Raw genomic sequence first — 133,055 nt, 5'->3', positions numbered from 1 at the left:
TTCAATCATAAGTATTTTACAACCAACACAAATCTCATAATAATATAATTACATTTAGTTTCCTCTAGGTACAGATACTGCAAATTTGAACATCTGTCCACTCAGATTACATGCTGCAGCTGTTGTATTCCCACACTAAACTGGCAGGTTCCCATAATAATCTTCTAAATATGATAGTGATTCGCTTTTATAATGGAGTTTATTAAAATTTCTTAGACTTAATGGATTTATTTGTTCTTCTAGCAGCACCACAGTCAAATTAGCTCCAAATGTGTTACATGTGAGCTAGAAAATGAATCTGTTTAAGTGAAAAATAAAGATAAAAACAATATTGTTACACAAATTGTTTGTTTTTTTCCCCTTCATTTTAAATTTTGAAGTTAAATGTAAGAAATGTATCATTGAAAATTGTCAATAATCATGTTTTGAACTCATGCAAGACTAGAACATGTTTTTCAAATTCATTCAAAGTATATGCATGAATTCCCAGTTGACTGTGAGGACTCATTAGAACCAGAAAACAGCTTAATCAGCCCTAGGAAGCACAGAGGAGGTAGATTCATGTCTTCAAATAAATGTTGGTTTTAGAAAGTGACAAAGAAATTGTTTGATCTCAGTTAGTCAGCAACCACATGAATTTAGACCTTGGCCAAAAAGCGACCATTTACTGGAATATAGGCGTGTTTTTCCTCTCTCAAGCTATCGCGTGCAGACTCACCTGTTGACTCATGTAAACACATGGCACAGATTTAAGAACAGTGTTATGCAGAAGGTTTTCCCACTGACTGTGCACTTTGTCAAGTCACGAGAAGTTTCTAAGTGTATTCTCAGAGAAGTTATTAGCATATCCTTTTGTTTTAGCTGCTCTGTCCTCCGCAGTTATTGGCCTTCCTCAGAAAGGTGAGCCTAAAAATAAAGCCTAAAAAGTAAAAGTTCATTGCATTGCCGTACTATAAATGTTTAAAATTAAACATTTCATTTTAGTTCAACTAGTTAGTGGTAAATGCAAAAACAGACATTTAGAAATAACTATTTATTTCTAAAATTACAACTGCCACAATTATTACCTTAAGAAAAATTATGTGACTGAAACATTTCTGTGATATGTACTTCATGACCAGAGGGATTAATAACTTGTAACTAATTGAGTTACAAGAGAGTTGGGCATTATTGTAAAAAGCACCTCTAGACCATTGTTAAATATTGCATAGAATCCATGATGCTTTTGGCCTGTTTCTTCCCTGTTTCTATTGTAGGAGTGCATGGCAACATGAGCTCTTCAAAATATATTTTAATAAAACATCTGGTAGTCTCTGTCAGTGCAGGGTTGTTCAGCAGGATACTCGTCCAAGACATTTAGTCAACTAATTATGGTAAGGCATGATTAAATTTTTTTAAATTGTATTTTTCATAAATTGCCGCATGTTGTCATCATTGTAAATGAATATGTACTAATTTGAAGGATGTCTTTCACTCCTGTGCAAGGAAGTCCATGAATATGATTTATTCAGTACCTGACTTATCCTCATGGTGGCACCAAATCCTAAATTTAAAAACAACTCAAAGGGAATTCAAATATACAAAGTACACTTTATTTACAACAAAGTAACATGATACTTTTTCTCTCACGTTTAGACACTGCTTAGACATTTATCTCATCTCAACAAAAAGACGATTATAATAACCAAAAGCTTATATTAACATTTAAAGACTTTTCTACTTAGAACCACTCATAATCATCTGCTCTGCACTCATAAGATGAAAGCTCTTACATTAAGAGCTTTCATCTTAATGTAAACTTTATACTTAATGAACGCACCAGTCACCAGGGAGCACACTAATGCAACTTCTATGAGAAATCACATCAACCTTGATTGCTTCTGTGTAGCGAGAAGGAAATGCTGCTAAAACAGCCTCATTCAAATGTTTACGCCATAGAAGGGCAGCTCACACTTTCTTTTAATTAAAATGTGTTTGACCTTATATTGGCTGTTTAACACTAAAGCTGCAAAAGCTCGATTAAGGTACACAAAATGATGTAAAACAACTGGTATCAAAATGCTCTTCTTGCATGTATTCTAAAGTGATCAAAAACAATCACCACACTGCTAGAGGCAGACTGGTTAAATCATTAGAAGTAACAAAAATGTCACATTCTTTATCATAGGTATCAGTAAGCTATTTAAGGGAGAACAACAGATCATATTCTTATTTCATGCAATCATTAGCAGCATTTTAAGCTGCTATTATTCCCGTCACTCTGATGGCTCTTTAGTTTCTATTTATATAGGACTTGCGTTTAAAATGTAAAACTACCATACAAAAGTTTCAGTATAAATAATATGTGTATACCATAATCTCAGAATTAACATAGAAGCTGATCACAGTCAAATCTGAATCAGAGGAAGGCTCACTAAAAGATTTCTCTGGGTCAAAAAGTTCAGTCCATAAAATCTTTATCTGCTTCTCTTATTGTTAAAATTGAGGAAGTAAGAATTTTCATATTAAGGCTGAAGTTGGTTATTATTTTACTTGCAACACATAACTGTGTAAGTGTCTTCAATTAGTTTTTTTTCATGTATTTCATATAAAAACAGACAACTTTCACCTCTTCAGCTTTGTTGTTGCTGTAATTGTCTGATAAAATCTAAAAGAAATGAAAAAAAATCAAATGTATGATAGTTTTTTTTTCTTTTTACACAGTGCTTTACTTTTCTATTGGGTAGTCACTCTAACAGGAAATGTTTCACATGTTCCCATTTTCAGTCTGTTTTTTACACAGAAAGATCACTGCTGCTGCTCTACCTCGTCCTACATCCATTCCGTGTATAAAAAAAAAAAAAAAATCATTGGTTTCTCTGTAAATTACTGCTCCATGGAAAAGTGATGACAGTTTAAGGGTTCTTCAAACAGTTTTTGCAAGAACAGCAAGGAAGTTTTTAAGATTGTAGTTGATTTTCGATGGGAAATGTCTGCTTTGTTCTTGGCCCCTCTCGGGCTAACCATTAGCTTCAGACTTGGGTTTCCAATTATGAGGATTTACACAAAGAGTTATACACTCCAGGTAAGACTTTAGCTGTTCATAGTTTTCTAAGAGAACCTCACACCAATAGCCTTGAACTACTACCTCTTTAATAAAGGAATGTGCTTGCCTGTTCTGAACTGCACCCAGGGCTTTCATGTATAATCTTATTTGGAGCAAAAGTAGAATTCTGTAGTCAGAACATGTCATCAAAGGCAGAGATGTTTCCATGATAACTTCATCAAGCCATTATTGGGAAGCAGTTTGCTTTTTGTAAAAATAAACATTTAACTCACTCCGTCAAATATCCAAATCTTGAGCTGTTTCATTAGACGCATTACAGAAATTTTTAAAATCTAATCCTCAACACAATCAGCTGACAATAATGAACACACAGCATTACCAAAGCACGACAGACTTCTCAGGAGGTCTGCATTTCCTTAAAAACTCAACCGACAGCTCGATACAATCACATGTGCTGCATTAGATGTTTTGACATGTATTAGTATTGATGGATACTGAGCATGATCTTCCTGCATCCGTCTCTTTTGAAGGAGGAATTAGTCATCCCAGTGATGCTTTGCACATGTGCACTTAATGCTGCACTGTGTGCCAAAGATGTTAATAATGCTTCCTGAGTTTGTTTAACTTTTGAATGTAGCTACCTTCATTTGGCAGAACGCAACAAGGCCTGATACAACCACACAATGTACACACACATAATGGAACACCCACACATACACACACAGATGTGGCCAAATGAGCAAGCTGTGATCAGACGTGTTTGCCTCAGTTGCCAAGGTTGGTGTTTTACAGCTGTGTTTGATCCCCAATCTGCAGGTTTATGACATGCTCTGGGTCACGCATTATATCTAAACACTGCCAGAGTGAAAAGGAGGGAATAGCACGTAGCCCTTAGCCTAAGCTCTGCCCCACGCACAGCTGCGTAAAGGGAGGCCTGCCCACACACACACGCACACACACACACAACACAGGAAAGACCCAGCCCACATCAAAGTGAGCATGCCAATCCGCTCAGGAAACACAGAACCTAAGTCTAATTGTAAAAGGTGAGAAAAGTTTTGTGTAATACAAAAAAATAAAATAAGAGCTATCTCCCAAATATTTCCACCACTTGCATTTAGTTAGTTTTGAATGAGACTTAAAACTTTTTGTCAAAAATATTTAGTTTTCCTTGAGGTGACATTTTAAAGAAGGTTTTAAAGTGATTTGTCCACTATTATCAGAGAGCTTATGAATTCAGGTCTGGCTCACATCACTTTTTAGCAGATGAACACTTAAAATTATAACTTTTAAGTGGTCTAATCCACATGAGGAAGAAAAATAGAAATGTAACAGAAGGCAGCCTATCACTTAAGCAAATTTAGGACCAACCCCTCGCCCCCAACATCCCTGAATAAATGTTGCTTAGGTTTTCATACAGCCTTGCACCAGCTTGAAATGGAACCTTCAACAAATACTTTTTTTTTTTTTGACCAGGGAGTTTCCGAAATCCTGTGTCTGTAAAGTGTTTGGTAGCATGCAGGACCGCCAGCGTATTGTGTATTGTGAGATGTCTTTTTTTTTGTTTTTAAATTAAAGGCACATCTTTAATTTTTGGTTTTTATTTCATTCTTTGAAGCCTGAAATGAACCCATGTTTTCTTTTAGAAAGTCAAAAAGCCCCTGACCTAACCTCAGCATGTAATGAGACCACACTGGACATTCAAGCAGCCACCTGGTGGGGCTGTGGGAGAGATGAAGCAGACTGTGATCAAACAAGCGACTGCAGGAACACCAGGCAGTCTTTAGGTTTATAGGAGACACTCATAACCTGCCAACCGAATACAATTGAGGAGGAAACGTTTTCCCCAAGAAATGTCCTTGCTATTTCTCCCTCCTGAAATGTGAATTGCAATTGACATCCTCCAGCACTAACTAAATTGCGTAACTTTCCTAGAAATAAATGTGTTTGGGTGCATTTTTGTGAAGACTTCTGGTCAGGTGAATTGCTACTGCACATGTCATGCTATGGATGCACACTTTAATGTATTTTATGGGATTGAAAAGAAAGAAAAAAAGCTCCTATCCCCTTGCTTCTTGTCTGTCTGTCTATAGAAGTTAGGTAAAGAGGCAGCTGGAGAGACTGAACTGGAATAAGGCTGCAATGGGTCGTTTATGCACTTTTTAAATATGTGTAAATGTTGATTTACCACATGAATTCTCAATCAAATACATTGAAGTTTGCGGTTGTGATGATTCCAGTTACTAACATAACTGGGTGCGAATATATATACAAAAAACCGAATGGTTTTTCTGAGTGGAACCAGAGATAGCCGTCAGTCAACAAGACATCTGGCATGTGGGGTAAGCACTTACGTTGACCCTCAGAACATGAGAACAAAACAGATTTTGTAGATGGTTTTTGGTCCAACTTACATCTTTTATGTCTTCCACATGAGGGCCTTGTGCTCATCTAATGGCTTTATGTAAAAAGAAAAGGCATCTTACCTAATGCATAACTATATTTTCTTTAAATTTTATGTTTTTCTCTGTTCAACTTCTCAGAATTGGAAAGTTAGCTGAAGGTACTGCATGGCCTCACTTTGTTTAGTTTAAAGAAGTACTGCTTTTAAAGGAATATTTATGTGCATGCAGTTGTAGATATGGTTGCTGCAGAATCTGTGTCATACTTGGACACAGATTCAGATGTGGTTTGTTTGACCTAAATTTGGACATTAATTTTTAAGTCAAATCCTCCTGGGACCTTCGTACTGTGCTGTTGCCTGGTAAGCCGAAGCATCGTGGCCACCTTACTACATTTCTAACCAGAATGTGGGATTGTAAAAAAGGTAGCACAATATGTAAAGAGATTAATGCGGAACGGTAAATTATATTATTTTATTTCCATTTTCTAATTACACATTTATCCTATATCTGGCAGACAGTTTTTGTAAAGCTCACAAAGATGATGAAAACTCTGCTCTGGGCCAGACTAGGCTCAACGTACAGTGCAGTCTACCCAGTGGGCCTTACAATGATAAATAATGTATATGTCTGTAGACATGTCAGACAGAGAGCATAAAGAAGGTAAGTGTCAGAGGGTGAGGACGTGAAAAGATTGCATTAGATCCTGGACAACTAATCGCAATGCATCTCATATCCCTTGAACATTTTTACGCTGTCATATTACTACAACCATAATCTTTAATGTGATTTTTGGAATGTTGTGTGACAGATCACTTTCCACACCACTGTGTGCAGAATTAACAAAGACTATTCCGAAGCAGTATGTGCAATTTCCTGTTTTTGTACATTTTTTTATTTTAGTTCTTCATAAAGACCAAAAACCGGAGACTTTGTGTGGATTCATTTCTTTGGTTTTATGAAAATATTAAAATTTCTTGGGCATTTTAAAATGTTAACTTTTAACCAAGGATTAGACTGCAATGGAGTGAATGTAGCTCGGAGAGTGGTGGGAATTTCGACCTCAGATGTCTCCAGGGGAGAAAACACTAGGACTGGTCACCAGTACATTACTGAACCAATATAAAGCCTCACAACCACATATTGTTTCCTTACTTAAATTTAGTCAACAATTATCCAAAAACCACAGGGAAAATCAGGATGATGGTGTAAAAAACAACCCACAATGGAACCTAAAAAACACATAAAAGGCACTAAAGCTGATGGCTGGATTCCTTCTCTCTGTGAGGAGACTGTTTGTGCCCTAATGATCAAATTTCTTCATTCCATCTAGCCTCTCAAAATGCTAATAGAGAAAGATAGATGCCCAGAGAGCTTTTAAGCCTCTAAAAGAAGAGCAAACATCCCCTCAAAACCCTTTCAAATGACAAGCCCATCTCCCCCCACTGCAAAAAAAGCAAACATTCTCTCCTGTTCATCCTTGATCTCCTCATCTGAGTTCACTCTCATTCCTCCTCCCTGTTTAAGCCACAGACACCAGGGGAAGGTAATACATTAAGCAAAAGCCTGTCGTTGACCTTTGCCTTTTTGGCTGCTGTGGTGCCTAAGTGGTCGCACTAAGAGTGCAGATGTCGGGTGCTTTAGGTTTTAAAGCATCCAGTACAAAATATTCTTTATCTTGAAATTTTGTCTTCAATGTTTCTTGTTTAGTGAAGACATCTAAATGCTAATGTATGAGTTATTTCCTGAAGTGGGGTAAAATTCTACATGCATACCAAGGTTTTAGGTATGCAAGGGGCTGATGCCACCCAAACAGCAATTTCCTATGCTGGGCCCCCACAGGCAGGACTACTCATCAAAGCAAACTTAGAATGAAATTAGATTGTGAAAACATCCAGACATCCTACATGTCAAAAGTGCTCAGTGTCTCTGTGTTTGCAGGCAATATATTTCAAAAATGCAAGGTCACCATGTTTCAGACACCCCTCAATTTATGTGTAAAAATCTGCCTGCCATGCTAAAAACATTGTTTATTACAATTTAAAGATTTTCTTTATTCTTGAAATGTTTACCAATGTGATGTTTCAAAGAGCAAGTTTGATGACAGCATTTCTAATGCACAGTACTATTTTAATGTAGAAACATTTTTCCTTTCCCCTACAGTGAAGAAAAATATGGTCTAGATGTGCAAATCAGGTGGAAGAATAGCCAGACTTGCACCTGTAAATACAGTGAAATGCATTCCACACTTTTGTGCATTTTGTTTGTAAAGTGCTGTATCTCCATAAGCCATAACATTGCATAAATTGAAATTACGAAAATAACTTTGCAATATTTCAAAAAGTCGTTTTTCAGTTAAAGGTGTTTACGCAGGTTTAGGTGGTTTTTCAGCTGCATTAAAATGTATTTCGCAAAACTGCAATGGAAACGGTTTTCTCACAACACGTGATTAACAGCCGGATGTTAACAGTTGTTTTTTGTCAATAGTCAACAAAGATAACAGGAAGTAGAATGAGGATGATGGCTTGTTTATTTTGGGACAATGCAAACCACCACCAGAAGTCTAACAGCATTGCAGAGTTCATAAAAATGTTCTATAAAATCACTGACTACACTTTCCCCAAAATACTGCATATATACAGAACCGCTGCCAAGTATAAGGAGCTTGTTGCTTCAACACCTGAGTAAGAAGCAGACGTTTCCTCTGATGACTTAAATATGAGTATATCTCATGTAATTATTTACATCTGTTGCTGACATCATTTTTATTGATGTATTGCGTGAATAAGCTTATTTTCGTGTGATTTTAATTTAATTTCTTATTTAATGGAAACAACACAATAGCAAAATTTTTCTTTTTCCCCACATCAGCAAAATACCGACAGAGATTTGTTCACATTTGTAATGGAAACCCAGCTAAGGATTTTGAAAACCTTGGTTGATTTTCTAGTTTTTGCAATCATGTCTTACACTGTGTCGGCGTATCACTTATCATCCAATATATATTAAAACTTATGTTTGTCACATAATAATTTTGAGAAAAGGGATGTGAATGCTTCTGCAAGTGACTATACAAGTGACCGCTTATTTACCAAGAACATCAACATGTAAACAATAATCATATACAAAGGAAAATATTGAGCCTATTATTGAATTGAAAGAGACAAATGGACAATAGCCAATACATTGAATTACTTTTCCAAATTACAATCTCTGCAGCCTCTTACTCTGACATGGACATGACATTATTCAACTTTGTATATTAACATTAAACTGCTTTTTAAAAACTTGACAACATCCTCTCTCCTAAATGCTCTATCTCAAGATCTAAAAATCAGACTTTGGCTATTTAAATCAGGCATGCACACAGACATCTGCTTTAAGGATTGTGGACAAGGTAACATTATGGCCTTATAAGGCAAGTATGTTTTTGTTTTCCTCACTGTGCTGTTGGCTGGGACCAAAACATTGACGCTCTAGGAGAGCTGGAAAATCCTGAGCCCGGGTTAGTAGAACACAGAAGAGATCTCTGCTGCTGATGTGATGAATGGATTTATGTGTTGTGCTGGTTTTTGAGTTAATGACAAGGGGTTGTCTTCAAAAACATATTTAAATTAGTCAGACAAAATGGAGAGAAATGCTTTTACAAAATGCACCTGTTTGCAGTAAGTCTTTATGTCAAAGCTTTATGTTATGAGGGGCCGTTTAGGACAAAATTTACGTTTTGTCTCTCACACACTACCAAAAAGTCTCGCATACTCCAAAAAAGTTGCCTCGCATACTCAAAAAAATTACGTTTTGTCTCTCACACACTACCAAAAAGTCTCGCATACTCCAAAAAAGTAGCCTCGCATACTCAAAAAAATTACGTTTCGTCTCTCACACACTACCAGAAACTCTCGCACACTCCAAAAATTACGTTTTGTCTCTCACACACTACCAAAAAGTCTCGCATACTCCAAAAAAGTTGCCTCGCATACTCAAAAAAATTACGTTTTGTCTCTCACACACTACCAAAAAGTCTCGCATACTCCAAAAAAGTAGCCTCGCATACTCAAAAAAATTACGTTTCGTCTCTCACACACTACCAGAAACTCTCGCACACTCCAAAAATTACGTTTTGTCTCTCACACACTACCAGAAACTCTCGCACACTCAAAAAAAGTAGCCTCGCATACTCAAAAAAATTACGTTTTGTCTCTCACACACTACCAGAAACTCTCGCACACTCCAAAAAAGTAGCCTCGCATACTCCAAAAAATTACGTTTTGTCTCTCACACACTACCAGAAACTCTCGCACACTCCAAAAAAGTAGCCTCGCATACTCCAAAAAATTACGTTTTGTCTCTCACACACTACCAGAAACTCTCGCACACTCAAAAAAAGTAGCCTCGCATACTCAAAAAAATTACGTTTTGTCTCTCACACACTACCAGAAACTCTCGCACACTCCAAAAAAGTAGCCTCGCATACTCCAAAAAATTACGTTTCGTCTCTCACACACTACCAGAAACTCTCGCACACTCCAAAAATTACGTTTCGTCTCTCACACACTACCAGAAACTCTCGCACACTCCAAAAAATTACGTTTCGTCTCTCACACACTACCAGAAACTCTCGCACACTCCAAAAAAATAGCCACGCACACTAAAAAAAATACTAAAATGTCACACACACACACAAACGTTAACTTTCTCGCACACATACACTGCTACCAAGCTCGCACATTCACAAACGTTAACTGTCTCGCACACATACACTGCTACCAAGCTCGCACATTCACAAACGTTAACTGTCTCGCACACATACACTAACAGCTCGCACATTCACAAACGTTAACTGTCTCGCTCACATACACTAACAGCTCGCACATTCACAAACGTTAACTGTCTCGCACACATACACTGCTACCAGCTCGCACACACACACACACAGACGTTTATCTCTCACATACACAAGACTAAAGTTGAACACACAGTACTAAGACTCGTTTTTTGAATGTGTGAGAGCGAGACTTTTTTTGAATGTGTGAGAGCGAAACTCTTTTTGAATGTGTGAGAGCGAGACTTTTTTTGAATGTGTGAGAGCGAGACTTTTTTTGAATGTGTGAGAGTTGTCACGGAAGAGGCGGGGCATAATTTTTGGATCAAACTGCGCATGCGTAGATCCTAAACTATAATTTTCCATTTTTGACTCACTGTATGTTGTATTACTTAGTATATTTGTGTTTTTAAATATATATAAATATATTGAAACTATCTTTCAATAGCTACCTTATATTAAACTATGTTAAGGACAAATGTCAAACATAGTGCAAATATTTTGAAAACAAAGTAAAAGATCTTGCAGGTATATTAATCTCCTTCCTCCTTCATCAGAAATGAAAAATTATAAATGCACACTATGTGTTGGGAACCTGTGTTTGTTGACTGACTTTTATTTGTCAGGCTTACGAGACAAAAGCTGAAAAAAGATCGATTTTCTTCGCTTTCAAAATAACACAAAACAGCGAAAAAAGACCTCCACACCGGACCTCGTTTATTTATGTATGTATTTTTATTTTGATAGCTGCCGATTAAACTGAAAGTTACACATTGACATGATCATATGAGTAGTTTTTACCGAGAAATCGATCAGAAGCGCCGTGAAAATGGTCAGATTCACCGGATCCACGTCTCTGGCTGCAATGCGCGCTCCCGTCACAGGGGGAACAGATTTTCACGGGGGAACAGAATTTCTCACAAGACCTCTTAATAATTCCTGTAATGCTGGCACCCAGTGGACAGATTGTACTACAGCAATTTTGCTATTTTTAATCAATCAATCAAATTCATTTATTTCTATAGCACATTTAATCTACAAGAAAGTTAAACGTTCTATATATATTTAAAATATATATAGCACAAATATACTAAGTAATAGAACATACAGTGAGTCAACAATCGAAACTTAAGGTTTAGGATCTACGCATGCGCAGTTTGATCCAAAAATTATGCCCCGCCTCTTCCGTGACAACTCTCACACATTCAAAAAAAGTCTCGCTCTCACACATTCAAAAAGAGTTTCGCTCTCACACATTCAAAAAAAGTCTCGCTCTCACACATTCAAAAAACGAGTCTTAGTACTGTGTGTTCAACTTTAGTCTTGTGTATGTGAGAGATAAACGTCTGTGTGTGTGTGTGTGCGAGCTGGTAGCAGTGTATGTGAGCGAGACAGTTAACGTTTGTGAATGTGCGAGCTGTTAGTGTATGTGTGCGAGACAGTTAACGTTTGTGAATGTGCGAGCTGGTAGCAGTGTATGTGTGCGAGAAAGTTAACGTTTGTGAATGTGCGAGCTGGTAGCAGTGTATGTGTGCGAGAAAGTTAACGTTTGTGAGTGTGTGACATTTTAGTATTTTTTTTAGTGTGCGTGGCTATTTTTTTGGAGTGTGCGAGAGTTTCTGGTAGTGTGTGAGAGACGAAACGTAATTTTTTGGAGTGTGCGAGAGTTTCTGGTAGTGTGTGAGAGACGAAACGTAATTTTTTGGAGTATGCGAGGCTACTTTTTTGGAGTGTGCGAGAGTTTCTGGTAGTGTGTGAGAGACGAAACGTAATTTTTGGAGTATGCGAGGCTACTTTTTTGGAGTGTGCGAGAGTTTCTGGTAGTGTGTGAGAGACGAAACGTAATTTTTGGAGTGTGCGAGAGTTTCTGGTAGTGTGTGAGAGACGAAACGTAATTTTTTGGAGTATGCGAGGCTACTTTTTGGAGTGTGCGAGAGTTTCTGGTAGTGTGTGAGAGACAAAACGTAATTTTTTTGAGTATGCGAGGCAACTTTTTTGGAGTATCCGAGACTTTTTGGTAGTGTGTGAGAGACAAAACGTAATTTTTTTGAGTATGCGAGGCAACTTTTTTTGAGTATCCGAGACTTTTTGGTAGTGTGTGAGAGACAAAACGTAATTTTTTTGAGTATGCAAGGCAACTTTTTTGGAGTATGCGAGAGTTTCTGGTAGTGTGTGAGAGACGAAACGTAATTTTTTTGAGTATGCGAGGCTACTTTTTTGGAGTATCCGAGACTTTTTGGTAGTGTGTGAGAGACAAAACGTAATTTTTTTGAGTATGCGAGGCAACTTTTTTGGAGTATGCGAGACTTTTTGGTAGTGTGTGAGAGACAAAACGTAAATTTTGTCCTAAACGGCCCCTCATATTATGTGGCAATGATACAAGTAGTATTGAATGCACTGTAAACAACCATCCTCCACTGCAAAGACAGAAGTGCTGATCCGGTCTGTTAATGTTAATGTTAATGTTAATGTTAATTCAACATTTGGAAGAATAGCCAACTGAAAAGCTCAGTTCACTTCCTCTGTTGCAATTGATAAGCCTACAGACTAAAATTCTAAAACAGTGCAGAAAATCGATATCGTCGCTCACAACTTCTCCTTGGTGATTGTTTCCAATAGAAGTTCTCCTGGAAAAATCCAAGTGAATGGGAGAAAGCCCATACTGTGACATTTTATTGAGCGGAATAGCACAGGAAGGCAATGGCCAGACTAAAATGAAATCAACGTTTGCAAACCTTAATCTAAGAAGGAAAAGAAACTTAAAGTAACCAGACTCAACATTGCTTCCTAGGACCAGGGCTTAAACTGTGGTCTGTCATGACAGCTCAAAGCTTTTGATTGCTCAAATCAGCTTATTTTTTTAATAGCTGGAGCTGGCAATATTGCTGAGACACATGTCCTTGATGATCATAAAAAATCCATTTCAATATTTATTTTTTCCCCTCTAGTTTCATCCACTTCATCTTCAGAAGTATAACAAGTAAAAGGAACATGGGTTTTACTGCTGTGAATCTAAATAAATAGTAGAGGAGGCATAACTCAAAGATAGATGACTGATTAATGACGATCATTTGGAAAAAAACATATAAGATCAAAGTCTCTGCACTTCAAATGTTGTCATGTTCCAAGATAAACAAAGGATGCATTCTCCAGATGTTAAGAATATGCTTGATTTCAAACTGTTGCTCAACGACATCATGCGTCAGGTACATTAATAACTTTCAGAGTATCGGCTTCTTTTGTGGGTTCTCTTTTGCAGCTTATTCAAGCATGATGTGAAGCACGAGTACAGACAAAAAGTGACAAGTATTTGCAAATATTTGCAAAGCACAAACAGCATCCCGAACAGGTTTATCTTTCAAAAATAAGTTTCATACTTTATTCAAATTATGCCAACAACACACACACACACACAAAATCATCCAAAGTAGATGCACATGTTGCCTCACAGTCCTTACTTTGTTATGAATTTGTGGTGCAATTGGCAGATGTTTGGCTTGCTAACATTTGTTTTCAGACCTGTGTTTACGTACATGAGAGAGATTCTCAAAATAGCTCTGATTTACCTCTGCACCTCCAGCCTTTGCTAATTCTACACATGGTTCTTCTTGCCAAACTCGTATTTTCTAGCTTGTTGGACAGAAATGTTTTCCTTTAAAGTCTGCTTAGCAGCATAGAAGATCTTGGATTAAATACGTGTATATCAAGTTACATAGCAACAAAACAAAAAGGATGACACAGAAGGAATCACAGAGAAATTCATTTTTAATGTAGAGCAGAGTTTTTCCCCAGCTGTACTGTTCTGACAATGCATCTCCATTTCCCAATGAAGCTTTCATGGTAGGTAGAAGTGTAAATGTAAGCAGAGAAGTGTAGCCATATCAAACATAATCAGACAATGTTGAAGTGGTTCTTTTTTAAAAACACACATTTGTTCTGAAATTTAATGCCAAAAACCTGAAAAGCGGCAAGGGCAACAAAGCACAGAAGAGTTTGTGTAATGCCTGTGCAAACAACAATTGGAACCGCTTGTAACCAATTATGTTAACCTAAAACAGGTGCTAAATATGAGTGGATTTTAGAAAGAGCTTCCAAAACAGGCAAAGTATGTCAAAAGAAAAGATGGAGAAGGATTTCACATTCTGTGAACAAACATATGAGCAAGATATTTTAGAAATCCAAGAACGGCACTGGAAAAGATTCATGGATTTTAAAGGTTGACGTAATCAAGAGGAAACTGTGTTTTTTTTTTTTTGTTTTTTTGCGCAATTACATGTACAAAGACAGGTATTATTTGGTCAAGAAAACAGTGGAAAAAAGCCACTGTCTGTACAAAGCAAAGAGAGCAGGACAAGAGGCTTGTTGGCTTAATTTCACCCTGTAACAGGGACAAATACCAACACGTGTTTTGTACTTAAGCCATCTTTGTCTGATATTTCAGTTCATTTAAATATATGAAACATTTAAGTGTGATAAAATGGCAAAAACACAATAAACCATAATGAAGTACTTTCTACAGTATTTCATTATATAAAATGCTGATTGTATAGTTTCTTTGTTTTTCCTGTATAAAACATAAAATCAGTGTACTATAGTATCATTTCCCGGTCATCCTGTCTCCTCATATTGTTAATTTGTTCTCTGAGTCCCTTCACAGTTTTACATAAGTTCCAAGAGGCATCAGGTATCAGTTCCAGTTTGTTTTTCTTTCTCTCTTACTCGATCATCTGTAACGCCTCACCCTCTCCTAAGGACTTTGTGTGTCAGCCTGAGACCTCTATGCCCGCATCATGTGGATCTGACTCCCTCGAGATTAGTCTAAAATTCAGCTCAAACTATAAAACACAAAACAAGCAGAGCAAAAAACTGTCAGCAAAACATAAATCTTTCAATTTTTTCCTTCCTTGTAATTGAGGATTTGAACGTGTCATTAGTCAACTTATAGTGTTTTTTTTTAAGAAACCCGACTTGCTATCTAACCTGGATGTCCAAGGCTGCTCTTGTTGCAGTCAACCAAGAATCCCACAGAGAAATCAGTCACATTCACAGAAGGCCAACATGCAAACAAGTAAATCAATAGATGAATAAATTGGCCTGTTCAAGGGGACCCAAAGGAGAATTAAAGGGTAGTCAAATTAAAGGGCAAGTGTGTGTCTTTCCAAAGAAAACTAGCCCTGAAGCAAATCTGCTCAGGCTGGTTTTGCTTTAATGAAGTTGCCCTCTTGAATTTAAATAAGCAAGATGCTAGAAGAAATAAGGGGATTGCAGGAATAAAGGGGCACATCTCAGACAAAAAGATGCCTGTACTTCATGACTTATTCATGTGCCCTGCGTGGATGCTTGGCATCCCATGGGAGGAATTAGATAGATGGGAGGCAGCGCAGTCAACCAGTTGATTTCTCCAACAACACGAGGTCACACAGGAGCTCTCTGAGCAGAGCTTGGCCTCTTTTCACATAAGTATTAAGGCTGACTTAGACTGCTCATTAATAAACAGTTATCAACCCATAAATGTACAGTATACGTCTCTCTGGGACATGCAGTGGTCGGCCACTAATTCATCATTCTGTTTGTCTCTTCTTCAGATTTTGGTGGAATTTCCTTTTGTTATGCAAAATAAAAAAAAATAAAAAAATAAGAAATTTTCAATGTCTTAAATAACTGCTTTGGAGGGGTTTTTTTATGTTAAAAACATTGAAATAATCCACCATCAAATCCAAAATTCTTAATTCAGGCACACAAAAACACTACCCCTGATGGGTGGAGGGAACGGTACATGCTGGGGAGTTGACCTGGTCTTTGCACTGGCTGCAGAGTGTGACAATCCAAACCATTCCATACTGAGACGGAGGCAGGGAAAGACAGCATGCTGAAAACGCATTAGCAGATGGACATAACTCACCACGCAGGAGCTCCCTCAGTCAGCGGCAAACTCACAGAGTTTCTAACATGGTTTCAAAGGCCTCTTGGTTTACGTCCAACAGCACTAGAACAGCGGCGCTTTTTTATGCCATTGAGAATTTAATGGGACTCAGAGTTGTGGTGTTGACTCAGTGAGGTTTGCCTTGGTTTAGCATGGCAACCATTCATTATGGTGGGACCATGTGAGCTCAGAGTGTACTCGACAGTTGTGTTTATTCAGCTATGAGAGTATTTAATGCTGCTGTGCTTCTCTGTGGTTGTTTGTGCAACTGTTTGTTAAATGCTGTCTTGTTCTCAGATGCCATAAGCCACAAAGAAAAGGGCAAAAGATTTATATTTTACATGGTTGAATTATAATCACCAAGAGCAATAAATCTCAGAAAATATTTCTTTATTCTCGCAGATGCACACGTTGCAAAACTAAAAAAACAAAAACAAAAATAAAAAAAAAACTAAAAATTGTACATATTTCACTGACTTTTTGCAATCTTTAATGGTTTACATTTCTTTTGGAACAGTTTCATAGTGTGTTTTTCCCCCTAATTATAGTGTGAATAACAGTGGTTGAAAAAATGTTTTTAGTTTTGATCATGTGGCATCTTTTGGGCATTAGGGCAAGTTTAAAACATAGCTTCACATCTCAAATCGAGGTGGACTGAGAAATTAACTGGTGGCTGAGTAAAAACTCAAAAATCCCGTCTTTTCGCACTCAATAAAAACAACAGCCTTAGGATGTATGAGGTCACGCTAACAATAACACTCCTCAGAAGTTGTTAGTGCTGGAGGAATCATGGTGTTCACAGGGGCTGGGGAGTCCAGCCGTCCATGAATGGTTAAAATTGGCAAATATCTGAAAGCCCCTCTAAACATAACCCCTTCTAATATACATTAATAAGCACAGTGGAAACTGTCTGAGCACTACAATAGAAACTAATATCTACAGTCTTCCATATATCCACTCTTTTAGGAACAGCCAATCAGTGGCAACAAAAATAAATGGTGCACATGCATTGACACCATTTGCAAATTTGCAAGCGTCAGCCAATGGCATATCAAGTAGTATTGTGCTTACGTATTTCCTGGGAGAAAAATTTCTCCATACCTAGGCTGCATTTTCTTTGAATTATTTTAGGTGTGCTCTTTGAGAAAAATCGGCAAATTTTCCACAAAAACTTTGGAGTCACATAAAAATCTGCAAAAAAGTGATTCTGTGAATACTGAACCTATGGTAGGAGTAAACCCTCTGCAATTAATAAGATATTATTCCCACTAGTTTTCATACCCATGGTAGATGGATGTCATACCATTGTCAGTTTGTAAAAATATAGAGTTGCAAATCTTGCTGGACTGACCCTCTGTTTTAACAAGCTTTATCAATTAAAAACAGCTTGAATTAAAATGTCTATATCTGTGGGATACAGTGATAAATTATTCAATACTCACTAGACTTTTGTTAAGTTCATCGCAGCGTTAATCCAAACAAATTTTGTGCAATGAAGCTAATGTTCTGTTAGTGGGGGTTATACAAATCAACAATATAGAATAAGATCAAAATGTCAGCTTTAGAGAAAAGAGAGGAACAAAAAAAGAAGAATGGACAGAAGGTGAAGTGCAATAAAAGTACTCTGGAAGGATCTTTATTTAGGTTAGACTCAGACCCTAAAGTGAAAGCAGATGGGACTTCAGTCTTGAATAGTTTCCACTTGAAGTCTTGTGCTTGTGTTTTCTCTGCGTGCTGTTTCTGACTTCATTCCAGTTTTCTTCAACAAGAGAGTCTGAAGCCCACATATGCAAATCCTTCCTGTGCTTACAGGATTGTCAGGGTGCACATCCAAACATCTACAAAGGCATGTACTGGGAATAATGCTTTGCAAAGCCTGAACTGGTTGAATGTTGTCAGCTGAGAGAGTCTCCGCAATGACACATGGCAAGTTGAGACAAACCACAAAAGCAAAAACAGTGAGATGTCCTGGCGAACAGCCCGTCTAAACAATGCAGAATGTGGTCCAGTTCAGGTCAGCTGACTATGTTGTTGATATGTCAAACAATAAGGTGCAGCGAGAGCTTACACTCTAGTGACATTTTATTTTGTTCCTGTTAGAATAATGTTTGTAATTCTTCCGTCTGTGCCATGGCGAAGAGAAAGAAAAGCGGTCAAATAACCAACAATTGGAGTAATTTCTTCATGGACAAACAACGTCCTTGCCTTTTTTGTTCGGTGATTTGCACAGAGTTTGAGTTGAGTTAGGTGAAAAACAAGAAGTGTCCACTTTCAATTATATTCACTCAAGAGTTTCCATTTTCTTTGACTTTGTATCCCAATCCTTATGAGAGGTATTCCATATCTATCAGTTGTCATTGAAAGTTTCCCGTAGCATAACTAGTGTCCAGTTGCACCTAATGGAATTTATTGGTCAAAGAATTACAAACAACTGTCCAAATAAAGGTCCTGCAGTTCATGGTTTATGTCAGAGTAAACAAGGAGTAAATGTGGGGATGTGTTCTAAACAATTCCTGTAGAATCAGAAATACCAAACTCACAATCACTTCAAAATGAAGTCTTGTAGAACAAACCTAAAAAGATCAGATTCCTCATGTTAGTAATCTATAAAGATAAGTCTAGGTCAACCAGTTCACTAACAAGTCATTGATCTATATTAATGAGAACCATAGCTCCCAATGTAAGGATTGTGAAGTTTAAAGAAGGCCAACTGTGAGTAAAGTGACTGATCAGATAAAAGTCCCCTACTATGTTGCAAAAAAAGATGGCCGTCTGTTATGAATTCCTCAAATTACTGCACAAATTACTCTTAGATCATGAAACTTAGAATCCTTCTAAATAGAGACTTATAGAAAACAGCATCATTGTGCGGGGACATTTTTCCTTCCATAAGGTGATGACATATAAATGGAGAAATGAAGGCCAGAAAACTATCTGTTCATATAGGCAGCTGCACATGCACACACACACATACAGAGTGGGTTATGATTAAGCAGCTCTCACCATTTCAAGATTCTCTGGAGAGAGATTGTTTGGTCACATTCTCTATCACAGAGATGTGCCTGTTTTATTTTTAGTCTGTGATTAATAATATGAACTTCATCTATCAAAGGGATCTAACATGCATGTAATATGAAGTGGGAATCAACAATATCAGGGCAAAACTTAAACTAGTTTGTGTTTGTGTCAAGCTACTCTCACCCTGCTTCTTACCTTGCCACATATGGGGAAGAAACTAAACGTTTTTTTTTTTTGGGAGCATTTTGTGAAACATCAAGATTTATCTCTGACATGCATTCAACTCGTAAGATCACAAGATGCATAACTTCAGGATCACAAGATTAGGGAGTATTTTTGGAAACTACAACTCCATTTATTTGTTATCACAGAGTTTAAGTCAAGGTTTCAAAAACCAACAGCTGTGTTTTAGTGACTGTAATCAGTGAACTGGAATCAATTCCAACTCTGGCATTTTTATACATTGCAGTCTTTGTGCTTATGTCTGATTCTGGTTGTAATGCCAAAAAAGTTTGGAAAGGTTCCCTAAATAGAATAAGTGATTCATAAATCTCAAAATGTGCTTTTGAAGACTGCTTCAACAAACAAGAGAGAAACAGAAGAAATGGAGAGGAGAGGTATAACCTGAATTTTATAGACGCTGATCACTCATCTTAAACAAAGAGCTCATACCTTAACAATTTGGAGCAGTTCATTCATTCAAAGACATATGAAGAATTATCTACTTAAGGGTAAAAACAATAATTTATGTTTATGTTCAAGAATCAGTCAAATAATTATTCTTTATGCATCCACCAAACTCAGGGGTTCACTCTCAGACCTGAGGCAGTCAAGTGGTGTAAGAAAAATTTCAACAGCATTTAGCTCTCAAGAATCATTCAAATATTTAAACCTGTTACAGATGTGTTACAAAAATTCACACTAAGCTTAAAGTGTTTAATCTGACAGGCTCTGGTAGCAAAATTTTGTTCTCTCTCATCATCCGTCTTATTTCAGCACAAGGTCTCCAGGGTTCATTTGGCTCCTATGTGCTTCTCCCTCCACCATGAATGATCTAACTGCTCCTCTGAGTAACATGCCACTCGATCTGGGATTTAGTTTATTTGAGCATTGAAGAAGCACAAACCTTATTCTTTCCAACCTGGACAGTACACTCAGCAGAGGGTAAGAGAGGTGTGAATGACCGTGGACGCAATTTCAGCACTTTGTGGGTCCAAAAAGGTGATCATGTCAGGTTATCATATTCAAATATGTGATTATAGTAAATGTTTTTTTAGCTGCTGAAATAGTCATACAACAGTCTTAAATGCTGACAAAATACAGAAAAACATCTAAAACTTGCAAGGTAGAAGGTATTGGATACCTGTACTCTCTTTCTCTTTAGCTGTCTAGCAGACTGCTGAAGGTTTTGGGCCAAAGTTGATTAGTATTTGAGAACTATATTTTGTTTAATCTCCCATATTTTTTAACCTCCACTTCCATTTCACGAACAGTAACTCCAAAACATAATGCTGCCATCACTACGTTTCGCTGAGGACTGTGTTCCTTTAGTGTAGTGTTGATTTGGTGCCAAATACACCATTTGAAAATATTCCCTAAAAATTGAAGTTTGTTTGTTCATTAGTTTTGAGAAGAAAAAGAAAAACCCTCCAGGTTATGCAAGGATCAGTTGTTCCATATATTCTCCTGCTACTGCAGCCTGCATTCACTGAGTCATGGTGTAGACAAGGTGGTGTGGATTGCTATGTATGCATATCCTGACTGATACATTCAAAAGACAGATCCTTTAATTAATTTAAAATCGATTAAAAAGGTAATTCAACAAAGCATTGGTTTTAAGGGTGTGCACATTTATGCAGCCATTCTACTGCAGCTTTTCATTTTGCATGCTATTTCCACTATTCATTATTTTTGTTTTTCATTTGAATCATACTGGACAGAATCATATTATATGTGGAAAGAACTTTGAAAGTATTTATCCAAGTCTCATTTTTTTACATCACAAAAAAATATGTCAGTTTAACATGGGTGTGTACACTTTTGAGGGATAATGTATTAATTCTTTTCCAGCCATATAAAATCACTGAGCAAATTTTAGACTGCAGAAAAATAATTTCTCATTGCAGGAAGCCAAAAATCCATATGGTGGAGATTTATTTAAACAAATATCAGGGTGGAGTCCTAGAGGAAAAGGATATGTCACACAGGAATTCTCACTCTTCCAATTTTATTCATGTCAGCATGGCCTAAAAATGGCTCAATCAAATGCAAAATCTATCCAATGAAATTTGAGTTCTATGTGTAATCCCACTTGTATTAAATCAAATTTATGTCTTAGTGCTGATGTCTCTTTAGCCAAACCTAAATCTCCACAGACTTCGAGTTTGAAGAGACTTACTGTGCAGTGATCATTTACACTTACAAGAAAAAAAAATGCAAATAGAAAGCATTGATCAAAACCAAACTATATGGTAAATTGACTTTAAGCTTAGAAATAAACTGACAAGCTTTCTTTTACTGCACCAAATCAGGAGGAAATAAGAAAGAATTAGCAAACCAACCAGACTAACAGTAACTTAATCTAGTTTAGTCTAAGAAAAAGAAATGTATTTTCTTGCAGGACATTGGGAGCTGAAGGGGGTAACTAGGAGACAATATGGTTGAGGAGGGGGCAATGAGGGTTGTGAACTCTTATGCAAAGGTTAAGGAAGGAGTCAACTCCATTGACATGACAGAAAATGTGAGAGTTGGGAGACCCTTTGAGGATGTGCACGTTAAGACCTCATAAATCTTCATCATTCGTGGTTCAACATGTGTGACATCTACATTATGCAGTTAGCAGCTTTCATCAGTTAAATGACCAGACCCCCTTCCTTCAGATTCCAAACATTAATTACAGGAAAACGCTCTCATTTGGATGTGACTCACTTTATCTGAACTTACACCACCCACTTTGATCGAGACAATTCATTTGAGGCCCTTGACTTTTCAAACATGGATACGGGTGTGGAATAAGATTTAATCAAATTTAACGCTGATATAAATCATTCCAAATTTTTCGTGGTTGGAAAGCTACATTTTTTGGAAGTGGCAAAACCCGAACCTTGTAAAATTATATGATTTCACATGACTCCAGTTTTGTGGAAAGGAGGAGAAATGTGGCTGCATTACTAATGCCGGCCAAAACCGATTCTTGTTACTGTTTTTTTTGTTTTTTTCCCTCCTCTGAGACACACTAGGAGACCTGTGGAGCCCTGATACATTGGGTTGTAATCAAACACATGAGCCACAGTACTCCAACTCAGCTACTAATACTACTGGCGGCTGTAGTGATTCATTCTTTTCAAAGAAACATTTAGATGCCATTTACAGTAATTACATATTTAACATTGCGGATCACATACTTTCGATGTCTCAGAGTTAAAAGTATTTCTAGTTATCCCCACTAAGTCTAACAAAATGCCAGTGATACAAAGAAAATAAATATTTGTTTGATCCATTTGTGTGTATCTGCAACCCCACATATGAAACTTCCTGAAAATGAAACTAATGCATGACTGAGTTTGTCAGCAATTCCACTGCTAGTGCCAACACATAAGCAAACCATAAAACTGCAGCACCAGCAAAAGAGCAGAACTTCCATTATCTGTTATGCTGCAACAGCAGTCCTCTGCCAAATAAATGAAGGATGTGCCTTGAAGAACTTCATTCAGCCTCTCGTATACAGTTATTTTAGCTTCACTGCTGAAAGTAATATATCACTTTTGTACTCTAAATGGGCAGAAGTAATCAACATGCACTGCTCCCCCAGCAGATTCACACCCATTTTTCACATTTTGTCAAGTTACAACCACAAACTTCTGTGTATTTTGTTGCCATTTTTGGTGACAAAAATGGCAAATTGTAAACAGAAAGGAAAACGAATCACACATTCCTGAAGAAAAATCACACAACACTTACAAATGTAAAGTGTTGTGTAAAGCTATTTGCACCTCTAGAGAACCCTTACATTAAGACAAGAGTGTAGCTTTGCTACATCTACCAACTGTCAGCCAGTAAGCATCGATGGCCACTCCAACAGAGCCGAGTAAACACTACAAAGGTGAAAATGAAGCAAAAAAGAAAACAGTACTCTACCACGTCATGACAATAGGTAGACTCAAGTAATTAAGTGTCTTCTGAAGGTAATTGGTTGAGGTGTGTCAAATTAAAGGGCTATGGATGCAGGCCGCCCTTTTCAATTTTTTTTCTTAGAAAAAGTTTTACAAACCTAACTATTTCATAAACATTCACTACTTTTTGCTGATCTGTCGCATAAAGTGTAAATGGAATTCATCGAAGTTTATGAAATATGATAAAAATGTGAAGTGGAAAAGTTAAAGTACAGTTCTGCAACACAATGCGAAAAAGAATGTAGGACATTGAAATTCAAATTTATGCTCTCCCAGTTTTTTTTAATCCATAAAACTTAAAACCTAGAAAACATTACTTTTCACAAATCAAAACTACAAAGCAACATATTTCCATTGTGACAGTAACATCATTCAGACTCAAACCCTCTCTGCGCTGAGCCCCACATAACTCGGTTTTCTCCTTATAAAACATAACATTGGACTTGCTGACACTTTGTGTGCAAATATGGATATAACTCTTTCTGCTGTAATACTTTCCCCCTTTCAGCTTGATCATGGCATTCTGTTTGGATTAGGTTGTGCCTAGAGTTGTTAAGCAAGTCAGTCCTTTTAGCTGAAAGATAAGCCTGATTATCGTCTCTTCTTCTCATAAATACTCCCTCATTCCCTGCTTTGCAGCTCCATTTTGGGTACACTGACTCATAAGAAGATGGAATGACTTTTTTTTTTCTGTGAGCTACTAGAGGTTCTACGAGTTTGCTGTGACACGTGAGAAGTAACAGAAACAATGAGAAAATCTGGAAACAGCTTCCTCTAAATTATTCACTTTACTATGAAAGTATTGAAAACATTACCATGTTTAGAAAGAGAGCGGCACACATCAACTGTCAGTGTTTAACTGCTTTGTTTCGTTTTTCTAAAATCTCCACATCTTAAGTGAGTTGAGAATGCTAATTAAGAAGTTAATGTCAACATGATTATGTAACAATGTTCAACAGCTATTTTAGTCTCAAAGAAAGGATAAGGATGGATGACAAATACCCTGGTCTGCAGCTGACTTCCATGTTGGACACATAGGCCACATTTTGTACACTTTACTAAAACAGTGTCAGCTCTAAGATCTAATCTTGATTAGGAAGCAGGAACAAATGAATCAATAAGCGCCATTAAGTGGGGATGTCTCGATCAAGGTTTCCAGGTAGCATTCAGATTCTTTTAATATTAGGCATACTGATTAAGAGTCCCAGAAGCATAATACATTAAATTCACACACACACACACACACACACACACACACGCACACACGCACACACACACACACACACACATGCACATCTACACACACAGAAGTAGATTATTCAAATTATTTTGAAAATTAAGAAAATACTCCACTGAATTAGCAGTACAGCACTCACATTTCAGGTATGTATAGCTGCTTCTAAATCAACGAAACCATAATTATTGCTATTTAGATAGTTCACTCACCTCTGGTTGCTGGATGCTTGAAACAAAGTGAAAACTGATGGTAAATTTTAATGTTAGAATAATTTGAATATGACCATATTATATTAACTATACTAATATGGTAGTGCTCAGAGAACATTGAAATGTCATTTTAAGAGGGCAAGTTGATTTTTTAATATAAAAACTGTATTATTCCACCCCTCATTTTTCAATATATAGAGAGCAATATTCATGACATAAGTACATAAAAGATGACTTCAACTATGAGACAACAAAATCCATATTATTATTCACTTCTATGTAGACCCATAGGCATACATGGTGGGATCAAAACCAGGTTTTCTTTCACATTTAGCATTTTATATGTGGGCCAGAAAGTTAACGTTTGCTCTTGTCTGACCAGAGCTAGACAGTCACATAAAATCCTTCTAAAATAAACTGAAGTTTCTCATTGTTATGTCACTAAATGAGGCAAACAGTTTGCGACTTGGGAGCTTTGCAATTTATTCTTTATGGCTTAAAGGTGGAGTCTTATTGAACATAGGATATGATAACATCAGGATAAAATGTTAACCAGTTAAAACGGAGCTTTACCAATGAGATGAGCGATCTCCTCCATCTGTTTACACTGGGTTCAAAACACAAAAGAGGGATATGGTAAAAAAATATGATGGAGATGTACTTACAGTTTGCTCTGCTTTAATTAAATCCATTCCAAAGTTTCGCATGCATGATGTTTTGAGTATCAGACAAATAATTTGAAAGGAATGCTGTTTTTGCAGCACCAAAACAATGTGGAGCTTTGTTGTCATACAGTTTCCCCCCACCCCCTACTGCTCACAGTGCTGGATTAACCTTATTGAATGAGGGTCAGGAGTGTTTTCTTAAGTTCTATATCTCTGCCAGGCTTTTTGGCTTACATCTAGCATGAAAAAGGGCACAGGATAATCAAAGCTGGCAGGGAGAAGGAGACGGAGAGAGGACTGTGACAGTGTTATAGGGGAGAAATAGAAGAAGAAATTGTGAGGCATGAAAATCGAAGTAACACACAAAAAACAGATGAAGGAGGAAGGGTGGAGGAAGGGTGGAGGAAGTGAGGAGGCTGAAGTTTACAGAGTGAGTTGCAGATGACATTATGACAGTCCTAACAGGCTGAGAGGCTTTTGTATCAGTACCAGCTCTCCTGCTGCAGTTACTTACTGCAGAAATATGCAGCAGCAAGGGAGAGAGAAATAGAGGAGACTGAGCTGAGTGAAGAGATCCTGAAGACAGAGGCATGGAGTGCATTAGAGCTTCTGCAGAGTGGGGAAGATTGAATAATCCTGGCAATCGTTCACTTAGCTCCCCTCCCCTTTCTTCCTGCTTTTCCACTGGGTATCATCCACATGAGCTTCGAACCCATTCTCAGCAACTGTTGTGCATAAGTCATGCAAATTAATGATTACTAACCAGAAATCTGCCCCACCCTATAATGTGCTTTCTGGCGACATCACAACCCTGCGCAGAGCTGAATGGCCCATTCAGGCTCGGACCATGAGATCATGAATAAATGGTTTAGTGGGCTTCATCACTCTTACACGGTAATATCACTCTGTACTGTCACAAGACAAATTTGTTTTTGTTTCTGCTAAAGTAGTGATGGAATTACTGACCTTGACTAGTGATCTTTTTCCAGTGAAACATTTCAACCATCAAAATAAGCAAACCTGAACCCTATTCTTAATCCTACTTGTCACACAGAGTATAAGTAATGAAAATCTGATTTTCAGGAAGTCAGAGAGGCTAAAAAGTGTTTTGTCATTACAATCTAACCTACGAGAATATTGCGCCTTCCAAAAGTATTCTTACCCCTTTTACTATTTAGCTCACGTCACCACCAGAAACTTCAATGGATTTTACAAGATTTTTTTTAATGACATCATTTTGATGGGAAAAAAAATGGTACTTGATTTTAAAGCGCTTTATATGGATGAAAAGGTCACAACAAAAAGTGGTTCTGCAACTACAAACCCCTTTGGACTTTTATTCAAATAAAAAAATAGTCTCTATTTATTTCATAACTGTGTGCTACTTCTGGTTGGTCTATCCCATAAAAGCCACAAAAAACCCTTGAAATATTTGATTTTTTTATGTTAAAAATGTAAAAAAAAGAAAAAAAAGAAAAAAGAAAGAAATCAATAGCTGTAATTCAGTGACGTGTGGTGAGGTTCATTGCTGGTGAGGCACTGACTTACGACTTACAGACATCATGAATGTTATTGGTGGCTGGGGGACAAAAAGACTAATTTTTTACATGTCATCAATAGCCGCGTTAACTCAGTAAAACTTCGAAATGTAGGTTTTAATTTCGTGCTATGATCCACAGCAAATCCGCCAAGCTACACCCAGACTCGTTGCCATAGCAACTGACAACAATGCCGCTTCATGTTTTAGGATTTAACACCAAAAGAACATTCAAGAATTTTGCACACAGAACAGAACATTCAGTCTGTTGTTGTAGTACGTTTTAGGCTTAATGTTTTATTAATAAATAATTGCTGTGGTAGATTAGCTACTGCTTCTACTTTACTGAATTATTTAGACATACAAACTGTAGCCCACAAAACGCACAATTCATAAAAATAAAAAAAAACTAAACAAAAGCATCTTATTGCTGTCTTACCTTTACTTATCAATGAAATCCATGCACAGAAATATCCGTTCATCCAAAGCCAAGTCTATCCTCGGCATGTCTTTTCTACTCCGTTTAAGAATCATCAAACTGTCTCGAAGCAAAACTTTCAGCTCCTGTGTTGGTCTTCCTTTAGTTATTATCTCCTGCTTCAATTGAAAATCCACTTTAGAAAACTGTTTAAGTGTAGAAATGTAGTCTTTCATGTTGACGTCGGAAGAGAGAAGAAAACAAATATATCGCTGTACTTTACTTATTTACTGTACGGCTAGCTCCATGGCTAGCTCCATGGCTACCTCACTGTGTCTTACTCTGCAGTTGTGCAGTCACAATATCTGGGATCATGAGCGCCCCCAGCGATGAGCCAAGAGAACTGCCTGCCTCACCTAGAAGCTGTTCTCTGCTGTTTCTGATCGCTCCTCCGCACACAAAACACAATACACACAGTTAGTGACAAAAAACAAAACAAAAAAACTGTTCATTATATACATAAGCTAAATTACGGAAAACCAGTCCATATATTAAATGTTTTTTTAGCTATTTATTACCGGCGTACAGACAGGACGAACTTGCTCCCACAGAATGGCAGCCAGTGCAGTTAGCGAGAGGTTGCGCAATCCCAGGTGAGGCTCAGCTCGCTGCTGCCTCACCGGCTTCGCTTCTGAGCATTTGAATGGGAAAATGCGAAAATCCAGTGATTTTGAAGAAAAAATAATCAGAATTGGTTAAGCTAAGTAAAAAATAGGTACTTTATAGTACAAACCACAGGGTGAAAATAGCAATATATATGATTTTATTATTCTGCCTCACCTGCCTCCCCTGATCGCATGTCACTGATGTAATTGCTTTTGCAAGGGGTTATAAAGGATTAGTTGAAAAGTGAGTATTTTTACTCATCTCTTTGCTGTGACCCCAAACATGAACTTTAAAGTGTACAGAAATAGACTCGTTTTAAGGCCATTTTTTAAATCTATATTGATTAAAACAGGAGGCCTCTGAAAAAAAGAAGAGCCTTTGACCATTTTGATAATATCTTTTCTGTTTTCTATTTCTATTTTTTAGTTCACTATTTAATCACTCAATTACGTCAAAAAAAATAATTCTAAATGTTTATCGACATCTCAAATGTTACAAGCCTAAAATTTTATTATGCATCATCCAGGTAATACTTTTACCTGATACTACCAAACAACTCTGGGAACAATTTGAGATTAATATTTTTAATCTTGCACAAGATGTTTTTTTTTCTTTCTTTCTTTTTTTTTTCTTCAGAATTTTCAAACCGACCGCAAACACAAATTTATATTCTTAATTCTTAATCTTCAATGTCTGACACTTATGTGTTCTTACAAGAAACATGTAGAAGTCTTGGGAAATTTTTCAGAGGGAAATTTCATTTTTCATACAATTTGCTTGTGAACTATTTCTCTGCACGGCAATCCAGAGAACAGGCTTATTTTTACAACATTAAAAGCTGATTAGCCATGCTATGTTAAACAATAGATAAACAAATACCTTTATGGAGGGCTAAAATTGCAGCACACTGGAGTACTTTGCATCAGTTTTTGAAATGTCCAACTAATTAGCAGAACAGCAGAGGTCAAATGCTGACTTTATATTTTGACTCAGTGGAACATGATGTGATTCCATTTTTATATCCAGCAAGTACTGCAGCGTGTTTTTGTTGCTCCCTCCTCTCCTGCTGCATGAAGTGAGAATGACACCACCAAGTAATACCCGTAACATAAGGTCAGCACAAATGAGAACCAGGCTCACACTGACTCAACTTGCTTCTCTCTCCTGCCATTTTCCTCTGTTTGACGCCACAAGAAAAAAAAAAAAAATGTAGAAACCCACTAAAAATTGCCAACCATGGGCAAAAAGTCAAATAGCTACAGGGAAGGTATTTCGTCCTTACTTTGTACAGCACAAGAAGAAGAAGAAAGTTAGTCTAAATTGCTACTCAGGGATAATATAATTTAAAAAAATCAGTGGAGTATGTGTTTAAAGAACAATGTTACTTCTTAAAACAAACAACAACAAAAAAGAAATAGGTGCACACTCCGCCCTGTGACATTATTAATGTGCGAGCAAGCTATAAAACAATAGGGCTCAAAATGTGTCTATAAAAATTACACCCAAATGTTCAAACATACACTTGACATTCCGACTACAGCAAGACACATTCCAACGCTATCAGAGCAACTGATAAATAGCATGAAACTGGATCTCCACACCATAAAAACTCCTGTTGAGGCCTTAAATGTCACAGACTGTGGGGATGTTTGTAATCTCCTCCCGTGTGGACTGCTGGAGAAGCAGATTCAGTGGGAGGTGAGTTGTCTGACCTCGGAGCAAAAACACAACTTTGCCAAGTTTTTTTCATGGTGCTTTCTTTGTCAGCTTTACCTCCTCCTGAATAATTTATATCTAACCTTGCATTGGAATACTACACGACTGAGTCAAAGTAAATGTGGTGGAATAAAACAAAATTACAATGATGATAGCCATTTTACCCACAAAAAAATACTCTCTTTATGAGCCTCTTTTAGGTATGGCAAAAAGATTCTAGACAGACAGATATCTTTTCGAAATTTTCTAATGGTGGCAATCTGCATTGTTTCAATTTTGCTATGAAGAGTGAAATGAAATGCAAAGTTTATGAAAGCCACTTTCATCGCAAAAAGATAGATTATTGCACTACGAAACAATGCATGATTTCTTTTTGCCTGAATCTGATGCTTTAAAACTGAGTGCTGCTGAAATTCTTACTTCTGTTTTCTAGAATGCTTACCGCCAAATAAATGCATGCTGTTGTGTTTGCATCACTTTGAAACAGCTTTAAAGGCAAGAGTATAGTTGCTTGTCAGATTGCACACAAATCAACCAGTTATCAGATCTTCAAGAACTTAAAGGAGATGTGTTCAGCTGTGATGAAGAAAGCTTGGGCTTGCTCAGGAAAGTTCAATAAGTGAAGGGTTGTATCCTGAACAACGTTGAGCTCGCTAGGGCAGAAGCCATCAACCTTTACAACCTAAACAAACCACTTTTACTTTCATTTAAAAGCTCACTAATCACCACATTTGTTTTGTGGTTAAATTAACAGCAGATTGCAAATCTTTGAACACTGGTGGCAACCCTTTATTAGGTAAGCACTGTGTTTGCTCATCAATGGCAGCAAGGGGGGAATGTTTCCGCCCACATGTCGAGATGCAGACTTTTAACTCTGACGCAATAAGAGCAACAAAGAAACCACTAATTTTCAAGAAAAAAAAATCTAAAACCCAAAACGAAATGAAATTTGTACAGAGGAGCAGGATTCCATTGCAGAGGGTGGGACAAAAGTATTTCCTTTCTGATTCAACTACCGTCAGAGTGTTTATGGCATCTGGAAAAGGAACTAACTGTCCAGAGAAGAAAAAGTGAGGGTGAAGCATCCCATAATCATCCATGTGCTGAAACGACCCATGTCCAATTAAAAAGCCAGACTCATAATGGTGCCAACGTCTTTCATAAGAAACTTTTTCTTCATATGAAGGAGCCGTTTGGTGATGAGTAACGCTTGTTCCAGCATGACGAAGCACCTTGTCACAAGGCCAACCTGATAAAGCAGAGAAGGATGAAACTGCTAAAATCTCAGGTCCACAACCAGAAAACTTTCTATCTTAACAAGAACCTGCTGTCATCTTTAAAAAGCAAGTAGACAAACAAACAAGCACCTCCAAGTACTGACAGAGCAAGAATAGATCACCATTAGTCAAAAGTTGATGTCCAGTATACCAGCTCAAATGATATGAGTCTTAAAAGAATTGTCTACTCTGCAAATATTTGCACTTAAACTTGATGTATTGCTCATTTAAAACCTTTGAAAGGTATAAATCTCTCATTGAATCTTAATCTTCCATGGGAACATTTAACCAAAAATATGTAACAACAATGACGCTGCATAATTTCTGTCAGAATTGAAACCTTTAGCCACACAGTTATATTTCGATGCTCACCAGCAACGAATCCAATGCCTCCAGTTTTAAGTCTGTAAATTCGTAAACATGAAAAACCAAATGTGAACCCAAAGTGTTCATATCTTCTTTGTAAATGAGTTTCATGTGAGAATGTGGCTTAGCTGGTAAAAACAACAATAAAAAAATACAGTTAATGCTTGACTCGGGGTATTTCTGCTCTGGAAATGCAAAGGTTTTGATCCCTTAATTACAATCTTTATGTCTGAAAGAAGGTTTTTTTTTGTCAAATAAAAGTTGGAAATCCCTGCAGGGGCTCAAGCTAAGCTTAAAGAGGCAATAAAAGTTGTTACTTTTAGAGATCTGGTCTATATTTCCCCTCCCTCTTCTCTGACCTACATTCACAAATGCTGTATCAGTTGGGGGGTGTGCCTTAAAAGTTTACCTTACTTCTTAGCAGCTGCATGTAGCCAACATTAATCTTTTTAATAGCTGTGTGTTTATGTGCACTTACTGATCAATCATTTAATTAAATTAGGCTGATCAAAGTCCAAATGAATGAGCACCTGGACACTAATTTCCTAGTCAGAAGTGATGGTTTGCAGTTTGATTCCCAAAGAGCGCAGCTGCAGATTTTCCAGTCCTGTTGGAAATAAAGCAGGCTTTATAACAGAGTGTGCTTGTTTGGAATGTTGCATTTGTGGAGAACGTGATTTATCAGAATCCACGTTTTCCAAGGAGGTTGTTTCTGTTCCAAACACTTGGTGAGCCCTTTCTGTCATTTAAGGTTACGTTCTAAAAACTGTGACAGTAAAAACAATATTGTTTCAACAACAGAATTGCTGTAAAGTGGATTCCACAAAAATGGAATTGCATCTTGAGAGCTACTTATGCTTTCATAACCTTTCTTAAAGGGGTAGTATTATGTATTTTCCAGGCACATAGTGCCATTTATACCACAATTAAATCACTGTGTTACCTTCAGTTGTCATGAAAATGCTGTATATATGATATCAAAGAAATTTGACTTTGTAATTTATCTCCTTGAAATTGGACATCTGTCTCTTCAAAACCTCCTGCTCTTTCTGAAACGACGTTTTCATCACACCGCTCCTCTATCAACCCTTTTACAAAGTTTTTGCCTACATTTTACTAAGAAGTAGCTCCTATAATGACCTCAGCAGATGTGCAGTTCCACCAGGATTTGCTAATTGCTGCTGGCGAGTCTAACGGAGCTGAGTGGTGGAGTCTCAGAGGAGGGCTGCTCTGTGAGGCTCAGAAACTTGGAAACTGCAGCTCCGAGGAGGAGCTGTGTCTTGAAGGCGGCACTAGGTCCAACCAGGAATTTTGCACAACTGAGTGGTTGCAACAGGAGATTAAAGGATTTCACAACAGGGAAACACTCCATGTATGCTTTTGATGAGGGACTAACATTACAATATGATGTAAAGCTCAAAAAAGTCAATTTTAGATAACACTGCCCCTTTAATTGTCCTGTGTGTGTTTTTCATTTAGGTGTGCAACAAATTTAAATAAATGTAGACAGCAAACTAAAACATCTATTTTCTTTTTTTTTTTACAAAACAGTTTGTACTGTACATGAGTAAAACAACCAGGAAGTACTAGCCGTCTTGGTCAGCTATCAGTCCTTTTTCTGATGGGATTCCATCCCTTTTTCAAGGCTTCTTACAAATATATAACTGCTTCAATTAAAAATAAGCACTGAGAATACATTAGATGCATTTTACGATTTTCAAAAATCGGCAAATACACCAAACCAGCCAAAATGACCAATGAGGAGATAACACTTTACATTAAGGTACACAATATCTGATAAACTACTTGGACACCCCTTTGGAACTAAGGATGTACTAATGGAGTAGTGCATCATTAGATAACCAGCACTTAATGGGGAACACACAGTAGACTAGTTACCTGGGTAACAAAGAGGGACTAATTGAGAACTAATGAGTAGCTATCAAGAAAACCAAAGAGGAACAAATCAGGAGTACAGGTAGTTAACCAGTACTTACTGGGAAACACACAGCCCAGGTTTTCTCAGGGACTATATACTGATCATCCATTATTAAATCAAAGAGGAACCAATCAGGAACCAGTTAACCAGGGACACACAGCCCAGCCTTACCAACCAGTACTTAAGGAAGAACACCGAGTCCAGCTTTAGTAACCTTTACTTATGTGGAACGCATAGCCAAACCTTATTAGAGGTCAACTGGTTTTGTTACCACAGAAACAGACGAGACATTCTCTTTGTGGGTTCTTAATAAATCCTGCAGCAGTGAGGTCACAGCTCGTAATGGTCAAAATCAAAAACCTATTTCCTAGCGATTACTGATTTTATTGATTCTCTTTCGCAAACCTATTGATGCAAGACATAAGCAATTTTATATTTTTGTACTGCAGTCATCTTAAATATGTCAGACTATCCTTTTCTGAGTACCAAATCACCGCCTGGCTATCCTTTAGTTTCTTTTATGTGGGACACTTTCTACTTGACAGAAAACAACAGGACTTTAGTCCTGATGAATGTTGTAGTGTAACAGACATTTTGAGTAATGCTTTCTTGTTCATTTCTATACTATTTTCCATTGAAAAAGCAGCACAGTTTTAGTTTGTTCACTCAAAAACAGAATCTAGGCCAGCTATTGTTAGCTAGGTAGGCTGTTGTGGGACATATGTGGCACTGAGCAGTCGTCTCCAAGTTAATTTATCTGTGTGCTTGTAATTATTTATTGTTGCAGGTTGGGGCAGCAGACTGTAGACAAACCTTTGTATGCAGGCGAATATCTAGGTCAAGCCAGCAAGTTTTTCTTTTTGCTCTCTGCAGATATACCGCTTAGGTCATTTGTTTAAATTGAAATTATGTAGACTGATCGTATGTGTATGGATAACAGTCTAAATGTAGTAACTCACAAAAGGGAGAATTTTAGTGGGTTGTCCATTGAACAACTCTTCACTGCAGATACAGTGCAATTCTGTTTTCTATCTACCAGCTGAGATCATACAAATACTAAAATCTTTACCCTTTTTAAAAATAGATAATGCTCATTCAGTCAACTTTAATGTGGTTCCTTTGAAGAGTATTTTTTTACATCTTTACACAAATTCTCCATCCATGAACTCTGACCAATGGGCTCAAATTGCATCTTAGGGCTGCAAGTAATTATTTTAGTCATCAATTAATTTATCAGTGAAAATGATTCATTTCCAAAGAATTTACTTTTTAAATTCTAATATTTTCTTTTATTCAGAAATGTATTTTGTAGGTTCAAAATATGTCTACAACAAATGCACACATTGTTTGACCTAGATATTTACAGCTTATTTTTGACATTTTTTACTTTTAAGTCTGATTAACTTTTGTAACAGTTCTTCTCTAGTAATCTTGGATTATGTTCTACAAAGATGAGGTCTGACTCCAGTTTGTCAAAAGAGATCAGTAGGAATTTATTATTTGCTTTAAATACATGTACAGTTTGTCTCATTGTTATTTCTTTTGGCCATTTGTCCACTGATCAGTCACTGGCATCCATGTTTAAATTGAAGCTTTCCAACACAAATGTACTTGAGCAATAATAAAATTGTCTTATCATGTCAGCCACAGCTTTCTGCTTTGCATGAGAGAACATGCAGTGTTGTGATGAACAAATAAGAGAGGTAGAAAACATGTTTTGGAAACAACGGGACATCCAGAAAATGCAATTTGGTTAGATGGTCTGAATGGAAATGAAGAGTTAAAAACAGCCTTTGATGTGGCTTACAGCAAGAAACACCAACACAAAATGCATTAAACCTGAAAGTAAAACAGACATAAATACTGCACTGTTTGCCAAAATCTTTTACATTCACTGGGGACTCAGGCTTTTGCTTCCCATTTGTTTGGCTCAGGTGCTACATTTCTCCAACTTGATTTTTCCACCAAAGCAGTTCCTGTACTAGGCTGGGAATAGAGCTTGCTTAATATCGGATCTTTCTGTTTTGAATGCCAAAGTGCAATCTTCAGCCCTGAAAAACAGTGCTACTGTATCACCAACTGGGAGTTGAGTCTGGAAGTGGAGTTAAAGTGATGTTATTGAGAACCGTGTTAAATAAATACAAGTAAGTGTAGCATGATCTATGCGAGTCTTGAGAAAAGACCCGCATAGACATAACAAAATTTGTCTTCTAAGCAGATAGAAAAAGCTATTCAGTTGACTGTGGTAATTTTCAACAATATAAAATTTGCTTCATAAATATCATGAACAGGCTTTTACAGATTTTGCTAAAAAAAATGTCTTGAATAAATATTGTTTCTGAGAAGAAGGATTTTCCAGAAATCCTTCTTCTCAAAGACCCTTTCCAGCTCATTCTGAGGGATAATGAGGTATCCCAGGCAGAAAGTTATACACCATTAAACAAGTTCTGGCTAACTCCTCCAATCACGCTGGGAAAATCCAAGAAGAGTTTTCTAGTTGTGAGCAAATCCTCAAACTACTTCAGCTGAGAGTTTTCATTGCAACGGATTAGACACGTTAGATCTCAGTGATGATCGAGTTCTTCACCTTTTTTTTCAGGAGAAACCCAGCCTCTTTACAAAGTAAGGTTATTTCAGCCACCTGGTTTCCTTCAGCGAAGATCAAAACATTCAGAGAACAGTAAGTCAAGAGCTTCACTTTTCTTCATGATATGACCAGAGGCCACAATCTTTCTAAATATCTACTGCTCCATCCTATTGTCACTCATGAATAAGGCTCTTTTGTTGCTCAAAAAGAAAAACTGAAGGGAGAGAACCAAACATACTGGACTAGAAAATTATCATGATGTATCTCATGACAGCTTGAGGTTTGAATTATAAAAACAGCTCTCAGTTTGTGTTTTTATTTTGCTTTTTGTTTTTTTTATGGAAACTTTTAGGAAACAGCTTTCACTCCTGCCCAAATCGAACAAATGAACTGTTTTTGTGGAAAAAAACCTCTTATGTTTAAACTCTTTCAGTTAAAAATCTCAGCTTGTTCATTGTCTTTTCATTAAGCTGAGATGAAAACCTTCATAGCCTAATGGCTGTGAAGACTGTAGTTTAGGAAGCACTTTCTTTCAAAGACACATAGGTGATCAGGAAATTCAGATGTCCCTGAATGACAGTGGGAATGTGCCACTCTGTGCAAGCACACACAACATAATGCTGAATAACTGGAGAAGCTGAGATTTGTACTTAGCTTAAAAAAAAATAACAAAATTGTCAAGTTTTTGTAACGATGTTTGGGAAAATATCTTATTTTGTTTAAAAGCCTGTTTATTTTTTTAAAAAGGTACCATATTTAGAAGGAAAATGTATGCATTTCTGCTTAATCGTGGCAACTCTTAAGAAGAAACAAACAGACTTTTACACACTAAGATTTCTTTACAAAAAACATTGTTATAACAACAGCACAAAAAAGGACAAAACACAAATTTTCTTATTTTGTTATGCTAAGTTTATGTTGATGATCTTCATTCGACTTCTGTTTTGGAGTTGGGCTGATCAATAACTTGACCCCAAAAAGAAATCGGAACGTAACAACAGGTCAGAAACAGATCAAACTGAGCTGTGTTTGGTTTCCTGTTGCCAAATTGTGGCAGAAAGTCTGTATTTTCATATAAATAATTGTACAAAAACATCTTTCACTCTCACACAACTGTCACAAGAGTCTCTAAAAATGTAAGAGATACATACAAATATACATACATGCAAATACACAAAACAATAACCTCTCAATGTAGAATAATAGACCTGAAATCATATATTCATATAAAAATATAAAAATAAAATAAAAACAAGTGTTCTTTGACTTGGAGGGAATCTCCATTTCTGTCCACTATGTGATGCCTTTGCAGGTCCATCACTGTGTCTCTGCTCATGTCCAGAAGCCATTTTAAAAAGCACCCACAACACAAGTTTAATACTGTAGTGTAAAAAAGTTCATTGACACAAAGAGAAGGTCCTTAGCTCTCTGGCCAGCCAGTGAGGTAAACATGAAAAACAGCACATCTATCTATCTACACACTAAGAGATCTCTGACTTTAGGGGCTTGTCAGTGGAAACACCTACCTCCTGACCCTGTTCAGTTCATGGAGATCTATGTCACTTTAAAAGAAAAAAAGAGTTTGGCTGGTTCTTGTCAAACCAGGCATGTTTTCACTTTTGTGTATTCCTGCAACATTGACAAGTGTCTGAATAGCAAACCCAAGTATTAAACTAGGTAAATGTGCAGTGTTTGTTTGTCCAAGAGATGTTTGAAACCAAAATTGATCAGCGCATTTGTGAAACGTTCTTTTCTTATGATGAAATCAGTTATATCAGAAAAGTACATGTTCTTCAAAAGAACATCTAGAGGGATTGCGTGCTTTGTTCATGACATCAGTCTTAAATCCCTCTGTAAATAGTGCCAATCATATTCTCATCTCATGATCAGGACTTTGCTCAAGTGAAGGCTCTCTGGTGCTAATCATTGATGCAGAAGGCCCTTGGTTGACTCCAAACGGAGAAACAGCTGGAGACCGAGCAGCCAAAGGTGACAGGGATGGAGAGAAGCTTGGCGACATTGCTGCTGAGGAAATTGATCCTTCATGACTAATAGGAGACCTACGAAGAGAGGACAAGTGGGGGAATGTCCGTCCAATTACAGGGACTTTAGGGGGCACTGTCATAGCCCCTGGGTGAGCCACTGATGTGATGAGAGGAGGAGGATCGATTCTAGGTTTGGGATCCATTTTGGGCTTGGGTTGAAAGGGTTGGCGAGGGTTCTGATTTTGCTGAGTGGTTTCATCTTTTAGCCGGGCAATCTCAGTGAAGACATTGGCGAGAGGTTGGAACTGAGGACACCAGTTGAGCAGGTAATCCCAGTTATAGCTTCCACGAAGCTCCTCATCACTCGCAACAATAGCAGTGAGCGAACCATCAACTGATGGTTTACCATCCTCAGGGAAGGCATAATCCTTGGGGAGGGAAATATTTAGGCCACGACCTACTCCTAGGTAACCACCTCCTTCATCTCTGTAGACTGGGAGCTGGCCAGAAAGCAAGGTCCCACTCAGACTGCCACCCAGTTTCTTCCCTTTGAACCAAGTGCTTCCCTCCAAAGCTGCAGGTTCACAGGATATGTCCGAAAGTTGGTCGGCATCCTGCTGAATTCCAGAATCTGGCCCTCTGGCTGAGATGTGTTCCTGCATGGACGAGGTGATAGAGGCAACACGAGGGTACTCATTAATCATCCGGATTTCATCATCCTCTGCTGCCTCAGCTGATCCTCTGCCACTGGAGTGAGAGGGGTCCAAAGAGCCTCCTCTAGGGTAGGGACCACCACCAGCTCCTCCCTGATCAGCAACATAGCCTGGCAAAGTCTGGTGGTAAATATTGTCTCCTCCAGGTCCCGAGGTGCATTCATCCAATTTCTTTAAGGCAGTTCCTGATGCAAGATTCCTGTCTTCTGTATCTTGATCTTTTTTCCTTCTGCGTGACTTGACAAGGAAAACTACCACAGCCAAAACTACAAGTAATATGATGACTCCCAGAGACACAGCAATGATAATAATAAGCAGTATGTTTACATCAGCAGCCAAGCCAAAGTTGGTATTAGTGACGTCAATGGAGACCTGGGCTGATGTAGAGCGAGAGGCATCAAGTGGACTGTGAGCTTTTACATCCAGGGTCATAACCCTGGTTTCCCGTTTAGCCCGGCCTGACCCACTGCTGCTGCTGCTGGAACTATCTAACTTAAGAAAAATCACACCAGTAGTTTTGTTTACATCAAAATATGGTGAGATGGAAGTTATAGAGTAGAGAACAACACCATCCACTCCTTCATCTTCATCCTGTGCTTGAACCTGGCCAATGCTCTGGCCTTTCTTGGCTCCCTCTGGCACTTCAAAGGAGAATTCACTGGAAGTGAACAGTGGGTCATACTCGTCTTCACCTGTGACATACACCTGTACAGTTACAGTTGCTGAATGGTTGCCTGAATCCACAGCCAAGGCTTCAAAATTGAAGGAGTTGATCTTTTCATAGTCAAATGTAAATTTACTTCGGATTTCTCCTGAATTCTGGTCCACAACAAAGTTGTCTTTTCCTTTCCCAGACCTCTCCACCATATAGTACTTCAGTTGGCCAAAAACCCCTGTGTCATGGTCTATGGCATGGAGAACAGTCACAGCTGAGTTTGCTGGCTGGTTTTCCCGAATACTGGCTGTTAGGACCTCCACAGGAAAGAATGGATGGTTGTCGTTTACGTCCTTTACTTCAACAATGACTGGAGCTAGTGCAAAATGACCATTGCCATCCGTGGCTTGAATAATCACAATGTGCATAGACTGGTGTTCTCGGTCAAGTGTTTGCTCAAGCTTAATGGCTCCGGTCCACTGGTCAATGGAAAATAGGTTCACCTCATCTCCAGAGCTGATGGTATATTGGACTTCAGCATTGGGAGTCGAGTCTGGGTCTGAAAATCAAAGCAGAAGAAGCAGATTAAAAAGAAGGAACAGTAGCTAAATTAGGTAAGAATATAAAACATTTGCCCACCTGTTGCGGTCAGTCGTATAATCTCAGTCCCAGAGGCCGCTCCCTCGCTGAGTGACACAGTATATTCTGCTCTAGTGAACACTGGAGGGTTGTCATTAACATCAGTGATGGTTATCATTGCAGCAACACTAGAACTCCTTTGGGGGACACCTCGGTCTGACACCACAACAGTGAGGTTATAAAGTGGTTTGATTTCAAAGTCAAGCCTCTCAGCCAATAGCAGCGTTCCGACTGTCTGGAAGCCCCGTCCTTCCAGGAAGCGTACGCTGCTCTCAATCTGAAATGCATTTCCTTCATTTCCGCTGGCAATGGCAAAGTCAAAGCCACAGTTTTCTCGTGACAGGTCACTGTCGAAGGCCTCAAAGGTCAAAACTGTTGACCCTGGGATGGTGTCTTCAGAAACTGTAGCCCTGCATACAGAAAAATGTCACATACAAGAATTAATGCTGAGACTAGGCCAACATGCTCCAAGGTTTACTAGTACTTGAGATCAACCATGGCCTTGAGATCAACCATGGCCTTATCTGCCTTTTACCATAGTATTACTGCATAAACATGAATAAAATATTAAAATAAAAATGTTCTAGGTAATGTTAGGAGCAAGATAAAAGACAACAGACCCAAACCATGCAGAAGAGCAGAAATTTGCTATTAGGACAAGTTGGTCTTCTTGAACACTCTTGCAATGCCACAGGCTGATTGCCTTCATGCAATGCAGCATTTATGTATTAATTAATGCAAAATCAAACCCAACCAAGTACTGACTTACTTTACAGTATGTGGGTATATTTTTCAATAAACTAACTTTTCTCTTTTAAATATTTTCTTAGTCTTATGTAATATATTTTTTCTGAGAAGATGGATTTTTCCTAAATCTAAGCAAAAAAATAAAAAATAAAATAAAAACAATTCTAGAAATGAATACTTAGATATATTTTTCTGTTATTATGGAATCTATATAATATAACATAGCTATAATAGCTTTTTCTATGTGCTAATAAATTAACTTTGCAATGATATTCTGATTTATTCAGATGCACCTGTAAATAAATGGTGACTAACCTGTACTCTGACTGGTGAAACACAGGAGAATTGTCATTGACATCAGATATTTGAACTTGGACTGTAGTGAGAGTGGAGAGTGGAGGTGAGCCTCCATCACGAGCTTCAATGACGATGTTTACTGCTGGGCGTTCAGGGTCAAACTCGGCTCGGTGGTTGATAAACAAGGTTCCTGGACAGAAAAGGCAATCTAGTCAGTGCAAAAAATGCGGTGAGGATCAACTAATATAGAAAACTGAAGAGCTTAGATAATCTTACCATTGCTGGGGTTAATATAATAACCCTCCTGAGTGGACGACATCACTCTGTAGGTGATCTTTCCATTTTCTCCAGAGTCCTTGTCAGTTGCTGTTACTGTGATAACTGCACTTCCAGGTGGTGTGTGCTCAGGCAGGGTAATCTGGAGAACAATATTTGGTTTAAGAATTGATTGATTGATTAATTAATTAATGGTAAACAAATAATTGGAAAATGTAGTGAATTTATGTAGCATCTTTCCAGTCATACTGACCACTCAAATTCAAACTTAAATTGTATTTATCAATTGACAACCCTAGCTTTTTGTTGCATAGAAATATTTTTTAAAAATGGACTTTTCAAATAACAACTCAAAACATATGCCAGTTTTCCCTTTACTAACAGAAAAAAAGTGAACATGTTAAAACGTTTTTTTTTTTGGGAGAGGGGGGGATAATGTGATTTGTTGTCTTTTTGAGAATAAGTGTGAATCAAACAGTTACACCACAGGGCAAAAAAGGGAAACCAGATACATAAATACTGTGATAAATCCTCTAAGTCCAAGTCAAGAGGGCAACAGGCAGTAGCCCCACAGATGAGAAAAAGTGCATATCATAGCACAGTGACTGTTTTTCCTCAGAGTGTGCTAATGTTGAGGTAATTTCCTGACACAGTTTATATAGGCTCATCTCTACAACTTTTCACCAGTTAAAATTAGGCAGTTAACTTTTATCGCCCACAGTGTGTGCACACAGGGAATGTGCCTGCATGTTTTTACAACAGTTTTAAAACTGTATGCTGCAGCGACAATTTCTGGTGTAAAATTTATTATGGTGTCAAGTCTTTAGAGGTGTGAAGAGGTCAAAAATGTAAAAGAAAAATATGACTGTGTGCATTTCCTCATGCAGATGTAATTTATAGTGTGCATTAAAAACAATGATTTCAATGAGTTTACATTCATACAAAAGTAAAAAAAAAAAAAAAAAAAAGAAAAGGAAATGTTATTTCCCTACCTGATAGAGATCCTGGGTGAATGTTGGTGCATTGTCGTTAATATCCTCCACCACAATTGTAATGTTTGCCTCAGTTTGGTGCTGGCTGTCTGTAGCTCTGACGGTTAGGGTGTACCATGTTTTCTCTTCAAAGTCCAGCGGGCCAGTCAGTGATACACCCCCACTGTAACGGTGAATCCCAAATTTGCCTAAAGCTGTTGGGTCAAGCTGCAAGGAGTAGGACAGGGCAGGACTGGAGTCAACGTCGTTGCCCGTCACAAGAGTAATCTCTGTGCCGATTAATGTATCTGACAAGAAAGAGTATTAAGGAAATGAGACATAAATGTTTGTTGTGCTTAACAGATCATGATGACCAAGAAACAGATTGCTTAAAAATTAAAAATACTCACTTTCTGGGATGCGAACCTCCTGAGGTAAGGGGATAGTAGGACTGTTGTCATTCTGATCAACAATTATCACTGTCAGTGTGGCTAAACCGGACAATCTTGGACTTCCTCTGTCTGTTGCAGTAACTACTAGCCTGTGAGTTGAGAAAATATATATATTTTTTTACAAAGATATTTTGGATATCAAAATATATAATGGAAAGAGAACATGAATATGTACATGTAAAGCACCCAATCAAATAATTATGTTAGGCTATTGCTAAAATATATTTCCCTGAAGACATTTCTTCATTTCATAATAACAAATCATTTCTTACAAGTAGCCGAGCCACTAAAAATTCAAATGGAAATATAATGAAAGCTTCGCTTTGCTTTTAAAGGCTTGTCTCAAAACTTCTAGCAAGTACTCCATAACGTTCTGTTTCATGAAGGGCTACGTATATATTCATATTGAAACAAATTTCTTTCAGTCATTTCTTAAAATGAGAAAGACAACAAAACGTGCAGTTAAAGGATTTTATATATTTGTTCATCTTTACTAGTCCGGAAATAGCGACAAACTAGCAAATCACCTAAGCCCACCGAAGTCTAAAAACTTGGAGGGTGAAAAACAAGAAGAGGAACAATAAAAGATCCATGTACTTACAAGGAGTCTTTTGTGATATTGCAAACACTTATAATGTTTTTTTGAATTAATATTCAATCTATTGTGCAGCACTAATATGTATTCAGCAAAGATGTATGTTAATTTTTTTTTTTGTGCTTGTTTATCAGGACTAATGATTTATCCTCACTTGGTTTTTGTAAAGATCTCCCGGTCCATGATGGCAGCTGTCGTGATGCTTCCTGTCATCGGGTCGATCTTAAACAAGCCGCTCATGCTTGATGACTTGATGGAGTAGGTCACCTGACCATTTTGCCCTTGATCCACATCCTCGGCCACCACCTGGGAAAAGAATCGAGGAGGAAATAAAAAAAAAAAAAACATTTTCATTTTACCTCTAGAACTGTCAGTGTGTCTAATTCTGATAGTAAGACTTAGTAATGTAAAGTTAACTTTCATGATCTTTAAACACCTGTATAATTGGCATTTCATATCCTTGTGCCTCTTTCATGTAGGCGACATAATTCTGCAACTGGAAGCGAGGAAGGTTGTCATTGACATCCTGAAGCACCAAATTAATAGCCATGAATGATGTGGAGGACACAGTTTCAGCTTTCACGACAAGACGGAGTCGGGGACTGTCCTCAAAATCTAGTCCCTGGGAGCTCTGCACCCAGATTTCACCTATAGGACAGATGGTAAAAGGAAAATGTCTGTTAACAAGATTGATGGGGAAGATTCTCAAACTGGGACAGCTTTATACACCAATAGGTTTCAAGCAAGCTGGATAATCTCACCTGTTGAGGAGCTGATACTGAAAGCCTGCTTTTTGTTCCCACTAAAGAGACTATAGCTGATCCCCATACGTGTGCCATCAGGATACTGAGCCTGAGTCTGAGCCACTGCTGTGCCTAGAATTGTGAATCAGAGACAATATTACTTACTGGTGAGATCAGAGAAACTGACAAACAATGCAAGTCCCTGATTCCAAACAATGCTCCCCAACCTTTTGCAGCGTTTTCCTGTATGCTGACATCTCGAGCATTCCTTGAGAATCGAATACCATTGTACTCCACTTCCTTCACAAAAATTACCACCACTCCTTGTGCGGACTGTGCTGGGCTCCCTTGGTCCATGGCCTCCACTATCAAGGTCCTTTGAGCCTGAGTAAGGTCTGTTAGCGGTTCAGTGGCTTGGATCTCCCCAGTCAGCGAATTGATGCTGAAGCCCTTCACAGATGTGGCAAAGCGATAAAACACAGAACCGTTGGCACCAAAGTCCTTATCCTCAGCCTTCATAGTGGCTAAAACACGCTGGGAACGCCTGTTGGAAACTTCGATGATCAACGGGTCTTGTACGAAGAAGGGAGCATTGTCATTGACATCAAGAATGGTGACCGTCACCTGTTGGGTAAATGTCCCATAAGTTAAAAGGATAAAATCACTGTGTGAGTGTAGCAACTGGTCGCCATCAGCACCAATGTTTTTACCTGAGCAGAAGAGTTCCTGGGCACAGCAGGAGAAAGGTCTACAGCAAACACCTGGAAGCTGTATGACGCCAATTTTTCCCGATCCAAAGGTGCTGACGTGGTGATACGACCAGTCTCTTCATCGACTGTGAACGCTCCGTGTGCCTCCTGACTAAGAAAATACAGGATCTTCCCATTAAGATCATCATCAGCATCTGTTGCTGACACCTGGAAAAGAAGGAGAAATTATTCAGCAATATGTTAATAAACTTGAGTGCTCATTTGACGCTCTGATTATCTTTTAAACATCTGTCATACCTGCAGAACTTGAAAACCCTCTGCAGCATCCTCAGAGACCTCCGTGTTATAGCTGTTTCTTTTAAAAACCGGGCTGTTGTCATTGACATCTAACACTTTCACTCTAACTGTGGCAGTAGCACTGAGAGGAGGACTCCCTCGGTCCTTGGCCACCACCTCCAAGTTATATTCCGCAATTGTCTCCCTGTCAAGTCTGCGTGAGGTGGAGAGAGCTCCCGTGCTATGGTGGAGTTGGAAGGCTCCGTCAAAGTCTCCCGCTACAATGATGACAGAGAAAGACATCAGCAAAGTCTTGTGTTTCATGGAACCTTGAAGTAACCCAAGCAAGTTTGTGGTCACAATGAAGGTCTCTTGAATATGCAGGGAGCATAGTAATTACAAAAGCCAGATGAAATGGAATTATGTGCATCTCAGTCATCAGATATCACCATATCTCTGATGATATGGATGCAAAGGGATTGTTTATTTTGCTTCCAAAATAAACAATCAAAATTTAATAAGGATAGTTAATTTGGAAGTACCATGTACACATGAATTAAAATTAAAATGACATAAGACACAACTGGGCATATTAATATATAAACAATTGTTCAAGCTCCAGCTACAGTTTTATAGTGGTATAAAATAACTGAATTATGTTGTTACTGATTATACTGTTAACATAATCTTCAACTTAGGTTTCTGTATAATCCATTCTGGGCAGATATAATTGTTTTTCAAATGCCATTTAATACTGTAATATCAAAACTGGATGTTGTACGCACACTGGCCACTAGATGACAAAAAGTACTTCCAAAATGTTCTTTTGTATTGAATAGAATATGCATCAACAGGCATTTAAGTTGCGTTAGTACTGGAAGAAAGTGAGGCAATTTCATGACAGTAGTCAAAATGGAGCTGATTATATAGATATATCTTTTTTTTTTTAATTGCCTGGTCCTTTCAAGCCTTGGAAAAACCTCAAAATAAAAAGCATTGTTTGTCAAATCTTTGATATCAAACTGGACACATTCTGAATCACCATTATGCATGATCTGATGAAACATACAGAAATGTACCCAATCACAAAAATGAATCATTTAAATCACTGTCTAAGATTAGAAACAAAATGCTATCTCTCACCTGCAATTCTGTACTCCAGTTCTCCACCGGGACCAGAGTCTGGATCTGTGGCCTTGATAAAGCAAAGCTCTACGGGATCCTGGTTTTCTGGCACCTCGAGTTCATACAACGACTTTGCAAATATAGGAATGTTGTCGTTCACATCCTGGACCTCCACACGGACGACAGCTTTGGCAAAATTTGCAGGCAGTCCTCCATCTCTGGCATACACTGATGAGAAATTGTCAGCTGACAGTTTATGCCGATACACAAAACAGGGAGCTTTTCTACATAATAGAGCATATTCAGTTGTGTAAAATAACACGTTTTGATTACCAGTGAGTGTGTAATGATCCTGAACCTCTGTGTCAAGTTCCTTTGTGGTGGTGATGACTCCTGTCAAAGGATTTATGACAAAACCGTCTTCTGTAACACCTCCATATGTTATATGACCATTGGAACCTGTTATAAAAAAACAAAACAAATTAAATATTTATGAAAACATGAAACATTAGTAAACAAACAGTATGAAAATCAAAGAATACAGGTGAGGTGTATAGTTTGAACCTTTAATTCGACAATATAACTGGTACAGCTTCATTCTGATCAGGGAAGCTGATTAGAGTTGTTGGGTTGGATGGAGCCGAATACAGAGAAATCCTAGAATAAAACCTGCTAGAGGCTGTAAAAGACTTCCTTTCAACTGGAGCATCGTCTTGGGAATGAAGAGCAGAAACTGTGTAGAACCCAAGGAGTCATACTTTGCCTTGAGTGAGCTGACATTTCATGTCTGCTTTCTGCAAACTCCATCAAGATCTGTGGAGGTGCCCTATTTGCATCTACTTGAACCGCAAGCTTGCTGTCGTGGTGTGTTAAAGAATCCATAGTTTGATTGGTGTGGCATTATGTATTCCACTGGTGGGTTAAGAATAAAGATGTAAAATTATCTTGCGGGCAGGACACAATTCTATTGTAAGCTGGACATGCCATGTGGAAAGTGAGCTTGACATATCTGGTTTAGAGCAAACCATGTTCTGTTTTAGAACGGTTCAGTCAAAGTCCACACATAAATCTAGTTGAGAATCCTTGGCAAGACTTGAGAAATGCTGCTCACTGACACTCTCCATCCAGTCTGACTGTGCTTGATTTATTATGTTAGGTAGAATTTTTTATGTGTGTATATATATATATATATATATATATATATATATATAAAGAAAAGTTTCTAGATATGCAAGGTACACATATAGCATAAAGAAGTTCAGCCGTTAAATTTCAGCAGTTGTCTCTAACTATTTACTCAGTGGGGGCTGGATACAAAAACATTTCACCAAAACACAAAAGATGGGATGCAAATACTTTTTCAGGGCCTATAAGCTCCTGTAACTGCAACATTTGAGTAACTCAACACTTTTCTCAGTATTTATGAATATCCAAACTATCTTTGGTACAGTCGCCTATCTCCAGCCCGTTAAAAAAAGTCAACCGGCTTTATTTTTATCGTAGGCTCTCTTTCAGCAAACCTTGGTCTCGGTCTGTGGCCGTTATAGTATATACAGTGGTTCCTGGTCCTCGATTTTCCATTATTTGGGCCTCGAACTCAGCCTGATGAAACACCGGCGCTTCGTCGTTCACATCAATAACCTGCACACACAACACCTGGGAGGTGGAGAGCTGCGGTACCCCATGATCCTCTGCTACGACAGTTAGATTAAAGACCTCCTGCTCTTCCCGGTCCAGGGCTTTAAGGATCGAGAGGGAGCCTGCAACAGAAATAATGTGTATAATAGTTTATTAGAACTCTTTAAAAAGTATTACTTTACCTTAAAGTTTTATAACCTTAACAGATTTTCCACTGAAATTGCTATTTAATTTATACACTTTTAAGTTGCTTTCAAATCTCATCTTTAAATCTGCAAGGCACCAGCTAGTGTGCGAATGTGTGTAACTTATGTGAATCACTTTAATTCACATAGATCAGTGAATTACAACCTGAGTGCTCAGAGTCTGGGCTCAGTTACTTTCCTCGCTTTTCTGTCTCCATCCGTCAGCCCTACTGCAATCCCACCAACTAAAAGAAGGGTCAGCCAAAGTGAGAGGAAGTATGAAATACATGTTTGCGTTTGTGTGTTTGTACTTTACACAGAATTGTGCAAAGTTTAGCTTCAGTGCCTGAGAGACGTGTAATTTATAAATGCCACAGCAAGCCAAGGATACACTGTGTGCTGACGTCTTTGTGGGGGTTGAGACTCTAATGTCCCTGGAGGATTTTTGTCTGTGTCATTTAAAGGCAGAAGCAGGAAAACCATGTACTTCTATAGGTCATCATGACCCTTGTTTTTTCGCGCTCTTTCCATATCACTTATTCAATAGCAATTTGTAGGAAAGACCACCAAATAATCCAGACTGAAATTTTTGTTTGCAGCTGTTAAGTATTGCCTTAATAATCTGACTTTCATGTAACAAAAAATATTTTCTACAAATATAAATTTTTAAGTAGTGTTATGTGGGCAACCAACTCAGAAGAAACCTTTCCGAACACTTCATAAAATCAACAAGAAAACTTAAGTAACAGATTGCAGAGCAAACTTGGCCATTTCTAAGCAATAAGCAGTCTAATGATACCTTCTACATAAGCCATTAAGTTTGGCAAGGCTCTTCACAATGTGTGCTAATCTGCTATTACATCTCAAAATAACTCCAGACTTAGCGCCACACAACCCAGAAGTGAAATCAACCCAACAGATACTCAAAAGTAATGACATCAAGACTTTCTTCCATCTGGAAGTTGCATTAAGTGTCTATTTTATGGTTCTTAATCCCAGTCAGAGCTGCATGTGCCACCAATTCCCAGCCTCAGAGATGAACTGTCAAAGCCTGAACATATAATTCCAATTCAGCATTCCAATTGCCAAAATAAAGATTATGTTCCATGAACCAATCTGTTAAGAAACATTAGGAAACTGCTAAAAATGCAAAACATTTCTTCAAAGGACTGAGTGATCTCCTAGTACATTAAGTTATGAGAGTTACTTAAGAAGTTCAGATGAAGGATATTAAGTATTTTTTATTACCCAAATTTTGCTCATCCATATCCATGATAAATCCATTGTTCACAAACCAGAGAGGAAAGAAGTCCTGCTATTTGGCTGGTGAGGAAAATGAATCTGAACTTTTCTTCTTCTGTTCATTGATAATCTATAAATTCCCTCTGAATACAATTTTTGTCTCTGGAACATTGTCTTGTTTTTGTTTGAAGTTTCATACTTGAAATAAGTTTACCTGTGTTAGGATTGAGAGTGAAACGACCGGCACTGTTGCCTGCTTGGATTCTGTAGGATACTCTGCCATTTTCTCCTTCGTCTTTATCGCGCGCCACCACATACAAAATCACAAACCTGTTGGTGAAGATGAAAGCAAAATTAAAACCACAACAAAAACAGAGGAGTAACTTTAATGTTTTAGAAATTAATCTTATCTTTTGCAATGCTAACTTGAACGAAAAGTGTTAAAAAGTGCTTGAAGCCACTGAAAATAAACTCACCCCACAGGTTGATCCTCCATGACACTCACTGCAGATGGAGAGCTAAATGTCGGAGCGTTGTCGTTTTCATCCGTCACAAACAGCCGTGCGGTGACCGAGCCCCAGCGCCGCTGAGAGGGATTCACTGCCTGGTCCGTGGCTCGCACCACAAGATAGAGGGACGGGGTAGTCTCACGGTCTAACGTCTTCCCCAAGGAAAGGACGCCAGTAACAGGGTCAAGAACCAGGAGGTCAGATGTGTCAGGCCAGTAATGCTCAATGGAATAATGTAGCTCACTGTTGGGCCCACTACCATCCTATACAACACAAAAGGTTAAGATTGGATGAAGTAGTCTTTTATAAATAATAGTAGGACTTTCATAGTAAGTGAACAACCATTTTCTTTTCAAAACATTTCAGTGCTAAAATGAGATAGCTACACTAAAGGTTGATATAGTTCAAAGAAAAACATTAAAAAAGTCAGAGGGACGACTGATAACTCCTGTTACAGATGACTATAAAGTTCACTCAATGGAATCAACATACAAAGTGAGCACGTTATTTTGTGCTGCCCAAATCTACAGTCACTGGTCAACAATTCAACAATTGTCTTACCCTATCCACAGCCTGGAATGTGTACACAGAAGCCCCTGGATCTGTGTTTTCTGGGATCACAATTGTCACTGGGTCTTCTGAAAACTCCGGAGCGTGGTCGTTGCTGTCCTGAACGTTGATGTCGAGCTTGACTAGATGGCTGCTTGGAAACGCCCGAGAGAAATCAGACACCTCAATGTGCAGAGTGTATCTTGACCCCTTCTCGTAGTCCAGCTCGCGCACCAGGTAAACATCGCCCTCCAGGCGGTCCACCATGAAAGTCCCATCCCGGTCGGTCCCTCCCACCACCAGGTAGGTAACCTGGCCTTCCTGCACAGTAGAATCCTGATGGTCAGGTGACCGTAGGGAGCCGATAATGGAGCCAGGAGCAGTGCCTTCGACAGTGTTCAGGGTCATAGAAAGGACATTGGGCGTTGGGGGTGACCTGGAGTTGCTGAGGACCTGAAATGAAAACAAATAAAGTGAAACAACTCAAGTTTTTCTAGTATTTGCTGTCAATTGAGTTACATAATAATGATGATTCAGATAGCAATCGCATTGAACTATTTCCCCCAATCAACAGAGAGGTTGAGCCAAAGCACACTGAAACAAACTTCAGAACATTTCAATGTATCATTTAAATGAAGCATGGGAGAAAATCATCAAGGCAAAGTCTGTTGAATGTAACAAGACTGGAATTCTTTTAAATTTCAGGAGACAGTGCAGCTGTAAGGCACATACATCCCTAAACTTGAACTTGAGATGTATTGGTGCCTGCTTATTTTTTTGTTTTTGTTATAATTTTAAAACCCTCATGGGCATTCTCACTGCACATGGAGGGAAAATGTGCAGTATTTCAGAATAAATATCCTACTGCAGCAATTTGATTTCATCTGGGGAGTAAAAGGTCTGTAAACTAATTCACTAGGATCAAAGGTTTGATAGGAAACTTGTAAATACTTCAATTCAAATAAAGCAAAGCAACAGCCAACTTCCACATACCTCAGTCTGCTCGAAAAAGAACAACTGTGCACCAAATAGGCCAGGACACACTGATAAGATTCTTGATTGTCCATGTTACTGGGCTGTTTTTCAATCATATACACTTTTCTAGTAACAGATACATATTTGTTTATCTAACAGCTCCGACGTGTCACAGGGCAACGTGTGTGTGGGCCCATTATTAACTTTGTTCAGTCTAGATGGGTATTTAATGGGCCTGGGTTAAAATCACCATCTTGCATGGAAGCCATTAAGGTTGGCAAAAAGATTTTTCAAAAAAAAAAAAAAAAAAAAAAATCTAGTTGAGCAGTAAGGCTACACAACATTAAGAAAACTGGATTGTACTGGTGAATGTTGAGATATCAGAGTGATTTGGATTTTTACACTTCACATCGATGTTCATATAAGAGATAATAATGGGATATTTGTAATTTCCTGACTGATTGCGTTATGTGACCTGCTATCCCCAGAAGTGTGTTGGTGCGGAGGATTGTTACACAACAAGCAGCTCAAATTCCAGTCATTAAAGTTTAGAATGTTCAGATCAAAATGTTAAGTCTATGAAGAGAGAGAACCACTATTTATACTACATATCTATGCTGCTTGCTTTGTCTGTATACAATATTATCTTGAAACACACAAAAATATGTTATGAACCAAATAAAAAAAAACAAAAAAACAAGCCATATTAAAACAAAGAGTACACACGCTAAGGCTACACTGGTCCACATGGAAACATGTTGACTGGAGTTAAATGTGAGTAAATAAAAGATTCAACTCAATTTGTTGAATGAGATAAATGTTTAGAAATTCTGTTGAGACAAAATATCTGTTGCTTTCAAGAAAAAACAGCTGCTGGAGCATCCAGAACATTAATGATGATGTTATTTGGAATACAATCACAAAATGAATTTACACAAAATGATACTGAGCTGTTATTTTACAGCTGAAATCTGAAATCTGAAGCACATCCATAATATTGATTTTAACAAAGAAATGTACAGGGAAGTTGTCTCAGCAGATGTCTGTTCCCAAATGATTTAGATCAGGACAAAAAGTCCACACCATTATTTACCGACCTACACTGCTTTTTCTGTTCAAGACATCCAATATTTGTGCGACACTAATTGTAGTGTACAACAATTTGAACATGTTTGATTTTATCCACTACGTCGTAAAATGTTATCTCAAAATCAATACACCGGACATCCAAAACAAGTGTTTCACGATGTCCGTGTGCATGCATGTGTTGCTCCCTGCTACTGTATAGTGGTGCACATTCCCTTTTTGTTTGTATGATTCACTGCAGCTGGCTCTCATCAAATCTCATCTGGGAACGTTTGATTCCAAGGTGCCTGTTTCCCCTCTGTCTAATCACACTGTCACACAAGCAGCGCACGAGTGAAATCTGAGGCAAGCACTCCTGCTGCAATTAGCATCCTTTTCCTTTATGAAATCACATCAGGCAGAAAAACAAAGAGCTAAAAGCTCTACGGTGAAAGCAAGCCGCCGCCATCCTCTCCTTGAAGACATTTTTCTCCTGCAGCCGAATTCCTAATATTGTATGTTGATATGCAGGATTGACCTTCACTGCTGAGAATTCCGAAAATTAGTCCAGGCCAGCACACTCCCAGAGCGCAACATCACCCTCTCACCCTGGACTTTTGTTACCTCCATGACCTCCGAATCAGGAAACGCACACTAGATTTGATACATGCTTTTATTTACATAGGCATGGGTTCAGCTTCACTGAACCAACTGAATGTGTCGTTCTCATAAAACTCAATAGCAAGGAAAGCAAAAAGAGTGAGCTAAACTGTTACCCGTTGTGCTCTGCAAAAAGGGCTTCAGCTCCCCCCTTGATTTCGACTAATTTGGACAGAAAACAAAAATGTATATACTGTATATACTGTATACCTGTATACGGATTTGGCAGGTTGAGCTGAGGCCTGGACTGCCGTGGTCAGCAGCGGTCACGGTAAATCCGTACTCGGCTCTGTCCGCCCATCGCAGAGGGGAAGCAGTTCTCAGCTCACCACTGGTGGGGTTCAAGGAGAAACGCTCCGCTCTGGGTCCTTAGGAATGTGAAACAGATAAAACAGTAATAAATGAAAGTCATCACTGTTCAGTTACAGAACTGCAGTGGGCACAGGATCAGCGTTTGACCATGTTGGAATTACCTGATAAAGAGTAATGCAGGGTACCATTCTCCCCTTCGTCTGGGTCCTTAGCTGACAGAGTCCCCACCACAGTCCCTGATAGAAGCCCCTCTGTCACCTGCATTAAAAAAAAACTCTCAGACTTCAAATAAGTTCACAAACACTTCCTTATATTTGTTTTTGCACTTAACATGTGCATACAGTAGTTTCTTCAAGTTAAAGTGATTACCTTATTCGAAAAATGTACCAAAAACCACACAGAACTCTAGCCTGGTTTGTCTAGCTTTTTTTTTTTTCCCCCAATAATGAATGAAATCATCATTCTGAAATCACTTTTTATATTTACTATTTTTGTCTAATACAAAAAAACTTTAATTTGCGAAGCACTTAAGTGCAACTAAAATGCCCGAAACAGAAAAAAAAATATAGACCTTTTTTCTGGCACTGTAGATCAGGTAAAAATGATTGTGTACAGTGTCAGCAATGTTAAGGTATAGATGACCAAAAAATAACTTGCCACACAAATAATTCTTAGTGATACAACATTTAGAATTTGTCAATGATAAAAAGAGAAACAATGCAGCTGTATGCCTCGTATACTGACATATCTCCCTCGATTCTCACCTGAAACAGCAGCTCACGTTCAGGTCTGGCATGAGTGAAATTGGGGGCATTGTCATTTTCATCGAGCACGGTGATGTGAGCGGTGCCTGTGGCACTGCGAGGAGGGGTACCCCCATCCTGCACGACCACCACAAGCTGATAACTGGACTGCTGCTCTCTGTCGAGGGCGAGGCGGGTGCTGATCTCCCCTGAAGCAAAACGGGAAATTACACAGAAAGCAATTTAATGGTTTCATTAAGATTTTACTGATCATTACGTTGTGAAGGGAAATGATGTGGCTTTTAATATGCAGTTACTTTAAGTTTGCTGTAATGCTGATTTAATTTTAATCCAATTAAAACTGTTAAAATGAAGTGATAGCGTAGCTACTGCATGTTGTTTCTAGTCACCTGTTTGGGAGTTGATCTGAAAGTGTCTGTCTGAGTGGAGCAGTCTGTACGTGAGTCGAGCATTTAGTCCTGCATCTCTGTCTGTCGCAGACACTCTCCCAAACCCGGTTCCTGCCAACAAATTCTCTCGGACTGCCAGGAACACTCTCTCCTGGCTTAACCTCGGGGAATTGTCATTCTCGTCAGTTACGGTCACCCTGACAGTGGCGCTGCCGGTCCTCCCTGCTCCACCTGGGCCTGACGTAGCTAGGACGGTCAATAGGAACATGTCTTTAACCTCTCGGTCCAGAGAGCTTCGAACAAACAGCCATCCAGTGTCGGGCATGATGCCAAATCCAGCCGCATCACCGTCGGGCCTCAGGCGGTAGGAAACCGAGGATGAAGATGGAGAGCTTCCAGAATTCCCTGAAGCCTCTTTGTTGAGCGCTCGGACCTGCAGGAAACGTGTGTTGAGAAGCGTGTTCTCCCGTAGCTCCACCCTGTAGGTGAGGGTGTCGAAGGTGGGGCCTTGTGCATCTTGTGCTTGGATGTGGACCACGAGAGTGAAGGTGGAACTGAGCTGAGGTGCTCCGCCATCCTTCGCGATCACCTGAAGATCATAGCGTGGGACACTTTCATACGAAAGACTTCCGATCAAGCGTACCTCCCCGCTGCCACGGTCAACACCAAATGTCCTCTGGCCACTGCTGCCTGCAGCCCCGGCAGAGATTAGGTCGAAGCTGAGCTGACCGTTGTGACCGGAGTCTTTATCTGTGGCCTGAATACGGTAAATAACCGTTCCCATTTTGGTTATTTCAGGCAAAAGGAGGGACTCTGATGAGGAGGGGAGGAAGGCGGGGGCGTTGTCGTTGACATCTGAAATAGTTATTCGTACATGACTGTTTGCGTAGGCTGGAGGAGAACCGGAGCGTGCCTGGATCTCCAGATCAAGACTGGAGCAGGTTTCATGGTCAAGAGGAAGAGCTGTCCGAATGGTCCCAGAGGAGCTGTCCACTGTAAAGTAGCCATCAGGGTCTCCCGAAGAGATGGAGTATAAGATGCCTTTAGAGACTCCTGAAAGGAAAAGCAATGTCAATGTCAATGTCAAGTCTCTACATAACCCTTTTTAACAAGCATCTAGCACCAAAGTGCTGCATAACATGAATTATAAATTCAATGAGAGATACCAATACAAAAAAAACCCATTAAAGCCTTAGCAGGTAAATTTGATAAATGTTTTTTATAAACATTTAATAAACATTTAACATTTAATAAAATGTTTTTTACTTTTTGTTCTAACATTCACTCCTGACAGTATAATATAAAACAGATTATCTGTCTCATCTGCCTCCCTGTGGTCCTTCTGCCATCTGCAGAAATACACTGCTCAGTCAGAAACAACCAATCATAACCAAAAGGAGGGTCTTAGCACTGTTAGTCACTCTTGTGTGCGCGCTGCTCATTGTAAGCTCAAGATTGCTGGTTTTCTGCAGCTGATAATTGTTGAGAAACAACCTAATATTGCAGAAAAACTGTTTGTCTGCCATTGTCGGCGGCTGTGCTAACTAGTCTGCACATTCACTGCAGGCTCTGCAGTAGCTGGGGCTGTAGCACTGCTGACAGCAAGTGGGAGGGTGTGAGCAATGCATGATTGACAGCGCTAAAACCCTCCTCCTGGCTCTGACTGATTGTTTCTGACCAGGAGTGCAAAATTACAAAGAAAATGTCTAATTAATGGCACAAATATTCCCACCTGCTTTTGTTGCAGCACGGACCACTCCCACCGCCGTGCCTCTCAGAACATCCTCAGAAACCGTGAAGAAATACTGTGCCTGTTCAAAAACAGGAGATGCCACAGAACCTCCCACCACGCTCACATTGACTCTGGCATTAACTGGCGCTGTTAGACCGCCGCCGTCCTCGGCCGATATCACCATGGAAATAACCGTGTTGGATTTACCATGGAGGGAACGGGACAAAGAAATTACTCCTGCAAGTACAGAAAATAAAAAAAAGTGTAAACTCTTTCATCTTAATTACAGACATCTTCACAGCCAAAATCAAGACTGTACAAACTAAATATATTTCTTTACAACTCCCGTTAAAACAAAATTTAATGTAACGTTTGGTCAATCTCATCAACTCTGCTGGAGTCAACTGTACGAACTGACTGGTTCTTGTTATGTTCAGTACATCGTTTTATGTTTCCTAGAATTAGGAGTTAAAAAAAACAAATAAACAATGAAGAGAAAATGAAATACCTGGCTCGGTTTGATGTAATCTGCAAGCCGAAATTCAAAAACGGTCAGCATTTTTAACCTAAGATATTTTTCATTGGGTTGGTTGTTTATTCTTGTCTTCAGTTAGGATGCGATTCGTCATGCCAAACAATTTACAGAATCACAGTAACACTGACAATTAAATATAATTATTGAAGTGCATTTGAGTCACAATGGATCCACTTAATGTAAATATCAATTCTTTATATCGTCTTCCTCTGTTTTGAGGTTTAAATGCAGGGAGGGAGTTAGTTCAAACGTTTAGTTATTGTTGCCTCACTGCCCCATAAAGTAAAATCACCTGTGTCTTTGTTGAGAGTGAAGAAAGTGGAGCCCCCTCCAGGAACTGTGCGGTAGGTCACCTTGCCGTTTTGTCCAGCATCAGGGTCATTGGCTGTCACCTTCACCACGGAGGTTCCCGGGGCACTGTGGGTACTGAGACTGACCGTGTACACAGCTGGATAGAAGGTGGGCCGGTTGTCATTGATGTCCACCACAGTGACCCTCACGCGAGACACAGAGCTCAGACCACCCTGTATGGATAAAACAATAGTTGATTCAACAGTTTCTGCATTCATATATGTAGGAAAAGAACAATTCTCATGAAGTACACAGTGTAACATGGCAGCATTTTCTGGTTCAACACTCACAATGAATTAAAGTTAAGCTTGGGGAAATAAAGATTTAGTTAAGTTGCCGTGCAGTACGTCACCACAGACAGCATACTGTTTGTTTTATTTTGTGTGCCTTGATGACAATCAAGTCTTTTATTAAAAACTCCAACAATAAATATGAGCAGTTTTAAAGAAAACCAGAGAGACGAGCTCTTTGTTGACAATCCCTTAAATATGGAGCCATTCAAATGCTGTGTTTGTCAGCAAAGTAACGGGTTTACACTGTAACTGCAGGGTTAGTTTACGAGGTCATTATAAAAAGAGAGATAGCTGAGACAAAGGCAATAGACACCGTGTGGATAGAGCTGGGAATGATGGATAGGCAGAAAGCCACTGGAATTACTTTTTTTTTCTATTACACAAAAACTGCAGATTAGATCCAGTTTCACATGTATCCAGTGATTAAATGATACTTTAAATTTAAGTAATGTAAATGTGATCCACTTTAGGCCTCGATTGATTCCAATTTATTTGACACTTATTTAACCAGAATGGTTCAATTAAGACTAAACTTTTTTTTCTTCCCAGTAGATTCTGTTCAAAGTTATCTGGTAGCAATCAATATTGAAATGCTCTTTTCTTTTTTTCCTTATCCCCGTCCCTTCCTGCATTTCCTGTTTTTCACTGATTGCTTTGCCATCCTGTTGCTCCCTTTGATTCTTCAAGTCAGTGCAAGGAAACAGCGAGTTGGGTTCTGACGTGAGCGTCACTTTGATCAGTTCAGTGGAACACATCTTTGATTTGTCTACAACATCAAAATTGATCAAAAGTTGTTGTTTTATTTCATGCTGAAAGATTGTCTTTTGTCACCAGGAATCTGATATCCGCTGATGTATATCTTCTCCTGCAACAAATCAAGTTATTTGACTTTTTGAAAAGTTTACTTTAGCTCTAAATATTAGTTATGACTGCTTAACGGAGGAATTGACAAATTATTGCTGTTAGACTAATAGCTTTTTGATAGATTGGTTGATTTGTGCCTTTAAAAGAATTCAACAAAGCATTAACTTATTCATGCTACAAAATCAATAAGTGTGTTTTAGTTTGGCAAAATTTGTATACTAGCACTGTTTACAGGTTTAAATCAAAGTATTACAGTAATTTTAAATATTAGAGATATAGTAGTAATAGAGGAAATGGGTTCTTACTCCATCTGTTGCTGTCACAATTAGATCAAACTTGTCCAATCCCTCATCCCTGTCTAGAGCTGTGCTGGTACATAGCTGGCCCGTCTCCTTGTTAATGGTAAAGGGAAGTGTGCCTCCAGAATTTGAACCCAGGGTGTAGGCAATGGTCCCAAAAGAGCCTCGGTCCCCATCTGTAGCCGACACCTGATAGAAAAGACACACCACTTAGGAAAAGCACACAGGCGTCAAATTGTTCACGCTGTGCAATATCATACCTGTAAAACCAGAAATGTTTGGGTGAAAAAAGTTCTTCCTGTGTCACAGTTTTAATACACAAACTGAGAACCTCTGCGTATTACAATAGTACGCCATAATTCAGTCACCTCATAGGCATGTACAAGTGCTCCTGGTCAAATATCACATATCACAGCCCTACTTACTATGATTTCCAGAACACCATAAAAACAGCATCTGTGCAAGTAATCCACTTTATTACATTGGATTATAGATCCCAGATTTGTCGGAAATATAAAAAAGATAAAAAAAATTTAACAAAAATAAAAATACATTTCCTCTTAGGTCTGTTTTGAAATGTGGCATTTCAAAACAAAAATTTATTTTATTGGGTGTCTGAGTCCAGACATGAAAATCAGTTCAACGCTTGATCAAGTCGCATAAACTACAATGGAAAACACTTTTTGCTCCAGCTGAGAACACAGTTTAAATATCCATACTTATTTTTTTTCCCTAAAAGTGCCAAAATACTTACATAAGTAATGCCATTGTCAAATTAAAATGAAATTAAAACCAAAAATTGTGGTAAGTAAATGCCGATTGTTGAAGCAAGTCCAACTTTCTCTAGGAGACTGAGTTTCTTGTCTGGCTTTGGCTCGCTAAAATAAACAAGTCTTTTCTCCGATAAAGACATTATCTCCACAGGATATGTTGATTAAAAACTATCAATATTCGTTAATCATGTCTTTAACAGGAAGACCTGGTAGTTATGCACCATTTCCTCACAGGATGAGGGTCGAGGTTTCAAATCCGCTCTGCATGGAGCGTTTGCATGTTAGCTACATGGTTGTAGGAGTTTACTCTGGATAATCCAACACAATGTTGTTAATAGGTATAATAACCAGTTTACACGGCCATAGTTGCTTGTTGTCTGCATCTCTGCATTGGCCATGTGAGGTACTGGTCACATGTCCAGGGAATGCTACTTCTCTCACTTGTTCAATGAAAAACTAGCTCTGAAGATGGATGTCTTCAGATCAAGTTCTCCATGCAACTGGTACTTAAGTGCATACCCAGAGAGATGAAGGGCAGTTTATGTGGCCCAGTGTTGTGACGGCAGCTATGGTCTACGTCTGATTTCCCAACATTTCCTCTGAGTTCCCAGGGATCTCAAAGCAGAGTACAGCTGCAGGATATTAGGAAATTACGTGACGGTATTATTATTTTTAATCTTGATCATATGAGTTCACTCCACATTCTTCTAACTCCTCGTTTTTACATCCGTCAATACAAATGCTTCCAACAGTAACTGATCGTTAGCTTCTTGTGTCAGATGTGAGCTTCTATTAAATGTGGCCACATTATTGGCATGCAAAGTGTAATAAATAAATAAAAACTGACCAATGTTTAATAACTTTAGCAAGCAAATAAATGGTCTTTCTGAATTTGGAGAGAAACTCATGAAAATATTGCCCACATATTCTTTTTCAAATTATTGGACCCTTTTTTTATTTTTACCGCTGACTGACTTCCTGGTCTAAATACCTAATCATGTTAGAGACTGAAACAGTTTTCTATCAATTTTCTATTTAACATGCCATTTAAATTATTTTCATTTCCATTTGTTGTACATTTCTATTAAAAATGAGCCTTCTTAGACCTGATTTGATCCATTTGTTATTGTTCACTTCAAATCATTCTTTCTACTTGGCAAACTTAAAAGCTCCCCCTTGTATATACACAGAAGTTCTGACAAATCTAGGAAAAACACTCAGAAATTCCATAACAACAATGATTTCTTTGGAACACACAAAAGGGGAAATGTCGTGTTTAGGCAAGGGTCTGGCTTTTTAATGTAGTTTTGTGGTGTTTATGGTGCTCGTTAAGAAAATCCTTCTTGCTCAGATGTTGAAACCTTGAAGCAAAGCCAAGATCCGCAAGCGCCGATAACATCAATCCTTCACTGTCACTGTCATAGCTGTCAACAGCTGGAAATTATGTCTGTTATACCTGCAGTTTCAATTTTATCTACTTCTTTTCTCTCGTTTTTTTATCTTTTTGTTTACATTTCCGGAAATCTGTTTCATACACATCCCTTCGATGAACATTTAATTTAAGTTGTAGTCCAGAATATGTATTTGATTTACCAGTTTAAAATGGTCCCTTTTCATCATGTATTTTTACTTTCAACAACATCTGACTGAATTAAAGCCTCCAATAGTGTTGATGTTGCCTTACTAACCCCCTGATTTGGCCCCCTTTCAGACCACATACTTCCTCTGACCACTTTCTGATATACACTAGTTCAGTTGTATATTATAACAATTGACAAGTCAGCCAACCACATGGTAACAACTCAATCCCTACAGGAATCTTTAGGAGAAGATGACTGTGAAGTGTTAATGAAGCATTAGAATAAGGAGAAAATTATTTGAAAATACATTATTGACTCTAAATCTACAAACAGTTACAGCAGTTCTGAAGGCAATGGGGCTCCAATCTGATACTAGCAAAATAGAAGTAAAAGAACCAGGTGTTGATTTAATTTTCGATTTACAAACATATAGCATTGTTTTTAAACCTATAAATATAGATGTAAGAGACATCAGTTTTTTTTACAGTTTATTTTATCAAAGGACTGAGTTCTGGATTTGAACCCAACAGAGAAAACAAACACATAAACATCCGGTGGGATACTTCCTTTTGCTCCACCGACACGTCTTCACCATTATGCAAACCTATTGTCTGCAGACACAATTTGTTTTTTTTCTGAGGAGTTTTAATCCTCCTTCTTCATCGATCTGAACTGGATGTTTGGGGCTTAGAGATCATTAATGGAACTTCCTTTAAAGTTCAGTGTTGAGACTAACACTATCTTCTGCGATCTTGGCTTTTGTCTTAAGTGTTCGTCGTTTCCTCCTCGCTGTCTGTGATGGATTAGCCACCTGTGGTGATGGAGTATTGCGTGACTTTAGATTACCCACACACCACCCACATATGATCAGGATCCTTTTCACTTAATCTAATTAAAAGGATTTTAACACCCACAACAGTCCACCTGGTCATGAAGTAACGTCATTGTCACCTCTGACTTTAAAGGAGATTCCAACTAAACATAGCAAATACACCCAGCCAGCATGGATAGGTGGGCCCCACTTGGGTTTGATGTGGGCTACATGGGTTATGAGTGGGCATGGGTTTTATCTGGGCTAACTGTATGGGACCGATATGGTAACCTAAAATGGGGCCCACTTGGGCTGGCCCATTTGGGCTAAACATATGGGCCCCATTCAGCATTAATGTGGGCTAACTGTGAATGGGGCAGAAGTGGGCAACACTATGTGGGGCCCATGTAGTTTCGGTATCACGGGCCCAACATGGGAAGCCCATGTGGGCTGACCACATTGAACCCACATGAGATAAGTATGGGCTGACCGTACATGGGTTGGACCTGGGCATGCCTATGTAGGCCCCATTCCTTTTTTATGTGGGCTAACTGGGGATGGGGCAGAAGTGGGCAACACTATGTGGGGCCCATGTAGTTTCAGTATCACGGGCCCAACATGGGAAGCCCATGTGGGCTGACCACATTGAACCCACATGAGATAAGTATGGGCTGACCGTACATGGGTTGGACCTGGGCATGCGTATGTAGGCCCCATTCCTTTTTTATGTGGGCTAACTGGGGATGGGGCAGAAGTGGGCAACATTATGTGGGGCCCATGTAGTTTCGGTATCACGGGCCCAACATGGGAAGCCCATTTGGGCTGACCACACTGAACCCACATGAGATAAGTATGGGCTGACTGTACATGGGTTGGACCTGGGCATGCCTATGTAGGCCCCATTCCTTTTTTATGTGGGCTAACTGGGGATGGGGCAGAAGTGGGCAACACTATGTGGGGCCCATGTAGTTTCGGTATCACGGGCCCAACATGGGAAGCCCATGTGGGCTGACCACACTGAACCCACATGAGATAAGTATGGGCTGACCGTACATGGGTTGGACCTGGGCATGCCTATGTAGGCCCCATTCCATTTTTATGTGGGCTAACTGGGGATGGGGCAGAAGTGGGCAACACTATGTGGGGCCCATGTAGTTTCAGTATCATGGGCCCAACATGGGAAGCCCATGTGGGCTGACCACACTGAACCCACATGAGATAAGTATGGGCTGACCGTACATGGGTTGGACCTGGGCATGCGTATGTAGGCCCCATTCCTTTTTTATGTGGGCTAACTGGGGATGGGGCAGAAGTGGGCAACACTATGTGGGGCCCATGTAGTTTCAGTATCACGGGCCCAACATGGGAAGCCCATGTGGGCTGACCACATTGAACCCACATGAGATAAGTATGGGCTGACCGTACATGGGTTGGACCTGGGCATGCGTATGTAGGCCCCATTCCTTTTTTATGTGGGCTAACTGGGGATGGGGCAGAAGTGGGCAACACTATGTGGGGCCCATGTAGTTTCGGTATCACGGGCCCAACATGGGAAGCCCATTTGGGCTGACCACACTGAACCCACATGAGATAAGTATGGGCTGACCGTACATGGGTTGGACCTGGGCATGCCTATGTAGGCCCCATTCCTTTTTTATGTGGGCTAACTGGGGATGGGGCAGAAGTGGGCAACACTATGTGGGGCCCATGTAGTTTCGGTATCACGGGCCCAACATGGGAAGCCCATGTGGGCTGACCACACTGAACCCACATGAGATAAGTATGGGCTGACCGTACATGGGTTGGACCTGGGCATGCGTATGTAGGCCCCATTCCTTTTTTATGTGGGCTAACTGGGGATGGGGCAGAAGTGGGCAACACTATGTGGGGCCCATGTAGTTTCAGTATCACGGGCCCAACATGGGAAGCCCATGTGGGCTGACCACACTGAACCCACATGAGATAAGTATGGGCTGACCGTACATGGGTTGGACCTGGGCATGCCTATGTAGGCCCCATTCCTTTTTTATGTGGGCTAACTGGGGATGGGGCAGAAGTGGGCAACACTATGTGGGGCCCATGTAGTTTCGGTATCACGGGCCCAACATGGGAAGCCCATTTGGGCTGACCACACTGAACCCACATGAGATAAGTATGGGCTGACCGTACATGGGTTGGACCTGGGCATGCCTATGTAGGCCCCATTCCTTTTTTATGTGGGCTAACTGGGGATGGGGCAGAAGTGGGCAACACTATGTGGGGCCCATGTAGTTTCGGTATCACGGGCCCAACATGGGAAGCCCATGTGGGCTGACCACACTGAACCCACATGAGATAAGTATGGGCTGACCGTACATGGGTTGGACCTGGGCATGCCTATGTAGGCCCCATTCCATTTTTACGTGGGCTAACTGGGGATGGGGCAGAAGTGGGCAACACTATGTGGGGCCCATGTAGTTTCGGTATCACGGGCCCAACATGGGAAGCCCATGTGGGCTGACCACACTGAACCCACATGAGATAAGTATGGGCTGACCGTACATGGGTTGGACCTGGGCATGCCTATGTAGGCCCCATTCCATTTTTATGTGGGCTAACTGGGGATGGGGCAGAAGTGGGCAACACTATGTGGGGCCCATGTAGTTTCAGTATCATGGGCCCAACATGGGAAGCCCATGTTGGTTGACTGCATAGAAACCAGATAAGTATGGGCTGACCGTACATGGGTTGGACCTGGGCAGGAAAATGTAGACCCTAATCCTATTTTATGTGGGCTAACTGGGGATTGGGCAGAAATGGGCAACACTATGTGGGACCCATATGGGCTGACTGCATTGAACCCACATGACATAAGCACGGGCTGACTGTACATGGGTTGGGCCTGGGCATACATATGTAGGCCCCATTCCATTTTTATGTGGGCTAACTGGGGATGGGGCAAAAATGGGCAACACTATGTGGGGCCCATGTAGTTTCAGTATCATGGGCCCAACATGGGAAGCCCATGTGGGCTGACCACACTGAACCCACATGAGATAAGTATGGGCTGACCGTACATGGGTTGGACCTGGGCATGCGTATGTAGGCCCCATTCCTTTTTTATGTGGGCTAACTGGGGATGGGGCAAAAATGGGCAACACTATGTGGGGTCCATGTAGTTTCAGTATCATGGGCCCAACATGGGAAGCCCATGTGGGCTGACCACACTGAACCCACATGACATAAGCATGGGCTGACCATACATGGGTTAGACCTGGGCAGGAAAATGTAGACCTAAATCCTTTTTCATGTGGGGTAATGGGAAAATTTTTTTTAAATCTGATTAGACAATGTGGTTACCCTGTCACTTTTAAACTTTTTACTATATGTCAAAAGCAAAAGCTGCAAGAGCAAGATTATAAAAACTTTGAAAAAAATTATGAGATGTCAGATTGATGGCCTTTAGCTAAGGAAATTGTTACTCAGTTGGCCTGTATTGGAGCTGATAAAAGGTAAATTGTTGAAGCAATTGTATAAGCTTTCTACAAAATGAAAAGCTCTCCTTGGATGGTTACCTCGTCTTGGAGGTCATAAAGAGGTATTGTATTTGAACCATGCTCACTACATGATTTCTGTGTCTGGCTCATTTACTAACACCGACATTACACTAGGGTTCCAGAAGACCAAAATATGCTTCAATGCTTTATTTTTTAAACCAGTTCAGTATTGTTCAAGCTACACTTTGAAGTCCTAGCATTTTACTTTTTATTATTTTACACTAGAACAGTCCAGATGTCCTAACATTTTTGTGACATTATCTGTTAAATATGCATAATCTTCTGCTGCTCACTCAAAATAGGTAATGGTTCAGAGTGGACTTTTGTCCTTGCTTCTTTTTTTAAATGTAATTTAATTTTATTTTATTATCAATAGGATGTTCAGACATCCAAAGTGTTCATTGCAGCTTTTTCACAGAAGGACTTAATTCTTATTTGGAGAAATAGTTCAGATCAGATCATCGTGAAAAATATTACAAAATGTTTAGAAAATGAATTCAAACAAAACTCAAGTGAGAAAGACAAGAGTAAAATTTTTAGCATCTGTTTTTTCATCTGTAAACATTTTCCAAGTTGTCAGCATAAATAAAATAAAAAAACTAAACATTTCTATTAATGATTATTTTTTATATCTTTTAATCTTTTTTCAATAATCTTTTTAACCTTTTTGTTCATTTTTTCTCTGGCACCGTTGCCAATAAAGGTTGGTGAATTGAAGTAGATACTTTACACATCCACTAAAGAAAGTAGTTCCAAAACACATTTGAATAAGGACGACTATATTTATTTATTTTTATTGAGAAAATTTGTGAGTGCTACATCGGTTTTACATTTGTTAAACCGATGTATTACTCTCAAAATTAATCTCGTGTTTCTTGGAGAACGTACAATTGTTAACTGCGGATGGATATGCGGTTTCAAAATCAAACGTAGTCCCATCAGTCCGTTGGCGCGGAGTCTGCAGGTTCGCTGGCCTTCTACTAAAGAATCTGTAAGTACACTTCTGTCTGTTTTGTCTGTATTGTATCAAATTTTAGGGAGAGATTTTAAATCGCTAGTTAAAACATTTGTTGCTCGTAATGGTTCGGATGACCGGAGTACCCCGAAAGACCTAATTAGTTGTTTCTTCTTTTTTTTGGCTTTTTTTTTGTTTTTCTTTTAGGTGATTTTTTTTATATTGTTAAAACACACACAATAAGTCATTTGCCATTATTGAGGTAAGAATATTTGGATGCAGAGCGATTTCAAACTGTTCTGGGCCAGATCATTTTCAAATACGCTGCGGCGCCATTCACCGGTAAATTTGAGCGCCAACGCGGCAGAATAAAATCGGTTCACTAATGAATCTACGTTGCTAGCGGAGGTTGCTTTTAAAGTACCTTGACACGATAAAACCACTTACATTATTTATAAAGAGTAACTACTTCGCTTTCATTCTGTGTACATGGGTTTTTAACAATCTTTCTCGCAGCCAATTAAGCCAGCATGCATAGCTGGGATCCATTAATTGTGCATTTTTAATTATTTTTTTTTTCATGAAACTGCATTGAATCGTGTCGTTGTGGACTAGATAGGTAATGATGAATGGGCATGGGTTTTGTCTGGGCTAACTACACGAGGCCCATATGTTTAACCTAAAATGGGACCCATATTGTCAGCCCATTTGGGCTAAATGTAGACTGTATTCAGCATTATTGTGGGCTAACTGAGAATGGGACAGAAATGGGCAACACGAAATGGGGCCCATGTGGTTTCAGTATATTTGGCATAAAAGCTTTTTTGTAAATAGAATGAAGGCATAGTAGTAAATATTTTAAAATCATGTTTGTTTTATTGTGTAAGTGACATTTTAAAGCGTTTTATTCTGTCATCGTTTGACTGCAAAAAACATGACAAGTGGGTGTTTAGGTCTCAACTAGCCATTTGTTTGGTCAATGCAAATGGGAGCTTTAGATTTACCAATGTTTTAATACTTTTTAAAAAATTATTTTCTACAGACTACTATGGAGAAGCGTGAAGAAGGCTTGCAAGGGCAGAAGTGACATCAGATCTTCAAAGAGATAATGATATTCCAGAAAAGCGACGTAGAAGGTAACGTGGAACAGGGACTTCTGTAACACACAACTCTAGATCAGTGGTTCTTAACCTGGGTTCGATTGAACCCCAGGGGTTCGGCGGAGCCTCTGCCGCGGAGGGAAAAAAAACTTGTGTAAAGTCGTGATGCGCCGCTTTGCCATCATTTGCTGCGGAGGATCACGTTACATTGCTTAGCCAATCAGTGCTGCGGAGGAGCGCAGGGATGGGGCAAGGAGGAGGGGGGGGGGGGGTTCGGTGAATGCGCATATGAAACTGGGGGGTTCGGTACCTCAAAAAAGGCTAAGAACCACTGCTCTAGATCTTCTGTCTCCCTGGTTGTCATTTGAGCTGCTCTCAGTTCTTTTACCCATTTGGTTCTCCTTGCTTTACTTTTTCCTTCTAATCCTTCAAAATTTATTGACTTAAATTGATACAGACATTAACAATTGGCATTTTGTTCATGTATAAAAAGTAAGCTTATAAACTATATATGTGTGAAACAATATATAGCTTATAACAAATCAATTAATAAAAACTAAATGTATCATGTGTCCTGATTTTAAAATGTTGTCTTGTAATTGTCATTATACTTAAGGTTGTCATGGTTGCAGAAATTGGAGGAGGGTCCTTAGATGATGCAGTACAACAAGCTGTGCGATTCCTCATGTCCCCTGAATTGGCCCTCCAGTTCAACCTGTTTGGCCGACATAGGAAACAAGTTCCGGGACCTGCGTCTCTGATGTTTTGTATGGTAAAGATCAGTTTTTATATTCACGTTTTTTCTTGAACATTTGTTAATTTTGGTTGTCTTATGCCTTTTGTTCATTTTTAGTAATCTTTTTTTTTTTTTTTTCTTAAGATTAAAAACTGAGACTTCAATTTTTGGTTTAATTCACATAGTATTCTTTCACTGTGCTCTCAAGAACTTAAAGATTTGATTGCTGACAAAATTTGAAGGTAATATTGTTTGCATTTCAAACAGTATTAACAAAATATACAAGACCATGATAGAACCTTTATGTCAGTAGTTGATTTATATACATTAATATATTTTAAATTTACAATAAGAATATAGTGTGTGTACTAGGGATGCTCCGATCAGGTTTTTTGCTTCCAATTCTGATACCGATCACCCATGGGGCTCATCTCTGCCGATCATCTGGATTGGCTGTTATTTTTTCACTTTAGGTATAAATGATAACATGTTATCTGGCAAAATTAAAAAGTCTGCGCAGTGTGACGGAAAGAGTAGATCAGCTGCACACACAGGCTGCGAATGAGATACAGGTGATCTGCAACAAGAGGCCGTGATCAGCGATCACCAATCAAACACATTTTCACGGAAATTAACCGATTATGATTGCTGATCGATCTGCACACCTCTATGTACATAATAATAATGACTCCAGAGTGCTTTGATTTTGGCAGATCCCTGCAAGCATTTCTGCCCCTTGAAGGGGAAGAGATGCACATTTCATTAATGTTACATTGTACTAAAAGTAAAACACTAATGCAATTTCTACCTTTGCTTGTTTTTTAGGGGCACTTAAAAGAAATGGATCCATCCACGGAATCACACAAAGATACGGAAAAGGCACTCGAAGTGGGTTACTGGAGCCCCGGACAGAGGTGGAAATAGAAAAGTTAGAGCGACTAGAGCCAGCTCAGACTCAGGTGGGCAGGTTCCAAGATGGACAGTTACAATGATGTATGAGAGCTTTCAAGTGTGGCATATAGGTTATTAAAAATATTTGACAAAAATGTAGTGTGAAAGAGCTATGTAGGTGTGTGTGTGTGTGTGTTGATATATATTTATATGTATTTATATATAGATGTACAGATCTATCTATATAGTTGCATATCTAGATATAGATCTATATACATTTATGTATCTATACATATTTACATAACTAGATGCATAGTTATCTAGATAACAAGATATAGTTATTTAGAAATATAACTAGATATATAGATCTATATATATAGAGATAAATATATATTTACATAGCTAGAAATCTAGTTATATAGATAATTATATATCTACATATAGATCTATGTTTATACATTTGTTATATTAAACTAGTTTCTGTTATTTTCAAATCTGCCATATGAATAATTTTGTAGATTTCTTTTGCCAGTGCATTTCTTGTGGCATCATTTGCTCTGTGTCAATAAAGCTCTTATAATTGACGAGTTAAAAAAACTGAATATTTTAAATTACCAAATAAAAACCTTGACCAAAAGACATTTTTCATCTCTTTTTCTTTAATGCAGGTTTTGTGCTAAAGCATTTTAATACTTTGGTTTGTTGATTAAGATTGTATATCTATTAATGTAATTCACTTTCAGGTTAGGTGAGAAAGACCCCATTGTTCCTACTGGAATGAGGCATCTGGGCCCCACTGAAAACCCAGTCAGCACCCATTTAAATCTACCTGGGCAAACCCATGTGGGGCCACCATGGAACCCGTGGACAAACCCACTTGGTACCCATATTCTAGCCCAGTTTAGACCCAGTTGGGGCCCAGGTAAAAATGAAAGCTCCCAAGTGGGGCCAAGATGGGCCTCATGTAAGTTACCCATCTGGGCCCCACTGAAAACCCAGTCAGCACCCATTTAAATCTACCTGGGCAAACCCATATGGGGCCACCATGGAACCCGTGGACAAACCCACTTGGTACCCATATTCTAGCCCAGTTTAGACCCAGTTGGGGCCCAGGTAAAAATTAATGAAAGCTCCCAAGTGGGGCCCAGATGGGCCTCATGTAAGTTACCCATCTGGGCCCCACTCAAAACCCAGTCAGCACCCATTTAAATTACCTGGGCAAACCCATGTGGGGCCACCATGGAACCCGTGGACAAACCCACTTGGTACCCATATTCTAGCCCAGTTTAGACCCAGTTGGGGCCCAGGTAAAAATTAATGAAAGCTCCCAAGTGGGGCCCAGATGGGCCTCATGTAAGTTACCCATCTGGGCCCCACTCAAAACCCAGTCAGCACCCATTTAAATCTACCTGGGCAAACCCATATGGGGCCACCATGGAACCCGTGGACAAACCCACTTGGTACCCATATTCTAGCCCAGTTTAGACCCAGTTGGGGCCCAGGTAAAAATTAATGAAAGCTCCCAAGTGGGGCCCAGATGGGCCTCATGTAAGTTACCCATCTGGGCCCCACTCAAAACCCAGTCAGCACCCATTTAAATTACCTGGGCAAACCCATGTGGGGCCACCATGGAACCCGTGGACAAACCCACTTGGTACCCATATTCTAGCCCAGTTTAGACCCAGTTGGGGCCCAGGTAAAAATTAATGAAAGCTCCCAAGTGGGGCCCAAATGGGCCTCATGTAAGTTACCCATCTGGGCCCCACTCAAAACCCAGTCAGCACCCATTTAAATTACCTGGGCAAACCCATGTGGGGCCACCATGGAACCCGCGGACAAACCCACTTGGTACCCATATTCTAGCCCAGTTTAGACCCAGTTGGGGCCCAGGTAAAAATTAATGAAAGCTCCCAAGTGGGGCCCAGATGGGCCTCATGTAAGTTACCCATCTGGGCCCCACTCAAAACCCAGTCAGCACCCATTTAAATCTAACTGGGCAAACCCATGTGGGGCCACCATGGAACCCGCGGACAAACCCACTTGGTACCCATATTCTAGCCCAGTTTAGACCCAGTTGGGGCCCAGGTAAAAATTAATGAAAGCTCCCAAGTGGGGCCCAGATGGGCCTCATGTAAGTTACCCATCTGGGCCCCACTCAAAACCCAGTCAGCACCCATTTAAATCTAACTGGGCAAACCCATGTGGGGCCACCATGGAACCCGCGGACAAACCCATTTGGGGCCCATATTGGCAGCCCACTTTTATCCCATATGGGGCCCACATGGGTATGCTGGCTGGGACACCACCTTGTTTATATAAGAAATTAAAACAAGCTCTAACACAGTTGATGTAAGCACACTTGGAAGTAATTCTGTAGACTGAGACGTCCGTGGGAAAGGACTTACAACACTGCTGGAGTAAAAGTAGGACACTAATTCTCCACACATTAAACTTTAATGTTACAGATTATTCATGCTGGACAAAAAAATAAAATGCAAAAGAAACACAAAGTTGGACAAGAAATTTAGCCTTCTAACAATCGGAGTTATGACAAAGGATGTAATGATTTCAGTGCAGTTTCTTACTATACTGCACACAGGGCAGTGGTTAGGCTGATTGAAGACTTTGGCAGTCTAAGCAGAACTTTTAAGCATAGAATCCATGACCATATTGACAAAGTACAACATTTATAAATTAGTACCAGATGAAAACCACATTACTGAAGGAACAGGAGCATGTAGAAATTATTTCTGTTATCAGCATTGCACCAGCATTGCGAGACTCAGTCTAAACTGCACAAGGCAACAGGATCATTTAACTTGGTACCAAAAACTGCTTGCACTTTACTGTGTCTCTGTATTTTCAGCTCATATGTAGATTTCAAAAGGCAAAAAAAGGTAATCTAGAAAGAGCTCAGGCTTAGCAAGTCTTCATAAATCTGGTGTGTTAGACTCAGAGGAGCCTGCACCCTGATCACATGACAAGTCTTCCAGACTTCAGAGTCCAAAATCATTCCTCACTGAACTCTTCGCCTTCCTAGAGAGGTAAGCATACAAGCACAGAGCAAAGCAAGCTCAGACGTAAGCTCATTCCTTTCAACATGTAAATCTCATTGGGTTTTTAGCACGGCATTCGGCTATCTCATGCTTTTCTCTGTTGCTTGGAGAAACTGCCGATAAAATGAGCCATGCTTAAGCAAGTTTTTAGATCTGGATTTAGAGAGAAGTATCCAAATCTATCTATCTACACTTCAGCTTAAATTAGAGAAAATGTCTCCATTTTCGACATGGTTGAAAGTGGAGACATTTGGCGACATTGTCCAACAAAGTCAACATCCAGTTTGTTGACCTTGGACCATTATGCACCAAGTATGCAGTATATTTGATGTTGCTGCAGTCACATAGCTACTGAAGGCCCTTTGTGGTCATTGGGAATCTCCACCACCGTACTTTCACTGTGGTCTTGTGATTACCCATTAAATGGTTGTTTTTGAAGTTTAATAAGTTTAATAAGTTTTTGAGCTGCAAAAACCCACTGGTGACTAAAATCAACAGACTTTTAGCTTGGTGAATGGCTAGTCAGAAACTCAAAATCAGCTTGTTTCACCATTTTGTCCTGCCAACAGTTTTCCATTAAAAAAATAGTCAAATCATGTATTTTTTAATATTGCATAATTTGTCAAATCTCACAAGAGACATAGCATAATTGTGCTATTATTTCAACAAATAATTTTTTTCTTCTTCGTTATGTTTCTACTTATTACGTTTTACCCATTCAACATATTTATTCTTGACGTAATTTTCTATTGCTGCTCTTTTTCAACTTCTCCATTCTTATCTTCACCAGATGTTGGAGCCGGTGCAGATAAGTCTTGCTGTACTCTGCCGTTTGTCTGTGAAACACTGGTTTTTGTCAAAGTAAATCCATCCACAGCATCTCGGATACAGCTGCAGCTGTCCGAGATGCTGTGTTTTTGTGAAAACAAAAGCAGAAAGTGGGTTTTTTGGATATGATTTTTTTCAATCTGGATAATATAGAGAAGCACTGTATTGAAATGGACCTCTGTCTTTTGACTTGTGCTAGGATGTAAACTGAAATTTGAATAGTAATTATTATCAAACTATTTTCCGTCTCTGTTGTCAATCACATTATCCATGTCTGCCATAATGAAATCACTTCCTAGCTGCAGATAAGCATTGATAATTATTGCCAAATAACATAAAAAAATTACTTTACTGTAGGCACTCTAGTATGTAGTCTTTAAATAAAAGAAAAAAAATCATTAGGAAATTTCATGAAAAATACAGAAAAACACCATCTGTGATTGGATGTTTCATAAAATCTAAGCAATAGTTCATAATCACCTTTAAGAAATTAGTGGCTTTAAATCTGTTTTGACAACTGGTGTTATACAATGATTTCCTGTAACCTCATATTTTATTATACAGAAATGTGGTTACATGACCACTGTAAATATCTGAAAACAGAGGACAAAAATAGAGTGCAATACAAATAGTCATAATACTTATGCAAAAAAATAAATAAATAAAAGAAATTTGGCAGAATTTTTATGATTATTAATCAGGTGCAAAAAACTGACATGCATCGGTCAAGGCAAGTGTCAACATGATTTATGAAATGGAACGAAGAAAACAGCAATGCATGAGTTAAAATAGAGGTATTGGTTGGCAAAGAACCCTTAAAAGGCGATTCAGTACAAATATATTTTGTCAACTTACAGCAACATTTTGTATATATATATATATATATATATATATATATATATATATATATATATATATATATATATATATATATATATATATATATATATATATATACACACACACACACACACACCAGCAAAAATAACAAAAAAAAACATGTGATGTAACTTTCCTTTCTGGTATTGCTAAGTATTTGGTCAACTGAAAGTATGCAGCATCAGAAGTGTGGTCGCAAATTGGAGTAATAGTCTTGCAAGACATGATTAGATCTCAGCTTGATTAATTTGAAAGTCTAATGACTTAGAAAATGATCAGAAATGTCTGATTATGCTCTAACATCTTTTTTTTTATTTATCTTGTTTTTTTCATTTTTAAATAGCTGTGATCATATAGCAATCTGAAAATGGAATCCATGTATGCTGTACAAATAGACACCATTTCATTTTAAGTAACAAAAGGAATCAAGAGTGTGGTAAGGAAAACAAGTCATTTTGAGTTGGATGAAGTTAAAGCACTCATTTACCTTTTTTTTTCCCACTCATGTTCCCCTCACACATTCCTTTGCTCTCCAGTGAGCAGCATTCCTAATAGCATTCCGACATCTCCAAATTAATTTCTGTTTCCCTCTTGCCAATGAGTTCAGGCACTCCGGGTACAGTTAAGATATATGACATGGAAGGTGGGAATGGAGGAGAAGGTGGGAGATGGAACGAGCAACAGGGAGAATAGTTTGGCAGAGGAACAAAAGGCCAGGGATAACGATAACACGAGACCTTGAGACGGGAACTAGGAGGACCAAGGCCTCATCTCCCAACCCGCTCAATCTCCATTCCTCCCCTGAACTCCCCTTTTCTGTCTAAAGACTCTTGCCCATTTTCTGTCCTCTCTCGCGTTCGTTCTTTCAGCACCCTATTACAGCAAGTGCTTGTTGTCTTTCATGTGGAGTTCACGGCTGGAAATGATTAGGCCCATCAAGCCTCGCAAGGAGAGAGAGGGAGGGAGGTGAAACAGGCGGCGCGAGAGAGATTGATTTCTATATTTGGAAGAAAGAATGGTTAAAATTATCAATGAACATAATAAGGGATGATGGTTGCCAAAAGCTCCCTAATGCTTGTAGTTTATTGCACGCAAAGACAGAAATATATGTAGATGAAAGGTAAATAGCTGTTTTTACAGCAGAGTAACATGAGGACATGGGGTGTGATTAAAAGTTATCTTTGGCAGCATCTTATGCCAAAAAAACAGTGTACCAATGCATTCAGTTTGTAGAAAGGAACAATACATGATACTGCGTATGAGAGATGGGACATTTTGGCAGTATGATTTTCTAATATCTTGCAGCCCTATTAGAATTCGCTATATCTCATTTATTTCATACTTGTGTTCCTCGCCAGCATCCAATGGTCCAAGGCAGTAGTCAGCATTATCTGTTCAGGAGTATTGGTGTTTCTGAAAAAATCCAGTTATTTCTTTTGAATTATGTTATATTTAAGTATTATACCTCAGCTTGTAAACAGAGGCGTGCTTTCAGACACCACCCTGCAACTTGTCCATTTTGGGAAGCCCCACTTGGCTCGGCTTTACAGAAATAGGGACATGCACCACCAATTAAACATAGTCTTAAGATAGCTCCACCATAATAAGACTAATTGGTGTTACTCTCTTAGTTTCCACACAGGGCAGTCTTGTTTTTTTTTGTTTTTTTTTTTGCAAGTGGTCCGATTCCCAAATATTCATGTGTGTCTTTGCTGTGAGTGAGAGAGAAGCATCGCCGTTTTTAGCCAGCTAGAGAAAATTCCAGTCACTTTGTGGTATCTCATGAAAGTGACAACATTTTAGGCATAATATAGGAGAATCTCTGCAATTCTTGAGAACTTTTAAAAGCCTTGACAGTATGTAGCAAAAAACCCATCACTTGGTCTGAAACCATCAATCGTTACTTTGATTGGCAGTTTTGTGCTCAACTGATCATTTTGAAGTTATGCTTCTTTTTTTTTTTTTTACTCTGCTGCTCTATGTTTAACTGTTCAGACACACAAGCAGATTTAAATTATAATTGGTGGAGCCTAAAATCCCACAAAAATGTAAGCAGGTCAACCATCCCAGTTTGAAGCCTGTTACCAGTAACACCAGAGCTCACCAAAATCTCTCTCCCTCAGAATGAGCAAGTCTTTTGAAGCAATAAATGTGAAATTGGAGGAAGATTAAATCAGGATGTTGTAGGAATGAATGTTGAGGTGAAGCCTGATGATATCCTTTTGCATATCTCTGCAAGGATGTAGGATGTCTAGACGCAAGCCCTCCACCTATTTAATAGCCACTTATAGTGAATCGACTTGGTCCTGATTAGAGGTCAGGTCAGTCAGTTTTTTTTTCCTGAAGTACTGCGAAATATTAATAGTCATCTAAACCCCGCCTTTCTGTCTGTGGTCGAGGAGTCAGTAAGGGGAACTCTGGCTGGTGCGACAGCTGCCTGTAACAGATCTGGGCATGTGTGAAAATACCAGGGAATTTTATTGTGGCAATCTACTAACACAGATGCTAATAGGGAATTTCAAATTAGGTGCTAACACTAAGGGGGAAACGTACACATTTACCACCTAGAGAGACTATGCTATAGTTGTTAAATCTGCAGTCTTGCGTGTGTTCACAGCAGATGTAATATGGTCCACCATTGTTGGACCCAATTAGGGAAAAGAACACTACACTCTTGCAAATGATCCTTGATCAACAGTCGGTTGATTCAGCTGAAGGGTTGATTAAAATTACTCATATTGATTAACTCTAAAACTATCAGACTATCTCAAAAAGTAAATCAAATGCTAAATAAGACAGGAAATTGAAATTCATGACAGTGAAGCTTTCTCTCAGCCGTCATATTCCCTTAATGCAGAGAAATCACTGCTGTACTATAGAGTAAGCAACAATTATCACTCATTGTGTCGCAGTTTTAAATTTCCTTCAGAATGAGAAGAAAATAGTAATTAGGAAGAATGAGAGCACACAGACGGACTGGAGTTGGACCTCAGACTGAGGTCTGCTGTCTGAGACTGTCTAAGCTGGCGGCTTTTTGGATGAATGAGGGCACATATGATGAAAAGTGAGTGGTGCACTGTTGCCTCAGGGAAACCGCCTTGTGTCATTTTAATTCCTCTAACTCATCAGGAAAAACAGAAAGATTACAGACGTATTTAAGTAGATACATCTGTGTTTCAGCACACATGTGCAATGGAGATAGACATTTTTGGGGGTATTTTGGTGGTTTGTGTAATAAAAGTCTGACAAAGAGATAAAAAGAGAGAGGAATCTGCTTTGTTGCTTCTATAAATCAAACACCAGAGGAATGCAAAAATTTTTTTAGAAAAAAAAAAAACGTTTTGAAGCTTTCAGACCACAGGAGTAATATTTCTATGAGAAATGGATTGGTTGTTGGTTAAAAAACACTAACATGCTGAAAACAGAAAAGCAACACATCTCATGTAGGGCAACAACTAGTCTCAAATAAATTACTTATCTTCATACATCTTTTGTCAAATATCAATGCATCTGTAAACTATTTTGCACAACCAACATCAACATATGTAATGTCAACGCTGGATTACGTTAAAATTCTACGTAAATAGAATATCGTAATGACTAAGCTCAGATGAGGAGAACATCCGAAAGTAAAAAACAAACAAAAAAAAAACATTCATTATGTTCTTGTGAATACTGTACTGTAGTATGTATGCAAATTGGCAACTGTTTTACGAGATTTAGAAAGTGTTCGTTTTTATATGAAGAAACAGAAGGGGAGTTCTGACTGCTGGTATTGACTGATCCATGTCTCACAGCCAAAACCTCAGACAGGATGAGATCAATGCAAATGATTTGAATTATCTATGCTGATGACAGCTTCTCTGGGGAACATGGCTCCCTTGGAGATTTAAACTGGTCTTGAGCAGATTCTGTCATCAGCAATTCTCTGCTGAATGTGCATCTTCTGTCAATATGGCAACTCTATAGGCCTCAATCCACCACCCATTTATTTAGCCTGTGAAAGTTATCCAATGCAAATGCTTCATAAAGTGGCACAACCACTTTATGAAAACACACACAAGAGAATCATTGGATATATCTTGTGGATATGTTTATTCTCTGGACAATAATCTAGCCATTGCATTAAAACATTTAAACACACACTAGACACAAATGACAACAAAGAAAGCATTTTAGGAACAGGGAGCAGAGAGTCCATGAATTTCAGTGATAAACCATCAGTAGAGGACTTGAGGGAGCAGCTGGCAGGTGGGTTTCATTGCTTGAGGCCACTTCAGAAGTGAACAGAGAGGAGTACATTGCTGTCCATCACTGACCGGGTGTAGAAGCATCTTGGTCAACAAAAGAAACAAAGATGGAGCCTTTTGACCAGAGGCTAAACTTTTTCTTATAAAACATATTCTTTAAATTCTCTTAAAATGTCTTTTGAGCAGTGATCCTGAACACAATGCCGGAGAAAAACCACCATATTTTTCCAGTGTTCTCCACCAGAAGCCCCGAATAAGACATGTAAGAAAGGCAGACCCACAGAGGTAAACTCCAAAAATGATTTGTCATTGCCACAAACATTCCTTGTTTCTTACTCCTGCAGAGCTGCCCTTGTTAGAGAAGCATTGGATCTGTTGCCAGATGGCAGTCTTTAACTCAAAGACTTATTGCATCATTCACATATTACCATCTGTACCCAGTGGCAACGAAAACAATAAATCTAGTAAACTTGAGTTAAGGGATTCTATACTGACATGTTCCCATTTCAAATTGAATCACAGGGACCAAGCTACATCTGATTGAAACCAAGTGTCTATGAGTGCAGAAGGGGACGAAGGCTTCCAGGCCAGCAGACTTTCTATAAAATATTGATAGGTTAGTTTCATTGTGTTTCTCAAACTACAAACAGAGACGTGGCCATGCAGGAGGCTCATAGTATCGAGTGTGTTTATAATTAAGGTAGTCTTTATTGAGGACAGACTAAATTTGCCGCACCCAAACAAAAATGATTATATAACACAGATCCACTTCCAATTCGACAATGTTCACTTTAGGGAGAATGCAATTGAAAATTGTGCATGGGAGCACGTACGAGTCGTGTGTGTGAAAGATAAAATTAATGTGAGTCGTAAAGGGTCAAAGGGGAGCTCCGCTTCCAGCTGTGCTTTACTTTTGCCCAACAGATGAGCCTCCATGTGTGTTTTGTGTGCGGGTGGTTAACAAGTCACCCATGATGGGTTCTGAATGTGACGGTGACACCTGTTTTTCCTGTGCAAGTCGGGAATAATTATAGTATGAATAATACAAATTTATTTGTATTTGCAGCAGAACACTGTAACTATAAAAGAGATTTGTCATTTGAAACAACATGCTAATTTATATCTTTTTATATCATTTTTTAAGACTAACATACATCACACAACAAATCCAACCAGATGTGCATTTTCTCTCCTAAAAAGGCCCTATTTGTGTTTTCCATGTAGCTTCTTCTCTCTGTTCATTGTAAAATCTTCCATCCATTACCTCAGGGAGGTCATAAAAAGCTTAGCGTGTGTATCTTTGAGCTTGCATCTGGTATTCCTTAATTTTACCACAAACTGTAAAAATAATCTGTTTAGCTTTGCATATGTCCACCTGACAAAAATAAGTAAGAAAAAAAATGTGTTTGGACAATTTTATGTATTTTTTTTTAGCTGTGCTTCTTAACAATAAGCCCATTCAGTGCAGTTTACACAGTGCTGTGTTGGTTAAAAAAATACAAAGCTGAGAAAATGCAGTTTGAAGTCAATTTCAAAGCTAAACATGTGATTCTACTATTATAAACCAAACTCTCCTCCATAAGCAGCTAATAAACTGATCTAATAGGCTTGTGAATTGCAAATATTTGGAAGTTGATCAATGGTAAGAAACACAAATTATTTATAAAACTGCACATTCGAAGTGATTATTTGTCTAAAAATGAGGGCATATGGTTGCTTCCCTTTAGATGCAGTATTCTTAATCTTTACGTATGAGGTCATACTTACAGAGATAAAAATCTGATGTAGTGACAGCAGTCATGTGTCCCATAAGGTCCCAATAAGCAGCGAAGACCAGCAGCTGATAATGGTGGATGTTTGACTACCAATTGAAGTAACTTGATTGAGCAGATGGGGTGACGGTCCACCGCGATAACTGGATTAGTCCCTCACTGAACTGAGACTGAACCACAGCAAGAGTCAGACGCGGGTCATAGGTTGTGGATGTGGAGGCCGAGGTTTTTGCCTTAGTGCTCATTAGCGGTGCTGTTTATGACAAGTCATGACTAAACATGGGGAGCAAATTTAATTCTTAGATGGTTAAACTATTTTAGGCCAATTCAAAACCCTCCATGTCTTAAAAGTTGTGCCGCAGCACATGACTTGTCAGTGCCTTAAAAGCCATTAACAGCGAAAAACAAAAAAAAAAATACACACGCACACACACAAGTGTGTGTGGGGGCTAACTTCAAATCAATGCTCAGACGACTCAATGAGTTTCATTGATTAACTTGATTCTTCTAAAGGTTCCAGAGAAAAGTCATTATAAGCCAAAAACACATGTTCAGTGAAATCAATGCTGTCCTTAATGGCAAAACAACTAAAAGAGTATATTTTTGAAATGCTAATTCATGTTAGCTTGCTCAGTATGAACAGAGTGGAAGTTTCTGATTAGTGTGAACATCTTTCATCATAAAGAAATCAGATAGAGCAAGAGATTGTAGAGAAAACAGCAAATGTGTGGACAAAGTTCATTTTAGGGGTCAAATTAACACTATGGTGGTGGCAGCATCATACTGTCAAGTTACTTTTCTTTGGCATGGAGCTGGTTACAGTTCATGGGAAGATGATCTGATCTACATACAGGGCAGCTGCGGAAGAAAAAAGGTTTGAGGCTGGAAATGACTTGAGACTGGGGCTAAGGTTCACCTTCCAGTAGGATAACAACTGGCTTAGATCAAAGCATATTCTTGCCTTAGAAGGGCTCAGTCAAAGCCCAGACTTAAATCATAATGTAAATCTATGGCAAGATCTTCCACTTCACAATTATGCACTACTTTATGTTGGTCTGTCACATAAATTCTCAATATCACAGCTACACATTTAAGTCAAAACAAAATGCTAAACATGCTCAAAGATTCCAAACACTGCAATGTAAGGTATGAACAGTAGTAGACAGTCTGCTGTTAGACAGCTTGAGGGGGGTTAAAAACAGGTTTATCCTTTTTAAATTAATTTCCCAACTCTGCACATATGAATTTATTATGAGGAAGTGCCGAGTAAGGCAGCCCTAATTCCTAGAACACCTGTTAAATCACACTTTGTGCAGCACCAAATCCAGGTCGTCGGAATTTTGACCATACTTAGAAGTGGAGTCAAGTTATTTTGTGGATAAACTGTTCTGTCTAAAGCTGCTCAAATGGTCTTTCTTCTTTATGCTTTTTTTATTTCTTTACTTGTTCTCCACATTTTTCATCTTTTCTCATCAATTTCTCCGGAGAGAATTACAGTCAACTGCTCTTCTGAGTGGGTGACTGTTATTTATCTGTCACTGGTATTTCTGACGTAATGAAAGAGTCACTTCTGGCAATGATATTCCAGTTGAACAGCAGGAGGTCCAGCAGATTAAAGCAAACTCTGGAGGCTTCATTACATCTAACAGAGACTCGGTAAACCCAATTGGTGACGTAGATAGTCCACTAAAGACACACAGAGGCTCAAGAGCACACATAAGCACACTCTTCCACTACTATTATGATCCCATCCTCCACAAGAAGCACAGCCAACTGGAATTTCCAAGAAAAACAGGTTGGATATGCATGATGCAGCCCCGGGGTCAAAGACCCAGCCAACTCCTGTGGGGAGCAAATCAGGCACGGATAAAGAAAAGAGGGAGAGGGTGTGTGTGTGTGTGTGTGTGTGTGTGCTTGAGGAAGAGACAGGGGGTTAGAAAAGCGGGTGAAGTGGGTTAGCACGTAGAGGCAATTGAAACCAGATATTTAAACGCAGTGAATAAAAGCAGATATCCTTTTTTTTCCTCATTATCCGACTAAATCTGTCCAAACCTTTGCTTTGTTTGATCAGTTTGAATGACCAAAATAGTTTCTATTTCTTAAATTCCAGCATAGAAAATCTTTTTAAACAGCTTTCAAAGATTTATTTAAATATACATGTTTTGATATATGTTTGTAATATTTGAAATAACTTTTCTCCAATTTCTATGGAGATGATCCCCCCACCCCCCTATGTTTTCCACAAAGGCTTCATTAAGTTTTGGTCCATTCCTCCTGACAGAATGGGTGTAAATGAGTCAGGCTTTAAAGCTGCTTTAAGCACACACCCATTTTCAACTCTGCCTACATATTTTTTATGGGATTGAAATCAAGGCTTTGTGATGACTACTACATAAATGTTGACTTATCCTTAAGGAACTTAGTAGCTGAATTAGTGGTATGGTTAGGTGTATTGTCCATATGAAAGGCCAATTTGTGACCAAGCGTAATTTCCAGGATATGTTGAGATGTTGTCTCAATTTTTCCACTGAATTAAATTTCCTCAGGTTTCAATCTATGTAGTAAATTGAACAAGCCCCATGTTGATCAACATAATGCTGCTAACCCTTTACCTCACAGTTTGGATGATTTTCTTGAGTTTGCAAGCTTAACTGTTTCCCTACAAATGGTGACAATGGTCATCATGGTCAAACATTCATATTTTTGTTTTATCAATCCACAGAACATGTATAAAAATTAGGCTCTTTTCCCCTGTGTGAACTTCTGAACTGTAATTAGCCTTTTATGTTATTTTTGGAGTAATGGCTTCTTTGCTGTGGCCTCAAAAGGATTGGAGAGGCCTTTCAGCCCATGGGTCAGTACAAGGCTTGTTTCATTGTGGACAGTGACAATCTTAAAAACCTCAGCCAGCATCTTCTTATGATCGTTTCCAAACATGTGAAAATTTTGAGACCAAAGCCCATTAATATAATGCTCAGTGAACATTTCCATATACTAGTGAATAAGACATTTGGAGGTCTATTAGTCTCCTCCTTATATCTTTGCTTTTCTCACAGGTGTGCCTTCTTTTTGACTAATTAGGCAATGACATCGCCTAATTAAATAAAGCCCTTGTAATCCCATTGTATATAAATTAAAGGAAAATTATTTTTTTTTAAATAGCTCATATATTATTCAGGCATCAAGGAAATAGAAATAACTTTGATAATCTTAACTGACCAAAAACAGAAAATTATTTACCTGATTTAGTGTCAGATTAAAAAAAAAAAGTGTTTTTTTTTAACTGGACTGTATATGTATATTGTTAATAAAGTTTCATTCCAAATAAAAAAGCAATACTATGAACAGAAAATCTGAAGGACATTAACTGGACTAAGTCTTTCAGATTCCTCCACGTTCTGCAATAAAGCTATAAAAGTGCTCTGTGGGTTTTCAAAGGAACGCCGAGAGCTTAGACAGTTATTTTATCTGAATGCTGAGAAAATGAAAATCTTAATTGCTGGAACGAAGGCAGAGATAAGTTGGAATGTAGATCGACTTAAAGCCGAGCTGCCTCCATGGCTTCAAACAAAGGAATAATGAGATTCAACTAAATGATTAATTGCTAGGCCCTCCTCACTCCATCTTTTCTATCGCTTGTATCTGTAAATGCTTTCATTTACTGTGCTGAATTAGTTCCAGCCTCCGACGTCATCATGACAGAAAACAAAAAGGTCGACAAAGAAACACTGATTACCTCATCCCTCCCAAGAACAAGACACAGAAAACAAGCTTTTCACATTCCACAGTACATGCAAAAAGGAGCAGAACTCCCTATTTTCACTATGAAAGAATAAAAAAAAAAAAACAGCAGCAGACAATGTTGCATGCTGACATTAATTATGGGGCGTCCAACACAGGACTTTGGAGATGATCAGTTGCAATGCGCCGCATAAATCATAACTGACCCACCGTCGGTGTCTCAGACTGCAAAGAACGAAGGCGGTGGAAAGAGAAGGCGAGACTTACAGGGATGAAAGAGAGATTACACAAATGTTCATGATAGTGAGAGATGAGGTGATGACGTGACGTGAAAGTGTGAGTGTGAGCAATAAGCATGCAAGAGGAGAGGTGCACAGGAAGGACACATGGGAGCTGAACTAATGTGGTGTTGTTGAGAAATGAAACAGAAGGTAAAGAAAGTCAAAAGAAAAGGGACAACAGAACAGCATGTTTGTTTGAAATGCCCATAAAAGAAGGGTTCAAATGTATTTAAAATAGTTGGTATTTGGTATTTTGATAAAGACACAGCCTGGATATAAAGGTCGAGAGGCTTTACTGAGACTTAGATGGGAGATTAGTCCAAAGTCATGGGGTAAAGAGACCTCCAGCACAGTAAGCCAAGGGGTTCAATGTGGGAGGGACTGTGTGAGATGCACTAAGCCACAGAATAATGAGAAATGATCTGGTCACAGCTACCACGTGGCTGGTCACACCAAGCCTGTCTTGAAGTAAGATGAGGGTGGTGAGGGTTTTTAAGCTCAAAGGAACATTGGGAGATTTGGCTTTAGGAAAGGGATGAGGGTTAGGCAGAAAATGAGATGAGAGATGTAAAGGTACCGTGCATAAGAGCCTCCACAAGGCACTAACAACAACACTCTTCAGTGTGGGAGTTGTTGCTGAAAGAAGAAGCCTCAAAAAATGTACTTTGTGGATGAATATGATGGTTAAAGAAAAACCAGGATCAGCTACAGTTGATGTTGGCTGGTTAAAAGTCGACAACACCTAGAGATTGTCACATTTCTGGTTGTGCTTAAAACATTTGGAATTTATTTTAAAAGATGCCCATAATTAAATATTTCCAACCCATTTTTGCTGTTGCCAATGATTGCCTCTTTTTTTAAAGCACTTACTTGACCTCCAAAAGGGATCCTCATTATGATATTCTTCTTACCCCTAATCCCCCCTCCCACCACCACCACCATCAAAGCTCAGATAGCAGCATCATTCCTTAGCCAGCAAAGCTTTACCTCTCAAAGGGGGGGTCACATTTAGCTCGTCTCAGCACTTGCAAAGAGAATCACAGAAAGAAACTGATACGGCTGCAGAAATATAGTCAGGTGGGAATGGGATAAGATGCAACATCAGACTGTGGTTATTGGATAAAAGCAAGAGGTCTCTGTTGTATATAGTGGAGTCATGTTTTATTACCTGGTGTTGACTCGGCACACTGTCTGCTTTAAATATGATTGACACCAACAAGAAAGTGTCCTGCAAGTAAACTAAACATTTCATGACAGCATCTAAATGCACTGGAATAAAAATATACTCCATCTTCACACTTTTACACAGTTACACACTACATTACTGTTGGCCAATTACATCAAATCCAAATACAATATTTTAAAGTTTGTGGGTGTAGCTTACAAAATGCAAAAAAACATTCCTGAGGTGTGAATACTTGCAAGTACATCATGAACAAGGTTTTTGTTTTCTAAGTTAAAAGGACTGGTACTCCAGAGGCAAATATTAATGTGAGGTTAATTGTGGCTTCACTGAGCATTCAGAAAAATGCCGTCCAGATGACAAAGGGCTTCCTCCTACAGTTTGAATGAACCATGAAAACAGACCCGTTTCAGTGACGGAAACGACAGTAACTGCTTCATTGATGTAAAAACAACACACGCCTGTAAATTTCACATCCCAAACCCATTCCTCCCTCAGGGGCCTGTCAAAACAAGCCTGTCAGACCAAGTTAACCACCAGCTCTAAATGTACAATGGCGCCTCACATGGATAGCCTCCCTCTTGTTAAACCATATACACCTCGACAGGGTGTTTCCCTTCAAAGCTTTCACCTTCTCATGCCTCCATTTCCTTCTCATCTTTAAGATGTCTTGTCGAACTCACTCCCATCATCTAGGTCTTACTCTGTCCTTTTGTTCTGCTGACTTTTAATTGTCTTATTGACAATTTGTCTCTACAGGCGTGAGCTCCAAAGACAACGTGTGCAATATTCTTTGCTGAGACCAAAAATGTAAAAGCTCGGGCAACTGGCCATTAAATAACAATGATTAGTCTTCCTTTTTTCTTATTCTTTTCTCCAATTGTTTTCATCTTAATGCTCATTTTGAAGAATTATGTTGCGTTTTGTTTGTCTGTTTCTAAGAAAACAGCGTCTGGTTATTTTCTATTCATTCTCACTTTACTAAGAAGGAAAAAAAAAGAATATCAAAAATAACTCTTCCCACAACTCTTTCTCTGCTGCACATTCATATCAGCGGTATTGGTGCAAAAAGTTTGAGCTACTTAAAATCAGACAGTTTTTACTGTAATTATCCTCACATGAATGTGTTTCTTAATATTTGAACTAGTACAGGAAATGTCACTAACATAAGCTTTAAAACTCTGAAATATGAAATTACATTTTCAAATTGTTTGGAAAAGAAAAAAGTTGCTGAATGACTCAGCTGCCACAACTTTGGAATGGTTTTTCATTGGTACACTGTTGTAAGATAAGATGAATTTAGTGTTAGCCAAAAAAAGATAGATTGGCACAGTTTCTCTTAGCACCAAACCAAATACTTTACAGTATATACATAATGTTTATGTTTAAGACATCTCTTTTAGGATGCCTCTGCCCTCTCAAACTTCTCCCACTGTACATTATTGCTCCTCTTTGTCTTCTGCACTCTCCTCCTTATTTTCTCTGGCCTCCAATGAGTGTCAGCCTCAGTTCTCTTTGTTCTCAGCTAGGTGTGGCCGATAACGGCTATAGGGGGCAGCAAACTCAGCAACCGCTCTCATACCCCTTCACTGAGTAGCTGCTTTGTTGTTGCTAATCTCCAGTTGTCAGAGAGGTACATACTGGCTCAGAATGTATGCAGGCCTGCAAATATAGCTTACAAGTGCTTGGGGCAGAAGACGCATGCTAATTTAGGCTCAAGAGCGTTAATTCAAAAGAAATGTGATAACTGACACAAGATAGACAAGCGATAGCATTATTTATTTTTTTTGTGGAAAATGCATGATGACAAAATGAGAAAAGGTGCTTGTAGTTAGGACTGCAACACCAAAAACAGTTGCAATATGCCTTGCATTAGAGGCACTGATGTTACATATAATTGTTTGAGCAACATACTATAAACTGCACCGCATTGTTTTTGGTGCTTTCTAGTACTTTTACTTTCTTTTCACTCCATTTATATTTTTACTGTTTTAGTTTTGTTTTGCTAGAACAAAGTGATTTCCTTGCAGGGACAGTGAAAATATTCTTGTTTCTTGATTAATTGGCAGAGAATTTGCTGCATCATTAGAAACCCAGAATAATTTATTACACAGTGTCAAATTATGAAAAGAAAAAGGCAAACAAAGAAAGGTTAAGTGGGGCATCACACACTCAGATGCAGCAAAACTAATTTGCCTTGAGTTACTCACTATCATCACTGTGCCTGACTAAGGTGTCTCCTCTTATTACAGGATGTGACATTTTAGCAAAAATAAATATTTTTTAATCAAACCTGAAAGATTGTGTAAGCATTCAACAGCTCTTGCACAGCACAGGGCTACAAGCAGAATCTGTGAACCATGACACAAATGAAAGTACACAATTCCAGTGTGCAGGGACACACACTTTAGCCCAATGAGTTGAATAAAGTAAATCTACACTCAGGGTTATTATACATTTTTCCACACTTTAACAGACTTGAATTTCTTGGATGTTTGCCAGCTTAGCTACTTTATAAAATAGAAACACAAATGTTCACTGACAACAGATATTTCTAGAGATCAGGCTCTTAGTTCCAACAAAAACCAATGGATGGATGATTTGACAGATGGATGGATGCAATGTATGGATGACAGAAACCGTGAAAAGACACATATTTTCCGTACTGCTAAGTGACATTTTTCGTCAAACATAAGCTAAAATGTGTCTGAAGAACACTTCATTCTTGCTATATGGCAACACAAAACATTCATATTACATGAATTAACCAAGTAAACTGAAATTAACAAAAGAAAGATGCTAAGCAAACCCAGTTTAACATGAAAGTTTCTTCAATTCCTACTGGATTTGGATCTTTCATTGCTCCTGGCACTGAAAAGGAGAGCTAGATAAGGAAAAGGACTTAGTCAGTGAGGCCTTTTTTACTTGGACCTGCTTGCATCATGTCCTGCAGCACAATTTTCACAGCTTTCATCAGAGTGTGCAGCTGCTGAATGGAAGCTCTAAGCCAGATGTATCAAATGACACCGCATTCAAAGCCTTCAGAGAAATTCAGTCTTGCTGGCATCGCTTAATATTTGGAGATTAAGCAAAGATTAAAAAAAAAAACAAAAACAATAATGGGGTTTTGCTGATAATCATCTGGTTGCTTGCATGACAATGAACTTAAAATAATACCATGGAGAAGAAGCAAGTTAGTAAGATCATTAACTTTTTCTGAAATAGTCCGAAAGAGAACTATATCATTCATCCAGTAGTCACAATGAAGCCACTTTGCCAGACCAAAAGCAGAATGTACACTGGAATAGCCATGCTGAGGCGCTTAAGGTTTCAAACATAATGAGAAACAGAGCTAGTCATGACTGCTAGGTAATTGGTCTTTCTAAATTGCCCTTAGGTGTGAGTGTGTCCAGGTGCGTGTGTGTGTGTGTGTGTGTGTCCAGGATTGTTTGTCTTGAGTGTAATCCACATTAGAAAATGTCATAAAATAATTAAGTGTTAAAGAAAACCCTTCATTTCAGAAGTGTGTCATAAAAATGTGTGTTTAAACGTCATGACAAAGTTTGCTGCACTGGTCAGGTTTTTGGAATTCCTGAGATCTTCTGAACTGTCCTAAATTAAGTGTAAACTTTCCAATAGCTAACCCTACCTTTTATTCTTGCTACCTGTAACTAAAAGATGTGTTAGTGGTTACATGAGTGTCTCTGTGTTGCCCTGTGGTGGACTAGTGAACTGTCCAGAGTGTGTCCCGCTTCTAATCCAAAGAGAAATATGCACCAGCATCCTGCAGGGACAAGCAAGGTGGGATGAGGAACCAGAGCTCCTTCTTATGGCGTGAACACAAGTAATGATTTATGAGAAGAAAAAAAAATATTTTGCCTTTTACCTAAAAACTTTCTATCTTTGGGGTGCATTTACTGTGTAAGGGACCGGACATTAATCCACAAGACTGTGTTAGGACTGAGACAGGAAGTGATGCGATAAACCAGGAAATTTCTACTATTGTTTGGAGTAAAAACGGAAGCTCTGCTCAAGGCGATATGTTCAAGAGCTGGAAGTCTATTTGAAGAAATCACATAAGAACAAACTAAGATCACACAAAATGTACAGTAGGAACACAAAACAGCACCAATTCAGTTTGGGATTTTTTTAAAAAGAATCTGAGGAATTTAATGTCTTGTCGTATTTTTCAAATATTGCTAACAGCAAGATCCCAGATAGAGTTGGGTGTGTTTCTGTGCCATGAGCTCCTACTCAAAATGCATTGGTAACAAACTCCTACTTTAAATTTTATTTTTCTCATTCACTAGAGCTGAAATCCCTTTAAATTGTTATGTTTTCCACTACATAAAAATATTGTTTAATCACTTGTAGATCTACCAGTTTCAATATATGGCAAAGGAAAAAAGTCTATTTTTTGTGGTAAACGTTCTTTCTAACCTAAAACAGAGTTTAATCTCTGACACTGGCATGTACTGTAAATGCAAAAAAAACATGCCCAGTTTTTATATGCTGTGAGGACTAAAGTCACCAAAAAATAAACTGATCCATAAAAGTTCTATGGCTTAAGTGAGACATTTTTCTACCCAAACAATGCACCTGAGGCAAAACAGAAAGGAAGTGACGCCCAAAGGCTTTTACTCCAGGGACAAAACCAAATTATATAATAAATAATTATCATATAATTATTTATATGATAATTATATTTGTCATTGATACTTGATAATTATCAAGTATCAAGCTGATACTTGATATTTAAAAGCATACCTTTTAATTTGAACTTGTTACAAGAAATTTTAGATTGACTGAATTCATCTCACTTAGTGCTTTTAAATCTAAATTAAAAGTTTTTTAGGCAAATTCAATAACATTTTCCTGTTTTCCATAGCTTGACATTTTCTTTTAATGTGTGTCTATTTTTTGTGTGTGGTATTTGTTGCTGCATCTTGGCCAGGACTCTCTTGAAAAAGAGGCTTTTAATCTAAATGTTTTCTTTTTGTCCCGGTAATGTAAAAGTTTAATAACTATAACAAAATAAAATAAAATTGCTTCCACCTGTCTCCGGTTGGTATGTCAAAGATAACTTCATGACTTTGCAAATTGGATTTCTCACACTCTCACACCATGAAATATACTTTAAAGGTTCACAGACACCTGAGTCATTGACTGCCGTTTGAAAAACCCACAGCTTTCACATGATAACACTGGCAGTTATTCTGGTCTGACTCAACAATGTAATGTTTGCTGACGTGCATTTTGCACCTCTGCTTTACAGATTTAATTAACCCCGTTTTCTCACCATCGCCCCAGGAGACAGAAGCATGTCTCACTGTTCTCGTACACGTTCCTCCTCCTCCTCTCATCCCGCCATTGACACACATAAAGCGATTTGAGTTAGAAACGGTTTATTTACTGATTTAAACATCTAAACTGAGCTTAAAAACCTTATCAATGTCCCAAATTCTCATGCAGCCAGAAGGACAGATTTAAAAAACAAAGACCCGACATGGATGACACACTTCCCTCAACCAACCAGTGTTTTGCTGGTCACTTTCTGTTTTGCTTTAACCGATTGTCTATTTTTGTACACTGGAATAAAGCAAGAGTATTCTTGTCAATCAGACGGCGATGATTAAAATGTACTTTTACTGTCCACAGCAATAGAATGACTGCGTATCTACACACCAACACATTTATGTGTATAACCAAGCACCCAGCCTTGTCTAGCAGACTATATGAGGCGTCAGGGATTAGGCATGAGAACCAATCTCGACCAACCCTGACCAAAGCTTTGTGAAACAATGAAGAAGAAAAGCTTTGCAGACAGAGGCTGACATGAAATGGTCCTTTCATTAGTTCATTAGAGGAGCAGACCCACTGCTGGACACATCTGGATTACTCATACAGCTGTAATCACACAACCAGCCACAAGTGCAAGTACTCTGAAAGGAGCATTGCAGGTTGAAAGGAAGTTACAGGAAAGACTTTGCATGCATGCATGCCTGTAACCAAATTCTTTTTCAAACCATAGTATTTTAAGAGCAATTTAAATCTTGTTTATTTATAAAATATTTAGTTAACATAAGTTGTTACATTCAGATGCTATTCTCTTTTTTTTCTCCAACATTTTTTACTGTTCCAGTCAGAGAATATACTGCCTTGCAAAAACGGCTCGTAGGGTGACACTTTCCACATTTCGTCACAATTAAAACAACACAACTGGCTGACCAGCAGGCAGGGTGGGTGAAGTATCTTGCCCAAGGAAACATCAACTGAGACATGCAGCCAGAGCTGCAACAGACCTAATCAAAGCCCAGCGCTGAATACAACTGAGAACGTGTGGTAAAATTTAAAGGTTCTGCCAGCGCTTGAACCCTTTTTGTATGTAAAGGGTATGATTGTTTCTGCAAGGCATTCTAAATCTTCCTTCTGATTCTTTGCTCCCTCTTGGTCTTGTTAGCCAAAGCAACACTAAAGTTGGGAGATGATTTAGAAAATGATTGTTTTTTTGATAAGGTGCAGCATAATAATCACCAGCTTCCAACTACAAGCTGTTTGCATCAGAGAATGAGAACAGAGCCGTAGTAAAATGTTAATTTAATTTGAATCTTTACTCCTCTACCTCTGTTTGTGTGTCATCTTGGGTTTCAAACAGGGTTGCCTTACTTTCTTGACTGAAAACACCTATTCTTATTCCCTCTGGCTCAGGCTTAGTAGACCTAAATTGGACGGTGTGTCTTAAGAGTTAAGGAGGGAGAAAGTCTTTGAAGCAGCAGCTATTCTGGATAATGATTTCCAGAGTGGCTAAGTTCAGAGAGACTGGGAATAATCCTGGAGCCTGACTTGCCAAGATTTCATACAAAGTGATGTACAAGAACTATGAGACAGAACCTACGGCTAACAACTAAGACTGGTGCTTTAAAGTACTCTGTCTGGTTTTGGGAGGGTGGTCCTCTAAACAGCCTCTTCTTACTGGCACGTGATCAATAGGCCAGCAAATGTTTTGGCACCAGGACTACAAGAAGCATAAAATATTAAAGCAACAAAGTGAAGCACAACCTTATGGGAGAAAGAAACAACTGTAAAGTGTGTGCATGTGTGTGCGTGGGAGGGGGGGGGGGTCTGTGGGGAGAAGAATTGCACTCGAGGAGCCATGAAACATTATAAACTACACTACGAGTTACTCTACAATCATATAATCATCTTATTCATCCCGCTTTGACTTGTCTACCTGACAAGGAAAAGACAGAGACCAGACCGTATAAGGGTTTTGGTCTTCACATGTTTAGTTCTTTAAAAAAAAAAAAAAAAAAGGTAAATGCCATTTTATTTTCAACATTTCATCAATAACACTTGTCTCTCTTATGTGAATTCATTCATCAAGCTCTCTGTTTTTACAGTAGATGTACACACAAATTGACTCGAGAAGATTACATGTAATCTGTTTACATATAAGCTATTACTTAGCTGGACCTTCAACAACTCCTGACATGTGAAGTCATGTAAGCCACTTGTTATAACTACTCCACTCACCACAGACTCCACAGGATCTACCAAACTGTATATAAGTCAAACCCAAACATTCCTGCTCACAGATGAACTGACTGACTATCCGATGCATATTTACATCATGTGCTTCATGTAACTTCAAATGCAAGCAGCAGTGCAGAGGCAGGCCTGGCCTCAGGTTGACACAAGTGTTAAATGACAACAGTGATAAGCGATTGGAAGTTGAGCCTGTATGCAGTTTTCTGACACCGGTAACTTGATAGGCTGCTTTTCTGACAAAGTATACCTCCATTCAGTAGGAGCTGATGAAAGGGAGACGACGTCCTGCGTCATGTTAATTGCAAAGGAAAGGTGGCGCGAGGAAAAGCCTGAGCGGCCCTGTGATCATTTTTTTATTTTTTATTTTTTTTCAAAACAAGAGCAAATGCTAGCATAACATTCTGGTTTGTTTTTATTACTTAAACAAGAAAGTTCTGACGAAAATGTTTAATTAGCAGAAAAGAATGAGTGAAAACCCTTTTCTTCCTCACATTCAAATCCACATTCCACATGATCCAATCTACAGACAAGCCTCTTGACCCTGTGACGACCCCCAGCAGGGCCACAGAAACACAAGCACGTTCATCCTCTTAAAAAATAAGAGGCCATTTAATCAAAATGACAAAAAGCCCAACATTAGGTGTGAATCAGCTGCACCTTTTCACACTTTTTCTCTCTTACTGGAAAAACCATCAAAATTCAGTTTTTTTTTTCTTTTCGTAACCTGAAACTGCACACAATTACAGAGAGTAACTCACCATTAGATTAATTTCTTCAATGCAGAGTCACCCACAAAAGGTCAGTAGTAAACTACATGGCAAACGGAGAATGCAGTGCAGCGGTGCTGAGATCATTGTTGATAATTCACTTTTTCCCACCATTCAATAAACGAGCAGGAAGACAGAGCAAAGGAACATGTGGGAGTGTTCGAAGAGTGCAATTCAAATCATGAGACATGGAAAAATGACACAAATAATGATGTCATTAGCATAACAGTAAAATATCAACACTTCAGCATTAGTGCCATTGTGAGATGCAGCACAGTGTTGACCTTCCGCCAATATTCAGCAACACTCAAGCGCACATAAAACCATGGCTGAGGAATTAGGTGCAAAGTTTGCTGCTGCCAACTTTACCACCAACCGAATTGTTTAGGAGATGAGGTGAGAAGGGATTGTGTGAGGACTGAGGAAGCAGCATGCCTCTTATTATTAGCTGCAACTGATCATTGGAGGAAAAACCCAGAAGAGTTTTACTGAAGGTAAAACGGGGAGAGGTGGGTTACATGAAAGTGAGACCAAAGCCTCAAACACCCTGAGGGGAAACGTTACAAAGGTCCTTGTGTGTCCACATAGACTCCAAGATTTACTGCACACATAAACATACAGCAGGATGTGCTGGATGTAGTGTTTTCAGTTATGAACTGTACGTCTGGCTTAGTGAATGAGTAAAAAACGACATAGTGAAGAAGAGCAAAAATAGGAAAAAGAACAGACCTCCGATATGGAGACTGAGAGCGTGGACTATATGAAAGCTGCTCACGGTAAATCAGAGTAATAGTTCTCTTTGAAAACTCCCATAAGAGTGGACCAGCTGAGGGACGCTGCTGGCCAATTTAATGGTGTAGATTAAATCTCTATAGTTGGACTATAAATGAGCGTCTCCGGTTCCATAGGTCTTCTATAGTCTGCATCTCGCATTACCTCCATCCTGACTCTGTGGTCTGATCACTAACCCAGCCCGACTCCCAACTCCTAAACCTGTCTGGTTTCTCCTCAAGATGCCAATAACCACGGAGCAGCGGTTCCCAAACTACGGAGAAGAGACCAACAGGGTGGCTGGAGAACACTCTTAAGATAAATAAGTTTGTTTTGGGGATTTTGTGCGTTTTAGAGAAAGTAAGAATTGCATATATGAAAAGGATGAAAAGGTAAGGAATTATTGAAAAGCAGCACTATTAGGGTTAATGCATTAAGCAGATGTTCAAACTTCTAGTGTTTGAACTGTAGCCACAACTTATTCTCTGCTTTATTTCAAGCATAATTTAATTTTAATCAAATAGGCTATATTTTATTCTTCATGTTTTATGCTACAAGGTGTGGTGTATTCTTTCAACGTGTTTTCAAAGATTTTTTCTTTGTTGATGTTTTACTTTTAGACCAAATTTTAACTATTAAACCAAAATTGGGTTGTTTTTTGTTGTTTTTAATCAGGAAAAACAGTTTATTTTAGAATTAAAATTTCTGCCTTTGCTTTTCGCATGGATGGACGGATGAATGCTGAATTTACCTCAGGATTTCTGTGTTCAAAATAGTTTAATTGTAAGGTACGAAAGTTTGTGGTGTTGACCGTCATTGAGGTTAAGGGTGAAATAAAATCTAATTTTATCTTTAAAACAGTGCATTTGAAAGATAATCCCAAAACGGCCAGAGATTTAGGAAAAGTACTTCTCTCCCTTGTTATAATTCAGAAAGACTTTTAGTAGGTTGAAGGAAATACATTTATATTTGGAGATCTCAAATTGCTTTGTTTTTCTTAATGGACCAACTGCAAATAAAAATAATTTTGTTTCTTCTGTTTTGTTCTCGAGCACCACATATTAAACATTAGACAAATGCCAAAAACAGTGCTCTCCATTGTCCAAGAACATGTCAAGCAAACTCTGCATCCATCTTTCATCGTGCACAAAGAGGAATTATGCAGGTTTTTTATTTATTTTGGTTGGCCCATCTACTCCTGCATGTCAGTCAAAGATTTGCTCAGCATTCTTTTGCATGCTTCTGTTCACATATAGAAGAGTAAGTCCTCGCTTGCCCAACCTAAATATGATGGAAGTTGCAGCTGAGACTCACGGATGGACCTGTCAACTGTAATTCGGCCCGGGGTTTTAAGATGTAAATGTACCTTTGTTTCTCACACCTGAGAAATCCTAGCACATCTGACACAAGCATTCTGTTTTGCCCAGCTTTGCACAAACCCTGACTTGATATGAATTCAATCCCTCAGCCTCTGTTTGCTTCAAAAGGAGGGGGACACTGATGGAAAAAGCAGGTTTTATATTTTTATGTTTCAAGCTTATCTTAACCCTAACACAGGCAGGAGTAGAAAAATAAATTACAAAACGTATTTGATGTGATCGCTTATCCTTTTACGCCCACATTCAATTTGTTTATATGTTCAGTATTTTGGCTTTTATGAGCTCAAATGGTAAAACGGTATAATTTGCTGAAGAGACATTATACACTATGGTATTCCTTAGTAATTCCCATTAGTTGTAAGACTTTCAAAGTTGATGTTTTTTTTCCCACTTTTATAAGCCAAATAATCTCATCACATAGCAATGTCATGAAAAAAAGTGACACAAAAACGCCACTTTTCATTATGAACCAATGCTGTGCAATTTTGTTACATAAAAACAAAACAGCAGCAATTTAATTTTCTTAAATGATGCACACACAACTAAGTGAAGACTGAAGAAAGTTTTATGGGGCCAGATTTTCCATAAGTGGGAACTCCAGGAACATTTGCCCCTCACTCTACGTTTCATTTTTTATGGAACCCTTTGGAAGCAGTTGTATGGGTTCTTACCGACACGCAGACGAACAGCATATTTTGTGCCGAAAGATTGTCTGAACTTTTGGAGAAAATCCTGCACCTTCCTTTGTGAAAGTTGGAAAGTGATCTAGTCGATCCATTGTTGATGGCTTTGTTAATAACTTGCAAAAAGAGGCACCTTTACCATTTTCTGATCTTCATCTCTGACTCAGAGTTCAAAAGTGTACAGGGATGTTCTCCATCAGTATAATTCCTATGCTAGAAAGAGACTGAATGAAACTGCCAAAAACTAAATGGAGTTCTAGTGAGCAAAGTGTGTTTTTTTTTTTTTTTTGTGAGAAACAAGGCCAATAGGGAGTCCCAAAGCATACGATCGTACAGGACTGTTCTTATGAATCTCACACTTGTTTAAATAAGTGTACAGATGTTGACAGGACGGTGAATATAAAGTGAAAGCATTCACACAAAATGATAAAGTGATGGATTTATTAACTGTCTAATTGTCACAGCCCTCTGTTGTCTTGGCTGTCAAACTACGTTTGCGTCCAGCTTGTACGTGTGTGTGTGCGTGTGTGTGCGTGCACATGTGTGCTGAAGTGTGCAATATGCAACAAAGTGGGATTAATGGAACACTCAGCGCGCTAGCTTGCACACTGACCATGTAGACCACCAGCACCGCGTTAACCTCATATACGTAGAATATTGGATCAGAGAGACTGTGAAATCTAGAACAAAAGCTGACCATGAGTTTTTCCTCCGACACCACATGTGTGTCTGTACTAGTCATTTCATTGTCTGTTTTTTTCTTTTTGTACTGCCTTTTTTTACTTTGTAATTAAATACTTAAAACCCTTAACAGATGTGGAAGCAGATTCTGTACATCTTCTTGCACTGATCCTTAAATGGCCCTTGTATCATTTTATCTCCTACCCTGGTGACTCGGTATATCTGATTTAGAATTTTAGCCAAATGCTTTCTGGTGTGTATCATTGTGAAGCGAGTCCAGAAAAAGAGGGGAAAAAAAGAGACAAATTTGCACCCATGCATGCAATCTCAGACACCCGGAGAGTTGTGCCAGAATCTCTTCTATTCATCAGATCTGACCTTGTGAAGATGACAACCTCAGTGCAATCCTTTAAATCACACAAATGAAATAGCGAGCAGAGAAAAAAGGCCAGAACATTTTATGTTAACTGAACTATATTGGGGATAATATTAAATCCCTAAAAATGTAAGTGAAAATAAAAAAGAGATCAAAAAGATGTTATGTTATAAATGAAGATAAGGGAAAACTCAACTATTTTTTAAGAAAGTTCTGAATTCTGAGCAGTAACCATGCAGGTTATGCGCTGTGGGATGGGGAGCAGGCATCAATTAAGCTAAATATTCCTTCCTTTACAAAACATAGGTGTGGTGTGCGTTGTAGAGCATCGGGTAGCCTGATTAACCCTATGATGGTCACTCCCATTCGACTGCTTAAACAGGGACAGCTGCAGGAAGACAGGACTAAAGTGCATGTCAAAAGATTGGGACTGGATAAAGAATCCGTGGTCTGCTGTGAAGAGAAATTCAAATGATTAATTATCCAGAGAATAAAAGAGAGCGTCCAGTCCTCGCTGTGGTCTCCAGCTTTTGCATTTTGCAGAAACGACAGTAATAGAAATGACTTTTCAGTGTCACTCTGGGATTATGAAGGCATATAAACACATCTATGAACACATGGAAAGCCAAGTCCCATAAACTGACATGAATAGGTTTACTACTCCAGTTTGAACACACACACACACACACACACACACACACACACACACACCTACACACCCCCCCACACACACAAGCTAGATATTGGGGCAGTCTGTGAGGTGATTGTTACCAGATGGGGGGGAGGTCATCAATCTAACCCTACTCTGTGACACAAAAGATTGCAGGGACATTTCCCTCATTCTCTCCTCGTGTGTGAGGATGCACATATGTGTGTGAATATAAAAGATTTTTCAAACGATTCCAAGCAGTTCCAGGGAGAAGGGGCGGGGGAGAGGGGGGCTGTTTGGTTAATGAATGAAGGCTACCCTCTCTTCTCATACTAGATGAGCTGGCAGCTGGCCCATGTATGTCCCATTTAAAAGGAGACATGTTTAATTTGACAATCATGAAAACAAAGGGTGTCATTCGGAGCCACGGTGAAAGCTGAGGATATTGCAAGCATGTGTGTGTCTTTAAGGACATTTTTTTTATGCTAACTGAAACACCCAGATGTGGAAGTGCTTAAGATAAAAAGCTAAAATCAAGCTGAATTGCCGCTTTAGAGCAGAGCCACACATAGAAATCCACACAGAGAAATTCCTATGCGTTTATAAATTATTCTTACATGGAGAACCAAAATTTAGTCTTGTGATCTTTTTTTATTTTTTTTTTATTTATTTTTTTTGCTGATACCCTTATCTTTTTGTCTTTCTTTTAGTTTTATTGTTTTGTTTGTGTTTCAGTATTCATTATTAAAACTATGGTCCTAGTTTACATGATTAAAGACACGTCATAGCATAATGGCTTGTAAATATATTGTTAGTGCTGCTGAATGTAGATCTTACTGAGAGATTGGAATCAGTACTAATTATTATCAACAGGTAACAACTTCATAAAAACAGAGGCCAAAAATTAGCTACAGATTTATGTGCATCTTTACTTCACATAAGAACAACAATAAAGAAAGACGCAATAATTCTAAACGTGAATTGACTTTTCCACTAATTGAAACCACAGGGCTGCTGCTGTGCCAGCCAAATTGGTTCAAGTACAGCATATTTACAGTTGTGGGAATAAGGCATTACCTCAGTTTACCCCAAAGCTGCAGTAGACCACAGAATTTTAAAGGTGCTGCAAATAAATCCGACTCACAGCGTTCTTATGCAGCTGGTCGGGTATTATTTACCTCACATTATGCCACACTTCAGATACTGTTGAAAAAAAACAAAAAAAAAAGCACATCGAGATCTTAATCATGCAGACGCATCCATTTTCAGAGTCTGCATGAAATTATGCCACAAAAGCTTGCACACATCCAAACAAAACACATCATCCCATCATCCTTTATACAACATAGACAACTTATGCAGAGTTAAAGCCTGATTTTTAAGGAAGTATATGAACAAATTTTGGCGTTAGGAATGCAACCGTTTTTCTAAATCACAGAAAATTGCTATTCTTCGAACAGCTGCATGTAATTGTAAGCATTTATAGGCTTGAAGCCAAGAAGCAAGCACATCTTTATGTATGCTACATATGACCCATAAAGCATTAATTCAAATTGTGTGGGTTTCTATGTAATTTACTTTTTTTTTTTAGATATAATTTGCAATAATTTATTTATTTGGCTACTTTGTTTAGACAAGGCCAAACAATTCCATCAATGTGCTTATCAGAGAATAAAGACAACAAGTCTGGTCCTGAGTAATTCCCTCTATCTCCCCCTTTTTTCCCCCACCGCCTCCCTCCTCTCTCTTTTTTTTTTTTTTGCTTCCCTGTGGTCCTGAGAGTCTCGTTTCCATGGTTACCACTGAACGATGGCTGCAACCGTTTGAAAACCATCACACTTATCCCCCCACTGCGCACGTACACCCGCTATCTACATGGAGTAACGGCGATCATCCTTCACATGGGTATGTGTTCATGCGAGGAGTGTCTGTCTGCTTCTTTCTGAGCCCACTCGCAAAAACATGACCCCACTCTCCCTCTGACACCCATGAAAAATACGCCATGGTGGAAGATTGCTCCCTGCATGCGATGCACACACACTTCTATCCCCACTCCTCTGGTTCTAATTCACAAAGACAGATGGTGTTCCCTCAGTGCTGCCATTATGAACTTATCAATTGCATGTCGTCCATCACAGTTATAGATTTCATTTTGAAAAGCAAAGGGAGACAACTTGCTCAAACATGAACCAGACAGATCTTTTCTTTGTAAAAAAAAAAAAAAAAAAAAAACCGGCAGTGCTAAACACCCTGTAAGCCTGAAAAGCCCACAACCAATTTGTACAAGCATTGCCCATTGCTTTGAGGACTATGCAATTCCCCAGTGCAATGTTCCACTTTTTCAATTTATTTATGTATTTATCCATTATTCTCAACAGTGTGTGCAAGAAAGGTGTGGAAAAAAAGAGCCAGCCTGTTTCAAGGGCACACTCAGACAGATAGAGGTGAAGTCAGGCACACAAACTCACACACACTTACACAAACGCGAAGCGGTGATGAATTGGCTTTGCACCACCTCCCCCTCTCCTCCCTCCACGTCTCTCATTGGCATGGTAACCGTCAGCATCGCCGCTCCCTCTTGCCTTCATCCTTTTTTCACACCAGCCATGCCTTTCATCAGCCTTTCGATGCTGTCTAAAATCTGCTGAGTTGAAATCTTTCCAGACTCTTTTACCACTGTATGACAAGTCAATCCCTTATCAAGCCACCTTCACAGGTTTATAGTGAAATACTGAGGTTAAGCTGAAAAAAAGGCATTTTTTAATCATAAGGTAGTTTAATTGTGGCTTTGTAATGCATTTGAACAAATCAGGTCTATCAGTTAATACTCAGCACTGTAGCACTTATTCGCTCACAGACCCCATTGTCTTTGTTGTCTGAAGAATCAATTAGTATTTCATTTGATCGTGTAGGAACTATGAAAAGTAGGATATTTTTTAGGTCACTTTTTCTCATGTTTTGTGACCCATAGTCCAAACCCTTTCTTAGTAACTTGTGTATTTTTACACCATTTTAACACCATAAAATTATCAAATAGCTTTAAATTTAGAGTTTACTTCCAAACAAAGCTAGGTATTTATAATCAAGATTAAGAGTAAATATGCACAGATGTACACACGTATGTTTGCTGCAGCAATTTCTACAATATAATGGTGAGGCCAAATAACACTTAGAATGCTAAAATTTTAATTAGTTTTCTTTCTTTTTATTAATAATAGTAAAACCCTGTTTTACACTAATTCTCACTCCAGACACAATGTGTGGCATCGCCTCTCCTAATTTAAATAAATGTTAGAAAGACTACAATACAAATTTTGGATTCTGTTGATTATAGTTTACAAATGGAAATTAGAATAAAAAAATAAATAAAAAATAAAACTGGGTAGAAAATCTTTCTGAGCTTTAATGCATGTTTTTTTTTTTCTAATTAGTTACCAGGTTTTGATGATAGGTGAATCAGATATGGAAAAAACGGTTTCCCTTCCATTTAACAGAGCTGGATGTTGCTTAACTCATAGCTTTTTAAACTAATAAATAAATCATCAATGCGAACTGCACGGCAATAAATTTTCACTAAACTTGTTGTGACCATTTTCTGCCTATTGAACTAAAACCTTCACATTTTGCCACCATGCGAGGCTGTTGCTCAAGCACATGTATCCGCAGCAGAATGCACAAGAATTCCTACAGACTGATGCAATGAGAGCCAAAACAAAAGAGGTGGGTGCTGATGGTGCAGCTAAAGCAGAACTGGAGTTAATGATTCCCTCACCTGCAGTCGACGGTGGTCTTCTTGCCAAAACCAGCTAGCAAATCCGGTGTAGGTGCTTGTGTTGCCAAAAGCGAAAACTACCTATGATGCATGTGTGTATGTTTGTGTAACATTTGAGAAAGGACAGATTTATTTTAAAATGAGAACATATAAAGTAATATAGATGTAAAACCTGTTTTATACAAAAATACTTTTCTCAGTTTTTTTTAGTAATCTATGCTTATGTGCATAATATTTGGAATCCACTTCATTTTAATTGTTTATCTTATAGCTTCAAGGACTCATACTGCAATCTAATATCAGACTGGATCATTTTGTTAGAATAGAAAGTATATATCAATTGCAGACTACAGCATATCATCTGTTCTGCACTTCCTGTGATCTCACTTTCTACATCTGCATGACTTGAAAGAATAATCCTTCAGATAAGATACAAAGGCTCCAAAGAAGAGAAAATACCCTTCGATAGATTTGCATTAGTCCTCACATCCGGCATGAGAGAAGCAGTTCTGGTACACTGAGATCCTTGCAATCAAGCAGCTCCTCTGTAATTGTCCCCTGGAGTTGTGCACAAAATACCCCGTACAGTCAGCCAGTGGTGTGGGTGTCAACTAGCATGCACGTGTCCCAGTGTTTGTGTGGAAGCACGAGTCTACATAAATGTTTGTACATGAGGAATGTGTGTTTATTTGTGTGAACAGCACTTGACCGACTCAGAAATTCCTTCCAGGATTCTAAATTGATCTTTCCCAAGAGACAGGGATGCTAGCCGATACACAAATGTCTGCAACTAATATAGACACAACGGAAGACTGGATCACTCAGTCAGTCCATTAGCAGAGACAATCGGTCATGCAATAAATACAGGAGAAATAAAATTTCAATGCAAGGCTCACCTGCAGATGTTAGCTCAAAATCCTTAGTGTTATTTGAAGAAATCAAAAAATCTGCTGTTGACAGTAATCTACTATTTTTTTCCCCCATTACTGACCTTGATTGCACACCAGCCAATTGAAAGTTCAAAATGTTAGTCTGTTGGTGAACACAGCTTTGTAATATTTACCAGGTATGCTGACAAAAAAACTCTTCAGTATGGAAGTTATTACAGCAGATTTGATTTGGTCATTTTAGCTTTCAAACATCTGTCATGGAACATGATGGATTCAGAAATTCTGGCAGCCTTTTGGAAATCAGAGACTTATTGGAAGGACCTGAATTTTGGAGGGCAAACACTTGGGCAGTGGAGTTTCTATTTTGTAATGTTAACACCACTAGTTATGCCAACTGGATAATATTAGAACCCAGGGTTGGGGTTGTCTTTGTTTTAAAAGAGACTGCATAAATCTCTGATCTATAATTTTAAGTAGGTCTTTTGGAAATTGTATTTTTGACATGTACATAGTCGGAAACTCACACAGCTTGTAGTAAAAAATAATGTTTTCCACTCTTTAAAAAAAACTAATTACTTATACAATAGACATTCCTTTGCAGCTTTCCAACTTCCAACTGTTCCCATAGTAGACGCTGAAGAAACCACACTGCTGAGCCAGGATGTGAAAACATTAAACTCCAGAGAAAAACATCTAATGAGGGTTGGTGCATGCAGCTTTTCCTACTGTCATTTCATATAATTATTTCAACAGGAACACAGTCACAATCATCTTTTAGCAACTATTTCAGCATTTCTGATTGTTTTTATATGCTAAATTCTCTACAACTGACATGTTATTTCAAAGCCAAGAGATTTATTCCAAGTAGTATAAAGAGGTTCCTAAACTGCACAGTGCACTCAGGGCGTGTTTGGCCACAGTGAAGCCGTTCCAAAACCACCGAGTTGAAAATGGGCCGCATGCTCAGAAAAATGTTGGTTCTCCTAAATTGACATTAAATCTGACACATCCTTACTCAAAAAGTTAAATCACATACAGCAGCAAGACCGAGAATGAGGATAAATGAGAGGATTTACCTTTCCCCGGCCAACACCTCGGCCACGCCAGAAGGCTGTAAATGTAATCAGTGCGAAGTTAAAACGTCACATTGCAACTACTGTTTCATGTCAGAGAGATTCATCCCGGAGTCCTTTTGCAGCTCCAATAAAAACATGTGATGTGTGATCTGAATCCTGTCATACGGCTTGTAAGAGCTGGAGCCTGTGTGGATGGCAGTAAGGGAATACTGTAAGGTGGTGGGGGTATGAAAAATTATTTCCTGTTAATGACGACTAAGGCTGCTTGAAATTAGGAGAAAGACCACCATGAAATGGATCAAATGCAGTTCGAAGAAAAATTAGTACATGCTTTAGATAAATAATCAAATGATACCCTTGTATGACCTCTGAAATATATTTCAAGTTTTAAAAAAAGATAAACAATTTCTCCTAAAATTTGTCAAAATTATAAGAAATACAACAGATTAAAACTTGTTTTTATCTAAACAATTTTAATTCAAATGTTTTTAATTAATATTCTGCCACTGGGGACAAATAGTATTTGTTGTCGTCTGTCTTTTATTCATTCAAGTCAATTGAAGATTTTCACAGTGAATTGAAACAGAGTCAACCGTGTGGCCATGTTAACAGGAAAATTATTTCCACTCCTGTTGCACTTCCATCCCTGTCTGACACAGCTGCCTACAACCACACAGTTGCATGCATGAGGGCCGCCAGTGGAAATAAGCTTCCTATTTTATGTGGTTTCGACTCTTAAAGCCTGTGCTCTGGTTTCGTTCTGTGCTGCAGTTAACCTTTATGCTCACATTTAATAATAAATAGAAATACTAATATGCCATGCAATATGCCATGAAATGTATGTGGAAGTGCCAGTTTTTTAGTGCTTGGACAGCCAAGTAGCTAAATGGACTTGCAGAAAAAAAAAGAGAAAACGAATAGAAAAGCAGCAGTGAAGGCTAGCGAGGCCAGGTGAGAGGTTGGAAAAGATTTCTTGTGAAATATTCCACTACAGGCAAGTGGAAATTTTCACTAACTGGAATCATAAATAAGCATCTTGTGGGGGGAACTGTTCTCATAAAAGCCAAATTCTGAAGAAAAGACAGTCTGAGGTGTATGCATGACAGATGTGCATCTGGGAGACGCATAGAGAGCAAGAGGTGTGACGTGGATCACTTTGTATAGAAAATATCCTTCATTGCTCTCTGCCATTTCTGTGATGTCAAACAGACGAAGCTGAATGAGACATCGGATTTGTTTAACGCTGTGTCTTTTGGCACCAGTGAGACATGACTGATCTGGAATATTACTCCCTTTTCCTCGCCTTTCAACATCCATATACATTTAAGTTGCTGAGGAGGAAGTCACAGAAGACAAGTGGGAAAATTTGAACTTGATTTGAAAATCAAAAATTCCCTATTCCACTTGTTTACATGTCAGTAAATGCACCATTATCTGGACACCAATTTGACCAATAGTCATCTGTGCAGAAGCTTGTCACGGTGAGAAGAACAGCTTAGTGCCATTGAGGGGTATAAGAATGAAGTCAAAGGAAGCACAGAAATCTGAAAAACTAAAAAGGATTTCTAAGACAGCCTGCAACATATTTGCAGTTCATTCAGGCTGTGAGAGCTTTTAAACATGAAAAGACTACTGCAAAACAAGATGGGGTTGGAAATCCTGATGACCATTTGGGACTTTATGGTAAGGATCTATTTTCTCTAACAAAAAAAAGAGACCGATATGTTGTCACTCTTGCCAGACTGTCCACATTAATCGCTAATGTGAGCTATTAAATTCAGTTTAAAACTCAAACTATCATTTCTTGTTTGTTTTAAAATATTAATAATAATGTGTTTTACAGTGACTGGCCTCCCCAACAACTTGCATTTGCCACTACTCCTGATGTAAAGAATTACTGACTGCTCATGGCAGAAATCCCAGAAAGCAATAGTTTAATGGACGTATATGTTCTTTTTAATATACTTCTTAAAGATGAATTGGACTGTGCTAAAATGTCTATTGGCAGGTCAATGTTTTTACAAAAACTAGGGGTGGGAAACCAAAGGTCTGACTGACGCTCAAAGATTAAGAAGAGAAAACTAGAACCTATATCTGAACTGTCTTTGACCCTTTTGAAGAAGAGTAAAAAAAAAAAGCTGGGACACTAACAAGCACTGCTTGTGTTTAACTGGTGCCAGTTATTGGTAGAACACACTTTCATACACACAAATATCCACTTGATTTTAAAAATTCATTTGTTCTGTCACACTGTGAAAAACACTGTTCTTGACCCCCACCAACTTCTCATCTGAAATCTCTCAATGACAGAAACTGATACACTGGGAAGAAAGCACTCGTACCTCACTTCACTCTTTAATGACCGACCACCTGCTGCTCCAAACTGCAGAACCTGTTCCAAAAGCAAATGCGACATGGACAAACAGAGGAAGCATGCTAATTTACAGAAACTTAACTTGGTGTGACGGAAAATTAGATCAGTAAGACCTAATGAACTGCAGAGAACCTCGGGCTCGCCTGCTCTTCTACTGCAGTCAGACTATGACCTTTTTGTATGGCTGACTTTCCATTTTTTTAATATGGCTGACGTTCCTTCTATTCTCAGGCTGCAGAGAACAGGGAAAATAGATGATTTAACCAACAAGCAGCAAGACAGTGATTTAGTACTGACTCAGAGAAAGTGAGTGCTAAAGAGGCAAAAACAAAAAACAGAGCAGGGAAGCTGGTGTACAGAGATATGCAGGAAGAAAAATACAAAAAATATGTTTATTATGACAAGTGTGTGCTCTCTGTTCAAATTCTAGTGACTGCAGTCGTTTTGCAATGTGGTGTTTCACAAATTGATATCACTATCTTTTGCTCTGGCTGAACATGTTCTCACACTATAGAGGCAAACAACCACAACAACAAAAATGCTTTACTTTTTGCAAATGTATTATGCTTTTTGTCTTCAACGGCTATGTTTAAAGCACTGTCAATGTTAGAAAACTGGACTGGATTAAAGCTGCAGTACAGAACTTTCATAAACAATAGGTTTATTACATATTTGTTAAAACTGTCACTATGTTTCGACATACTGGGTCCTATTACGGCACACAGTCACAAAATCTGGGCAGCCGCATGGTCGTCTGCAGAATACTACAACAGGCCTTCCCAGACGGATACAAATGACTAATTTTACATTTGCCAGGAATTGAGGCTGAGTCTAGTGGGTGGCAAACCATGAATTTGGTCTGATGATTGTTTTCAATTTGCTGGTTCATTTTGGGAAAACATCATTAATTCTACAAAATGCGAATTTTATTACATTTCTGTTTTACTATGCTTTTACTATTTCCTCAAAAGTGACATCCAGAGTTTAACTGAGTTCAAAAAGTAATGACAAAGAAATACTTATAGGAGGACATGAATCAAAAAGCAAAAACAACATGCAGGTGAGTACAAAGAAAGAAATATTTTTGACAAAGGAACTATCAGAATAAAAGCCCATGAGACATGAGCTGAAGGGGTGAGTGGATGAAAAGACGAACAGAGAGAAATAATCCATAACAGGCGAGATGAATAAATGAAAGAGAAGGGAGTTAAAAACGGAGAAATAGAGAGAAAAAGGCAGCGAAAGAAGGAAAGCTCCTACTACCATATGGTACAGAGTATTGTGCTTAATGAGGCATAAGGCCATCCCCTCTACAGAGGCAACGGCAAGTCAGGTCACACATGAATGAACACTGATAGGTTTGAAACATGGCATATCCCAACAACTTGTGATATGGAACTAAAGTACTGCTTTTGAAAGCATTTCCACAAAAGAGCTGAAAAATGTTCCATGCAAAAGGAAAGCTGTTTGATAAGAGTTCAACATTTGAAGTCAATTACCACTGAAATTATTCTAACAGAGAGATATTTTTCAAGATCAGTGGAAAATCTGGACTATTTACCAGTCGCTGCACTGGAAAAAGAATGTTGTGTGCTTTCGCCTTTAGGTTACTCTGAGTAGATCCCGGTCTGAGTGGGTATGAGAACAACCAGTAATTGTAAAAAGTGTTTAAAGTACAACAGTAGTATTGCGGTAACATTACAGCATAGTTCAAAGTGCACTGCTTTATTTAAAACGGATCTTTGCTGAGGCAACGGTCATTATGGAAACTGTCTGCAACGTGGATTTTTTAACCTCAGAGCAAAGTCTGAACTTATGAAGAAAGCCCACTGTAACCACAGAAGATCAATTTTGCCCATGTTAGACCAACTGGCATATCCCATAAGGTTGGAGGTCTTTTAAATGTAAAGATTATTTGGATTAAAAATTCAAAAAGTAAAACTGACAAAATAGCTGCTGCATTAAACAAAACTATTATATTGGCATCTTTTTAACCGTCTTGCTCAAAACAAACTGAATAATGAAAACAGCCAAACACCTGACAACCATAATTGAGTCATCAATAAATCTGGGCTTCTATACAGGGAAACCTCAAAGTCCGGGCTTAACATTTATAGGGATGTCTAAGTATGTTTTAAGGACCGATATTACTTCAGCTTTTGAAGTTAAAGCCTCGCTCATTATCTGTAAATTTCACAGGCACAGCCAAGCCGTAATGGATTTTCTCTCTGGGATCTGAGTCTCCAGTAGCAAACAGGTGATGAATTCACACTGAGTGATGATGGATGTTATGAGAATAGCTCACATAGCAGACACACTGTCTTGATCCCTTGTCACACACATCCTGTCAACATAGCCCGGACCTAGGAGACGTGTGAGTTGGTGAGAGCGAGTCGGGTAAATTGACAATATGTGTACCACAGAGACCAAAGCATGTCAGAACAGAGCCAGCTGTTAGCAGCATGAAATGATTCACCAAATTTTCTATCACAGTGGTGTCTCTTTGTGTGTGAACCCTGCCATTTGTTAACATTTATCACCTGTTAGATCCTACTGACACATTTGGTTCCAGGGATCACGGCAAACCACAACCTGTCTTCGCTTAGCTCTTGACCCAAGGGAGGAGATGCTAACAGATAAATCAAAACACACAAAAGATAAAGCTTAAACAAAGCATGGCGACTCTTTATTGACCAACTGGCAGTTCGCAAAAGCAAGCAGGACTGGAAGCATCGACTGGACAATAAATTTTATCTCCCAACACATTTTTAAGCCTAATAAAATCCAAAGTGGGTGTTTTGTGACTCTGGGCTTCGACAGACTGTCTAAACTCCAAGTGCAAACTGTGGTTTGTTCTGGCTCTGGTTTCCAAAGAGAGGGGCCCAGATTCCACACGACCCCAGCAGGAGACTAGTTGAGTCTTACAGGAAGCTAGAGATGAATAACCTCTCTGCTCGCAATGCATCACCATACGTCTCCCACTCCATTGATATGGGTTTAACAAATGCAATTAGTCTCAAGAGCATATGTGTGTTTGTTTTAAGTATCATTAGTATTTCATTATACGGGGGCTACAGAGACTTCAGGCAAATGGTTCTTGAATATGGCTGTCACACCAAAAGAGCAGATTGCTCTGACAGAACAGGGTGTTGTGTTTGTCTAAGTGGTTTTGTGGGAGATTCAGAAGGACTAACACCACCTGGCAAAAGAAAATTTTCTCTCTCCTGTGCGTAAGCTCTGTTTCCTTCATCTTCACACCGAGCACATATGCACATATGCTCTTGTTCAATACCTTCTGCTGCTTTTTTAGACTTACATCAGCAAATTTTCTCACTGGGCACAATTTAGGAAACAAAATAAAAAGAATATTAATCACCTGGAATCAAAATGTTCCCATTAGGGTCCACTCAGTTCTTTTGGTGTATCTTTACAAATAGAATAGAATAAAGACGTAAGGGTACGTGCATGTATTGCAAACTTGTACTGCAAAGATGTACTTGATTTAACTACAGCAAAGACTGATAAAAGATGAGGCAGTATAGATGGTATTAGTGCATGTAAAAAGTGGTTTTCTCAAAAGAAAACAAGACTGAGATACTTGTCAAAAATTATTTTAAAAAAATCAAAAAAAAATTTTACACATAAAAATCTGAGGCGTGACATGCTTGTCTGATAGAATTACATAAAATCTAATAAAACCCATGGCTTTCAGGGGTTATCAGAATAAGATTTCTTGTGTAATTCAAACTCAACTTTATCTACAAATATGACTTTCATGAAAGAGTGAAAAGAAGCCATTATTTAAAGAAAACCATTAGAAGTGCTTGACCAAAAGCTCTGTAGGTCACACAGCAAACATGGAATAAGTTGCTCTGACTTGGAGAGACCTAAATTTATTTTTAAATCCTTTGTGTGGAAAAAAACTAAAATTGCATGTGAACTTGAACATTTATGTTCAGAGATGCTTTCTATCCTCTCCAATTGAGTCTGAGCTGTTTTGTAAAGAAAATAAAAATAGCTCAGTGAATAGGTATGCTAAGCTGATATTGAAATACTTCAACAGATTTTTGTCTTCAATCGGATCAAATGGTGATAGTTGAAAGAGTTCACTCATGGAGTCTGAGTACAAATGCACAACACACTTCTCATATATTGGTTTGTAAAAATGTTGAAAATCGTGGAAACCTTTTCCTACTGCTTTACAAATAGTCACTACTCTGTGTTACATTTTCAAATAAAATCCCCATAGATACATGGAAGATTGTGTAAATAATGTCACAAAATGTATGAAGTGTAAGAGGTATGAATAACTTTACACTTTATCTAAGTTTCTAATCACTTCCATATGTTTGATTTACTTGTTTTCTTCCACCATTCTCAGAACATTTGAGCACAGCTGAAATCGCTTTTCTTTTCCATTTTGCAAATAAAAGAAAACATTGTATGTGGTCACTGAAATATGGTTCAATTACACATAATTTTGTTACACAGATACCTCGGCCTTGTTCTAGAGAGTCACAGTCCACAAGAAGAACGTTCACATTGAAAATGCAGATGTTGTGCAATCTGTACTTAGAATGTCAGCAAAATATTTTGTAGCCTCCAAAACATTTGTAATCCATTGCAAATGGCTGTCAAATCTTTGTAGGCAGGTTTCTAATGCTGACCAGAGCTTTATTCACTCTTGGCCATTCAGAAAGTTGCATCATCCAAAACCACATGATGATAATCCCTGACTCATTTGTTTCTTATTGCTTATGACCACTCACATTTCAACCATTGGAACTGCATTTTCCTAAGATACGTTGTGAAACATCTGAACTGCCGTGGTGACATTCTACAGCAGCTTTAACGAGCAAAAATCCCTCTCTCAGATGTGCTCCCAAATGAGCACATCTGTGTGTCTGTCTGGGTGATTGAGTGCCGTTTAACAGGCCTGACCTGAAAACCACATGCTGAACATCACAGGGGAGACGCATCACCTGCTGAAAGTGATATCTTGGCCTCAGGAGTGTACACAAGTACACGCAGACAGATGTGCGACATATATGCACCTGCACATATGCTTTCATTAGAGCTGTTCACTTTGATTTTGCATGCTTAATTTCCAATAACGTGGTTCTTTTGATTTTACCTTCTTGTTTATTGCACAAGACATCAATTTCCGTTTTCTTCCATTATACTGTCATCTAGCATGCAACTCATAAAGTAAAGTCTGATGGTTTTGCATTTCCTCCCCAACAGAGAGCTGTCTGTCTGTCTCTCCCTCTGTATTCATTTTTGTTCAAAATAATTTGAAATCCACAAATGGTGTTGTGACACCAGTGGCACCTGTGATTTATTTTATGAGAACAAACCTTTTCAAAGTAGAACAATAAAGCTGCAAATTATTTCGTACCACTATTTAAAGATAAGAAGAGTAAATCAGTTAGCTTAAAGGACGCCAAGTAGCTACGCAGGGAGAAGGTGGAGGATTGCATCACGATGCACTTATAATCCTTCTATAATCATCTTGAAGCACTCTAAATCACACCTGAACTGAATTATGAAATGTCTAACTATTCCCACCGCCATGTAAATACAATAAACATGCAACTTTCTAAAGAATGTCACTTTTCATTCCAATCTCCAAATTCTGGTTGTTCTCATGCCCTTTAACACCTCAGATTATGGAAGTGGCCATTAAGAATATGTTTCCTCTACACACTAACAGCCTCTATAACCTCTCATGCCTGGGAAATACTTGGAGGAACCAAAGGGAAAGGAAAGCAAGGAAACCAAAAAATAAATAGCCCCTTTGTGTTGTGGCTGCATAAACAGTCCGGCACATTAAAGATTACTGGAGTGGCCAAACTGATAAGACACTTCCTATGCACAGAGTGGAAGTGAGTATGCCTGAGCAAAGAATGAGAAGGAATAAAAAAAGAGATGTACTGAGAAAGATATTAAGAGAAACAGCAATGGAACAAAAAAAGGAAGAAAAACCATAGGAAAACCTGGAACCGAACCATAATCAAAACAAGAGCAGCACAACCCATACATTTTTTTGATAACACATTTCCTTGCTTAGATATTAAACATTGGCTAGCTTACCCTGTTTAATACACCCATCCAAACCCCAGACCAAGCCAGCCAAGCCAGCATGATAATTTCAAAATCCAAACACTGATTGCTATCTTCTATAAATATTGGTACAATTCTGAGAACAGTTCACATTTGTCTTGACTCCCGGGAACGTGACAATAGCTCACAACAGCATTGCCTATTTCAAATAACATCCCACAAAAGAGTAAACTGAGGTGACGCAGATCTTCAATTTGTCCTTAACTGACAGAACAGGATATTGAATGCTCCAAAATTATACAATTAACAATAATAATAAAGTTCTTGGGGGGAAAAGGGGGAAAAAAAGATTTATTAGGCTGTAGTAATGCCTGTAACATCATGTGTAAGCATCTGTGTCTCTTCTAAGCAGCCAAATATTCCACTGACTGAAAAAAGAAATTTAACATTAGCTGCCATTATGCTGCAAATCACAACTCTTGCTCATAGACTCCTAGCCTGGTCACGCCAAGAAAAAAGAAACCCTGAAAAACGTGTTGGAATGAGCACATGAAATCTTAGTCATACTGCAGTCTACTGGAAAAACCACCCATAATGTCTGGCATAGGATTACATCAGAACCTAATGCCAAAATGTCTTCTGGCTAGGAGGGATAGATGGTTGCAACTGTTGCAACAGCTAGATTGGGGGACCACATGATTTATGAGAGAATTATAAAAATTCAGCAGGCCGGCTATCACAACTACAGAGATGATATCAAGTATGCTATGCATTGGCAGAGCAGGCCAGTAAACTGATTTCCACAGACAACATTTGTGAAAGCAACCAAAATGAATGTAAGAAAAAAAGGAAAAAAACCCACTTCACTTCTAGTTCAAATAGTGTGATCAGTAGACCAGGACATTTTATGTGAATGCAGTGCAACAAGCAGGGCTTCTTTAAATACCTTGAGGATCAGTAATAACTCCCATTCTTGATTTCCTTTCCCTTTGCTTCTCAGAGGAGCAAAACCAAGCTATACAAACAGATGGTCTACTCTAAACAGTTCATGATGCAACTTTAAGACCTTTCTGGAAACAAACAGGCAGACTTGAGCTTTCATTTCTCACAGAAGTTCTCCTATTATACATGAGCTGCTGGAATTGTGATGAAAGAAAGGCAAGAAAATCTCCAGCGAGATAAAGGACAGATACTTAGAGTTCACCGTATGCAGCTGGATACCATGGTTACCCCATGGGGTTAGAGAAAGGACATACAAGAACTGAGTAAATCTGCTTGCAGTAGCTTCAGGAATTCAGTTAAGGTTTCACTCCCTTGTCTTTCTTAATGGCTTTTCTTTCTTCCTTTTATAAATCTTTTCCTCCTAAAATAGCTGCTGAATGAATAATTTAGACCTTAGACATAGAGCATTCTCTTAGACAACCTTTGAACCGGACCTTTGCAATTGTGTTTTACTTTATGAACAAGTGTGAGTTCCAGACAGCTTTAAATTCATGTATAAATCAGGCTTTTGTATTAGATATAAATGTCAAGAAGATGGTGCAAGAGAAAGGGCAAACTTAACAAAAAGATAAGAGCACAAGGGAGACATTTATGCTAGGGGATTTTACCTTTATAAGTAGGATGATACTGTACTGGTGAGAATAAACATAAACTTGTAGGTAAGGTAGCAAAGATGCCCAAGGGGTCAAAGAAAACGTCTTGCTTTTCTTACCTCTAAGAAGCATGTTCCAGCTGAGGTGTTCTCCTTGATTGAAGCATTGTAGAAACTCTTGGAAAACACAGGCGTGTTATCATTAACGTCCTGTAGCACAATATCTACCTTCACTGTGGAAGACAGTGGCGGCCGACCACCATCCATCGCAACAACAGTTACACTGGGGGCTGGCTCTGATTCAAAGTCAAGAGCTGTCGCTGTGGTGATTATGCCCGTAATTGGATCAATTGAAAACCAATTAGAGCGAGAGTTTTTACCCTTTAGCAGGCTGTACCGCACATCTCCATTGGGACCCTGGTCCTTGTCCCTGGCCGTTACCTGAAGAACAAACGATCCTGGGTACACCACCTCAGGAATGGTTTGCCTGTAGGCCTGCTGGTCAAACAGTGGAGGGTTGTCATTGACATCCATCACCTGGATGGTGAAAGATGACTCTGCTCTGAGGGGAGGTGTGCCTGAGTCTGTTGCCATCACCCTGAGATCATAGGAATCCCGCTCCTCTCTGTCCAAGATCTGGTCCACATATATCAGGTAAATTATGCTGTCTTTGGTTGTTAGAGCAAATTTCCCATCGCCCCCCTCCAGGGAGACATTGACATTAGCATACTCTCCATAGTCTGGATCAGTGACAGAAATCCGAGCAACATACTGGCCTGGCTGAGCTCCTTCTGAGATTCTCGGGGAGCCATCCTCACTGAGGAAGATGATGGTCATGGTAGGCTGGTTGTCATTGAAGTCACGGACATGAATTGTCACAAATGCATTGGTCACCTGGGAAGATGTAAAAGCACGATAAAATGTCATCAATAATAATCACCAATACGGATCTGCATTTTTACCCACAATAAAAATTGCCCATTGTGCCTAATGCTCAATGCATTGGATAGCTGTAAGGGAATTACCTCAGGCTGGCTAGCATTATCTTTGGCCTGGACCACCAGCTCATGGACTCTCTTCAGCTCAAAGTCCAGTGGTTTATTGAGAGTGATGACTCCTGACTTAAGGTCAATGACAAAGTAACGGTCAGGATCACTCTGGCGACGGTTGATTTCATAAAGGACCAAACCATTATCACCTTCATCTTCATCAGTTGCAAACACCTGCAAAGACAAAGAAGGTCAAACACTGAAGCAGCCCTGTCCACCTAGTTTAAGTCACCAGCCAAGACACTATTAAGACTTGAACTGACCTGTAAAATGCTACTCCCTTGTGGAAGACTTTCAGAGATGATTGCATGGTATCTGCTCTGATTAAAGACTGGTGCATGGTCATTGATGTCTGTCACTGTCACTTCCAGAGTCATAGATCCTATCCTTCTTGGCGAGCCTCCATCAAAGCCCTCTATCACCAGGGTGTACGATGAGCGCTTCTCTCTGTCCAGCAGTCCATTGACCACCAAGTCTAGATAGAGAAGCTTGTTCGCACCCCTCTTGGTCTCAAGTCTAAATGTTTGGCCAACATTGCCCTCGCGAATAGTATAACCTTGGGTAGTCAGCTGATCCTTGTCAGCATCAGTGGCAGGATCCAGGGAAAATCTTGTCCCAACCGCTGTGTGTTCTGGGATTTTCAGAACAGATTTTCTTTTGGGGAACACAGGTGCATGGTCATTGACGTCATTGACGGTGATAGACACCTGAATGGTTGTGCCAGTCATTGTCACCGCAATGAAGCTGTAGTGGTCCCTCTCCTCTCGGTCCAAGCTGCGTGCAGTGGTAATGATGCCAGTGGTCTCATCAATGTGAAGGTCGCTGCCGACGCCTGTGCCCTCATGGTCAGAGATGAAGTAAACAGTCGCTGTTTCACCAGGTGGCAGCCCTGCACTGATGTCACCAACAATGGTCCCCGCTGGCTGGCCTTCATCCAGCTGGAGTTCTAGTACTCCATAAACAAATGTTGATTGAAATAGGATAATTAAAATATAGAAAAGGAGCTTCTGTTGGCCAATGCTTGAAAGCAGACAGGGTCTGCCGACCTGAGCCCTACGTCTAGACCCTTTTTTACTTGTTTTTGGCATGGCTGGCTTCTGTTATACCTGGAAGGAAAGAGAAGAGAAATGTATATAAGCACAAGTTTTTTAAGAAATGTTTGCACTTTAATTTATTTTCATTTCATGTTCAAACGTCTTGGAAAATTTGCTGAGCTCTTTCAGCACAGAAAGAAATAAAACTTTTTTTCCATATTTCAAACCTCAGCATGGATTCTAAATCCTCGGTTGACAGTGCGCTAACATTTTTACAGTCCGGAACCAATATTAAAGATGTTTCCTGATGAATTTCAGCTTTTTTCCACATGAAGAGAACATATATAATGTTAGAAAAGAACTCTTCAGCAGGATCGCTGAGGCTTTGAAAAAAAGCATGAAAATGGAAATCTAACTGGGTCCAGGATCCACACAAGCTTCAACCACATTGAGAACAGAGCCATAAAGTATATTTATCTTGAGGATGGCCTTTTTTTTCTTGCTGGGTGAGAACATGGTGAAGTATCTACTACATCACACGACAATATCCAGAGGGATATTTAGGATGTTAATGAGGTTTTCCCAGACATTATATTCAACACGTTAGAAATGTTAGCCTGTAGCAGCTTCAGTAATTGGAGAAAAACAACCATTTAAAATACAAAAATAACCACTTAATCACTGCATTTAAGTTAACCAATCTATAAAAGATGAGTACACCCATAAAAATAACATCCTTCATGTCTAAATGGCAGCTCAATCTCATTAGTCAAAATCTTTTATCAGAAACTGCATGTAGAAGTGCGTTTTTGGTTTTTGAGGCGTGCCAGAGCCTTGGACTTGGCTTCCTGTTTGGCACATGGACAGATAGTTCACTACAATGCTTCAAAAACACCATCGAAAACTCACCTTACACTCAGCTTTGCCGCAGTAAATAATTAAAGTCACCATCTGGAGCTTCCAGCAAGTTAAAACAAACACCAATAATTATTTGCAAATGGCAGTGACCCGGCTTTGACGCACACACAGTGTTTTTGCACACCATCGTAAAATTAAGAAAAAAATACCCTCATAAGTGCTCTGAAAAGTCTACAGAAGTTTAAAGCAGCTTTCATTAGATGGATGCAGAGTCTTACCCCTTGATGAGGTCTACAAATATTTAGATTACCTTCTAAATTATGTTTACATATGCTACGCCTGTATTTATAGACTGAGATTTATCAAGCATGAAACTGCTTAAAACATCCTGCAATGGGGAGATCCATCAAGGTGTCCAATAATTCCTTCATAAAAGCTGCGTGACCACAAAAGGGTGAAGCTTTAAAAAAATATTCTACGTTGATCTGAACATCAACACTCTCTGGGAAGTGAAGGAGTCACTGCTTATACCAGGAATATTTTACAAAAAAAAAGAAATTCTGCAGGAAAACAGCAGTAGCAGACTAAAATGGGAATTATAAGTGGTGGGTGTTGGCCCACGTTGGCCAGCCATATTCACCCCAGATAATCACTCCCAAAGCGTGTGCATAATCCGGACAGTTAACTGTAGGAATGTCTTGCAGCCTCAAAGCAAAAGCCAGGATGGTACCAGCTGGAGTATTTGCTTATACATTATTCTGAAATACCCACATGAATTGTTTTTTAGCACAATTACTGCAATTACCAACAGCATGCACAATATCAGAGTCTTCATTTCAAATCAAGAGTTGTAGATATGCTAAGATTGATCAATTCTAACCAGCGGCCAGGTGCTGAGTCACTCAAAAATACAATATTTTATTCATTCATGAACACAACATATCTGGGTTCACCCAGGCTTTTCTGTGGTGGTAGTTGTTGTTACGTAAAGAAGGCTAGAGACAAAGTTAATTGGTTTTAGTATCAGAAAGGTGCTCAAAATAATGTCACAAGTAGAACAGAAATGTAAGAATGAATGTATTTAAAAGGCACCTGTGTATCTGAGTACATCAGATACACAGGTATCTGATGTACTCATCAGACTCCCTTGGAGTCATGCTGCCAAGGGAGCATGACTCCCTTGGCAGTCATGCTGCAAGGGAGCTCATTTGGCAGTTCATTTAGTACCTAACTTTTTCAGGTTAAAAAAATGTATTATGCATATGCTGTTTACTTTTCCAACATTTCAGAATGTTTTGCTGTATTTACTTTGTAAGTGAAGTTTGGGATTAATCTAGAGCTGATTTCTAGAAGATTTTCAGGACAACACCAGCTAAAGTAAGGTGAACTTCCAAGCAAGTGACTAGTAAATCCCAATAAATTACCTTGAAAGTTCCACAGTACCTTACAACTTCCAGGTACTGTGGAAGTTGTAAGGTACTATTAAAGGAGTTCCAAGAAAGCACCCAACAAATCTTAGTAAAGTTCCTGGTAAGTTCCAGGAAAGGACCAGTAAGTTTTAGCACAGTACAGAATAAGTTCCAGATAAGTATTAAGAACTTCTAAGCTGTGGGAAAGTTTCCAAAAAAGTTTCAGAAAAGTACCTGGTAAGTTCTAGCAAAGTACCTCAGTTACAGTAAAGTAACTCGACAGAATGACCTGTATTATGCAGTGCCACCACATAAACCATCACAATAGAAAAGTAAGAAGAATTATTTTTAAGTTATTTAATAATAGTTCATTAAAGAGAAGTCATGATCAGTTAAATTAAATGATTGGATGGAGCACCCCTCCAAATTTTTGCATTTTTAGCTCCAACAGTTTCAGTCATTGGAGACAAAATTGGCATATAGTGGAATATTTTTCGGTGATTTTTCAAAACTAATAATGGCTCATTGTCTCCCTGTAAAAAAAAAAAATCTTCTTATTGATTTTACATGGATCCTAAAAGACTGCTTTGAATACAAAAAGAGCAAAAAAGAATACAAGACATCATTTTATATCTAATGAATCCTACTGCTATCTTGCTAGTCTTCCTCCCCAACCTCCTACGGTAGTTTATGTGGGCTTTGGGAGGAAAGATTAATAAAGGCTATAGCTCCACTGGGACAGACAGAGGGACACTGATACTGACCCCTTCCAATCCAGTCAATGACCCTTACATCTGGTCCAGACGGCTGCTCTGGACAGTTGCTGCACTCCTACACAAGGAAGCAGCGCAGAGCTTAGACTCGTGCAATTGCTTCACATGCTTGCTTGCTCGCTGTGTGCAAAAGCAATGATGGTAACATTTGCAGGCGTACAGCTGAGCATGTCTTAAAGAGTGGGAGGAAAAAGAGAAGCTGAAAGAAGATCTGTGAGAGACACAATTAGGGGTGTGTTGATGAAGTCTTTCAAGTCCGCCGCTGACTGGGGAAACTCAGAGTCAGAGCTCAGGCCTTATGAGACCTAGCTCTGATGAAATTAACCCACAGCACTGAACAATCATGCATCAACCGAGTGGGAGGAAAAGGTAAAGAAAAGAACAAAGAAAACAAGTGGAAAAACTGGATGCAGGACAAAACAGAAAAAGGAGTGATTACAGTTTGCTTTGGCCTGACAGCCTTATTGTCTTTAGGGACCACAGAGCTGTGCAAGGCAATCCTTTTGTAAGAAAAAAAAAAAGAATCTAAAAGGGTATTTTCCAAAATGTGTTTGTGCACACACTTTTTTTACATCGTCAATTTCTCCCTTGCTGCTTCACACGAGTGTCAGTAAAAGGTTATATTTGCGAACATATCACATGACTGCAATTTGTCACTGTCAATGAGCAGTCGGACAATGACATCATTCCCCCCTTTGACACGTACTGTAATACACTTGTGTTTACTCTGGAAAACATGATCTGATGAGAAACAGAGTGAACAAAGGCTCGAAGCTCACACCGGTTTAAGCAGTGGAGTAGAAGCTTAGCACTTGATTTACTCCCTCTAGTGGTACTCTTTAATCGTTCTGCAACCTACAAAAGTTTACATCCATAAATTAAGCTAAGGTGTGAAGAATTGCATGATGCCTAAGTTTAAACTTGAATTTGTGGTGCGTTGGGATTTTGTATGGCCATGACATCTGGATGCAAATTATTGCGCGACCCCCCCCTGCCCCCCCCCCCTCAATAGGGCCAACCGCTGAGGGCTCCATGCAGTCTCAGCCACATTATATCTGGCACTGCTCCTCCATAATCTGCCTTCGCCGCCGCGTGCAACCCTCAAAGCCTTAAATACATCCTCCACTCTAAAGTGCTGTTACTAAATATTAGCAAACCATACTGTTTTCACTACGCGACCATCTAAAAACACTGCCGTTTTTCCTGTCGTATCTCAGTAGTCAGGAACAGCTTCATCTCCCTTTTACCCCGAAATGTTCACTCCACCTCCTTTTTTTCCGCCAGTCCCCTCTAATTGATTTAACAGATTTTGCTGGGCACGCCGCAGCTACCCCGCAGCCAAGTTAAACTGGACGCAAAGTTACAAAGATGGCCTCTTCAGTTCCGATCTTTCTTTGCCCGGTTGCTTTGGTTTTAATAGTACAGCATGTAGTTGTATTCAGCTAATTCCACAGTTGCTGAGAGGTCTGGCTCTCCCTCTAAATATTCCAGTTCTTTAGATGTTTCTTTTTTGTGATAACTACGACAAGCACTAACCAAACATAGAAGGATGGTGAAGTGAAAAACACAACAAAATGATGGGAAAAACATGCTCTCAAGGCCTAAAAAGCAGAAATTTGATTCAGAACTTCAAACATTCGTACTTATTAAACATTTTAAGATTTTGCTAAATTGCATCTACAAACTCATTTGTATTTCAGAAAAGTTTTATTTGACACAACACAAATTATAGTACAACCGTTTAGTAGAATTTTAAACAAATAAAAGTCTGATACATATTACACAAACTTGTATTTAGTCCACCCTGGCCAATACTTTTAGTAATAACTACTCATTGTCATCATATCTGCACATCTTAGCACCTTTGCCAACTTCTAGTGTAATATTTTTACCTCATTCACATAGTCTAAATGTCTTCAGGTTATAGTACAGTGTTTTTTTTTTCTTTTTCACACAGTTTTAAATGTAAATCTAAAGAATCCATTTTTTTTCTCTTCTGACCAGACAATTCTTCTTACAAATATCTTCCTGATGCACAGGGCTTCAAAGGATAAATGCATTTTATACAGCTGACATGTGAAGCCACATGTAATTAGCTCACCTCTGATCCCAATAGGTTGCATTTGACTGTAGTTGATGGGTGACACACTAGAGGTGACAAAAGCTTTTAAAAAAACTTTAACTGTTAAGCAATTTGAAAACCAAGTATACTTTTCTTTCAGCTTTGTAATTGTCCCGATAAAATACATAGATGTATGTGTGGCTTTAATGTGAGAAATGTAAAAGAAGTCCAATGAGTATGTATGTTCCTAAGTGCTGTAGATGTTAAAACATAAAAATGTCCCAATACAGCCAAAGTACAATGTAAAGAGATCTGAGGTTCTGGTTTTAGTGTCACTTAAAAGTGTAACAAAAATCTGTTTCTTGACAAGTGTGTGAATGAATGACTGAGGATTTGTGATGCTGTGATGAAACCTGGTGCAGGGTGCTTAAAAGAAAGCTTTGCAATAAAATGGATGGAGGAATGATTCTGCGAGGGGGGGGTGGAACATGGTGGAGTGCTTTGCATCTCAGTTTTCATGCGGTTTGGGTTGTGTGTGTACTTAAGGGGTCGACAACAGTGACCCCATCACCTCCTCAGTTGCCTTTTCCTGGATATCTGGATATAGACATCCCATTTCCAACCTCAGCTGTCGCTCTGCACATGCGTATGAGTGGGTGCGTGTGAGTGTATGTGAGCATATTTCGCTCTACGCACATATACACACACATTTCCTCTAATTGCATTTCTATACTAAAGCTGCGTATCAGTTTCAATTTGTTTGCACAATTGACTTAATTAAAACAGAATCAGCCTCAATTTCTGTAGCTGCACACCACCGTCTGGGCAGCTAGACACTGGCTGAAATATACATGCATGTGGAGTACAAAACAGAATCAATATTAATGCAGGAGTGAGTTCAGAGACATGTCATACAACTCGTATACTGTAGGCAGGGGAAGTACCTCAGCTGGGAACACAAAGTATCTGGGTCAAGGAGGCTGGAGGAGTCTAAGAAGGTCTGTTTAAATTAATTATTGCTTTCTGGGTAGTTCCACCTCGTAGCTCAAGTGGTTCGTCTACTTCAGAGTGATCATTAATTTATTCACCCATTTACTCTGAGGGACACTTGAAAGTTGACAGACTGTCCAAAGCAAATGTATTCCCTGTAAATCCTGTAAAATACTTGCAATAGTACATGGTACAATGTTGTGACAAAGTATTTGATTTCTCAAATATTTGTTTTGGGTTTTTTTTAGTTTTACTGACACATGTAAATGTTTCAGTTAACAAAATAACATTTTATTATCAGTCTAAGATAATCTCAGTTTCTAAATGAAGATTTGATGAGGGGAAACAGCCATCCACAGCCACCTGACTGTATGTGAAAATATAATTGCCTCCCAGGTAAAGTCAATAAATAAGTGTAATTGTCCACATTTTTGGTTTTATTTCATTAGCCACAGCTAGATCTGATTACTACCTGACCTTCAGAGTAAAAACATTATTAAAATAGAGTCTGTCTGTCAACATCAGGTAGGTTAAAAGACCTCCAGAAGCAACAACTTATACCCCAACTAAACAAAATTAAAAACAAATGAACAAAATCACTGACAAATAGAAGTCTACCAAAGGCAGCTGCCATTTCAAAGACTTTGGTGACTGATGATGTATGAATCTCTTTAGCAAAAAAGATGTCACCACAACCTGTGATGATGACTCTCACAGAGGTTTCCAAGGAGGAATCCAAACACACAGTCACAAACCCATGAGACAAAATGTCCCAGATTTTACCAGCCAGCCAGGCCAGAAGGGGAAAAAAAGTAAAAACATGAGAAATTGATAAATATAAAACTACTCCACCGTCTACAAATGTAAAGGCTACACCGCAATACACTTCAGGAAAACACAGGCAGAACTGTCTTGCTGCACCTTGCATTTCTGCTTATTTCAAAAGGTGTCCAATATATAAAAGTATTCGGATAGAACAATACGTTCTCAATTTTGAACATGGAAATCTTTCTTTACAAAATACGAAATGTCTGTTCCAGATGATGGGCTTGCATGCTCTTTCACTGCATGAGCAAATAAAGACTCAGGGGTAAAAACAGCTAAAAGACAGAAGGTACGGTAGCGAAAACACAGCTGGTTGGACAAGCAAAAACAGTTTATGGACAGTGGTGAGTTTCTTTTTATATGCATCCCTCCACCAGAATACCTGAATCAAATGGCTGAATGACTCCTAGTTGATATTGCAAAGGTGTACTGAGGTCTGCTGATGAGCCATTTGTTTGATTTCAGGTGTGTTTATATAAATTCAAAGTTGAATAATCTGAAACAGCCAGTCTGTTTAAAATATTTAGCTTCTTTTTTCTCAGTTTACACAGTGGTAGAAGACTAATGGAGAATCTAGAATACTGTAAAAGGAATTGCAAAAGTGCTTAATTGAATTGCATGATTCCCTTTTATATTCTGCTCTGAATAGAATAACCCTGAGAGTCTGTTAAGCAATTATTTGTCAGTTAATTGACTGGACTATCATGTAGCAAACATATCGTTTGCTGCTAATTAAATATGCATCTCTGCCTTTTTAGCACAAACAACACCTTTAAAAAAAACATGCAATATCAACAGGTGGCCTTCCTTTGACTTTCCAAACAGCTGACTTCCTCACTTCCTTTCTCGCAAAAAACAGAAATATGTAGGAGTGACCAATAGTACTGCTTAACAAGACCAGGACAGCCAAGCGTGGAGCGCCACGGAAAAACCACTCCACATCTTTCTGTCATCTCGTTGAAACCACTTTAAACCACAGGAACAGTAAGACGGAAAAGTGTTGGTGAGCTGTATTTTTTTTTTCTTATTCGGTATACAGGTAATCCATCCATGTTTCATCTTCTAGTCTAGTGAGATGGAGGCATTGTGATACCCATACAACTAAATGATCGAATTTATTTAAAAGTAATAATAACAATGAAAGAAAGATTTATAATATAACTCATACCTCGGAGTGCATTTATAGAGAAAGTTTATGACAGAGGAAGTGTGTTCTTTGAAGCATTACTTTTTACAAATTCCAAACAAGCATGTTTGGAATTATAATTCCAAACATGATTATCTGACTCTAAACAGGGATTCATTTTAACCTCTCGCTTTTTTTTCCACAGTGGCAGCCACAGATTCAAAAAGTTGTTAAACTTGGTCCTCCCGGGGGCACACAAGACGCTGCCTCTCGCGCGCCGACATAAATAACGCACTTGTGAACCATCCGTGAAGCCGCAGAGAAAGTGAAAACACAGCTGGGGGTTCTTCACCTTCCTCTTAACCTTTAAGACCAAGTCAAAGTACTGCAGTGCTCCAGAGTGAGGGCTGCTTTGAGTATATGTGATACTTGTGCAAGTACGTTTTTATCCACAAAACCATCCAGTGTGCGATAACAATAACTTAGAAAATGCAGAAAGTAACCTGCTGAAAATAAAGGATGCCGTCAAGGTGAACCGGCAGCTGCTTTTGACCGTCACTCGCCACCCCTCCCCATCCAAGCTCGCTTAAAATCCCACAAGGGCAAAGCTGTTGAGTGGAACCATGTCAATGTCGATGTCAAATATTACTGAACCAATGTTGAAGCTGAGATATATGTCCTTACAGGGTGTCAAGCAAATAGTTTTGAATTGTATCCTATGGAGGAAAGCATCAACTCTGTACAGTATCAGGGGGAAGGAAAAACCTTGACTGGAAGCAATTAAGCAATGTGGAAGACATTAAAATGTACAATCAACTACCTCATGAGTCAACTTGTTTCAACTGAAAATTAAGCTGTGTGGTTATATTAGTAGTATGGCATTTGTTGTAATTACTGTTTATTTAAGAGTCTGTATCACTAAAGCCCACAAATACTTATATACATCACCCAAACCTTCACCTAGTCATTGTTCTTGGCTTTAAAATGTCTGTTTTCTTCACAGATCAGGGATTTTGTCAGAGATGAATTCTTCCACACACGGGCTGTAGCCATAAACTTTCTTCCTCCACATACAATGAGAAAATTACGACACGTAAACACGGTAGGTACACCATATGAATCATTAATTATCAAGCTAAAAGAGGAAAAGGTCAAAGACAAAACACACAGATGATAGCCACAACAATATCAGGAAGAGGGAAACAGTGGATCCAATGTCGTAGCTCCACCACACACGGCAGAACAAACCTTTCCTAATCTGCTTCTGCATTCCATCTCATAAAATAATCAGCGACACAGGCAAGCAGCGAGCCAGCCATATTCGGATCAGATCATGTTATTGTTTCTGAAAATGCATAAATAATAATCAAAGAGATAAGATAATTTGTTGAGGAGTTTGCCAGCTGGCTAATTGTTGGAGGTGAAAGGAGGTGAGTATCGTCATAAGAAAAATCCTAAAAGCTTAATTTCTGCTTCTTCTTCTGCATCGCGGGTGACAGTTCTGGGAAATCTATCAAGAACTGCAATTACTTAACTCTGGGTCAAAAAACTGAGACAGTTACTTGGCTTACTAGATATTAAATTCTCCATCAACTCCTTAGTTAGTGGCGCGCCGGCAGCTGTTCTCCAAGAAAATGCCTTTGTATCATATTACTTTATTTCACTTCTTGTGGTAAGTCTGGGGTTTGAGCCTGTCTGCTTTTGTTTAACACATCAGTTAATAATGACAAAATAAAAACATGATGAAAAGACACACAAATGGGGTTGACACTTTAAAACAATGAATCATTTTTTGCTTGATGCAAAATATTATCAATAAATGAAAACTTTTGCAACTTTCCTTGTTTTGTTTTTTGCATGCTGCACACAACCAGTATCCCATCTGCTTTACCTGAACAACACAGCTCTCAGCACTGTGCAAGTGTTTGAAGTCATCAGAAGCTCAGATCATCTCACTAACTTCATTAAAAACACATGAGGTGCTTCACAGGGAAGCTCTCTCCTCTTCCCTCTGAGCTGAGCCACTTTTTTTTAGTTTATCAAGCAACCAGATGGAAAGCAGCGACTGCGTTTCATTCATCTTTGTTCAAACGGAGCCACTCATATGTTTTCATGAGAGTCATGATATTAACATATAGCTTCATTCATGAAAGTGTGAAATTAAATGGCCACACGACTGCATTGATCTTGGACTCAGTCAGGAAGATTTAATAAAAAGATCAAAGCAGGAATTTCTTATGGTAACTAAAGTGAACAGACACAGAGTTGAGATTCCTGATAGGATAATCATTAAACAGAAGATTAATTCACAGCCATAGAACCTTTACCTTATTGAAAGATAAGTTAACTTGCACCACTCTCACGAAGTTGTATTAACATCCAAAGACATTAAAAAAGAAAGGCTGACTCCTTTTCGATTTTTAAACGATTGTTCTATATAAGTGGAGTAAAGGTTTCATGACCCACTGCCAGTGTTTTAAAGAATCAATTTTGACAAATTCAGTCCAAGTTTTTTATGCTGTCTTAATCTAAAGAAACACCAATGGCAAAAAGAACATCGACATAATATTTTAGTAAACATCGGGTTTGCATAAATGTATGCAGTTCAGGCTTTATCAGTTAAACAATTTTAGATTTTTAAGTAGAGATGATCACGTGCAGTTGGGATGCTTTGAGGACAGTGAACTAGTCCATCAGTTTGGCTCCAATAGGAAGACATTAAGCAAATGCCATCTTCAGCATTGTTAGCCTGATACAGTATTGTCAAGCCCCTGGTATATGTGAAGGGCACACCTTTGACTTTTAAACTTATGTTGAGGCACCCAGAAAAAGGTGAAATGTAAATGTAAAAAAAAAAAATACCTTTTTTTTTTTTATTATTTAAAGATTGGCAGCAGAGGAAAAGTTTATAGTTTAAGTGAATATCCTGATATAACTCTAACTGCATGGTTTGGCTTTGTAGCGGGCATCTTTAACCTATTTTTAGAAACACTTGCAATATTTTGCAATAGTTAAGTGTTTATGATAAATTGACCGAATTTGTTTTTTCGTCTGGCCTGTTTTTCTAGTCTAGACCACTCAAAGTACTTTTCCACTACATCCACTTTTACCCAGCCACACTCACAAACACTCACGCATATGCCAATACACAGATCAGTAGGCAAGTCAGGGTAAAGTGACCAGGGATGCATTGATATGTCACAAGAGGAAGCTGGAATCAAACACAACATTCCGATTCCAAGACAACTACTCAACCCACTGGGCCACATGTTTATATACGGTCATGCATAGCTTGCTAAAAACAAACTGTTCTGTGGTTTTCTCATATTTCCAATAAGTCATCTGCCTCTTCAAAGCACATTTTCCTCAAAGCTTGATTTTTGTCTATTACAACATTATCAAAATATAAAAAATATTTTTTTCCACTTCTGTTAAAAATATACAAATTCAGAATAGCCTCTCTTTCTCTGCATTAACAGAATAACACTAAGCATGCAGCTGACATCCAAAAACTTAACTGTGACAAAAGTGAAGTTTAATATAGGTTAAAATCTTGCTTTTTTTTTTTTTTTTAGAATGAACAGCTCATGAAAACTACAGATTCCACCTGACCAGATGCCTTTGATTGGTCCATTGTGTGCCATATTTCAACTCAGCACATCGTTCAGCTTAAAGGATCCCTTCAGCCAGGACAAAGACGCTGAGTAATGAACAGCAGGTAGATCAGAAATGGGCCTCAGAACAAACAGAAATTGGACTGTACTGTCTCAGGGCTCCAGCTTCACTCTGCATCCAACAGCAGAGTCCAGTAATTTCCTTTGCCTGGCTGGCTAAGGCATACTGTAATATCTTCTCCAGAGTCATGGAGAAATAAGTCTCAACACCATATGAAAGAGGCCGTAGACAACGTAGAACATTTTAGTAACTCAAATATTTTTCTCAGGTGTTGCAAACGTAATCACAAGTGTTAAATCAATTATTTACTTTCATTTGATTTTTTTTTTTTTACAAAAACAACAAATCCCCAGAGACAAAAGTTATAAAGTGAAATCTAAAAAAAAAAAAAAAAAAAAGATTCCTTATCAGCTGGGATCTCCTTTCAAAACTCTTCTAGTAAAGCTATTAATAACTGTCTGGCTTTAGTGTGACCAGATGATTCAAACACAAAGTGATTTCCCAGAAAACTAAACATCTCGGGGCTCGTTTCTTCTCACACAATGCTCTAAATCCGCTAAGCACTGGTTCAGGGTCCACATTGTGCATGATAAATTAGAATGGCATCAAAATCCCCCACAGTATATAGACTTTATGCCTTGTGTTATGTCTAAAGTGGTGGGTGAGAGGTAAATAAAAAAAATAAAAAAAAACACAGTCCTCGGGCTTCAGCATCAACCAGTCGGTGAAAGATGAAGGATAAATATTTCCATTGGCTACTTGGGGAGCAAAGGAGGAGGAGAGACAATCTCTCTTTTTTTGCTGTTTATCCTCATGTTTGCTTTCTGCTGGCTGCCATCTGTTAGATGTTTACCAGTGTAGAGCTGACCCTTTCGTAATATACAGCAAAATCTACTGGATAAGATGTTAATATTTATTTTTGCTTTATTTTAACTGAGATGTAGTTGCATTTGAAGGAATTCAATGATATGTGTTCAGAAGGGTTCACAGTTAAGAATATAATGGTGAGGTAATGTTAGGGTTGTGGTTACTGTGCAGGCGTATGTGTGATTGAGAAAGAAGGAGGGAAGTCTCTGAGTCACTTTCCGATATTTGTATACAGATGGTTATGCCCCAAGAGTAAACCTTAAGCCACAAAAGAACTACTCTGAAGTGCAACTAAACTAACGGTCCAAAACTGTGGGATTCTGTTATGAAAATGCTTTCTGTTTTCCCTGTTGTCTTCCTTTGTTACTCTTGTTGGCAACAATGTCATGGAGAGATGCGGCAGATTTTACCAGAGATGCACAGAGAAATCAGCTGGTGAGAGAAACTCTAAAGTCAGATCTTTTGCCAGTTAGTGAATGCAACATAATTGCTTCCAGGTAGCACAAATGATAACACTTTTCACTACGGAAGTTGTTACTCAGAGGAAAAGACTCAGAGTTACCAATTCCAGTATTAGTAACTACTTTAAATTTATATCCAGAGGAACCTCAAAGGTGTACAAAAGAAAACAGTTTGTTATGACAAATTGAGATATGTCTGTTGTTACTCCAGGCTGTAACAGAGTGAGAGAGAGCAAGACTTTCAGTACGTAATAGTCCATAGCGGTTAACTTTTTCTCAAGTGCATTGACGAACGTAGTCCTGCTAATATGTTGTTTTTTTGTTTGTTTTTTCATTATCATCTAGCCCAATTGCTTTCAAGATTAGGATAAAACACTAAATTGTAACAGTTAGACAAAGCTGAGGACTGATTAAGATGTCAAGTCTGTTTGACCATTCACAGCAAGTGGGTAATATAATATATTTTCATTATTGTTCCAATATCATATTACAGCTCCTAAAATCAGAAATGTCTAAAATCTGCAAAGTTTTGCAAAAACAGGGGTACAAATAAAGGTCACTAAACTCTAATTGATGCATGTCTGAAGTTTACACGAGCTTTAATACGTGTCCTTTTCGTATGCATTTCATTTTACACATAACTTCCTGTGAGTTGTGTATTGTAATAAGTTGTTTTGTCTTTGTCATGATATAGAATGATAAATACACTCCAGGCAAATACATATTTGTACGTTTTATGTGGGCTATGTGGTGGCCTAAACTGTATACAACACTAGTGGAATTTCAGTGTCAAAGTGGGTGGCAAATGTGCAATCTGCAATGTGTATTCTGATTCCAAGTACACTCCCAAGGCAGCTTGAGAATGGCAGGAAAACATCAGCCAAACGTGACAAAAAGCACAAACAATAAAACTGAAAACTACAGAAATCTCCGTTATCAATCTGGATTCCCTTTCACCTTCATCAAACAAACTTTGCCTGTATACCTCAGCAAGATTCAGACAAAAAAATCATATTCATGTTGTTCATTGAATGCAATGCAAAGAACAAACCAAGGCTGATGCCAAGTTGCAGCTATTATGGATGTGATGCAGCTCAGAGCTGTAATATTAAGTCATTCAGCAGATGTTTCTGTCACAGAAGTGTGTGAGTTTCCAACTTGGCCCTGCTGAAAATCAAGCCTGTGACCCCATCTGACTCTTTACTCACTCGTTCAGCAATGCAGAACCACAGAAAGTGCAAGACAAACAGCAGACTGTTTATTCTGTTGATAAACTCTAAACGGACTTGACTCAAAACCGGAGGAACTGACCTCTCTGCCTTGACAAGCTGATACAGACACCATTAAAGACATTTATTTTCAAAGTCCTTCTGAGATATGTTTAATGTAGATGAGCAAAACCACCTTTTAAAAAAGGGGCCCAGGCGGACAGCTGAGTTACCAGACTTCAAAACCAACCCATCAAAATCACTCCACAATGCAATCTTGGCTGAAAATATTACTGATAATTAAACTCCAAAATGAGTCCACGGTGAAATGGCTGAGAAAACATACTTGGCTGTTCGAATCGTGTTCATACAAAGAAAAGTCTGCTCCTCTAAGCTGCTGATAAGAGGAACCATAAGTTGTTTGTACAGAGGCCCTATACAGTCACTGCTGTACCAACTAGATATCCATATGGTTTATGTTAGAAACCGTCCTTCTTGCACACCCCATCGCTCCACAAAAAAAAAAAAAAAGAACTAAACTCTCTGTGGTTTTTATGCAGACCAGAGGCTGACATCGAGGCCAGCGGACTGCTGAGCTGGAGCGTGCAGGAACTGTTGAAAAAGTATAGAGTAACAATGCGAAAAAAGTCTGTATCCTTCAGTGCAGCAGAAAAGCAGAAGCTGTGGAATTAAGTGAAGCTGACATCAGATATGCCTAACTATTGTGGTCAGGCACTTAAATGTAACCCTGGGTTCTCCATTTTTAGGTTTTGGGCATACAGACATCACTGGGCTGCTATAAATACATTTTTATGACAAAGGAAAAATGTTAAGTTGAGTCCGAATCAGTTTTTCAGAAAGCCTAACAAAGTCAAAGCTCTCTCAATGTCTTACTTTTACATTGAATAAAGATGTAGCTCATCTGCAAGTCTTTCATTTTAAGTTCTTTCCTTTTGTGATTTGTGTATCTCCAGGAGATATGCACCGATCAGCCTTTTCTGTGGCCAACATTCGTACATTAGCAGTTTTCCTTTCAGTCTGACCTGCTGATCACACGGCTTCAAAAACACAAACATATGATTAGTGACAAAAAGTGCACCATATGTGTTTTGAGACTTAAAACTGTGGGATTTCTTAATTTTAATGCATTCAATGTTTAAGGACAAAAAAAATGCAGATTTTTTTTTTTATTGAACCAGTGATTCACTGATCTGAAACATTCAAGTGAGAAATGGTTGATCCTGATTTATGGCTGAATGATCAATGCATCCAGTATTTAATCAAAGTTTTGACACACTTTGAGTAACTTTGTAATGTGTGGTCACTGAAGGCTGCCAGTGTTGGAGAAAAAGCAATCCATATAGTGGTAGCAAATATTTCCATATGCCCCAAATAACCTTCTTTGGCATGGTAGGACAGTTTTATTTTCCATCGAGGTCTCAATAAAACAGGAATCATGTTCTTCATTTTGTTTGCAGCCTGAGGTCAATATTAAATGTTTCACTATGATCCACTGATCTTGAGTTGCTTTTATAGCCCGTCTACCACATTGTGGCTTTGCACAGCAGCCTGAACAGCTGCCAGCTCTGCATGCAAGGTGAAGATGCAGGATGGACCCCTATAAGGAAATATCTGACGCCTCCACCCACCCATCAAGAGTTTATTTCAATTCTCCCAACAGAAACAAAAGATAACAGCAGTGAAGATGAAAAAAAAAAAAAACAGGAGTCACTTACATTCATGGGACTCAATCCGGCTGTGGATGTGCGCTCTGGTTATAACCTGATTAGTATGCAAACGGGTTTCCAATCTCTCCCCCCTAGACGAGAGCCAATCTGCCCGGACAAAATCTTGAATGGAGAGAGCTTTTTGGGGTTGCTTTGATAACATCCACACAAAGACGGCAAGTGTGCCAATTCCACAGACTGTCTAATCCGGTCAAACAGAACAGCAGGTTAGGCTACTCCACCGGTGAAGCTTCTTTCTCTATCAGGTGAGCGCGTTTGGATCAGTTGGGAAGCTGATCTGCCTCTTCTTGCTCTGCAGCAAAAGATAAAAAATAAAAAAAACGAAGAAAAAAAGGAGAGAGACAGAGATCCTCCTGCGCAGCTCAAGCCGGTATCTTACCGCCTGTCTTAAATGTTTTTATTTCACCCTTCTCTCCTTCTCTCAGCATCCAGTCCCTCACAGCCGCTTCATGGAGCTGTGCACCTCTCTAGCTGAAAGCCGACTCCTCCGCCACAAGGCCCAGCCCCCTATACTCCTCTTCGTCCCCTCCTCCGCCACATCCTCCCCTCGTTTACCGACCGCTAATTTATTCGGGTAGCCACACACACAAAAGGGGGGGAACAGAGGAGAGGGAGGCTGTTGAATACAGTGGAGAGATGAGAGAGCAGACTTTGGTGCCCCCCAGCTCCATTCAGTGGAAGTAGTCTTTGTAGAGACAAAGGAGCGTGCCTGCACTTCTAAAGGAGCTGCAGCTCCCTGTGCATTACTGGAATTAGTCGTCAACCTTTTTTGTGTTACAGAATAATAAAGTAGGCATATGGATGGTGGTTGCTTTAACTACTTTTTGGCATCGATCCACCAGCTTTGCAGTTCAGGACAACCTCATATGTTCAGTCAGATTAGACAAAGAGCATCTGTGAATGGCAGTGTTCAAATCTAGCCGAAGATTGTTTACTCATGCAATTTTGGTCTGAACTTTGATTAGGCCGTTCTACAAGCATAAGTATTCTGTGGTACCCCAGACATTGAACTTCTCTCCCATCCAACCTCTGCACCTTGCTGCTGCCCCCTCCATGTGATGTGCAGTGTTAGCTTTCCACCTCTTCCCATACCTTCTTTGTATGAAGGTCAGAAAGTTCAGTTTTGGTCTCATCAGCCAAGAGCACCTTCTTCCTAGCCTGGAACACTGAAATTGTTTATGGCACACTGTAAATGAGCTGTATTTTATCCATCTTTATAGTGTCTTTCTTCAGCCCTTGAGGGTTAGATTTGCTTAGTGTATCTCTAAAGTCGACAGATTCTTCCACCTGAGCTTTAGATCTCTGATGTTCCTCCCAAGACTCCAGTGGCCTCTGAGCTGGTTCTCAAATAAACACTCCCCTTGCAGTTTAGGTGACCAGACATTATTTTATATAGGTTTCTAGTTTTACCATGCTCTTTCCAAACATT

General features: G+C 38.8%; 1 protein-coding gene and 1 long non-coding RNA gene across 3 annotated transcripts; one reads left to right on the top strand and one right to left on the bottom strand.

The window, feature by feature from the left end:
• Positions 1-34,881: 34,881 nt before the first annotated feature.
• On the bottom strand, positions 34,882-132,770 carry dchs1b (dachsous cadherin-related 1b). Its single transcript, XM_014983908.2, has 29 exons — positions 131,615-132,770; positions 114,854-115,696; positions 114,567-114,764; positions 113,662-114,435; positions 58,553-58,735; positions 57,032-57,263; positions 56,205-56,441; positions 54,473-55,525; positions 54,084-54,271; positions 53,481-53,577; positions 53,218-53,375; positions 50,320-50,760; positions 49,726-50,021; positions 49,464-49,579; positions 47,705-47,944; positions 46,518-46,643; positions 46,203-46,412; positions 45,081-45,337; positions 44,784-44,990; positions 44,301-44,697; positions 44,092-44,205; positions 43,767-43,978; positions 43,485-43,636; positions 42,694-42,824; positions 42,305-42,591; positions 41,313-41,454; positions 41,055-41,226; positions 39,993-40,402; positions 34,882-39,912 (listed from the first exon to the last, which is right to left on the bottom strand). The coding sequence occupies exons 2-29, from the start codon at positions 115,676-115,678 to the stop codon at positions 37,868-37,870; spliced, it is 9,900 nt and encodes a 3,299-aa protein (XP_014839394.2). The 5' UTR covers positions 115,679-115,696; positions 131,615-132,770; the 3' UTR covers positions 34,882-37,867.
• Positions 64,421-69,083, top strand: LOC148155443 (uncharacterized). 2 transcript variants are annotated; one of them, XR_015765324.1, is made up of 4 exons: positions 64,421-66,237; positions 67,244-67,337; positions 67,918-68,073; positions 68,863-69,083. It is a non-coding gene; the product is annotated as an uncharacterized LOC148155443 (long non-coding RNA). The 2 variants fall into 2 exon arrangements; XR_015765323.1 differs by lacking the exon at positions 64,421-66,237 and having other exon boundaries at positions 66,856-67,337.
• Positions 132,771-133,055: the final 285 nt, after the last annotated feature.

Source organism: Poecilia mexicana, unplaced genomic scaffold (genome assembly GCF_051168715.1).
Source record: "Poecilia mexicana isolate PSO_F unplaced genomic scaffold, ASM5116871v1 scaffold_14, whole genome shotgun sequence".
NCBI lineage: Eukaryota > Metazoa > Chordata > Actinopteri > Cyprinodontiformes > Poeciliidae > Poecilia > Poecilia mexicana.
The sequence above is the reverse complement of the archived record's forward strand: the minus strand, read 5'-3'. Positions and strand labels throughout refer to the sequence as shown.

Excerpts from the sequence above, each read along its gene's own strand:
- dchs1b (XM_014983908.2), bottom strand. The coding sequence starts at position 115,678 with ATGCCAAAAACAAGTAAAAAAGGGTCTAGACGTAGGGCTCAGGTCGGC. Across the intron at positions 57,264-58,552 it reads TTGTGACAGCAACAGATGGA|GGTGGTCTGAGCTCTGTGTC; the intron begins GTAAGAACCCAT and ends TTATCCATACAG. Across the intron at positions 41,455-42,304 it reads TCACCCAGGATCTCTATCAG|ATTACCCTGCCTGAGCACAC; the intron begins GTAGGGAAATAA and ends ATTGTTCTCCAG.